This window comes from Cervus elaphus, chromosome 32, assembly GCF_910594005.1.
Source record: "Cervus elaphus chromosome 32, mCerEla1.1, whole genome shotgun sequence".
In the NCBI taxonomy this organism is placed as follows: Eukaryota; Metazoa; Chordata; class Mammalia; order Artiodactyla; family Cervidae; genus Cervus; species Cervus elaphus.
Genome location: NC_057846.1, coordinates 16,777,915 through 16,899,810, shown reverse-complemented (window position 1 = coordinate 16,899,810; position 121,896 = coordinate 16,777,915). Strand labels below are relative to the sequence as shown.

General features: G+C 39.8%; 1 protein-coding gene across 1 annotated transcript; it reads right to left on the bottom strand.

Moving 5' to 3' along the window:
- Positions 1 to 13,373: 13,373 nt before the first annotated feature.
- NEIL3 (nei like DNA glycosylase 3) lies at positions 13,374 to 56,956 on the bottom strand. The gene is made up of 10 exons (XM_043893855.1): positions 56,706 to 56,956; positions 42,945 to 43,072; positions 35,945 to 36,079; positions 35,424 to 35,637; positions 29,801 to 29,875; positions 27,891 to 28,057; positions 22,625 to 22,794; positions 20,753 to 21,170; positions 15,081 to 15,255; positions 13,374 to 13,707 (listed from the first exon to the last, which is right to left on the bottom strand). The coding sequence occupies exons 1-10, from the start codon at positions 56,859 to 56,861 to the stop codon at positions 13,525 to 13,527; spliced, it is 1,821 nt and encodes a 606-aa protein (XP_043749790.1). The 5' UTR covers positions 56,862 to 56,956; the 3' UTR covers positions 13,374 to 13,524.
- Between the last annotated feature and the right edge of the window lie 64,940 nt (positions 56,957 to 121,896).

Here is a 121,896-nt window from a genome sequence, read left to right as displayed (position 1 = left end):
CCAGTATTCTTCCCTGGAGAATCCTATGGACAGAGGAGCCTGGTGGACTACAGTCCATGGGGTTGCAAAGAGTTGGACACAACTGAGCAACTAATCACAGCACAGCCTAGCAGGTGTTAGCTCCATCACCATTCAGAGGTATAATCAGTAGCCTCTTTCCAGGCCACATAAGCCTTTACAAACACTCCTCTCTGCCCACAGCCTCTTCCTACGCCCTGCCTGGCACACTCCCCACCCCCAGCCTTACTTCTGGTGTCTTTCAGATTGTCATGGGAACTCCTTCCCCATCTTCTCCTTGTATCCTATATCTCTGTCTCACTGAACTGTAACTGTGAGTGATGCTTTGAAGGCTCACTTCCCTTCAAAGACTTTAAACATCTTGAGGCAATCATCTACATTTTCAGCACTTTGAGCCTAGCACAGCAATAGGTACAGAAATAACATCTGTTGAATGAATGCTTTTATCAATGAGGATAACTTGAGAGAAAATAAATATAATATCCATATGATAGAACTAATTCTCTGTGAGTGAAATGCATGGTTCTCAGTTATATGTTTATTATCTATCTATCTATCCATCCATCCATTTTATCCTTAGTAAGCCTATAAATAAAATGAAAACTTGTGTCAAAAAAAAAAAAAGTGAACATGTGTAAATGTAATTTCACCTGATACAAAACCTTTCATGCAAGTATTCCTCAAGTACTGCCCAAAAGTTTAGCACCATTGATGATAATACATTTATTTATTGTTGCACGATCTCCTCTAGAGATGGGATTTTACAGTGTACCATCTCCTCTAGAGTCTAGGATTTTACAATGGGGGTGGGACCTTTGATAAAACCTGAGGTCCTTCTAACCACATCCACTCTGGTAGGAATCAGACACTGAATTTATTTGATTACACTCCTGGCTGGACCTATGAACCTTACAGTGTACTCTCTTCCATTTTAAGAACTCTAATTTTTGAAATTTTGTCTTTATTAAACATATGTCTGTTAGTTATGTTTTCTGGACTTGTATGGAATAAATATGATTCTTTTTCATATCAGTACCTCACATTCCTAAAGATAGTCATCATGGTCTATCCAGCATGTTTTCTTTAGTCAAAAAAGGAATAGAAAAAAAAAAAGAAACTGTGTTATTTGCATTTTTTAAGAAATACTTATCCAGTACATTTACTAATTCAAATACAACTATATGTTTACTGTATATATCACCATTTAGATACATATCAGAATATTATCTCATCCAGAAGGGATATATGGGAGTGTGCAAATCAACTCTGAACTAAAAATACAAACAAGTATGAATGATACACACTCATTAAGAGAACTTAACTTGATTTCTGTGTTATCCTATTTCAATTCCCAATTTTACAAGCTTTTTGGTCACTGATAGTGTCCCTGCTTCCATGCTTCTCACTCACAGACTATATTCATTTGAACATTAGGAGTATTAGCAGAAGGAAATCTGAAGGGGCCATCTGCCATCCAGTCCTAGAGTCGTCCTTAATTTTGTTTCATGGCGACACTCCTGCCTGGTTCAAGACATAGCTGACAGACCTTCCTTCCACTTGAAGTCTCCATGTCTGATAAAAAATGGGATACTTGAGTTTATGCAGCTGTTCACCAGCTAATTATCTGCAATCATTTCTGATTACTTAATAGGCCATGGTAGGATGTGTGTTTGCTGCTATGCAGAGTTTACACATTAGGTTTTAATGCGCTGATATAGTTAATTGTTTTGCTCACTGCTGCCTGTTAATAGACCATTCCTGAAAATGAGACCATATCTCAGTGGAATTTGGTTGTTTATTTTAAATAAGTAATAACTACAAACTCAGATCCTAGACCCAGTGTTTACCATTTTAAGAACACAGTTTTTAAAAATGCTGTATCATTCCTAATGCGTTCAAATCATTCAAGTTTGGAGAAAGCGAGTTATTAAACTAATGAGTCCATAACTGACTCAAACACTTAGGTTTAACATTTTTCCTGCTCTGCTCAGTTTCCTGAATTGTTTTCTGTTATTGATAGCAAAATAAATTCTTTTTAAATGGAGCCAAAAACTGAGTGTAATAATATGAGAAAGATATATGCATATTAAAATCAGATGAATATTTATTAATATGTAAATGAAGATGCCAAGGCTAAAGATTGGAATGAGAGAGATGTACATTAGGTGTGGAACTGTTCTAATGAGACTGCTCCTTTGTTTTGCAGTTTTGCATTTTATGATAGCATTTAGTACAAAAAGCTAGTGCTCAGCTTTAAAAATTTACAAAGCTCTTCTTTTGTTAACTGTCTATATATTTGTGTTTCTAAAAGCTAAAAATAGAGGCTTGGTGTCCACATAGATGCTTTGGGCCTTTCTCTTTGTCTTTTCTGTTGACAAGATTTTTTTCCTACCATCATTGTTTCATCTCATCTCTTTTAACTTCCTGTTATTTTTTCCCCTCCTTCAGCCAATAGTATTTGAATAATAAACAGAAAAATTTTCAATCCTAAAACCCTTGGACTCTTGGAGTTTCTCAACTCTAAAACTCTTGGAAGAGGTCGTTACTAGCCCCACCATAGAGCCACCAAGCAAATGACCCACAAGCTGGAAAACAATGAAACCAAAGAAGTTTTCACACTGTTACAAAAGTTCTAGGACCAAAAACAGATTTCTCAACCTGGGGATCCAGCAAAGGGACTTAGAACACCCAGGGAATCTGACTTTGAAGTCCAGTAGGACTTGATTAGAGAACTTGCACAGGACTCGGGAAACAGACTCTTGGAGGGCACAAACAAAACTTTGAATGCACCAGGACCCAGGGGAAAGGAGCAGTGATCCCACAAGGGGCTGAGCCAGACTTGTCTGTGAGTGTCTAGGAGTCTCCAGCAGCCTGCTGTGGGGTCGGGGCACGGACTACAGCAGTCCTGTGAGCAGTGGAGTGCTGGCGAAAGTCCTCTTCAGGGAGGCTGCCCCGACCGTCCTCTGGCCTAAGGCCAAACTACAGGGAGGCAACACAGCCCCACCCATCAACAGAACCTTGGATTATAGATTTACTGAGTAAATTTAAAAATACCTGGTATAACAGGAAAATTTGGCCTTGGAGTACAGAATGAAGCAGGGCAAAGGTTAATAGAGTTTTGCCAAGAGAATGCACTGGTCATAGCAAACACCCTCTTCCAACAACACAAGAGAAGACTCTACACATGGTCACCAGATGGTCAACACTGAAATCAGATTGATTATATTCTTTGCAGCCAAAGATGGAGAAGCTCTATGCAGTCAACAAAAACAAGACTGGGAGCTGACTGTGGCTCAGATCATGAACTCCTTATTGCCAAATTCAAACTTAAATTGAAGAAAGTAGGGAAAACCATTAGACCATTCAGGTCTGACCTAAATCAAATCCCTTATGATTATACAGTAGAAGTGACAAATAGATTCAAGGGATTAGATCTGATAGAGTGCCTGAAGAACTATGGAGGGAGGCTCTTAACAGTGTATAGGAGGCTGTGATCAAAAATATCCCCAAGGAAAAAAAAAAGGCAAAATGGTTGCCTGAGAAGGTCTTACAAATAGCTGTGAAAAGAAGAGAAGTGAAAGGCAAAGGAGAAAAGGAAAGATATATCCATCTGAATTCAGAGTTCTGAAGAATAGCAAGGAGAGATAAGAAAGCCTTCCTCAGTGATCAATGCAAAGAAATAGAGGAAATTAATAGACTGGGAAAGACTAGAGATCTCTTCAAGAAAATTAGAGATACCAAGGGAACATCTCATGCAAAGATGGGCACAATAAAGGACAGAAACTGTATAGACCTAACAGAAGCAGAAGCTATTAAGAGGTGGCAAGAATACACAGAAGAACTATACAAAAGACATCTTAGTGACCCAGGTAACCATAACAGTGTGATCACTCACCTAGAGCTAGACATGCTGGAGTATGAAGTCAAGTGGGCCTTAGGAAGCATCACAAGGAACAAAGGTATTGGAGATGATGGAATTCCAGTTGAGCTATTTCAAATCCTAAAATATGACGCTGTGAAAGTGTTGCACTCAATATGCCAGCAAATTTGGAAAAATAAGCAGTGGCCACAGGACTGGAAAAGTTCAGTTTTCATTCAAATTCCAAATAAGGGCAATGCCAAGGAATGTTCAAACTACCATACACCTGCACTCATCTCACATGTTAGCAAAGGAATGCTCAAAATTCTCCAAGCCAGGCTTCAGCAATATGTGAACTTCAGATGTTCAAGCCAGATTTAGAAAAGGCAGAGCAACCAGAGATCAAACTGCCAACATCCATTAGGTCATAGAAAAAGCAAGAGAATTCCACAAAAACATCTACTTCTGCTTCATTGACTATGCTAAAGCCTTTGATGGCATGGATCACAACAAACTGTGGAAAATTCTTAAAGAGACTGTAATACCAGATGACTTTACTTGCCTCCTGAGAAATCTGTACGCAGGTCAAGAAGCAACAGTTAGAACCAGACATGGAGCAATGGACTGGTTCCAAATCAGGAAAGGAGTATGTCAAGGCTGTATATTGTTACACTGCTTACTTAACATCTGTGCAGAGTATACCATGAGAAATGCCAGACTGGATGAAGCACAAGCTGGAGTCAAGATTGTCAGGGGAAATATCAACAACCTCACATACAAAGATGACACCACCCTTATGGCAGAAAACAAAGAGGAATTAAAGAGCTTCTTGATGAAAGTGAAAGAGGAGAGTGAAAAAGTTGTCTTAAAACTCAACATTCGAAAAACCAAGATCATGAAATCTGGTCCCATCCCTTCATGGCAAATATTTCGGGAAACAATTGAAACATTGACAGACTTTATTTTCTTGGACCCCAAAATCACTGCAGATGGTTATTGAAGTCATGAAATTAAGACACTTGCTCCTTGGAAGAAAAGCTATGACCAACCTAGACAGCATATTAAAAAGCAGAGACATTACTTTGCTAACACAGATTTGTCTAGTCGAAGCTATGTTTTTTCCAGTAGTCATGTATGGACGTGAGACTTGAACCATAAAGAAAGCTGTGTGCTGAATAATTGATGCTTTTGAACTGTGGTGTTGGAGAAGACTCTTGAGAGTCCCTTGGCGAGCCAGGACTTCGAACCAGGCAACCCTAAAGGAGATTAGTCCTGAGTGTTCATTGGAAGGACTGATGCTGAAGCTGAAGCTCCAATACTTTGGCCACCTGATGCGAAGAGCTGACTCATTTCAAAAGACCCCGATGCTGGGAAAGATTGAGGGCAGGAGAAGGGATGACAGAGGATAAGATGGTTGGATGGCATCTCCAACTCAATGCACACGAGTTTGAGTAAGCTCTGGGAGTTGGTGATGGACAGGGAAGCCTGGCATGCTGCAGTCCATGGGGTTGCAAAGTGTCAGACAGGACTGAGCAACTGAAATGCACTGAACTGAAAACCCTTGGCTTTTATTCTGTGACTTCCAAGGACGATAAGGTTCACCCACTTTCTGTGTTTGGGGGCCTTGCTCTGCCTTGTGAGGCATTGGATTCACCTGTTTAAAAATGGATTGCTGCAACTAGGACCCTCTGTACTGCTTGGATTCATCACTCTGGTTGACCTGATCACCTGCTTTCCCAGTGTTTCCATGCACTCAAAGCCATTATCTCTTTGCAGTCATCGAAACAGGGAGAGAAGGCGCTGCAAGCTATTGTAATTAAGTTTTGGACTCACTGCTAGGATATATGACTTCTGTCTAGAATAAAGGATGCATGCATTACTGAGAACCCTTGGCTCTCTCTACTCTTCATGAATGACGGGTTTTCATATTTCTTTCACACATTTCAATCCTAAATTTCTGACGTGTCATTGAAAACATAAAACTCAGCCCAGCACCTTCTTCCTGAAAATTTCTTATGAGGTTCCAGACTCCATTTCCGACACAACACACCTCCTCCTGCTCCCACACTTCCCTCACCCATCTCCCCTCTGTCCTGAGTCCTGCTCTGCCAGTGAAACCCAGAACCTTCTCTGAGGCTACTACCCCTGCTACATCCTTCCCCTCTGGGACCTCCCACAGTAATAGCTGTGATGGGAGGAGGGGGAAGATTAATGAAGATAATAAAATGAACTCTCCTGTTCTGATGGCCAGGGACTGTGCTCAGCACTTCACAGGGATATAGCACTTTATCCCTAAAACAACGCTGGAGACAGCACCAACACCACCATCACCACCTAACAGGTGAGGTAAGTTAAGACTCAGTACACAGTATCCCAATCCTAATCTTACCAGTTTAGTTCACTCACTCAGTCATTTCCAACTCTTTGTGACCCCATGGACTACAGCATGCCATGCCTCCCTGTACATCACCAACTCCCTAAGCTTGCTCAAATTCATGTCCATTGAATCCGTGATGCTATCTAACCATCTCTTCCTCTGTCGTCCCCTTCTCCTCCCGCCTTCAATCTTTCCCAGCATCAGGGTCTTTTCCAACGAGTCAGCTCTTTGCATCAGGTAGCCAAAAGTACTGGAGTTTCAGCTTCAGCCATCAGTCCTTCCAAAGAATATTCTGGACTGATTTCCTTTAGGATTGACTAGTCTGATCTCCTTGCAGTCCAAGGGACTTGCAAGAATCTTCTCCAACACCATACTTCAAAAGCATTAATTCTTTAGCACTCAGCTTTATGGTCAAGCTCTGATATCTGTACGTGACTACTGGAAAAACCATAGCTTTGACCATACAGACCTTTGTTGGCAAAGTAACATCTTTGCTTTTTAATATGCTGCTTAGGTTTGTCATAGCTCTTCTTCCAAGGAGCAAGAGTCAGGGGTGTGACAGGCCTTTGAACTAGCAGTCTGACTTAAGAACTCAATTGTTTTCTAGCATCTAGCAGTTAAACACTGTACCTACCATATTGCACTGGCAGAATAGACTCCTTTTCTCCTTTGCTCAGAAGGCCCTCTGATTGGATCATTAACCCAGCTGGGTCCTGATGTGCCCTGGCTTGCTCCTCTGCCATGAGCTCCCTAAGGGGAGAGAGTGACTTTTATATCTTTGGAACAAAGACCTGGCCCATCTTAGGAACTCCGCTTGTAGCAGTGAAACGGAGTGAATTCATCCGTTACAGATTTCCCCTGTTTGTGCCTTCATAGTCCCTACAATCCTGCCAAACGGGATTCTTTGCTATTCCCCACACGTTCCCTGTGCTCTGGGCTGTATTTACTGAGACGCCTTTGTACACATGCAGATCTTCACCGAAGTGAAATTTCAGCAGCCATCTGTCCTGAGGCTTGTCCACTCCTCAGTCAGGTGTGGGCTCCCTGCTCGCTCCCGTCTGTCCACACTTTGCTTGAAGAACTACATCCCTCATCATCTCTACTTCACTTAGGCATTGGCGAGATCTACTTTAAAAATACATACCATTGAAGTTTTCACATAGTGGGAGCACAGTAGGGATTAACTGAATTAAAAGCTAAGAAATAATTTAAACTGGTTGACTTGGTTTCCTGAAAAAGGAAGCGGTTCAAACTCATGAAGCACTGTGAGGGGTACTCACATTTTTTTCATCTCTATATGTTATGAAACATGAGATAGCAATAACGAAGCCTTATTTTGATAGCCTCTTTACTTTTCAACGAATATATGCTCTTTGATTAGTCTTTGATTGCCTGTCTCTGTGTAAGCAACTTTCTATAAAAAGCCAAATTTTTTTTCGTTTAAATTACTAGAAAGATTTAACAGCTTTTAGACACCAAGGAACTTCTCTTTTATAATAAACCAGTGACACTCTTTTCAATGACATTTGAGTGCATTCATGTTTGAATAGTGGTAACAAGGTTAAAAATGTTCCAACAGAGTGACATGATATTAGATCTTAATCTATTAGGTTCAACAAATGTTTACCAAGTTTCTACTGTGTACAGGCACAATCCTTGGTAAGATTCTGTGAAGAACAAAGAAGGATTACACACAATCCTTTAGGTGAACATCAGGAAATCCAGACAGGACAAGTTATACAACACAAGGCAAACCCTAGCATACGCTCCAGAAGAAATGTAAAATGCTGAAAAGATGTGCAAAGAAAAATGAGTTTTTTGGAAACTCATTAGAACATTTGTTCTTTCATTCCACACAACAACTTGCTAATAATTGTAGCCTAGAATATGTGATTATGGGTACAAATAACAGATTAAAAAATTAATAGAAATTAAATTTTAAAAGTAATAGAAAGTAATAGGTTTAAAATAAATTTATAGAAATTTTTAACATGACAAATTTTAGAGGAAAAAATGACCATAATTGTATTATCATCCCACAATTATTTTCATTTGTATATGTTAGATATTTGTGTTTACCAATGACACACAGTTCTGGATACAGCCACTTTAATTCATGGAGAGGAAAGAAGCATATCCGTGTGTTTTAGCACTACACAAACTTCAAACCACAGCCTGTGTGACACACATTTCTGAGTTAACCTATAGCAAGCCAGCTTTCTTAAACTGGAAAATTAGAAATAATGGGAACAGATTTCATGGGGCAGTTAAGAGGATTAGATGAAATAATCTATGGAAAGTGACAACAGCTGTCACCACATAAAAGCTCAGAAACAGCAGCTCTTAAAATCATCATTTTACCTTCTATCTCATTTTTGGCTTTCCCTGAATTATGAAAAGCCTTTATATTCACGGGATAGTGGTTTGAAATATCAAGAAATAGGCAGATAAACTCCGAAGGGATGAACAGTATCAGACCACACAGCAGCTTCCAAAGGTGCAGCACAATGATGCACCAGTGTAGGATCTGAAGGCTGACCATCTGGTTCTGGCTTGGGTGCTGTGGGAACCCACACTGTTGATGGGGATAACAAAAATACCAGTTCTCTTCACCCGGTGACATAAGGAGATGCAGGTGCAGTGGCTCCTGCCCTCCCCTCTCTGAACAAGATGTCCTAGAAACACTAGACAGCCTAGGGATCACCTCATGTGCCTGCAGACAGCACAGACGGCTTGATGAAGACACACAGCAAATCCAGAATAAAGCAGGCCAGAACTGGACTGCAAGGGCTCTGAAAATTAATCTGCCTTTGGGAATAAAGCCCAAATTTTAAGTCAGAAACTACACACTCTGCTAAACAAAATGACTGCATATTCTATTTACAGAAGACCGAGTCTCCTAACATAATAACCAAACATTAAAGAGTATCCAAACATTAACAGCCAAATACTTTTTATACAATTGAAAAATCATGTTCTGTTCTGAACTGGAAAACACACATCTGAAGGAGAAAAGACGCTCAGCTTACGGACTCCAGTTCAGTTTAGTTCAGTCACTCAGTCAAGTCTGGCTCTTCGCGACCCCATGAACTGCAGCACACCAGGCCTCCCTGTTCATCACCAACTGCTGGAGTCCATTCAAACCCATGTCAATTGAGTAGATGATGCCAACCAACCATTTCATCCTCTGTCATCCCCTTCTCCTCTTGCCCTCAATCTTTCCCAGATCAGGGTCTTTTCCAATGAGTCAGCTCTTCGCATCAGGTGGCCAAAGTACTGGAGTTTCAGCTTCAACATCAGTCCTTCCAATGGAACACCCAGGACTGATCACCTTTAGGTTGGACTGGTTGGATCTCCTTGCAGTCCAAGAGACTCTCAAGAGTTTTCTCCAACACCACAAAAGCATCAATTCTTCGGCACTCAACTTTCTTTACAGTCCAACTCTCACATCCATACATGACCACTGGAAAAACCATAGCCTTGACTAGACGGACCTTTGTTGGCAAAGTAATATCTCTGCTTTTTAATATGCTCTCTAGGTTGGTCATAACTTTCCTCCCAAAGAGTAAGCGTCTTTTAATTTCATGGCTGCAGTCACCATCTGCAGTGATTTTGGAGCCCCAAAAAATAAAGTCTGACACTGTTTCCACCATTTCCCCATCTATTTCCCATGAAGTGATGAGACCAGATGCCATCATCTTAGTTTTCTGAATGTTAAGCTTTAAGCCAACTTTTTCACTCTCCTCTTTCACTTTCATCAAGAGGCTCTTTACTTCCACTTCACTTTCTGCCATAAGGGTGGTGTCATCTGCATATCTGAGGTTATTGATATTTCTCCGGGCAATCTTGATTCCAGCCTGTGCTTCCTCCAGCCCAGCATTTCTCATGATGTACTCTGCATATAAGTTAAATAAATAAGCAGGGTGACAATATACAGCCTTGACGTACTCCTCTTCTATTTGGAACCAGTCTGTTGTTCCATGTCCAGTTCTAACTGTTGCTTCCTGACCTGCATACAGATTTCTCAAGAGCCAGGTCAGGTGGTCTGGTATTCCCATCTGTTTCAGAATTTTCCAGTTTATTGTGATCCACATAGTCAAAGACTTTGGCATAGTCAATAAAGCAGAAATAGGTATTTTTCTGGAACTCTCTTGCTTTTTTGATGATCCAGCAGATGTTGGCAATTTGATCTCTGGTTCTGAGATATTAGGATAAATCAAGTATTGGAATTATCTGACAAAGATTTTAGAGCAGATGCCATAAATGTGCTTCTGAAATCAATTATAAATTATCTTGAACCAATGGGAAAAAATGGAAAAATCTCAACAAAGAAACAGAAATCATAAAAAAGAGAAACAGGTAGAAATTACAGGAATGAATAAAATATATAACTGAAATAAAAATTTTAGCTAGATATTCTCAACAATAGAGTGAAGATCAAAAATAATCAGTGAACTTGGAGACAGATGAGTAGTATTTACCCAGTTTGAATGAGAGTGGGAGAAACAAACAGAGCCCAGGAGTCTGCGGGATAAAAATAATGATCTAATATTTGCATCATCAGAATCTCAGAAAGAAGAGTGTGAATTAAAACAGTACTCAGAGAAACAGTGGTTGAAAATTTCCAAAGTCTGATAATAGATATCACACACACACACATATCAGTCAGTTCAGTTCAGTCACTCAGTCGTGTCCAACTCTTTACGACCCCATGAATCTCAGCACGCCAGGCCTCCCTGTCCATCACCAACTCCTGGAGTTCACTCAAACTCATGCCCATCAAGTCGGTGATGCCATCAAGCCATCTCATCCTCTGTTGTCCCCTTCTCCTCCTGCCCCTAGTCCCTCCAAGCATCAGGGTCTTTTCCAATGAGTCAACTCTTCACATGAGGTGGCCAAAGTATTGGAGTTTCAGCTTCAGCATCAGTCCTTCCAATGAACACATAGGACTTATCTCCTTCAGGATGGACTGACTGGATCTCCTTGCAGTCCAAGGGACTCTCAAGAGTCTTCTCCAACACAAACATACACTTTTTATAATTAGAGTTAATATGAAACCATTTCACACAAAATGTAGAAAACTTGCCACTGAATAGCTCTTTGTTCTTTTTCTCTAGGCTATAGCTGTCATGTCTACATACATTATAAATCTTACAAGATTATATTTTTGCTTTACAAAATCCCTTGTAATATAATGAAACTAAGAGACAAAGTAATACTTTTTTATTTAGATATTTGCCATTTCCAAGTTTCTCTATTGCTTCTTGAAGATTTGAATTTCTACTTGGCATCATATAGATTTAGCATTTACTTCACCGAGCAGAGTTATAATAGCTGCTATAAGATCCTTGGTGGGTAATGCCAACATCTTGGTCATCTTGGAGGTCTTGGGTGCTAAGTCTTTTCTCTGAATCTGGGTCACATTATTCTGGATCTTCTTATGCTATATAATTCCTGATGGATAGTGAATGTGTGTAAGATGTGGCAGACTCTGGATTTGGTATATTCCTCTGGAGAGGGTTGACTCTTGTCTAAGGCAATTGATTTCATTGGATTCAAATTGCAAATTCTCGTGGGTGGTAGATAAAATCTTGGTTCAGTTGGTATATCTTTAGTTGCCCTATACATGAATGTTGTTCAGGGGTCATTCAAGGTCATGGGCAGTTTAAACACAGAACTTAGGGCTCCTCATCTCAAAATGCCTTCTGAGATTTCCCCTTCTCAGGAGTTGTGGTTGCCCAGACTGCCTGCTGGCTCTTCAAGACAGAAAGATAGTGGGTTGAAACTGACTTTGTCCTACTCTCAGGATAAACACTGTAAAAAATGGGAAGTTACCTCCAGCTGGTCTCTTCCTCCAAATTTCAGTCTTCTAGAAGTTGTCTCCTTTTGTTCACACTCCAGAATGGTTTTTTCCAGAATCTAGAGCTCGGTTCAGGTGGAGCTTACTCCTCAATGGAAGCAGAAACCTCCTTGAGATTTTGATGGGAAATTTCTTTAAAACTCACAATTAAGTTTGGAAGAATGACATTTTTAAAACATCCATCCTTTTCAATCAAGGTGCTGCTTTGCCTAGACAAGTTTCTTTGACGTGTCAGTAAAATCTTCTTCATTTAAATCTTGCACATTTCTTAGTAGCTAATCTCTAAATTTATTATTTCATTTGCCTATATTTCCTCATAATTAATTTGCTGATTTTTGGGACTAGAATTTATGGAATCCTGGTTTGCAATAGGCCTTTCCCCTTGTTGTTGTACAATCAACACGTAGCTACTTTCTGAATGCACACCTTGTGTACTTCACATCAGTCACTAACACCATCAGTGGCCCAGTGGAGCTCTGTAATTACCCTGTTGAGAGATTAAGATCACTGATCTTAGGTTGGTTCTGTGTCTCCTCAGTGTAAAGTTTCAAGCACATGGTGATGAAATATGCTCTTTCCTTGTTGGTAATGTTGTATGCTGTTAACTTCTAGAGTGCTGCAGGGGCTATTTGGTTTTAGAAGGGGAGTGAGGTTCCAGCCACCTTCCATGCTCTCCTTTAAAATAGATTCAACCAGCTCTGAATAGAATTTTCCATAAACATGCAGAAATGCATTGAGATTAATATTTTCTTTTCTTTTGAGAAATAATCACACCTAGACTAAGTTTTTTTAAAAGAGGGGAGTTAAAATAAAACTAGAAATTAAAAAATAAATAGCACATTAAGCTTTTGAAATGAACTTAAGCAATTAATTACCAGATATTAAATCAAGAGCAGAAAAGTTTAAATCAACTTCCTTTAAAGATATACAGATGACTTCTTCTTTTTTTAAATGTTACTTTTATATTCTGAATTCCCATAGCTTTTCATGAAAATGTGTTTGAAGTTATACATGTGTTCAGCATGTCTCTGGCATCTTGAGGAACTTGATGTTTGTTGAATAGAATTTTTAAAAAAGAAAATATTTTCTATAAAGATCATCCCATTTCTTACATTTCACTTAGGAAAACAAGAAGTTCCTTTAATCATATATCATGAATAGTGGTGATACATGAGAAATTATTCATCACAGACAGAATACTGCATTATTTTATTGAACTGAATACTCCTCTCCTGAAAGAAAAAAAAAAAAATCACTGCTTCCTTAAAGTTAAAACAGACCAACAGCATATTAAAAATACTTTATTGCCATAGCTAAATAGGTTAAATATACATTATAAATGGAATGTACACAGCCACTTAATGGAAAGATGGCACACTTAAGTGAACCACTCTCAAGTATTACAGAAACCTAGCATCCTGGAATAATGTTTATTCCTGGCCCATTTGGGGCCCACTGGAAAAAATTGCACTGTTTTTCCTTCCCAAGAGGGCACACAAAAAAATTCTTTCCATTATTCGGTCCAATTTTCAACACTGTTCTCATGATGGTGCGTTTGCCATGGTTGCAGAATGGGAAGGACAAATCCGCCCACTGGAGAGAAACAGATTGTAAAGTTTAGATGGAGGTAGACAGATGAGATGTATTTGATTAGTACCTTGTTGTTTCCACTCCTTTTCCTATTAATCTGACATTGTAAGATACATGTAAGTCATTAGTTATTGCCCTTAAAAATCCTTATATCCTATAAGTAGCTTCTCCAACAAATTTGCCTGAACCACACGAGAAATTGTCGTAGTTACAAGTGTCCTTCTTCCAAAGGCTTACTTATTATAGGATACCTATAATAATAAAGTTCCTTCACTTTATTGAAAATCTCACTGTAAAGCAAATCAGCAATGTTCCTGCTATAGATCTGTTTCAGTTAAAGCTATTAAGATCAAAGATTTGTTATGACTTTAATACTGAACTTTCTTACTCTCTTAGGAAAAGAATCCAATACAGAATTACCCAGACTAATTACTACCAGATTGCACTGTATTATTCTTATCCTTATTAATTTTGGCCTCAAGAGAGTTACCAAGAATGCTGTGATATTAATATTGCTAATAATATTTTCTCCAGTAAGCCTATACAAGCTTCTTGGGGAGATGTGTAAGTTGAGTAGGATGGAGTCACATCTCAGGAAGGGGCGAGGCTCTGAAATCATAATCACATCTTCCCTGGGGAATTCCTTAGGGATTCCTAAGAAATCCCTGAAGACAGATTATTTCTCTCTCAGTAAGCCCAACCAGCAAACCTCTGTTCCAGCACTGAAACAGATTCGTATTTTCTTTTTCTAGCTTTTCATCAGATAAAGCAGTTGGGGAGAATATGTATCTTTAAACCTTAGGATGACAGTCAGCAGTGTGAGGCTCACAATAAGGAAGGAAGCAAGACTGACCTAAAGGACCCAGGTTCCTGTCTTCTGTCTCATAGTCATTGGGAGGGACAAACATAGACTGAGAGGCTGGGGAATCACTTACATCTAAACTGTTACTGTGCCATCACTTTATTTGGCTAAGCCTGTGTAGTAGGATTTGCCAAGCTTATTGTAAATCCAGGGCGTGTAAATTAGTTTCCCAGGTACCTCTACTCAATGCATAAACCAAAGGTCCGGATGTCACTCTGAAGTCAGGAAGAGCAATTATCTATCTTGGATTATCAGTCCCTGGTAAGTGACTTCATTACTTTTCTCTGTAAACCAAGGGACACTTCCACCTGTACTGGTGGTTACAACTATAATAATGGAACAGCTGTCATTTGATTAATTTTTCTTTTGGAGATGAACACCTTTGAATTTTAACACCACCAGTATAGCTTTTAAATTTAAAGATAAAATAAGAAAAGGACAGATATTTGCTACATTTTAGTGGCCCTAAGTTTTCAATGACACAATCATTAAGCTTGATGAATCATACACGTACTTCAAAAAATCCGCACTGTGCTTCTCTCGGTAGAGGACAAGCATAGAAGTGCCTGCCCTTGTTTTCTCCACCCTTCCTCACCACTCGGAGAGCGCAGGGGCGGCCGTGTTTACTGCAGCGGGGACTGCCGGCATTTAACGAACAAGGACCATCTGTCATATTGCTTTGAGGTTCACTGTAATGACAAGTTACAAAATAACTGCAGCACGACAGTGCTAAAAGGGATCATTCACACCACCTCACGTCCACATCAGAATCCCGCCTGTACAGAGAAATGGTGCCAAAAAGGGGCAGTGGTCAACGCGTAATTACACACACTCCTGCGTCATTCTAATTCTTGGTTTTCCCAGGTAATTCTAATTTACTTATGAAGGTACCTATTTATGTAAATTTAATTTAAATTAAACATGTAATTTAAGTTTCTCAAGAATAAAAACAGCTGACTTGCACATCCAATCTTCTTAGTTTTCATTTGTGACATTTGGTTCTTTTCTTACCCAACATGACTGGGTGGCCACTTTTATTTCCCCTAAAATATTCTCAAATCCAACAGCCCCCTGACCCCCAAACGAACAAGTCACAATCTTCTCTAATTATTTTCTCATGGGTAGCAGACTGTCATCAATGGCTCTGACAAGGCCAAAGAGATCACTTTTTTTACTGCCCACTCTAAAGATAATTTTCTATGCTTTGCTTTGATCAAGGCTACATAATAGTTGCAATCATATTTCAGCAGGCTGCCACCAGAGCAGAAACATGTATTCTGTAAAGCTAGCAAGGAAGCTTTATTCTTCCCCATGATTATATCAAGAGCGGCTGGAGGTTATCCCTGCATACAGTGTAAAAAGGTCAGAAGCTGGCCTTCTACTGTATGTGGAATTTTCTCTTCAAAAATTAGCTTCATGATTTAATTTTTATACTTTGCATATTTTTAATAATGGCTTTATAATAGTCTTTTTAATAAACCAATTGAAGAGAAAAAGGGCCCTTATTAAAACCAGAAGCCCTTCCCCTAATAGCCCAATTTTTAATTTTTAAATGATAAATTCTTTCTTTCTTTTGTTAATTTCTGAAGAACAAAATACCATTCTCAAGTGATTTTTTAAAAAAATACTTATAAAACCTAAACTATATGCTTCATATACTCGTTCCTATAATATCTAAAGGCATCATATCTAATCAAAATGTTCAGAGTGATAAAAAGAAATGTTCAGAGTATGAGATATTTTTTCCAGTTTCAATTGAGATATAATTGACATACAAGGGATCTTTTATTTGTGATGAAGTTGGTCTACACTTGTTTATAAAAGACATTTAACTATACTGCTTTAAATGGACTCAAACATCCTGAGGGTAGTTTCTGAAGCTGTGTGCAGCGGCATCTATAAGATGAAAGCAGCTGTGGCCATTGTGAAGAAACTGTTATTATTAAATATTCCTCCAGCAGGTGTTTTGTTGGTAGCACTTTCAGTGTGGGGGATGGTGGCTTATAATTTAGAATCGCAGGGAACACTAACCAGAAATAAAGTAGGTGAAGGGCAAAAGACTTCTCTTTTTCATCTCCTTTGGTTTCATCAGTGCCTCCCAAAGAGTAAATATTAAAATGTTAACTCCAAGAGAAGCTAAATATTTGGATAGTTGTAGAGAATTTGAGTGATTTCAAAATCAAAGCAAGAGGGTAATAAACAATGCTTACAAAAAATTTAAAGGAGGAGAAATAAAGTTAAAAATCTTAAGAGAAGGAAATAAATGGATGCTTTCTTTAAAAAAGTACACACATGCAAACATAATTTTATTATCTGGAAGGCTGGGGTTAACAATCAAACATTTTTGAACCCACTTGCTTCAACCTGGAAATCTCCAGCTTCACAAATCCAGGGAGAGGTTTAGATTGCCTTATTAGTAAAGCTTTTTTGGAAGACAGGATCAAGATAGGAAGGAAAGACTCCAGTGTCTCCTGTAAGTTCCTCATTTCTGTCTTCCATTCCCTTTCTTCCTTAGTACAAAGATAGATTAAAAAACTCCATATGCTATCTTATTCCGGCCCTCTGAGTGCGGCCCATTGACCAGAAGCATCAGGATTACCGGGCAGCTCCTCAGAATCATCTGCCTCTACTCCAGATCTCTGGCAGACCCAGAACCCCAGAGACTGAATATACATTCCCGCAGTACGTGTCAAGAGTACCGAAATACTGCAACCAAGAACACACAGGCTCCAAAGACACACAGCCAATCTTCATTTCATGATAACAAACACTACCCAGAATAATTAAATGTTCTGATTAATGGAGGACATTTTGGTTTAAAGAGACAATTAAATGTTCTGATTAACTGAGGACATTTTGGTTCCTCTTTGTTTCCATCATTACTTTAAAAACTTTCAATAATGTAGCAAAGCATTTTCTTGGGTAAAAAGCATATGGAATAGTTTAACTTATTTTGATAACTAGGATTGTTATCTTAAATATTAATATTGGATTACAAATGGTCAGTGGAGGAGGGCATGGCAACCCTCTCCATTATTCTTACCTTGAGAATGCCCAAGGACAGAGGAAACTGGAGAGCTACAGTCCACGTGGTCACAAAGAGTAGGACACAGCTCTAAGACTAAGCACGGCATAAATGGCCAATATAATAGATCGGGGTTGGTGAATTTTTTCAGAAGGGACATACTTTTAGGCTCATGGGTTTTTTGGTTTCTGTTGAAAAATACTCAAGTCTGCTGTTTTATCATGAAAAGTAGCCAGAGTAAACCAACCGGAAACGGGATTGTCTCCATAAAACTTTACCTATTAAAACTGGGGGTGGGCTGACTTTAGCCCTGCTCGCTATAGTTTACTGAGGTAAAAGTCATTAGAATCAAGAGTAATGCTTATAATGCACAATAGGTTCTCAATAAATACTTAATAATAAACACTGAACATGTTCAATAAGCATTGTTCAAATAATATTAAACAGAGATCAGACAAAAGCTATTATCAAGAAGGAGGACATTACCAAGCACAGGTTTTTAATTTTAAAGTGGGTATTTCTTTCAATGACCAATTTATCATGGTTTAACTTATACAGATCAGGTGATTATAAAAAAATATTATCTGATTTTTTTTTTAATTAATCAGTCTCACAAAATGTATATTTTATAGTTCAGTAGTATTTCAAGGATCACAACAAACAGAGGTTAAATGACTCATCCTGGATGGTCCCAGCTGGCTCTGACATTCTTGGGGACTGAAAACCCCAAAAGGTGACCCAGAAGCGTGTACAAGGTGTCAGTGCTTCACTGGTGATTAGAGGCAGAATTTGGCAACCCTGATGGCAGCAGACTGATTTTATTTCATTTCTCTCATCTACATGAGCCTTTGTATCAGCTCAGGGAAAACTTCAACCTAAAACACATGTATGATTTCTTTGAAGTGGTATCACTGTGTTTTGCTCTGTATTTACAATAATTGGATCAAAGACTTAAAACTGTCTAACAGTCATTCTTAACTGCTTAAAAATTGGTTCAACTATCTAATTTATAATCCAGTAGCTGGATTCAATTCAAGTCTGTCTAAAGACCAATCTGAAAATATGCCCTGTCAACATAGCATGTATCATGTGGTGATGAGATCAGTAATAAGAGAACAAAAAGCAAATTAATTACCATATAATAATTAAAGAAAAAATGAACTGGCTATCACTTCTCTGAGTGGACCACCTGCTTTAATCCTATTATGTTGTGAGCTTCTGCTCAGCATCTTGTCCACAAGATGAACACTGTAGCTGTCAGACAAGGAGAAAAATGAAATAAATGACAGTAATTTGCAATTTATTCCTTGTAAAGTAGCTGGGTGCAGAAGGGCTGCTGGGTGAATGTATTTCATCACTTGACATTTATTCTGCTAGTTGATCTTGATTGATTTTAGAGTTGCATTCCTGGGGTTCTTATATTCAACACATTCGCATGCAGCAGTGTTTCTAAGTAATGCTGTGTGCTGTGATTAATCATATGACCCTATTACTAATGGCTTATGAAGAAATCATTTAAATTTAAGGTTACATTAATGTTTTTTTAAATCCCTAATTCATTAGTTAAATTGTCTGAGATTTTCTACAAAGCACTAAGGAAATAAAAATATGCCAAGATACTTCATCTGAGTACAAAAAAAGCCACAATATTTTTAAACAATCACACCTGCTTCTTTCCACTTATGGGACACAACAGAAAAGGCTGTTCAAAAACGATTTTCTTTCAGGAAAGCCTCCCAACTCGGACCCTCTTAACTAGCTCCTTCATGAACTTTCATCATGAAACGTTAATTAGCGTTAAGTGAAGAGATGGTGTACTGATGCAGTAGCTAAAAGTTTCCCCTTCAGAGCTTAACTCAAATGTCTCTATTGTATAAGTATTACAGACAAAAGTCAAGCAAGTTATAATAAGTGATTAGGAAGAACAACAACAATTAGCCAAGAATAAATTATTAAGATGAACTGATGGTAAATTTAGAACCAGTATGGGGAACTTGAGATTAAAGTATCTATTGGCTCAAAATCATCTCAGAATTCTGTTATGAAATAAGTTACAAGGATTCCCAGAGGTTGCTCTAGGTGTGTGCACTGGTCATCCTTTGCCTCACTACCCAGAGGAAGAATCTTTCCATCAGCAAAGACACAGCTAATCAGAGGAGAGGGTGGAAACCAGAATCCCTCCTGAGATTATTTCAGAGCCCACACACAGCAGCTCTTCCCCTGCTCATCTCCCATTGGTAAGAAGACCCACCTTCACTTCATTTAAAATATTCTTTCTTTCACGTAAAGATGCTGGATACACAATGTCTGCTTTCTGAAGGAAAAGAAAATTGTGGAGAGAAGTCTCTCCCTGACGGAGCTATGGCAGTCAGGAGCCCCAGACAATATATTAAATAAGGCTGGAGAAGAACAGTAGGAAGAGCTGCCAATAATCATTAAGGAACAAGGATGACACTGTTTACTAAAGTCTCTATCTCTGGTGACAGCAGTTGGTGTCTTCTCCTGAATGTATAGCTAGTAGTCTCTTAAAAACATATGTGGTGTGGTAGTATTCATTAATTGGAATTACAACCTTGTAATTTCATGTCCAAAAGTAGCACACATGCTCTTCAAGCCTTTTTGGTTGAAACAATGACCGCCACTCTCCTTGGCTGTTTGAAATATAGCCACTTTCTTTAGCGGAAATATCACTAAAAATGTCCCAGATCCCTCTCCTTCAGAACAGAGGACATTTACTAAATGAACAGTTTCCCTTTTAGAAGAACTATCTTTCATTGGAAGAAAAGTTAAAAAAAAAAAAAATAAAACATTGCTAACAGTGGAGACTGATAACCAGTATGACTAGGGGGGGATTTAATTATTTGTATTTATACTTTCCAATATTTCCAAACATTCTGTATTAAGCATGTATATAGTTAAGTCAGAAAAACCAAAACCAAACTTTCTACAGATGGAGGAAATTCTGTTTTTCATTCCCTTCCCTTCTGTAGTATTATAAGCTAGAGGAAGAAAGGGATGCAAATTATTGAATACTGTAAAGGTCTTTCTGGGTTTGATTTACATTTCCAAGATCAATTAGGCTTCCTTAGTAATGGATGATTCTTCTTCATCCTTAAAACTTAATGCAAATACCTTAAAGACCAAGGTGAGAGGCATCATACCTGTTAGAAAATCCAGGGTTGCAACTTTTAAGATCCGGTGATGAGTAGTGGGTTGTTTTTAATTTTTTATGTGCTGGACTAAATAATTTATACTGAGAGCAGACTACAGGTGATATATTTACTTTGTTAGATGGTTGACTTCCACAGTTTGTTCTCTCCTTGGAGGTGTTCAGTGTATCACTACCACACATGTTAGGAGGAGGGCTTGGAAACTCCCCATCTGGTATATGATTTTGGCTTTCTTCTCTTTCCAAAGCACTGGACTTATTGCTGAAATCCGTCAAAACAAGAGTTGTGGTTCCAAATGCAGTCTTCCTGTTGATCTTCACTTTTGCCTTCGGTTTTGCAAAGCTATTACAAGGGTATTTCACTAAGTTGTTAAAGACAATAGGATTTCCTTTATTCTTGAGTACTGAATCTGGAAGAAGAGACAAGTAATTCTATAGAATTCCTTTAAATACACTGACTATTTGAAACATCTTTTCCTCTGATTAAAACATTCAGTTCATTTATTACAGTGACTTAATGTATAGAACTAATAATACAAAGTTAGCTTGAGCAATCCAGAATTAGCCACCTTCTGATTAGGAAATAAAGTATTACATGAAGTGCAAAATTTCAACAACTTCCAGGGACTAAGAGGTGGGTTTAATAAAGATTTATATTTATTATGCTTTATATTGTGTTTTAGCATTTAAAGGTTATTGAGCTATCGATTTTGCAACTATCAGACCAAATATTAATGCAGTATAATTAAGAGAGGTCATCCCACAAAGCTTTAGATCAGCAGTTAGAGTCTATATCTAGATCATCAGGAATGTGTCTGTGAATGATGAGACCAAGTGAAAGGCTTATTACAAAAAAGTAAAGATGAATTACAAAGATTTACATTTATTAAATGTTTCAAGAAAGCATCTTAGAATTTTAGAATCTGTACTGTAATTTATTCTAAATTGCTCTTGAGATATATGCCTTTCATACTCAGAAAAAATAACAAGAAAATAATTAAGATGTATAAAGGCATTTCAGAATGTCAAAATAAATGTGGAAATCTAAGACTGTGATTTTCTAAGGGCTCTCTGTTGAATGATACTGAAGAAGGGAAGGCCAGAATTAGGAGACACAGTTCCTTCTGCTCCCAGTGAAGCTGTGGAAGGGGTGATGCCTGCCTCTCTGGCCCAGAGAATAAAACACAATATGACAGCTCACACAATGTGGGGTCCAGAAGTCAAGAATGAACTTTCTCCTCTCTAATTGAAGAAAGAAAGAACATTTTGAGAACACAATAGAAGCCGCATCAATGAGATGGTTCTTAATCACAGGTTTCCTCTGAGGTTTTACATTCTCTGAACGCATGAAATTGTGAGCTATAAAGAGTTATTTTGAAGGATTTGAATGAAATCAGTACAATTGTCTGGGTAAAGGTTTTAATAACAAGGGGTAGGAGGGATAAAGAAAGAGGAAAAAATTCAGCATTTTTCTGTTCCACCTGCAAAGATATTCTTACAGAAATCCTCCCTTTCAATTTATGAAACACTTGGACTGAATAACAAACTCAAAAGTTGCTGAAATCTGCATAAAACAAAGCTTTATTGAATAATTCATTAGAAACAGTAGAGAACAGATGTGATCATCTCAGTTTTTTGAGATACAAAGGCACATACCATGTTTTCCCTCCCTGTTTAAAAAAAAAGTGCTCAACAGAATATTAGCATGGTTTACATGCAAAGGCTGGCAATTCTTTTAAACCTTTCAGAAAGAAGGCATTTTAGTTAGTTGAGAAATATCAAAATGGAACAAGATATATACTTGCCTTTGTATAATTTATCCTCTTTGAAATAGTAGGAACTCAGAATCAAAATTTAGTCTTACCTGCAGGCCTTGAAGTCAGGCAAGCATCACATGTCTTAGAAGACGGCTTATTTATTAGAGTACAGACCTCGCATGTCCACTGCTCTTCAGATTTCTGGGCCACACACTCCTTAAGATGACCCTCTCTGCTACAAGGCCAACTGACTGCAGTGTTTCTAACTGGCAGCATGCTAGAAGAGAATTTTTTCTAAAGTTAATCATTAACACTTTTATTACAGTCTTGTTCTTATACATTCTGAATATCCCAGAAACAATTACAGAACCACCAATACCCAAATGCTACACGTTTACTATTGCTTAGAAGTTCTATGTCTCAGAATGTTTTCACTTGGGTTCTGAAGATTGCTGTTAAAGACAGAACTAACAGAAGACTTACAATCAAAGAACTGTGTACATGTGCTTTTTAAACCAACTAAAAGCAGTTGACCTAACCACTAGGGAGCATTTCTGAACTAATTTTTAAAGTAAGTGGGACTCTTCCTGAAGCAAAACTATCTTTAGTCAAACAAATTAGGGAGGAAAAGAGTTATGTAGAAATCAGAGCAATGACCGTTAAGATGAGAAAAACGTCACATAAACTTTGTGTGCCTCTGGAATTTCTCAACAGTGTCTACTCAGCACTGTGGCAATTAGTTGATCTACAATCTGTTATGATGAGAAAGATATCTATACTTAACGTTATGTCCCTTCAGGTAAAACTCTCTCATGTTGATATCTAACTAATAGGTTAGTAAGCAAACAGTAAAACCAACCCTGATTTTTGGCCACAGACGTAAACTATGATTCTCTACCTCAAATTCCTAGTTGACTCTGTATTGTTCAAGAAAGTGCCTTTCTAAGCTCTGATGTAGTCCTGCTCTGTAGTTCTGCTCTGGGTCTGCAGAGCCCATCACATGGCTTAGCAACCAAGGCAGGGTCATGGATTCCTTTCATGATTCCAAACATTAATATTGAAAAAAACTCTTCCGGTAAAGGCTTTGTACCTTACATTTCAGAACATGACTTCTTTGACTTTCAAAGGTAGCCTTGTCTTCTGTAATATTTTGCTCCCTACATATAATTGTAACAGGTTTTAAATTCAGACTTGTCTGGTAAAATCATAAATAGCATAAGAAAATCTGAAAGTAAGACACATCTCATTATGGTTCTTTTATCTTTACTTACCTTGACTTTTAATGCTATTCAATATTTCTTACCCCTGTAAATCAACTATACTTTAATAAATTTTAAAAAATATCTTATTCCTATGCAATATCAGACCTTCTAAAGAATTTACTTGACCTAATCCCTGCCCTCTACTGACTTACTATGAGAGACAGCAGCATTATGTATTTATTCATAATTAAGTAAAGCACAACTTAAATAGCCTTCAGGTTTTTAATGTGCTCCAACTTTTCACCCTTTTCATTTTCTATCCTACAAATTTACTGTAAGTGGATATTTACTGTTACATACAGAAGCTTTGGAAGCATTTTCTCTTAACTGCTCCATGTCTTAATAATCTAGTAATAAATTCTTTTCAGTTTCCAGTTAGACAGTTAACCAGAATTTCAATCCTAACATGTCTGTAGTAGGCTCAATAATGACCTCTAAAAGATTATCAGAGTGATCTCTTAATCCAAACACAAGTATCCTTAAGAGAGAGTGAGGCAGAGGGAGATTTGATACATGCAGAAGGGAAAGGCAGAGACTGGGATCATGTAGACACAAGCAAAGGACACCAGAATCACCAGAAGCTGGAAAAGGCAAGGAGTGGATTCCCTGCTAGAGCCGCTGGGTTAGGGGTGCACAGCCCTGCCCACACTGTGACTCTGGCCCAGTGAGAATAATGAACTGCTGGCACTCAGAACCATGAGAGAATAAACTGCTGCTGCTTTGAGCCATCCGGCTGCTGGTAAGCTGTTACAGCAGCCACAGGAAGCCTGTGCAGATAAAAGCCAGGACCCTTGCCCCCAGTCTGCACTCCTGCCGGTCTGGCATATCTCGGTAAATGGCATCACCATGCACTCAGCTGATGAGGCCAGAAACCTGGGAGCCGTCTGTAACACTGACACCTAGTGAAACCTGACACCTAGTCTGTCAGCACATCCTGTACGCCCTGCTGCACAGGCAAATCTGCCAGACACTCAGGAAGCTTCCACGGCTTGCTGTGTGGTTCTCTGTGGAGGGGGTGGGGAGCATGGAGGATGGAAGCAGTCATTCCAGCTGCTCGAGGTGGAGGCCGCTGTCCGTGGCGTCAGGCCTGGGGTTCTCTCTGGGCAAGACCCACGTGCTGCCAGCACCACCTTGCACCTGCTCAGTGCCCAGGGACCACGTGCCCTGGGGACGTCAGGGAGCAGGTGGACTGTCTCACATGTCCAATTCAAGAGATGCCGCTCCGTTCCTTGCTTAGGGGATATCATGACCGGGGCCCCAAGTCCATTCAAACACGCACCATCCACCAGTGACCCAGGGCTGGTGGTCCTCAGAGAAAGGACGGAGCAGAAGCACATGTGGGAACTTATCAGTCACAGAGTCACTATTCTATTCCTCTGTGCTATCCCAGCACCTGACGTACTGTAGACCCTCATAAAGTCAACAGCAAAAAAAAATGAAAAAGTGACAAAAAAATTATAAAGACTCCAGTAAAGTCAAAGAATAATGCAGTTTCCCTTCATGAAAACAATACTCACACACATAGATTTTGCTAGTTAGAATGTAAAGAAGAGCCAACAATACACAGTACAAATATGCAAAGTATGGTGTGACCAATAGACTGGAAAATCTGGGTAGGGCTTCAGGAAGGACTGAAGTAAATTTTTAGTGACTGAAGGAACATAAGAATTTAGATCATTATGATTGGAATTTTTAATATTTCATTTGAATTTGAAATGACTTTAAAACGAAAAATATATAAAAAGTGCTCAAATGCTCATCCAGACAATGACTAGAATATACTTACTTGTAGAAATCTCTAAGAGTGGGGCAAATATTACTGGTTTTCAAATGCTTTATTATGTACACACTTATTCTGCAATAAGTCTTCAGCTGGGTGCCAACATATAAAACAGACCCAGGTTAGGAGGGAGGGGCTGAGGGCCCAGGACGCGTCCAGTGCAGCACGCCTCTACAGCTCACAGGTGACTCCCAAGGCTCTTTCAGGGAACCCTTGAGGCTTTGAATCCTAGTTTCAAAAGACCTTTGCTTATTTGACAAACTGGAGAATGTGAATTTTTAAAAACTTCAAAACCTATCAATTCATAGAAAACAAATATATACAGAATATTAATCACTTATTCAGTAGACGAATACATATTGAATGTCTTCTGCCAGAAACTGTTGCATGTTTTTGATCGAATAAAAGTAATACTAAAAATAAGGAACCCCTAAATTTGTGTAATATAACATTATCTAACCATATTTCAGATCTCTGATAGTAAAATGCAGTGAGGAAACTGAAAAAAGGGGGATATGGCGTGATTCAGACAAAAGTAATTGTTAACAATAGGTGATGAAGAAAATGAAACATAGGAACAAGGAAGAAAAAACAAAAGACAGCTGCAGACATACTGATGGAGACGTAAGGGGATCTGGACCACATCACCTCAGTCCCGGGGCCCTGAGCTCCCCAGACAAGACGGTGCCTCCGCCCTCCCAGGCCTCCTCACAGATGTGTACTTCCCTGCTTGCCCTCCTGTCTCCAACCACCGCATCCTGTTCCCTCTCTGCCTCTTTCCCTCCTACTGTGTAGTTAGGTATACTCTCCAAAGCTCAAACCTTGCTTCTTTTCTCTATACTTTTCCAGTGAATCAATCCTGTGTTAATACTTCCATCAACAACACAGGTGTAACCATCAAGCCTTCATCACCCACCATACATGGATCTGGTGCACATATCTAAAACTTGATTTATCTCTTCTATTCTATCCATCTTTCCCAGTCCTGTAAAGTGAAAATTTCTGTTTTGGGGCTTGGAACTTTTTGTATTACCCTACATATCAAATCTGTCATAATTCTTGCTAGCTTTAGGTGACTATTTTTTCCTCCATTTCCAGTGTCTTGACCTCAGGCCTAGTAACCATCTCTTGTCCATTATACTACACAAGCTTCATGTGTGTGTCTTCATTTTCTATCCTAACATTGCTATAATCAATTAAAAAGTCTTTATCTACTGATTTAGCTTAGACATGAACCATTCCTAGTACTACTGATTCTGACCAGTTAACCCCACCCTAACTGTAAAACTAGCTTTTCCTATTTAACAGCTTGCAGTCTTCACGTGGCTTGGCCAGTGTTACCATCAATGATTTGAGGTTTGTGGCAATGCTTTTCCAATTAAATAATGTCTGCTTGTTCATTTACTTAGCCAAAATTATAGCTCTAAAAGAAACATCAAATTACACTTTTTGTATGAGATTTTTCCAAGCTTTTGTGTGCCTATAAAGAGCTAACATCCCAAAAAAAAAAAAAAAAAAGCTAATGTCCCTGCACTCTTGTAGCACTTAAAGTGCTTCATGTCTGTACTGATTATTCTGACTTAAAATCACAAATCCTACAGCTCCTTTATATGGTTAATATTTCACCCAGCCTCCCCCAAAGAGACCTAAGGCGTCTTACCAGGGTAAGTGTACACTGAGGAAGGAGAAATCAGCAAACGTTTTGTGGACTACAGGACACTAGTTCTGAACTGACACTTATTTCAGGAGGCCCGAAGTACCATTGTGCTCAGAGCAGGGGCTCGTGCAGGTCAGGAGATCAATACGGTTTTAGCTCAATTCTCGCAGTGGAGCCAGTGGGTCCTTGAACCCACCCAGTGGTGAGTTCCCTGCTCTGGAACGCAGAATGGGAACAGAGTTACTCAGCCACTGGCTGAATCACCACGTCGTGTTTACTAAGTAGTTGGTTGCTTCACCAGGAAGACAGCAATTCTGTAAAGAGAGTTTGCTAATGTTTTCTATTAAGAGCTTTGGAAAGTAGTTGCATTTTTCCTATTATTGACAAAACTACACTTCCTGGTAATCATTTTATAAATGAGACAAAAGCCAAAGCCTGGATATTAACATTAAACTTAGAGATTTTCTGCAGAATCAGAAGAGGCTCATAAATCATCTCCAGATCATTCTGGTTTTTGGATGATATTATTTACTATTTTCTTCCAAGCCTTCAAACACTTGTGAGTTATGTTCTGTTCTTAATAGCCTGATAGCTCTTCAGCTATGTTCTCTTATTAATAGCCCTTTTGTTAAGAGAATTGGGGCAAACAGTACACTTTAAATTAGATTTCTCACCATATGTCAACATGCTGAGGATTTTCCTTCTGACAGTGAGGACAGAAATATGTCATTCTGTTATTCTCCCCTAAGCGACACACAGTTATTTTGCAGCAACACTGACCACAGTTTGGACGCTTGTAAACCTTATAGTATTTAGAGAGAGCAGATCCCACTTTGCAGCACTAAAAGCAAACAAACAAACATTACGTTATATACAAAACAGTGTTGACATATTCTTGAAAGACATTTCTAAAAATGATTTGTTAAAAAGGTACATATGCTTATACATATGTCCTCATGATCTTTCTTTCATTTGAGAAAAAGGTATTGACAAGATTCAGCAACATTTGTCAAATAAGATTTGTGTGAAGTAATTAAGCCATTATTTTATAACTTAGTATTTAAAATTGTTCTTTGCATGGCTTTTTACCTTCTTATCTAAACAGGATACAAAAGTGCTATAATTTAAAATGCCTTTCATGCTTTTAAGGTTTTTATAATTAAACATAATTATGTGGTTATAAGAAAAAGACTGGATTAGCTTTAAATCTGATTATTTTTAGAATATTGAAGCTGCTCACTTTGTTTCAATAGCCAAAAAATTTATTTCTACAGGGTAAAGCTTAATAAGATCATCTTCTTTGCTGACCTGAAAAGGGACAGTTGTTTTTAATCTTACAATTCACTGAAAAAGAAGAAAAATTCAAATGCCATCCTAGCAGCAAACATGTTCCATTTGGCATAAGTTCTATTTCAAAAGACATTGATTATTCTCTGTCACAGTTTTATTCTACTCACACACACGTAAAACTCCTCCAAAGACAATGTTTGGGATTTATATCAGCAGTGTGAAAATTTAAAAGTTCAGAAATACAACAAATAATAGTACAAGCTGAAAATTAAAAAAACAATCCATAATAATTTAAGCCAAGTATTGAAATACACATCTTAATCTGGGCAGAAAATGGGTAGTTACCTGGAATCATCTTTCCCTAAAAGCACAAGTGGGCATATTTAATATTAAAACAGCTACAGATACTTAGGACAAGTATGTAAATCTAAAGACTCATTAACACTTTAGGCCAACTAATGAAGAATCCTACAATACCTGACTTTCTAACAATAGCAAGAATAAACACTTTGAACATATAAAATGGAATGTAGAGAAAAAAGACATATTTATGATAATTTGTTTAAAGATAAAATATGTTTCTCCTTAGTTGCTCAGTCATGTCTGACTCTTTGCAACCCCATGGACTGTAGCCCGCCAGGCTCCTCTGTTCATGGGATTTCCCAGGCATTGGGATTGCCACTGCAAAGCGTTGCCATTTCCTTCTCCAGGGGACCTTCCTGACCCAGGGACTGAATCCATGTCTTCTGCATTGTCAGGCAAATTCTTGACGGGTGAGCTACCAGGGAAGCCCATGCCTATATACACCACTCTCAAAATTTACAGTTTAGCTAGGATCTATTCTCAAAACAGCCTCTGTGTTAAGACAAATATTATCCTATTTTATAGATAAACTAAACCTAAATTAAGTAACCTAAATAATATTAACCACACAAATGGTAAGTGGCAAAATGTGATTGAACCAAAGACTATATTTATCCCAAAGCATTGACTCTCTCTCTAGGCTACCTATCTTTTACTTTTATATGCCCAAAATTAGAACATGAGTCTAAGTAACATGCCAACATACCTGTCTCCCAAATTAGTATAAAGATAATTTAACATAATTATAGTTAGTTTGGACTGACCTTTGACCTAAAATTTTAAGATGTTAATTATGCCCACAACATATCACTTCTCCCCACTGCACCTCTATGCTCTTACCCTTAGATGGCTACATACAGCCTTAACATTTTTGGTGCAATTAAAGGAAAATAAGCAACATTTTGCATAGTTGAAAAATGTTTGCTCTTACCCTGTAAAAAAGAATGCTGAAATCACGTATCATTTTCACAAGGTGATGGATCTGTTCATCTGTTAACTGACAAACCTTAAAATAGAAAAACTACTCAGGACAGTTTCATAATTTGTTCATTACCATAGACAGTAATACCACTTGCCAGTTCTAAGAGTACTATAAAAAGATTTGAAATATATGCATCTCTTCTAAAACTCATATATCAATTTAGTGTTCTTAATAGCATTGACCATTTCAAGGGCAGATAAATAAACACCATTCTTGAACTTATTTACAAAACAGAAATGAACTCACAGACATAGAAAACAAACCAAAGGGGTATAGCAGCAGGGGTGAAAGTGAAAGTGTTAGTCACTCAGTTGTGTCCAACTCTCTGCGATCCCATGGACTGTATCCCACCAGGCTCCTCTGTCCGTGGGATTTCCCAAGCAGGATACTGGAGTGGGTTGCCATTACTTTCTCCAGGGGATCTTCCTGACCCAGGGATCAAATTAGGGTCTCTTGCACTGTAGGCACAAAGGAAGTCACCAGTAGTGGGGTGGGGGAGATAAATTAGGAGTTTAGGATTAACAGATACACACCACTATATGTATAAGAGACAATGAGGTTCTACTGTATAGCACACAGAACTATATTCAGTATCCTATAATAATCTATAATGGAAAAGATGTTAAAAAAGAATATGTACATATATGTGTGTATAACTGGACGTGGTCAAGCAGGAGATGGTAAGAATAAACATCGACATCCTAGGAATCAGCAAACTAAAATAGACAGGAATGGGCGAATTTAATTCAGATGACCATTATATCTACTACTCTGGGCAAGAATCCCATAGAAGAAATGGAGTAACCATCATAATCAACAAAAGAGTCTGAAATACAGTACTTAGGTGCAACCTCAAAAAAATCAGAATGACCTCAGTTCATTTCCAAGGCAAACCATTCAACATCACAGTAATCCAGGTCTATGCCCCAACCACAGACGCCAAAGAAGCTGAAGTTGATCACTGTTATGAAGATATAGAAGACCTCCTAGAACTAAAACCTAAGAAAGATGTTTCATTCATCATCAGGGATTGGAATCCAAAAGTAGGAAGTCAAGATATACCTAGAGTAACAGGCAAATTTGGCCTTGGAAAACAAAATGGAACAGGGCAAAGGCTAACTGAATTCCGCCAAGAGAATGCACTAGTCATAGCAGATACCTTTTTTAACAACACAAGAGACAACTTTACACATGGACATCACCAAATGGTCAATACCAAAATCAGATTGATTACATTCTTTGCAGTCGAAGATGCAGAAACTGTATACAGTCAGCAAAAACACGACCTGGAGTTGACTGTGGCTCAGATAATCAGCTTCTCATAGCAAAATTCAGGCTTAAACTAAAGAAAACCATGAAAAACAGTAGGTCAGCCAGGTATGACTTAAATCAAATCCCATATGCATTCACGATAGAGGTAGCAAATAGATTTAAGGGACTAGATCTAGAAGAACTATGGACACAGTTCTGTAATATTGTACAGGAGACAGCAAACAAAACCATCCCAAAGAAAACGGAAAGCAAGAAGGAGACTACAAATAGCAGAAGAACAAAGAGATGTGAAAAGCAAGGGAGAGAGGGACAGGTACATTCAATTAAATGCAGAGTTTCAAAGAATAGCTAGAAGAGACAAGAAGGGCTTCTTCAAGGCAAAAGAAAACAACAAAAGGGGAAAGACTAGAGATCTCTTTAGGAAAACTGGAAACATCAAAGGAACATTCCACCCAAAGATGGGCACAATAAAGGAAAAAATGGTAAAGACCTAGTAGATGCTGAAGAGATCAAGAAGAGATGGAAAGACTACATGGAAGATCTGTATGAAAAAGATCTTAATGAACCAGATTACTGTGATGATGTGGTTAGTCACCCAAAGTCAGATGTTCTAGAGTGCGAAATCAAGTGGGCCTTAAGAAGCACTGATGCAATAAAGCTACTAAATGCAATGAAATTCCAGCAAAACTATTCAAATCCCTAGAGGAGGATGCTATCAAGGTTTTGCATTCATTATGTCAGCAAATCTGGAAGACCCAGCAATGGCCACAGGACTGGAAAAGGTCAATCCTCATCCCAATTCCTAAGAAGGGTAGTAACAAAGAATATGCCAGCCATTGGACAGTTGCACTCATCTCCCATGATAGTAAGGTCATGCTTAAAATCTTGCATGCTGGGCTTCAGCATTATGTGAACCAAGAGCTTCCAGATGTCCAAGCTGGGTTTAGAAAAGGAAGAGGAACTAGAGACCAAATTGCCAACATATGCTGGATTATAGAGAAAGCAAGGGAATATCAGAAAAACATCTATCTAAAAAAAAAAAAAAGAAAGAAAAACATCTATCTTTGTATCATTGACTATGCTAAAGCCTTTGACCGTGTAGATCATGACAAACCATGGAAAGCTCTTAAACAGATGGTGATAGCAGACCATTTTACTTGCTTCCTGAGAAACCTGTATGCAGGTCAAGAAGCAACGGTTAGAATCTGTATGGAACAACTGATTGGTTCAAGATTGAGAAAGGGCTACGACAGGGCTGTCTGCTGTCACCTGCTTGTTTAATCTGTATGCTGAGCACATCAAGAGACATGCCAGGCTGGACAAGTTACAAGCTGGAATCATGATAGGCAGGAGAAACATCAACAACCTCACATGTGCAGATGACACCACTCTAATGGTAGAAAGCAAAGAGGAACTAAAGAGCCTCTTGATGAGGGTGAAGGAGGAAAGTGAAAGAGCTGGCTTAAGACTAAATACTAAAAAAACTAAGATCATGGCATCCAGCCCCATTACTGCATGCAAATAGAAAGGGAAAAGGTGGAAGTAGTGGCAAATTTCCTTTTCTTAGGCTCCAAAATCACTGTGAACAGTGACTGCAGCCATGAAATCAGAAGATGACTGCTTCTTGGCAGGAAAGTGATGATAAAACTAGACAGTATATTGAAAAGCAGAGCCATTACTCTGCCAACAAAGGTCCACATAGTCAAGGCCATGGTCTTCCCAGTGGTCACGTACTGTTGTGAAATCTGGACCATAAAGAAAGCAGAATGCCAAAGAATTGATGCCTTCGAACTGTGGTGTTGGAGAAGACTCCTGAAAGTCCCTTGGACAGCAAGGAAATCACACCAGTCAATACTAAAGGAAATCAACCCTGGATATTCACTGGAAGGACTAATGCTGAAGCTGAAGCTTCAGTATTTTGGTTATCTGATGTGAACTGATGACTCATTGGAAAAATCCCTGATGCTAGGAAAGACTGAGGGTAGAAGGAGAAGAGGGTGTCAGAGGATGAGATGGCTGAATGGCATCACTGATGCAATGGATATGAACTTGGGCAAACTCCAGGAGGTGGTGAGGGACAGGGAGATCTGGTATGCTGCAGTCCACAGGGTCGTAGAGAGTCAGACACGACTGGGCGACTGAATAACAACATAACTGAGTCACTTTGCTGTACACATGAGACTAACATAACATTGTAAATTAATTATACCTCAACTTTAGAAAAGGTGAAAATTATAAGAAAAAGAAAAAATACCATTCTCATTTATAAACTTTAATCCTAAATTCAAGTATTTATTGAATATCTTCTCTGTACTGGACATCTTCAAAGCCCCAATATTGCCTGTCACAGCCACCTTGACAAGTTTTGTGGGAGATAAAGAGGAAAAGAAAAACAAAAAAAGATCACAAAGAAAGAGGGGAGGGAAAAACAGGCACAAGAGTAGATGACCACCAAGGTCACTGTCAAGTTTTAAAAAGATATGAATTTATAGACACGCATTAATACTAAAGTACTGGTTAATACATGGAAGAACTCAGAAACAGACTTTACTGAAGATTTTTTTTTGTGCACAGCCTAATATAAATCTCCGGGTTCCCCTTGTAGAATTAGTTATCATTTGGCACATGTAGTTTCAACAGCAATTTTAGAACAAATTCTTCCTGATGATTCACTTTTGTGTAATGAATACATTTTTATGCAATGGAAATAAATTTATCAGTGCCTAAAATCTAAAACTGTTTAATCAACAAAATCCTTCTAAAAGTAAATATCATCTATTTTTTCACTTATTTAAAGTTTAAAACATATGATTTTTACTTCTCAAACTCACTTATTTTTTACCACATCTTACGTACTATGTTCAGTTATCTCTTAAAATGCTAAACTATACTTTTTCAATCATTGTACATATGCTTTTAGGGGGCTAATAGCTTACCATTAATTTTTAACCTGCAGGCATTATGGGCAAATGATCTCCTACTAGATGAATGGCTGGCTGGATACAGTGATAAAAAGTAAAAAAAAAAAAAAAAAGTAAATTGCCAGTTTATCAAAGGTAATAACAATGCTCTGGGTAACAACACTCAGTTCTTTTTTCAAAAATATTTTCCATAGACGTTGAGGTGATTTTAAAAAGCTCATAAATTTATTCCTGTTATAATTCTGTTTTGTTATTCTGTATTACAGAAATTTGACTAGCTTGTTCCAAGGGTCAAAAAACAAACTGAATCTATAACAATTATTAACTAGTTTCTTGGAAAACTTATTTCCTACTGATTTGGATTGCATAAAACCTAACTGGGAAGAAATCACATAAAATAAATAGTTATCTTTGGAAATATGTAAAAGATGGTTTAGTTAATAGACAATACTTGGGTCTGGATAAAAGCCCTAACGTAACTTTCTTCCCTGGAAACTAAAATGTATGTATCCTTCCACCTGGATTTGAGTTCTAACCTCTCTGACCTTCTTACAACTTGGCCCTATTAATCATCATTTTCTTTTTTAACCTCTCCCTCTCTGCCAGTTTCCACCTCCCACCCCCCAACATATAAATAAGTTCACATCACTTCAGTTGAAGAACAAGGAAAAAATCACTTAAAGACCCAGTTCTTATGCCAACATCTCCCTCTGGCAGTCGAATATTTTCCTTTTGCTCCAATCTAAGCTACCTTAACAATTACTCTAAAATTTGCTTCCATTTCCTCACCAATCACTTATTCTTAGTCTTTGCGTCCTGACTTCCAGTCTTACCATTCCATCAAACCAGCATTTTCTAATGTCACAAATAGTATCCTGAGTGAGTGCAGAGTATGAATTTAATATGCCAGATATTAAGAGAAACTGGTGAGCTCAGTTCCTTCATACATTCACCAGATATTTCTTTAATGCCTTCCATGTGCCAAACACTGTATCTAGATGCTCAGATATATCATTGAACCAAACAGACACTTTCCTCCTAAGAGACTGTATTCTAGCAGAGAAGAGATCTTACATACTATATGTGTAACAAGTAAACATCAGGCTGTATTTGAAAGTGATCAGTGGTATGGAGAAACAAAAAAGCAGAGCAAGTTACAGAAGCCTGGGGGGATGGAGTGGGCACGCCCAGCTCCAAGGAGTGGCCAGGGTCGGCCTCACAGAGAAGCTGACATGGGCAAAGGCCCCCTGAAGTCTGCTGGGGAGACTGTGCTACTGCCATTCTCTCCAAACATGTCAGGCCAAACTTAAGTGTTCCTCGTTGAGCGCTTCACAATATTTAAAAATACAGAAGTCATTTAAAAAATATTTAAAACTTACTTTGACAGAGGGATGGAGACCACTGTCAAAGAGAGCTTCATTTTTGATGATGTTTCCCACCCCAGGCAACACTTTCTGATCCATTAACACGTCACATAGCATCCGTCCTTTCTGTTTTTTCACTTCACTTTCTGCTCTGGAGAAACTAAATCTAGGTGAACATACATCTAATTCTTCCATCACTCTTATTCTCTGTTGGCTTTCTGTTGAGTTTCTAAAGAAAGGAATAGACAACACATTAATCATGTGCCTGGTTACAATCCACAGAGTGTCATTTTAAATGAGCTTTGATATAAACCCTTTACATTAACCAGCATATAAAAGTTATATAGCCAAACAATGAAGATCCTATCAAACTATGTTATTTGAAGACTCTTTTAAATAATTTTTTTTATCAATTATAAACCACTTTTTAAAACTTTGTGTTTATTTTTTCATTTCCACATGTGACATCCCACATCCAGCTGCAGAGCCAACTTTGCAGTTTTGCAGCAGAAGCATTTTCTAACTTAATTTGTTACCTGATTTCTACTGATGAGTCAAAGAAACAAATCAGATCTTTGGTGAGCTGTACTTCAAAAACAGGAGAAACTCCATTCTTATTTTTAGACGCAAGTGGATTAATCACAAGCGAGCCTTTCATTCCAAAATGAATCCTGGAATAAAATCAAACCCATCTTTGAGCAGCAGAAAGTATATTGTGCATTAAATTTTTGTTTCTTCATTTATTGGAATATAAGTAAACAAATACCAGTCACAATAAACACTCAAGGGCACAAAATAATAGCTAATATCACTTTTTTTTTTTTTTTTTGGTTAATGGCTTTGTATCCTTATAAAACAAGATATGGCAATCATTTTTCCAACCCACAAATAAAATAAGTTCCTAGAGAAATAATAAGGCCCTGACAATAATCCCAACAAAACATCCCCCTGTTCTCTTCTCTTGTCAGATGAAGCATCTTTTATTCACACAACAGTCTACTGTCTTCTCAGCCTTTTCTCAGATTCAAAGGCTTGGGGTGAGATAAGGCTAAATTTAAATTGCCTATAGTAGGTGTTTTTATGAATTCTACAAAGCCACGAACACTCACATTTCTTAGTTCTAGCCACAGTGGATTGGAAATGTACCCATTGCAAAATGAGATCTATAGCTTAAGACACTTTTTCTTTTTTACCCCCTTCCCCTGCTTTGAGATAACACAATGAAAATTTTTTACAAAATCTTTCAGATCAAAAGAAAAGAGAACAAGTCAAAATACCATTGTCTTCAATTCTTTTAGTTTCCTTTTACCTTCATATGTATTGGGAAGAGGGGATTTATAAATATTTACAGTTAACTTGAAAGCCACAGTGCAGTGATGAAAAATTCATAGCCTTTCAGTTTTTATAGGATTGATTAGCATGTCCAGTTAAAAAATAAAGAAAAAAAGTGGTTCTATGAGACTTCTGATGATGAAGATCAGAAATGATTCTCAAGATGAAATATTGTGTTCTGCCTTTCAAATCCTTCTCCTTATAGCTTTGTTGAGTTAATAAATATGGCTTTTTTGGGCAGCAAATGTTACTGCTCTATGCTTCTAATTCCAAAGCACCATGTTACAGTATTGTACAAGGTTAACCAGTCTAACTTTAAAAATGTGGATTTTAAACTCTGTGTGCCCTACTATCAATCATATATGCATTTTACATGCCCCATAGTTCTTGACAGGAAAAATGTGTGCCTGTAAGTACTCTATAATTTAGCTTATGGAGGTTCAACCACAGTGAAAGGTGTACAACTGTCATGCCCAGAAGCCATCATACCTAAAATCTTTTCAGCTGCATAGCTCATAAAGTGGATTCTAAATCATTTTCTATAATGAAACTGCATCCACATATAAAATCTCAAAGGTTAAGACCCAGTTCAAAGGCAGGAATAGTCCCAGTAAGAACCCTGGATCAAATACACATACGTATACCTTTTTTTGGTCTTACGAATCTATTTAGGGAGAAATGTGCACAAAAATAACTTCTTATAATTAACAAATTTTAGTTAACTTTTATGAAATAGCAAAATGTTGTGATAACCACGCTGCAACAAAACAACAAATTTTGTGTTTATTGTTACATACCTTTTGTCTAAAACTAAGAGAAACATAACAGTATCATGAAAATTTTCAAGGCACAGTAAATACCTGTATTGTTACTATAATTGTCATACTGATGTCTTATAAACTGGGACATACACCCTTATGGTATTTGCATTCAAGAGTCAGATTTGTTTTCAAGATTCCTCATTGTTATCAATCCAGTTTAGGAAAATGTTATTAGATCCTTATTTCTTGACAACTCAAGTTCCCTCCACCACAGTCCAACTGGTTTCTTGAGCTCATTCACTGTGCATAACATGACTGCCTCCCCACGGTGGGCTCCAGGCCCCACCAGGGGCAGTCTCTGTCTCTTCCTCTGATCCCAGTTTAGACACAGCTAATTCAGGAACGGACACCTGAGTCAAGCTTGATTCATCCGAGTTCTCCTGACAAACTTATTTGGGACAGAGAGAGATCAGTTTCTTGTTAGGACTGGGAGACCTGGGAGCTGGGAGCTGTCTATGATATTACCGACAAGGCACCAGGCACCAGAAAAGCCAAAGGAGGCCTGTCTGCAGAGACACAGACTGTAGAGGATTTCAGAGGAACAGAATCACAGAATGCAGAGTCCTCATAGCATGTAGTCTTTGCTTCCAGTTCTACCTGAAGGCTGACTCCATTATCTTCAGGTATTAAAAGACACTCATGTTCTTATAACAAATAATTATTAAAATTGTTTAAGTTGAGCTTCCGAAACTTACAAAATTTTAATATGACAATTGTGTCCAAACTAAAAGTTGAAGTGATGGTAAGAAAATTGTATATTTTCTCCAATTACACATATAAACATTATGGTAACTAAAGTAGAAAATAAGTTACTACTTCAAAACCTTATTTTTCATGAATTAAGAACTTGCAGATGTACAAGCTGGATTTAGAAAAGGCAGAAGAGCTAGAGATCAAATTGCCAACATTCATTGGATCACAGAAAAAGAAAGATGATTTCAGAAAAACATCTACTTCTGCTTCACTGACTAGGCTAAAACCTCTGACTGTGTGGATCACAACAAACTATGGAGAACTCTTAAAGAGATAATAATACCAGACCACCTGATCTGTCTCCTAAGAAACCTGTATGCAGGTCAAGATGCAACAGTTAGAACCAGACATGAATCAATGGACTGGTTCAAAATGGGGAAAGGGGTACATCAAGGCTGTATATTGTCATCCTGCTTATTTAACTTACATTCAGAACACATCATGTGAAATGCCGGGCTGTGACTCACAAGATGGAATTAAGATTGCTGGGAGAAATATCAACAACTTCAGATGTGCAGATGATACCACCCTAAAGGCAGAAAGTGAAGAGGGACTGAGAGGCTCCTGCTGAAGGTTAAAGAGGAGAGTGAAAAGGCTGACTTAAAACTCAACAATCAAAAAGCTAAGATCATGGAATCTGGTTCTATCACTTCATGGCAAATACAAGGGGGAATAATGAAGACAGTGGAAAATTTTATTTTTCGGGGCTCTTAAATCACTGTAGACAGTGATTGCACCATGAAATCAAAAGATGCTTGCTCCTTGGAAGAAAAGCTATGACAAACCTATGCAGCATAATAAAAAGCAGAGACATCACTTTGCCAACAAAGGCCCGTATAGTCAGAGCTATGGTTTTTCCAGCAATTATGTATGAACGTGAGAGTTGGGCCATAAAGAGGCTGAGCACCGAAGAATTAATGCTCTCGAATTGCAGTGCTGGAGGAGACTCTTGAGAGTCCCTTGGACTGCAAGGAGATCAAACCAGTCAATCCCAAAAGAAATCAACCCTGAATATTCACTGGAAGGACTAATGCTGAAGGTGAAGCTCCAATACTTTGGCCACCTGTTGTGAAGAGCTGACTCACTGGAAAAGACCTTGATGCTGGGGAATACTGAGGACAGGAGGAGAAGGGGATAATAGAGGATGAGCTGGTTCGATGGCATCACCAACTCAATACACATGAGTTTGAGAAAACTCTGGGAGATAGTGAAGGACAGGGAAGCTTGGCTTGCTGTAAGTCCATGGGATCGCAGAGCCAGACACAACTTGACAACTGAACAGCAACCTATAGATATTTTAATGATCAGGTTTCTTAGATTGCAAGTGACAGAGACTCAACTCAAAAAGTTTAGGCATTAATGGATATTTTGTAACTCATGGCTCTTAGGAAGGCTGAAGAATCAAAGTGCAGAAGAGCCAGGAATATAGCTGGATCTCAGGGACAGAGGGAATAAGGGATGAAGATACCTTGGGAACTCTCTCTGTTTTATGGAGACTGGCTGTATTTTCCATCATCTTGTCTTTCTGGACAAGGTAGTGGCTACATACAAGTACTAAGACATCGCATCCCAGATTCCCTCCATCACAGAGAGGCTAACTCTCCCCAACTCCAGGTGAGAATGTTCACAAAAGAACTCAGACTGACCCAATAGAGTATGTTAGGAAAGAAATGCTAAATTCAACTTGAACTCTCCAGTTACTGTGAACAGATAACCAGTTTCCAGAAGAAATGCTGTCCCTAAAAGTTAAGAGGGCAGACTGGACAAACAGTATGTATTTACTACTCTAAAGTGTAAAACTTGGGATCCTTATCACACTCCAGCTTTTCCTAACATGTCATGCGACAGATTACAAAGCTACGTTTAAGCTGTAAAACCCTCTTACATGTATGTAGCCTATCGTGGATTCCTTAAAGCTTTTCCAGCAAGCTAAAAAAACTGTCACATTATCTTTTGCATTTCTCCAATAAATTACTAAATTACAAAACTGATAATGCATAATGCTTCACTAAAATGGCAAAACCTCCAAAATATTTCAGATACAGCTTTTGGTCTCTGAGTATGTATGTAACTGCAAATAATTAGTCATATAAACCACAAGTTAGAAGTAGCTATTTTTTTTTGGAAAAGATGCTCATTTAAAAATATATTTAGATATAGGTTAATCCACAATATAACCTGTGTCATTTTGATTGAAAATAGCAGCTTGAAGGGTGGGTGTGTCTGAGTGAATAGAGTTAAGATATATACATACATAGCATTGGCAATACATGCACCCACAGTTAGTAGATATTCTATTCAGTAGTGGGATTGTGAAAGCATACACTTATTCTTATTTGTTCATTATGCTTAGTTTGCCCTAATGAGTATTTGATATATATTTAACAAAAAGTTAAATGTGACTTTTTTTGTTACATATTAAAAGCTTCTGAAAAGTGTTTAGAAACAGTATAGGTATTAATCACACATAACACCACAACTGTGCTCCTAAAATAAATGTATGTTAAATCATTTTTATTATTTTCTGGTACTGTTCCAAGTGCTTGAGCACTTAGATACATTTTTTAGCAACAGAAATAGTCCGTATCTAGTTTGTACCTTTCTGAAGCTTGGATCTTACATGGCAGGTTCTCCTCCAGAGGGCTAGGCCTGTATTTCACTTTGATAACAAATGAATCCCAGGAAGACTCACAGCCTGACCTATAAGATGCACCAAAATCCAAGGGCAGCTTTAATTGTGAGATGCTGCCTATGGAGAGAATACTGTAAGTGATCATTAAGCATGTTTCTGGCTATGGGTTTTCAAAAGAGCAGACCAGCCTGGTGAGGAGAAAACAGGTCAGAAATGAAGACAACGTTCCTGTCTCACACTCACAGACCCGCAGCCCCACACAGGATCCCATTTCTCTGACACAGTCATCTATCCTCCTGAGCAGCTTAGGTCAGGAGAGCATTTCTGTAACTTGTGTTAAACTCTGAAAGGGAATACAGTTGATTTTAGGTTGCTCACTTCATATTCAAACAGCTGATCTGCCAATGACCTTGAATTGCTACATCAAATAGTATCTGAGGTTGCAGAAACTGGAAAGAAACAAGGACCACGCTGCTCCTCATCCGTACGCTGAGGCGCACCCCTGCCAGGGATGGTCCCATGTCGTTGAGCTTGACAAAACAGCTGTGCTTGCTGAGAACTTCAGCGAACACCTACAGATAGCCTTTCACTGGGAAATGATTCCCCTTATCAGTCTGGTGGAGAAGACAGGATGAAAACCTCCCTCTCATTCTACAGAAATAAATCTGCACCTCACACCAGAGAATCAATAACATATGAATGTTTTCAACTATCTCACATGGATCCCATTGCGTCCTTCTCTGTTCAAAGCAAAGGATTTTCAGTCACATCAATCAATCTACTACCACAACAATGCAGCCTGCTCCTACATGAACTAGGAGGTTATGTGATGTTATCAATTCCAGACTAAGAAAAACCATGAAGGGACAGCGCTCTCCAAGGACAGCAGCTGCTGACAATGAGAGAACACGTGAAAGGAAAAGCAACTAGGTAAACTCTGAAGTACTCGAAACAAGCAAAAGATGAGATACAATAAATAACAATCACGTAGTCATATTATCTATGACCACTAGTCATCTTCACGGGGTCCAACAGCAGAACTTTTTTTTTTTTTTTTACTTAACCTTTTATTTTTTTATTTTATTTTATTTTTTTATTTTTTCATTTATTTTTATTAGTTGGAGGCCAACCATTTCACAACATTGCAGTGGGTTTTGTCATACATTGACATGAATCAGCCATGGAGTTACATGTATTTCCCACCCCGATCCCCCCTCCCACCTCCCTCTCCACCGGATTCCTCTGAGTCTTCCCAGTGCGGTGAAAACTGTTTAAAATCTAAAAGAAAAACTTAAAACGGTTTAAAGTTTACAGTCTGCGATAGCTTAGGCTAAACTCCAAGAAGACAAAATTGACAGACATTTTACTCCATAGGACTTTTCATATTTTTTGCAAAAATCAGATTGATGACTACATACATTTCAACACCTTTACCACTAAGTCAATCTGTAAGTTAGCAACTAATTTCCATAAGCACTGTAAAACAGCAGAGAGCCTGTTACTTCTGTGGAAAGTTTTTGAAACGTACAGGTCAGTTTCCATTTCTGTACAAGCCTTTGGAGAAAGAAGAGAGAAAAATATACAAATCTGGAGAGACATTCCAATCAAACTAGGAGGTGTCATAAAGAAAATGATGGCACTAATGCAATAAACATTTGGTAAAAACAAGAGTGGAAGAGGGCACCACAGAGCTTCTGGAGATGAGCGAAACAGAGAGGCCTTGTTCTAACAACCTTTGGGAGACCTTGCCTGACTGTTTTTTTTTTTTTTAAATAAATAAATTGACTAGCTCTCCAAGTAATGATGACATCACACTTTATTCTTCTACTCGATGTTTTCCATGATAATTTCAAAAATTTCAATTTCTTGTAGTAGAGCTCTCTTAAAAATGGAGTACTTTCTCCATGATTAAATGTGACAAGCGGCAAACTGCAAGAAAAGCCTTATGCAGATCTTTAAAGACAGAGAGGTCAGATGTATTGTACAGGTTTATCTTACCGTAAAGCTTTTGGCCCAAAGTACATGAAGAGCTCCTTCCCCAAAGTTTCCACACCACTGTAAACATGTCCATTAAACAGTCTCAAGAAATCCTGACTGGAATTTTTATTATTATTCAGTGCAGCAGCCTAGGGGAAAATACACACGTGTAAACACACAAACTTGAAATAAAAATCATAATTTAAATTTTAACATTTTTATATTACTCTATGCTCAGGTGCATCCCAATGAGAAGAATCATCTCAAATAAGTTGAGTAATGTAAATAGCTGTTTACATACATTTTGTTAAATTACTAGGCAGTTATTTAAAAAGAGAGAGGCCTAAAGAAAAAAAAAAAAAGTGGGGAAAAAAAGTCATTGGCACAGAGTCAAAATGAATTTCTCCCAGGACTATACTGCTCTGTGCATGAAAAAAAGAAAGCACAGGAAATGACATGAATGTTTTAAAGTTAAAAACTAGGGCACAGAGTCTTCCATTTCCAAAGTACAGTCAAGGTCCTTGGAAGAGCATTCAGATAAAAACATCTAAACGTGGTAAAGAATAAACTAGGTAAAGAATATAGGCAAATAATATATTTTGGTAAAAAAATAAATTTTGACCTGTGATGATGAACTCATAAACCAGTAAGGAAGGAAAAGAGGGCAAAAGCCAAGTAAAAGTGAGAGAGAACCCCAAAGGTAAGGAGCCAGATTTTATCAGAAAGGCATTTACTGGACATTAAGACATGAGACCTCCGGTTTTCATGGCTCTGTGGGACATAGAGGGTCACAGGCAGACGAGGAGTCCCCCTGGGGAGGGGACTCTGGCCGCAGGGCTGCTCCTCTCCTGCTCCCCAAGTGTAATGTTCAGAATAAAGGAAAAAGAAACCCAGTACACCTTCCCCCATCAGCATGGAAAACCAAACAACATATTGGTAGAATTACAACATATATACTGAACATTATAAAAAAGACCAAGGTAATTACAGACGTAAAATATCAGGACTCCTGTGGGTGAAGGGAAGGAATGCATTGAGTTTACATATACCTGAGAAGCCATGCCAACTAACCATTTTCTTTTTCAAAGAAATAAATTGACTAGCCTTTGAAGTAAAAATCATAATGACAGAGAAAATGATGACAGAGATAAACCTTTTTTCTGAAGCTGAGCATTATGCATGCTGTGATTATAAAATTATAAAACAGTTTAGTTACTGTCTATGAGCAAAAGGAGACAGTATGCCACTAGAGAAGAGTGGAGAAATAACTCCAGAAACAATGAAGAGATAGAGCCAAAGCGGTAACAACACCCAGTTGTGGATGTGATTGGTGATGGAAGTAAAGCCTGATGCTGTAAAGAACAATACTGCATAGGAACCTAGAATGTTAGCTCCATGAATCAAGGTAAATGGAAGTGATCAAATAGAAGATGGCAAGCATAAACCTGGACATTTTAGGAATCAGTTACCTAAAACGGAATTGAATGGGTGAATTTAATTCAGATGACCAGTATATCTACTATGGTAGGCAAGAATCCCTCAGAAGAAACAGTAGCCCCCATAGTCAACAAAAGAATCCAAAATGCAGTACTTGAGTGCAATCTCAAAAAACAACAAAACGATCTGCTTGTTTTCCAAGGCAAACCATTCAATAACACAGTAATCCAAGTCTATACCCCAACCAGTAATGCTGAAGAAGCTGAAGTTGAACGGTTCTATGCTGATTGACAAAACCTTCTAGAACTAACACCAAAAAAAGATGCCCTTTTCATTATAGGGGACTGGAATGCAAAAGTAAAACGTTAAGAGATACCTGGAGTAACAGGCAAATTTGGCCTTGGAGTACAAAATGAAGCAGGGCAAAGGCTAATAGAGTTTTGCCAAGAGAACTCAATGGTCATAGCAAACACCCTCTTCCAACAAAACAAGAGACAGCTCTACACATGGACATCACCAGATGGTCAATACCAAAATCAGACTGAGTATATGCTTTGCAGCCAAAGATGGAGAAGCTCTATACAGTCAGTAAAAATAAGACTGAGAGCTGACTGTGGCTCAGTTCATGAACTCCTTATTGGCAAATTCAGACTTAAATTGAAGAAAGTAGGGGAAACCACTAGACCATTCAGATATGACCTAAATCAAAACCCTTACGATTATACAGTGCAAGTGACAAATAGATTCAAGAGATTAGATCTGATAGAGTGCCTAAAAAACTATGGACAGAGGTTCATGACATTGCAGGGCAGGGATCAAGACCATACCCAAGAAAAAGAAATGAAAAAAGGCAAAATGGTTGACTGAGGAGGCCTTACACATATCTGAAAAAAGAAGAGAAGCTAAAGGCAAAGGAGCAAAGGAAAGAAACACCCATCTGAATGCAGAGTTCCAAAGAATAGCAAGGAGAGATAAGAAAGCCTTGTATGTGATCAATGCAAAGAAACAGAGGAAAACAATAGAATGGGAAAGACTAGAGATCTTTTCAAGAAAATTAGAGACACCAAGGGAACACTTGATGCAAAGATGGGCACAATAAAGGACAGAAACAGTATGGACCTAACAGAAGCAGAAGATATTAAGCAAAGGTAGCAAGAATACACAGAAGAACTATACAAGAAAGATCTTAATGACCTATATAACCACAATGGTGTGATCACTCACCTAGAGCCAGACATCCTGGAGTCTCACATCAAGTGGCCCTTAGGAAGCATCACTATAAACAAAGCTAGCGGAGGTGATGGAATTCCAGCTGAGCTATTTCAAGTCCTAAAAGATGATGTTGTTAAAATGCTGCACTCAATATGCCTGCAAATTTGGAAAACTCAGCAGTGGCCACAGGACTGGAAAAGGTCAGTTTTCATTCCAGTCCCAAAGAAAGGCAATGCCAAAGAATGCTCAAGCTACCCCACAATTGCACTCATCTCACACGCTAACAAAGTAATGCTCAAAATTCTCCATGCCAGGCTTCAGCAATACGTGAACCGTGAACTTCCAGATGTTCAAACTTCCTTAGAAAAGGAAGAAAAACCAGAGATTAAATTGCCTGCTAACATCCTTTGGATCACAGAGAAAGCAAGAGAGTTCCAGAAAAACATATACTTCTGCTTCATTGACTATGCCAAAGCCTCTGACTGTGTGGATCACGAGAAACTGTGGAACTTCTTAAAGAAATGGGAATACCAGACCACTTTACCTGCCTCCTGAGAAATCTGTAATAGGTCAAGAAACAACAGTTAGATTGGGACACGGAACAATGGACTGGTTCCAAATTGGGAAAGGAGTACGTCAAAGCTGTATATTGTCACCCTGCTTATTTAACTTCCATGGAGAGTACATCATGCAAAATGCTGGGCTGGATGAAGTACAAGCTGGAATCAAGACTGCAGGAGAAATATCAATACCCTCAGATATGCAGATGATACCACTCTAGTGGCAGAAAGCAACTGAAGAGCCTCTTGATGAAAGTCAAAAAGGAGAGTGAAAAAGCTAGCTTAAAACTCAATATTCAAAAAACAAAGATCATGGCATCAGGTTTCATCACTTCATGGCAAATATATGGGCAAACAGTGGAAACAGTTACAGACTTTATTATCTTGGGCTCCAAAATCACTGCAGATGGTAACTGCAGCAATGAAATTAAAAGATGCCTGCTCCTTGGAAGAAAAGTTATGAGCAACCTAGACAGCATATTAAAAAGCAGAGACATTACTTTGCAACAAAGGTCATCTAGTCAAACCTATGGTTTTTCCAGTAGTCATGTATGGATGTGAGAGCTGGACCAAAAAGAAAGCTGAGCACTGAAGAATTGGCGCTTTTAAACTGTGGTGTTTGAGAAGACTCTTGAGAATCCCCTGGACTGCAAGGAGATCCAACCAGTCCATCCTAAAGGAAATCAGTCCTAAATATTCATTGGAAGGACTGATGCCGAAGCTGAAACTCCAATACTTTGACCACCTGATGGGAAGAACTGACTCATGTGAAAAGACCCTGATGCTGGGAAAGATTGAAGGCAGGAGGAGAAGGGGACTACAGGATGAGATGGTTGGATGGCATCACCAACTCAGTGGTCATGAGTCTGAACAAGCTCCAGGAGTTGGTGATGGACCAGGAGGCCTGGGGTGCTGCCTTCCATGGGATCGCAAAGAGCTGGATGAACTCTAGCACCAGTCAGCGGTTATCAAGCACTGGCACAGCAAGCCTGAGTACTCAGTGAGGGAAAACCATTCTTCCACATTTGCCATATTTTTATAAATGAATCTGTTAGAACCCTAAACTGAGAAGCACCAAGAATTTGATGCTTTTCTACTGAACAAGACTTTTTGCTGTCTCTTGCATACACTTCAAACCAAGTGTAGATTAAGATAGCAGTTTTGAGGTGGGTTTCCATGACAACCAATTAGTAGTTAAAAATTCTCATAAATTAGCCCAGAGACTTTGAAGATGATGATTAATAGAGCAGATATAGATCAGTTTTGAATAACCTATGCTTCAACATAGACTAGGTTTTATATTTTTTAGGATTTTGGCCATAACGTCTTATGATCTTTTAAACCTTCATTTTCTAAATTAATGGTTCGGGGGCCTGTGTTTCTGTTACTCTAGAGCCAATAGCCTCTTATCCCTCCAAGTATTCTTTACTAGCAACTCGTTTTCACTGTGTCCTCTGACTTCTATTAGGGTTCCCGGTGAAGGCCGGGTGGGTATCTGGCCCCATTTCACACGCACAGCCCTGGACACCACAGCAGCATCCCCCACCTCTTGGTTAGGAGAAAATGTGCTATGACTGCCACCCCAGTGTTTGTATTTTCCTTTAAGCTTTACAAGTTAAATCTAAAACCCATTGTCTATCCAATATGCAGGAAAAGGTCACCATGCCAACCCGCACACCCCCACCCTGCCCTGAGCCTAGGACACGTCCTTTCCGGGACATACAGAACCTCCCAGCCTGTGCCTGACTCCCTGTGAGGGAGGCTCTCCCTGTCCCTGGTGGAGTGCGCTTCCCTCTGTTTCCCTAAGCACCCGTGTGCACCGTGACCCCAGTGTTCAGACCTCCTTTTCTCTCCTTGATCTGGCTTTACCAAGTTCTGTAATGGCTCCTGGCAGAGACGGAGAAGATAACCTTGAAAAAGACAGCGGTGTCACCATATCTAATAATAGTAAATGGGCCCCTAATGTCTCCCAGGAAGTCTGCTCACAGCACTAAATTAACCATTTTGCAAGAACTTAACACCACGTAGTTTAAAATTCTCAGTCAACAGCTACCATAGTTCATGCCACTCACTTGGCTGTGTCCACGACTTTGACATCCTCTAAGGATAAAGATGGCAGGTGGCATCTGGACACACACTCTCCACATAAAAAATGTACCATTTAGGGCTGCTGAACTGGATTCATTCATTTTAGAAAAGCTTATTGACTTTCTACTGTGTGTGAGGCCTTGCTAGGCCTTATTCTAGACATCTGAAAACCAAACCAGATCATTTTCTGGGGAAGTTTCCCTCCCTGTAAGGATAACTGCTCACTGTTCAATGACTAGACTGGGCCATCTAAAACTGCCCCATTATCAAAACACCCAGATGTAATTCAACAGTAACACATCATTGGGTTTTCTTACAATTGGCTAAACAAAATTTGTGAGTACAATTCGTATCAAAAATTTTTGTGCCACTTATTCTTAAACCACTGTAACATCCATTTCAGAAGGTATAAATTAACAAAAACCATAAAACTCTGGGGTGGGGGGGCGGGGGGAGTATGGGTTCTTAATGAAAACCTTCCTTTTTCTTGCTCCAAGTTAAATGCCAGAGTTCCGAAAAATGTCTATTAGGAAGAAATCTAAACCTAGCTTATTCTGATTTTTATCCTAGATTTTCCCTGGAAAATTTCTAACTCTGTGCTAAATACTCCTATTAGTTCCTGCAGTCCTGAAGAAGTTTGGTTCCATGTGTAGCTAATGGAGAGCACAGCTGAAATGCCCTCTAGACCAAGATGGAGGGGCAGGTTAAAAAAAGAGATTTTCCATACAGTATTAATCTGTTAAGACACCACAGGCTGTCTTGGGGTATGTATCTATGTGCTGTCCAACTACCGCCAACCATCAGAGGTTTTAGGACGTCTAATGAATGTGACCATGGGAAATGTCTCTCCAGCCAAAGGAGGATTCAGCAGAAGGCCCTCCCAAATGTTAGGGTTCCTGGACCACTTATTAACAAGACAAAGAGGAGTATGTGCCCTTAGAACTAAATTGCTTGTACATAGGAGGATGAGTCAAAAAACACAAATGCCAATATACTTAAAATGCATGACACCAGTAAGTCTCTTCACACAGCTGTCCACGAGAAGTGAACCATGGTGTCCTGATGGACAGAGCCACAAAGAACCAGAAGCTAAATCTTCACATGTGTGCTGGTTTTGTACTCTAGTCTCTATAATCAAAAATAACACAGAATAGGACCTCAAAAACAGAATGTGGAAAGGGATGATATTAAAGTCTCTACAAATACTGAAAAAAGATGTTTTGGGCCTGATGAAGGTGAAGGTGACTATGACAATACAGATGTCAGCAGGGGGCAGGTGGGGAAGGATCACAGGTGGCGAGGCTGGAGCTGTGGAAACACGCAGATTTGACACCATCCGATGACTTCTGTGGCACAGCCTGCTCCAGCTACAGATGCCGTGAGCCCTTGGCTCAACTGTGTCAGAGTTAGTTTTTTAATACTTGATGAGGTGCTTGGGAATTAAAAAGACATGTTAGCACAGCCTCCTCCTTGCTCACACACAGAATTTGTCACTTGCTGTACACTCCAGTACACTCACTGGGACTAGAATTTCCCTGCCTGGGAAACAGAATCATCTTGAGGCTTTCTACCTGCCAAACCCAGCACAGGGCTTTTTACAACCACTGTGCTGGCACTTACCAACTGAACAAGTGTCTGTGACTCGTGTTTCTCCCTTATTCGTCTGTGAGTTCCTTGTGGACAGCAACTATGGTGTTTCCTTATCCCTGGGCACTTCACAGGATGCCTGAAGCTCAGGAAACATCTGTGGGATGAACCAGATCCCTCCCTCCTGCCCTTTCGGTATTCCCCACCCATCATCCCCATCTTGCTATACCTTTCCCAAGGTTTCTTGGCAAAAACTTCTGCTCCACCAACTGTTTTAGCTCCTTTGAGAATTATTAACATCCTAGTCTCTTATTTTCTAATTATCTGCAAAGAAATGAGGCTTAAATATAGGAGTACCAAGTTCTCCTGACTACCAAAAGCTAGATGGATGTAAAATATTATAGTTAATTATAATTTCCCATTAAGTAAAAAGAACTTTACAGGAAGGTTTAGGATTTCAGCAACCAGTCCCAGCTCGCCCTGGTTTTTACTTAAGATGTTTCAGTTCAGTTCAGTTCAGTTCAGTCGCTCAGTCGCGTCCAACTCTTCGCGACCCCATGAATCGCAGCACGCCAGGCCTCCCTGTCCATCACCAACTCCCGGAGTTTACTCAAACTCACGCCCATCGAGTCGGTGATGCCATCTAGCCATCTCATCCTCTGTTGTCCCCTTCTCCTCCTGCCCCCAATCCCTCCCAGCATCAGGGTCCTTTCCAATGAGTCAACTCTTCACATGAGGTGGCCAAAGTATTGGAGTTTCAGCTTCAGCATCAGTCCTTCCAATAAACACCCAGGACTGATCTCCTTTTACTTAGCATTTAAATGGCTGCTTTAAAAACATCTATCTAATACCTTATTTGGGTTTTGAGGGAGACGATACATAAAGATCTTTTATCCAACTGTCTATCATTTGGGCACTTGACCCAAATCACCTGATCCCCAGTACACTATCATTTCTAAAATAATCTGCTCTAGAGGATATAAAATAAAAATAAAATAAAAATTTAAAATTTCAAAATAAAAATTTCAACTTATAATTGACCATCTCAAGCACCTGAATACATTTTTAACTGCCTTTTTCTTTTAAAACACCATTTGAGGGAGAAATTCTTATGTACCAGTGATGGTATGTTCCATTTATTTTGAGAGCTCTTATGTACAAACAGGGCAAGGTTTTTGCAATAAACCCAAGAATTACAAGAGATTCACTTGTCCTACTGCAGAACCTGGGGTTATCACCTCTTCATGCAAGATTCAGCAGCCCATGCAAAATCAAAAATTAATTTCCACAAGCCTATTATTTTTTCTGTAACTATACACAATTGTCCAACATATACCTGACTTTCTCATTTTGACCCTTATAAACTTGTTACTATATTATCTGAACATTTCATTCTTTTTTTCCCCCTGAAATAAGAGAAGAAAATCTCCTTTGCCACAATTTTAAGTATGATTGAGAAGGGTTCACCTTCCCATTTTCAAGTGGCTTAATAATAGGAAATCATCAAAACAACATATATCTTTGGAGACAGCATGTGATTTATTGTGCTGATTACCATTTATCCTGCCTATCCATGGGTGCACAAGGAAGATGAACTTTTCAGAAGAGAATAAGACTTTTCCACAGATAAATGGTTCAACTCTAGCACAGTTACATATTTCCCCTAGAGAGGAAAAATATACCCTATTTACAGTGACAGTCTCTCCTTTTTGCCCCCCACATAATTTTTATCCCGAATACAACAATACTTTTAGTAATCACAAGCCACTTATCTATCAATTTAAACCATCAAAAAAACCTAATTTTAAAATGGTCTCTAAGCCCCCCAAAAGAGGTCTTTACATAAAAACCTGTTCTACAATTTTGTAAGGGCAGAGGCTGTAAGCACTTACTCAGAGGCTAAATATTTTATACACAATATGATTACACCAAAAGATCACACCCCTTTATAAAGTCATCATCAGATAGGTCTGGTGAGAAAGTCCTGATCTGGGAGAAAAAGGAACAAACAATTACCAGGACATTTACTGCAGCTCAGACAGTAAAGAATCTGCCTGCAATGCAGGATACCCGGGTTCGATCCCTGGGTCGGGAAGATCCCTGGAGAAGGGAATGGCAATGCATTCCAGTACTCCTGCCTGGAGAATCCCATGGATGGAGGAGCCTGGCAGGCTACAGTCCATGGAGTCACAAAGAGTCGGACACAACTGAGTGACTAACACTACCACTACTTCTTACTTTGCTAGGCACTAAGCTAAGAGTTTTATGTGTCCTATAATCTGATTCTGACCAAACAGGCAAAGATGTGAGTATAAGCAATGAAGGAGCTGGAATTCAAAAATCAAGATGATCAGATGTTTTTTCTACATCATCCCCAACACTTTAGGGTTCACTAAAAGCTCCAATGGCTGTGGAGAATCATCTCCCTGAGTTTCCTTAACTGTTCTCTGTTCACTCTTGCTCCATGACTCCATGTAATGCTGAATGCTGGTAGTAATGATCCTGAGTCATTAAGATGAAACCATTACCCAGATCCATGGAAGAATGTAAGCAAATACTATTATGCATGTTCTATACAAGTTAAAAAACCTCTTTTTAGATTTAAACGAATAAGCTTCATTCAGCTAGAAAATGAATCTTTGTGGATTAGCTCATTCCTTCATATAATGGCAATAAAATGAATTATGATTTCCACTTCCTCCACTATAAACAGAAAGGAGGGAGGAAAACTTTTATTATATGGCTTCATTATTTTCTTGTAATAGAAATTTCCATTTAACATGCATAACAAAATACACACTCATAGAGAAAGATTTCAAATTGAATTTATTTTTAAATCTTTCATCAAAACTATTTTTGCACTATTTAAAACTTTGCTCCTCTCCATCTATTCAAATGTTTACTAAATAACTCTGAGACACTGCGAAGGGCATATCAAGATGAGTAAGAATAACTAGCATACTACGTACATATGTCAAATCTTAAGGAGAGGGAGAGTAGCCAGAGGATCATGTTTCAAATGAAATGAATGCTTATAAACTGTTTCATATTCTGTTTTGTGAAAGGAAACTGAAAACATATGCAGATTACACACCAATTTCACCAAAATATTGTATCCACCCAACAATTAAAATCGAAGGATTGACTCTTCACAGCTCATTAAGCAGACATGTTCATTTATATTCCAGTGTTGTTTCTTACCATAAGGTTCCAAAAGCTCCAGCAGTTTTATGCGATGTGCTTACAGAGTTGCCTAATTTTATGCTGACAAGACAGTGGATCAAAACTCAGAAGTAATATAGTGCATGCACAACTAGAAAATGCTGGGCTTATCTATGGCTAGGCTTTCTTCTTCAAAATGGGAGTCACTTGTCACAAGGAGACATGCCTTAGAACATGTTCTCCATGAACTTCAAACTTGAGCCAAGAGGAGGACTACAGGCCACAGTAACTGATTCATTACAACAGTAGTTACACAGGTGAGGTTCTTTTTTTTGATACAATGATTATCTGGAGTTTAAATCATTTATTTTAAATGCCCAATTTATTTATTTAACTCTCCTTTGTACTTTTTCATGTTTATTGCAATATAAAGAAGATCATATGCAGTTATTATTTTTCAACTGCTGCCTCGTGAAAACTAATGATTTCAAGCCAGTAGCAGAAACCTTTAAATAGCTTTAATGCTCAGGCACAAAGGTCTAGGAAACATGGGATCACCTATTAAAGTAGTGATTATGCCAAAGATCTGTGACAACCTACCACATTTTGATGAAATTTACTATAGGGCCTCCCTGGTGGTTCAGTCGGTAAAGAATCTGCCCACAGTGTGGGGGACCTGGGTTCAATCCCTAGGTCGGGAAGATCTCCTGGAGAAGGGAATGGCAACCCACTCTAGTATTCTTGCCTGGAGAATTCCATGGACAGAGGAAACTGGCGGGATCTCAAAAGAGTCAGACATGATTGAGCAACTAACACTATGGATTCAATGCCCCTCTAAAATGCAAAGATCCTTCATGTTTACAAAGATTATTATTTCTTTAGAACAAGGGTCCATGAAATGAAACTATGGCAAAATATTTAGAATATTCCCAGTGATAAAGGGATTATTAATTCCATACTGATTTTCATCATATCGATTTTCAAAGCCAGTTCCCATAGAACCAGATTCTTGATTCCAAATCCTAAAGACCTATTCCAACTTTTAATACCTTTTTATGTCAAAGTATTAAATATAGTAATGCTGAGGGATTGCTTCCAAGTGATATTATTAATTGTTCATCCACTGATGAAGCATCCATGCTTTGTGGAAGCATGGATTCCATTTCATGCTAATGGAAGCCATTAGCATTACCAAAGTAGGTAAGCCAACTGGTTAAACTGAACAAAAGTAGAAATGGTGGCAGATACAGCCAAAAACTTAAGGTCTCACTTCTCTGATTAATAAGTAGTCACCACTATATGCTGAGCAGTATGGTATTCTTGCCAAAATGAATTAGCATTTTCCTACTGAACCTTTTATAACTGAGGGGAACTATGGTTAAAAGTGTCAGGCTTTGGAGTTTGAAAGAAGGGAGATTAAACCTGGTTCACCCCTTCCTAGTCATGTGATACTGGGCAAATTAATTACTTAAACTCACTTCGAGCTTCACATTCCTTATCTGTAGAATCAGGTTAATCCTTTATCATAGGGCTATTATTTTTTATAATGAAATGAAATATAACAGTTCTTCAAAAGCACTTTATGCCTTGGAACTGAAGATAATCATAAATGGAAAGGAAATGTTCATGCTGGTCCTAAAGACCAATGAGGTAATGTCTATTTAAAACATTAAATGGGATTCTCAAGGAAGTAAGTTTATCTGACCCATCTTGTATCCTTGGGAGCTAGTAATAGCTTAAAACTTAATACAGAATATATTATTGTTTAATGATGTAAATCATGATATCCGTAACATATTCATGCCATATCCATTACCACACCCTATTCCCTTTACTTCCAAAATAGCAATTCTGTTCCCTTCTCTTCATTTCTGTCACCAGCCCCCTCTTCTGTGCTCCAGGCAGCCTTCTCGGATTCCTGCAATCCTCACCTGAGAAGGCAGCATGTGTCCTGGCTTTCTGCCAGTCTTATGATTTTCCTTTCCAAGGAGAATGATTTTTCAAAGTGTCACTGGATCTTAACACCCTTCAAAGACCCCCATTATTACAGAATGAGTAGAGTCCCTACAAAGTTCTGCAAAGATTCCCAGGATCTGACTTCGACCAGCAATCTCAATTTTGTCTTATTTCAAACCACTTTCCCTGTATCTCATCATCCCCTTTCCAGCCACACCAGATTTCTTTCAATCTCTCTTCCTTTGCTATTGCCTGCAGTGTTCCGCCTGCCAACCTTCAGTTCAGATCTAGGTATCTCCTCACCCTTCACACCTCAGCTTAATTGTTACTGTCTCAGCAAAGCCATCCCTGAACTTCCTGTAAGTTCTCATGGAACCATGCATCTTTACTTTAGAGAATTTATCAACTTGTATTTCTTTCTGTTCTTACCTAATGAATGTCTATGTATCTTCCCAACTAAAGAATAGCCCCCACAAAGGGGAAGTGTTAAGTTTCTGTTACCCAGGTTCCTTGAGTATTCAAAATTCTGTTGAATGAGTGATTTTTCTAAACATTAATACTCTTAAAAGACTACTCAGGATTCATCTCTGTGGTATCCTGAAGTGATTTTGAAAGAAACACTATAATAAAAGAACAGGTTCAGTGTACTAACTGACATATAGTCAAAATAAATAAAACACAAGGGCAGTTGGAAGGAGATGCAAAAATTATTCTCTGTTCAAGTTTGAAAATGTATTTACTGACTGAGAACTTCATTTCTTTCAAGTTGTAAGCATATGCTAATTTCATAGCAAGCAACTTTTTCTTCCAGGACCAAAGGCTATGATGAAGCTTTGCAGGAGAAATTGAAGTACAGCGCAATAATGCATGAATTCATGAAATACAATCATTCATACATCTGAAGGGCTTTTAAGGCACGAGGTTTAATCATAATATTTTCAGTACAAGTTCTAAGTTCTTACCAAATGAAAATCACACCATCTGCAATGCATGTATGAGTGGCAAGAAGCTGTGCTACAACTTCCTTTAAAAAGAAATAAATTCACTTAAGGGAACCAAAATGGTTCTGCCCCTTCATTAGATGACAATATTGAGTTGAGTGGACAGAGTGGTGCTAAATCTTCTGTGTGAAATTTTAGGATTATGTATTAGTTGTAATACATTTTCAGTTGCAGAATATTAGGCAGGCGAGAAGCTAGAATTTTATCCTACAAACTTACTGTCTTTAAAATGTGAAAAACAAACAAATTAAAAAAAACAGGTTGCAGACATCTGATAATATTAACAGCAGATACTATCTGATATATTAACAGCAGAAAATGCGGCTATGGACAGAAAGAAACCATCTCTTGCTGGGTTGTAAAGAAGCTAAGCAAGGTGGCATGGAATAAAACACCTTCCATCACGTCCCACCTGGGCATCTCCAAGGCGGCCTTAACTCAGCGGTCCAGCAACCAACTCTCAACCGCGCAGGCGCACTAGTAGGGCATTCTCCCTCAGGCGAGGTCAAGGTACGTGTTAGGAAAGACCAGGACCCAGGAAGCCTTGAGAAGGAAACGGCAACCCACTCCAGTATTCTTGCCTGGGGACTCCCCTGGACAGGGGAGCCTGGTGGGCTGCCGTCCACGGGGTCGCACTGAGTCGGACACGACTGAAGTGACTTAGCAGCAGCAGCAGGAAGCCTTGTCCAGAGCTAAGGCACTTTGGACCCTGGAAACCCGATGGGCTTTTTGTTCTGTCTCCCATGCTGATCCCCTAGTGAGACACGGACGCTGCTCACCTGTGAGGAGCCCACAGGCCCGGAGGCGGCTGGCGACGAGCCGGACCCCCCCAGGCCCTGCAGCTCGCGGCCCCGCACGTCAGTCACCGCCTGGCCCGGGCGCACGCGCGCCCGAATCTTCTCTCCATTTAGAGTACAACCCGGGCCTTCCACCATCGCCTGGGCCCGCGCTGCGCCCCACTAAGCTGCAAAGCCAGCCGAGAAACCTGCCGCGTAACTTCACCTCAGCGCAGGCACTTAGCGCCTCCGAGAAGTTCAAATCTCGCGCGCTCCTGGCCCCGCCCCCCACCCCTTTGCGGGCCGGCTTCTCGGCGCAGGCGCAGTGGCCCAGCCTCCGGGCCCGGATGCCGGGCTGCAATAGAAAGGAGTGAATTGCTGCTCACTCACCACCCTCCCCTGGGGGCTGAACTGTATATCCTCAGAAGTTCCAATTTTGTTTGCTTTGAGGTTTTGCCCTTGTCCTTGAGCTGCACGGTACGCGCACCTTTTGTGACCTGATCCTCTTATTCTTCCCCAAGTCCGAGGTGGCCTGGCAGGCCTCAGGTTTCTGCAGGCCCTCCTCAGGCTTGGAGGGTGCAGAGGGACTCAAGGGAAGGATTTTACAACAAGCAGCTTTTACTTTTCTCCTATAGGTTTAGCATGTCTTAGAAAACGTGGCCTAATATGCCAAGTTTATCTTAGTGTCTATGTTAAAATCCTCTTCATTTTTTGATACCTGAGCTAAGCAAGATTCTACAAAAATTCATGCAAATATTCTGTTCCGGGATGTCCGAGATGAGCACCATTTGAAATTGCTTTGTAAAAAGGCAGGGATCTATATAAATTTGAGACAATGCATAGTTTTTCAAATTTACACAATGTTGCACACATGAAAATATATGACTCCATACAATTTTTTAAATAATGAAAAACCTAATCCTTTTTGAAAATTAAAATAAACCACATTAAAACACAACATCAATTTATCAATAATTTAGTAAGCATATTACCGCTGTCATTAAACCAGAAGAATATATATACTAAAGATTTAAATTAAAAAATTGGAAGAGTAATGTCTTTCTCTCTGTAGGGAGAAATTAGTCATCAAGAGTTAGCTGTATCAGGCTCAGGATTCTTTGTATTTCCTTGTTTAATTATTGTTTATGCTTCTGGGTCAGGTTAGAAAATAGTCAAGGAAGAATCCTATTCCCTAACAACCCAAATTCAGTCATGAATTCTGCTCTTTGATAGAGGACAGTCTTCATACGCCCAAGCTCAGGGGTGGCGCCCAAACTCAGGGGCCAGAGCCCAGAGGAGCTATCCCATGTCCAAGGTAAGGAGCAGCAGTTGTGCTTTGCTGGAGCTGCATGAAGAGATACCCCACATTCAAGGTAAGAGAAACTCAAGTTTAAGACTGTAGGCGCTGAGAGAGGGCATCAGAGGGCAGACAGTCTGAAACCACAATCACAAACAACTAGCCAATCTGATCACACGGACCACAGGTTGTGTGGTCAATGAAACTAAGCCATGCTGTCTAGGGCCACCCAAGACGGACGGGTCATGGTGGAGAGGTCTGACAGAATGTGGTCCACTGGAGAAGGGAATGCCAAACCACTTCAGTATTCTTGCCTTGAGAACCCCATGAGCAGTATGAGAAGGCAAAATGATAGGATACTAAAAGAGAAACTCCCCAGACTGGTAGGTGCCCAATATGCTACTGGAGATCAGTGGAGAAATAACTCCAGAAAGAATGAAGGGATGGCGCCAAAGCAAAAACAACACCCAGTTGTGGATGGGACTGGTGATAGAAGCAAGGTCCGATGCTGTAAAGAGCAATATTGCTTAGGAACCAGGAATGTTAGGTCCAAGAATCAAGGCAAATTGGAAGTGGTCAAACAGGAGATGGCAAGAGTGAATGTCAACATTCTAGGAATCAGTGAACTAAAATGGACTGGAATTTGTGAATTTAACTCAGATGACAATTATATCTACTACTGTGGGCAGGAATCCCTTAGAAGAAATGGAGTAGCCATCACAGTCAACAAAAGAGTCCGAAAGGCAGTACTTGGATGCAATCTCAAAAACAACAGAATGATCTCTGTTGGTTTCCAAGGCAAACCATTCAATATCAGGGTAATCCAAGTCTATGCCCCAACAAGTATGGCTGAAGAAACTGAAGTTGAAAGTTTCTGTGAAGACCTACAAGAACTTTTAGAACTAACACCCAAAAAAGATGTCCTTTTCATTATAGGGGACTGGAGTGCAAAAGTAGGAAGTCAAGAAACACCTGGAGTAACAGGCAAATTTTGCCTTGGAGTATGGAATGAAGTAGGGCAAAGGCTAATAGAGTTTTGCCAAGAGAATGTGCTGGTCATAGCAAACACCCTCTTCCAACAACACAAGAGAAGACTCTACACATGGACATCACCAGATGGTTGACACCAAAATCAGATTGATTATATTCTTTGCAGTCAAAGATGGAGAAGCTCTATACAGTCAGCAAAAACAAGACCGGGAGCGGACTGTGGCTCAGATCATGAATTCCTTATTGCCAAATTCAGACTTAAATTGAAAAAAGTGGGGAAAACCACTAGACTATTCAGGTATGACCTAAATCAAATCCCTTATGATTATATAGTGGAAATGAGAAACGGCTTTAAGGGACTAAACTTGATAGACAGAGTGCCTGATGAACTATGGATGGAGGTTTGTGACATTGTACAGGAGACAGGGATCAAGACTATCCTCAAGGAAAAGAAATGCAAAAAAGCAAAATGGCTGTCTGAGGAAGCCTTACAAATAGCTGTGAAAAGAAGAGAAGCAAAAAGCAAAGGAGAAAAGGAAAGTTATATCCATTTGAATGCAGAGTTCCCAAGAATAGCAAGGAGAGATAAGAAAGCCTTCCTCAGCAATCAGTGGAAAGAAATAGGGAAAACAATAGAATGGGAAAGACTAAAGATCTCTTCAAGAAAGTTAGAGATACCAAGGGAACATGTCGTGCAAAGATGGGCTCAATAAAGGACAGAAACAGTATGGACCTAACAGAAGCCGAAGATATTAAGAAGAGGTGGCAAGAATACACAGAAGAACTGTACAAAAAAGATCTTCATGACCCAGATAATCACGATGGTGTGATCACTCACCTAGAGCCAGACATTCTGGAACATGAAGTCAAGTGGGCCTTAGGAAGTATCACTATGAACAAAGCTAGTGGAGGTGATGGAATTCCAGTTGAGCTATTTCAAATCCTGAAAGATGATTCTGTGAAAGTGCTGCACTCAATATGCCAGCAAATTTGGAAAACGCAGCAGTGGCCCCAGGACTGGAAAAGCTCAGTTTTCATTCCAATCCCAAAGAAAGGCAGTGCCAAAGACTGCTCAAACTACTGCACAATTGCACTTATCTCACACGCTAGTAAAGTAATGCTCAAAATTCTCCAAGCGAGGCTTCAGCAATACGTGACCCGTGAACTTCCAGATGTTCAAGCTGGTTTTAGAAAAGGCAGAGGAACCAGAGATCAGATTGCCAACATTCGCTGGATCATTGAAAAAGCAAGAGAGCTCCAGAAAAATATCTACTTCTGCTTTATTGACTATGCCAAAGCCTTTGACTGTGCGGATCACAATGAACTGTGGAAAATTCTGAAAGAGATGGGAATCCCAGACCACCTGACCTGCCTCTTGAGAAACATGTATGCAGGTCAGGAAGCAACAGTTAGAACTGGACATGGAACAACAGATTGGTTCCAAATAGGAATAGGAGTACATCAAGGCTGTATATTGTCACCCTGCTTATTTAACTTATATGCAGAGTACATCATGAGAAATGCTGGGCTGGATGAAGCACAAGCTGGGATCAAGATTGCCAGGAGAAATACCAATAACCTCAGATATGCAGATGACACCACCCTTATGGCAGAAAGTGAAGTGGAAGTAAAGAGCCTCTTGATGAAAGTGAAAGAGGAGAGTGAAAAAGTTGGCTTAAAGCTCAACATTCGGCAAACTTAAGATCATGGCATCTGGTCCCATCACTTCATGGCAGATGGATGGGGAAACAGTGGCTAACTTTATTTTGGGGGGCTCCAAAATCACTGCAGATGGTGACTGCAGCCATGAAATTAAAAGACACTTACTCCTTGGAAGGAAAGTTATGAGCAACCTAGACAGCATATTAAAAAGCAGAGACATTACTTTGCCATCAAAGGTCTGTTTAGTCAAAGCTATGGTTTTTCCAGTGGTCATGTATGGATGTGAGAGTTGGAGTATAAAGAAAGCTGAGCACTGAAGAATAGATGCTTTTGAACTGTGGTGTTGGAAAAGACTCCTGAGAGTCCCTTGGACTGCAAGGAGATCCATCCAATCCATCCTAAAGGAAATCAATTCTGGGTGTTCTTTGAAAGGACTGATGTTAAAGCTGAAACTCCAATATTTTGGCCACCTGATACAAAGAGCTGACTCTTTTTAAAAGACTCTGATGTTGGGAAAGATTGAAGGCAGGAGAAGGGGATGACAGAGAATGAGATGGTTAGATGGCATCACTGACTCAATGGACATGAGTTTGGGTAAACCCTGGGAGTTGATGATGGACAGGGAGGCCTGGTGTGCTGCGGTTCATGGGGTTGCAAAAAATTGGTCATGACTGAGCGACTGAACTGATCCTGAGTCTTCATACATTTATTCATGTTTACATTTTTAGTAATTTTTTTTTTTTTTTTTTTTTTTGCTACCTAACAAATTATTTCGTTCAGTATTTCAAAGTTTTGCAGGTCAAGAATTTGCAGGGGTTGAGTTGAGTGGTTCTGGATCAGTGCTTGTCAAGAAGTTTCAGTCTAAAGGCCTGATTGTAGCTAGAAGACCCATGTAAGAGATGGCTCTCTTTTACAGCTATTGGCAGGGGGCCTTGGTTTCTCATTTTATGGTTCTCTCTGTGGGGGTGCTCAGCTGTTTTCCTGACATGGCAGGTAACATCCCAGAGTGTGTGATCCAAGCGAGAAGGCAAGGAAAAAGCTGTAGTGGCCTTACTCCTTGTCTCTGCAGTGGCCCACCCACACCCTCACTACTGTTCATTAGAATCCAGTCATTCTGAACAGCCCACAGAGGGTAAGCGAGGGGAATTAAGCTTTATCCCTAGAAGCAAGGAGAATCAAATAACTTGTGAACATATTTTATAACCATCACAATTTTCAGTCATCTGACTCATTTGTCATGGACTTATTCTCTCTAGCTGTTGTGTACTGGTGCACATTTGGATCAAATAAAATCTTGAATTGGAATTAGGTTTACCATCCTCCAGAGAGCTGAGTTAAGAGCTGGGGAGTAACACTGAAGACATTGCGAGATGTCACTAACGTGCCCCTCGAGGCTGAGATAGATTTTGTTTCGCTGTGACTAGCCTTTGAGTCTTTGGATATTTCTCTGTTATCCCTCCTTACTTGCAATTAGGAGCAAACTGGCATGCCCGTGCATCTGCAGTGTTTATGAAGATTCATGTCACCATTGCAAGTAAACCTACTCTGCTTTAGACTCTATTTCTTCTTAAGCATTATTTATTACTGGATGACTTTATAAAAGTCATTCATTTTCTCTAGAACACACTTTTTTCTTATGTAAAATAAAACATACTTTTCTTATAAACCTCCACATGATGTTTTTTGCTTTAATTCACAAATAAGGTAAGATACAGGAAAGCACTTCAAAAACTGTAAAACACTACAAATTCAAGGAATTAGGATAAATTCTATTTGCTGTTCTCTGTTTCTTGGCTCATGCTGTAATTCTCACGTTTTCTTAACCTCGTCTTCATTCCAGTTTCCTGAAATTCTCCCAATCTTAAGTCCTAGCTGAATGCATATCCTCTAAGAAACCTTACAGATATATTTTACAAATGTAGGAACTGAGGCTCAGAGAGCTTATGTAATATGCTCAAGGTTACAGACTTGGGATTCAGCCAGGCCAGCCAAGGTCTTAGCCAAATGTTGTCAGCAACATCACTTATATGACACTACCCACAATCAAATATATTTAGCAACAACTTATGACATGGTGGTTTAGAGGAAAAGTACATCTTAGTCAGCCTCATATGGGAATTAAAGACAATCTCAAAAGCTTCCTTTAGCTTATATACTGTTGTTGTTTGGTCAGTAAGTGGTGTCCAACTCTTTTGCAACCCAATGGACTGTAGCCCACCAGGCTCCTCCATCCATGGGATTTCCCAGGCAAGAATACTGGAGTGGGCTACCATTTCCGCCTCCAGGGGATCTTCCCGACCAAAGGATCAAAGCCACATCTCTTATGGCTCCTGCATTGGCAGGTGGATTATTTACCACTGAGCAACCTTTAGCATATTAAGCTTTGACACGTTTTGTGTAATGAAACTTTGTTTTTACTCTTCTCCTTACAATGTCTATGGACAGATTTTTAGCTTGAGTGATAAAAATGTAGTATGGGGGAAATTTCTTTTAATTTCTGTTTTACATAAGGTACCTGAATATATTTAACAAGTAGAGAGAGAACAGCCATCCTCTCTGAACACACTCTTAATTTGAGCTCTGAATAGAGGAAATAGTCATTAGTGAACATCACATGCAGGTGTTTTTGGTGATATTTACTGAAGAGTCTCCAGTTTCTACCCATTAAGAGAAACTTTTACTGTTAGGCTGTAAGAAGAAGCATAAAATGCATAGCAACAGAAACCATTTTTGACATGTCTATTATTTGAAGCAAATACCAAATGCTGAGACTTTGCAAAGCAGCAGATCTTGTTTCATTGTGAAGGCTGCAAGTGCCAGGTGACAGGTTTCTTCTTGCAAAGTCAAAATCTAAATTGCAGAACCAACCATGGTCTCCGAGGTGGCCCACAAAACTGCTCTGACACATCTGACCTTTCCACAATGCTGTGAAGTCTAGGATTTGGGCACTTTAATTTTGCCAGGCTCTCCATGAGAAGGATTTTTCTAATTTATTTCTTAATTTAAGCATATTTAGTAAGTGAAGGTAGTTTCTGAGCATGAACTTAATTTGGGACAAACAATAACTAAGCAGTTCATAAGCACGAAACAGCACAGATACTCTCTTTGTAAGGGGAAAGTTCTTTCTATGAGAAAGGGTAGGAGAATCAATTTCTTTTCTGTTCTGGAATAGAAAAGTGTATTATTTTTGTAAATATCTTGAAGCAACATTCCTCATCTGTTTCAGATACTGGAGAGCATGCTCAAGTTGAGGCGTGAAAGCCACCATTTCCTCATTCCCTCGAAAAGCAGTGAAATTATTGGGCCCCGAATTTGTTGCAGGGAGACGGCCGGATCCATGGAAACAGACAGAAGTCAGAGATCTAGACAGCTCACCAACCAGGGCAGAGAGAAGAGGAAATAAACACCCACATGCAGATATAGGTAACCTCAGGTGCTCAGCAGACGCAGGGAGGAGACCTCGGTCCCAGACATCTCAGCTAAACTCTGAGGACACACAAGAATGAGTTCTCTGCATAAAGAAAAAGGAAACAGGGAATTTCAGGCAGACGGGGGAAGCATATTTACAATGCCAGGAGGTATGAGAGAATCTCATATCTGGGGAACTACAAGAATATCTGAAGGACAAGTGGACAGGGAGTGGGGGCAGACGGGGCCAGGAGAAGTCAGAGAAGCCAGGTTACGGAAAATTGGATGATATGCTAAGTATGAGGCGTTCTTTCTATGACAGAGGTGGGAGATTCTGTTAAAAGGAATAGGGGGACAAACAGGATTCTGTGCAGCAGATTAACATGTTTAGATTTGCTTTATTAAGCAGAAGGGCATGAAGCTGTGGATCTTGATCCGTAACATCTGGTCACAACCAGGGGGAAGAGATAGTTCTAGGATCTAATGGGTCCAGGGAAAAGATGCTACTAAATATCCTATAAGGTTCAGGACAAGCCACCACAACAAATAATTAATTATCCATTCGAAAGCGCTAATTGTGCCAAGGTTGAGAAAGCCCGGGGTGCGGGGAGAGGGCTGAATAATGCTCCCCCCACCAATACATTCATGATCTGATCCATGGAATTTGTGAACAAGTTTCCTTAAATGGCAAAAGGGATTTGACAGCTGTGATCAAATTAAAGAGTGTCTTATAAGGAGACGATCCTGAATTATCTGAGTGTGCCCAACGTAATCACGAGGGTCTGTTAAGAGGAGGCATGAGGGTCAAAAACAGAAAAGGTAGTGTGAGGACAGACGCAGTCAGTGAAGGAGACGTGATGACACCTTTGAAGACGGAGCAGGGAGCCAAGCGCCAAGGAACAGATGGGAACCTGCAGAAGGAGCCAGCCCTGCTGACACCCTGACTCCTGGCCAGGGAGACTGATTCTGAACTCTAACCTTCAGAACAGTTAGAGAATAAACGTGTGTCGTTCTAAGCCCCTAAACATGTACTACTTATAGCAGCAACAGGAAATTAATATGTCTGTCTTGGAGACTAGGGCAGGTGGGACGTCAATCTTGAGGCAGAATAAACACTAAGGAGGAGGGGTCAATATTGCCAGGCACTCATCTGAGCTCTGGGGATACAACAGCGATCAGGGCAGAGAAAAATTTCTGTTCTCTTGAAACATATAGTGCTTTCCTTTCTTTTATTTATCTATGAGTTCTTATTGTATTCCAGGAAGTAATGCCCGTATCATGCTAAAACTGCCTTTCCCAATTCATCATACATCGACTAACTTTTCTATCTTCAGTCTTATTTTGTATTTATTTGAACTTATCAGTATTTTACATTATAATTTGTACCCCCAAGTCCAAGGTATTTTAATGTCATAAAAATATCTCCCCACATTTTTTCTATTAACATTGTTTATAGTTTTATTATGATAGATTGGTTGTTATTCACAGTTACCCATTCACTCCTTCACATCACGGTTATTTTTTTTTTTTTTTCATATCACGGTTATTAACCCATTCCTGTCATGTGTCCCTGTAAAGAAATGCACTTCACCACACCATTGACAGGACCAACCATTGGACTACCTTTGGCTGACTGAATGCACATTCTCTTATCTGATCCTAAACTTGCAAGCAAGAAATAAAATGTCTATTGTCAGAAGCCAGTGAGACTTTAGGTTGGCTTGTCATGCAGCATATCCTGGATAAATTTATGTTTACATTTAGGCCTCTTACCTGTGATGCCTTCAGGCTTTCCCCATGACTTATCAGTAAAGAATCCCCCTGCAATGCAGGAGCCACAGGAGAGAGGGTTCGATCCCTGGGCTGGGAAGACCCCTGGAGAAGGGCATGGCAACCCACTCCAGGGTTCTTGCCTGGAGAATCCCACGGACAGAGGAGGCTGGCGGGCTACAGACCACAGGGTCGCAAACAGCTGCACATGACTGAAGCGACTTAGCACACGCACATCTGCGATGCCATCATTGTTATATGCACTTATCCTTCATATATAATTCTGCCTGGTCTCTCGATTCTGGTTCATTGATCTATCTGTTCCTATACCAGTTCTACACTGTTTCTTAGAACTGTGATATTACTATATGTCTTAATATCTCATGAGTTCCTACTTGTCTTCCTTCTCAAAATTATATTAGCTTTGTATGAAAGTGTAAACTTTATTATATTTAAAATCAGTTTCATATTCTCCTGAAAATTCAACTGAGATATTGATTATATTGCTACTGCTGCTAAGTCACTTCAGTCGTGTCCGACTCTGTGCGACCCCATAGACGGCAGCCCACCAGACTCCGCCATCCCTGGGATTCTGCAGGCAAGAACACTGGAGTGGGTTGCCATTTCCTTCTCCAATGTATGAAAGTGAAAAGTGAGAGCGAAGTTGCTCAGTCTTGTCCGACTCCTGGCGACCCCATGGACTGCAGCCTACCAGGCTCCTCCGTCCATGGGATTTTCCAGGCAAGAGTACTGGAGTGGGGTGCCATTGCCTTCTCTGATTGCTGATACACACACACACACACACACACACACACACACTGAGTTTTAGATAAACTTGGGAAACCATTAATAGCTTTAAAAATGTCAACATGCCTTATTTTATAAAGGTCTCATTTGATTAATTTTAGAAATCTTGTAAGTTTCTCTGAGAAGATGTGCTTTCCTTATTGGTCTAATTCCTAAGATTTCATATTTTGGGTTGATATTTTAAGTAGAATATTATCTTCTATTTTTAGTTAGTTTTTTCTGTTAAAGTGATAGACTCCAATGTAAATTATGTACACTCGATTGAGGAAGAGAGGAAAATATTAGCACATCTGTAAATGTTTATTTTATTTTAACATTTTAATTTTTAGGTAAAGAGTAACTAATGTATTAATATATTAGTTCTATAATAATAACAGCTAATTTTTATAAGACACCAACTTTGTGCTATCCAAATGCTTTCCAAGTATTAATTCACTTGATCCTCACAATACCCTGAGTGGAAATTTTTTTCTTCGCATTTTATAGGCAAGAAAAATGAGGCAGAGTGCTCATATAACTTGCTGAAGGTCACACAGGTGTGACCCCAAGGCAATCTTGCTTTTAATCTCTACACTATGTTGTTTGTGAAGTACATAACTGCAGTTTATAAATAAATATTGGGGTCATAGGCTCATAAGATGAGCTGGTTTCCTTTTTAAAGATAAGAATTATATTTTTTTTTAGAGTTCTATTTATCAACTTTTAGAGAACCAATATTTTGACATGAGAAGTGTAGAAAAATGCTATTAATCTTTAACATTTACCTTATACCTGGCAATTTCACTTAACTCTTTTATTAGATACACTAATTTGTTCATTCTGTTGGGCTTTCTACGTAATCTTATCAGTTACAAATAATGACAGTTTTATCTCTTCCTTTCCAATTCTTATCATTGTTAATTATTTTCTTTCTCTTATTGTGTTGGCTAGGGTCTTCAGTACTATACTGAATGCTAGTGGTGATAAAAGATATCTTTGCTTTATTGCATCCAGAATTTCTTCAATAAACACTATCTAGCTGAACCTTTTAAAGGAATACATTTATTAAGTTAAAGACATGATATTTGCCCCCAGTTTTATTAGTTCTTTTTTGCTTTACCATTAAATAAGCATAAAATTTATTAAATATTTTTTCTTTATCTACTGAGGTGATAATATTTTTTTTAGTCCACTGTCTTAATGAATTACACTGGTAGAGTTTTGATCAGTAAACCGCTGTACCATTCCTGAGATGATTCCTACAAATTCACACTGTATTGTTCTTAATAGACAATATCTATTTGGCTAACATTTTATTTAGTATTTTCTTATCTGTGTTCAGAAGTGGACTATTTATTTCCCTGTTTCTTTTGTATTATCCTTATATAATTTTAATATCAAGATATTAAGCTCATAAAAGGACTTGTGCAATCTTTGTTTTTTCTGGAAAAGCTTTTATATGATAAAATTATCTGCTTTTTAAAGTTTCACTTAACTTCTAAAGGACCTTATTTCAACTAACTTCAAAGTATTTAGTTACCCAAGAAGAAAAAATGATACCAAAACTGTACTATGGCATTTTAATATTTAGTCAGGTAAATATTTTCTTCATTTCATCATAAGTGAGCTTTAAAGTTTCATAGTACAATTTTGAAATATGTGGTATTTGGCAATTTTGGAATAGATTAAGAACTTACGGCTCAGTTGGTAAAGAATCCGCCTGCAGTGCAGGAGACCCTGGTTCGATTCCTGGGTCAGGAAGATCCCCTGGGGAAGGGAAAGGCTACCCACGTATTCTGGCCTAGAGAAGTCCATGGACCATATAGTCCATGGAATTGCAAAGAGCTGGACACAACTGAGTGACTAACTTTCACTTTTCACTTTTCTAGAGCTAGCACTTTTGTATATTTGCTTCATGGTATTGTCATTCAGTTACCAACCATTTTCCAAGATAGTTTTCCCACAATTCCTGTCAAATTACTTATGAAAAGAATTAAAATAACTATATCAATGTAAACTAAGTTTTATTGGGCAAACTGAAAGACAAAAAGGAATTAGTTCTCAGTTCTCATTAGATTTCTGGTGAAGACCACATTTGTTCTAGCGAGAAATTATATCAAGGCTCTCCTTCTTCAGAAATGGGGCATTGCACAGTGAATTACACTCAATGTTTTGTAATGACCTATAAGGTAAAAGAATCTGAAAAAAAAGTATGTATGAGTGTGTGTGTGTGTGTGTGTGTGTGTATGTGTGTGTATGTGTGTATGTGTGAGTGTGTGTGTATGTGTATGTATGAGTGTGTGTGTATGTGTGTATGTGTGTGTGTATGTGTGTGTGTATGTATGTGTGTGTATGTATGAGTGTGTGTGTATGAGTGTGTGTGTGAGTGTGTGTGTATGAATGTGTGTGTGTATGTGTGTGTGAGTATGTGTATGTGTGTGTATGTGTGTGAGTGTGTGTATGTGTATATATGAGTGTGTGTGTGTATGTGTATGTATGAGTGTGTGTGTATGTGTGTGTGAGTGTGTGTGTATGAATGTGTGTGTGTATGTGTGTGTGTGTGAGTATGTGTATGTGTGTGTATGTGTGTCAGTGTGTGTATGTGTATATATGAGTGTGTGTGTATGTGTATGAGTGTGTGTGTGTATGTGTATGTATGAGTGTGTGTGTATGTGTGTGTGAGTGTGTGTATGTGTGAGTGTGTGTATGTGTATGAGTGTGTGTGTGTATGTGTATGAGTGTGTGTATGTGTGTGTATGCGTGTGTGTGCGCATGTGTGTATGTGTGTGTATGTATGTGTATGTATGAGTGTGTGTGTGAGTGTGTGTGTGAGTGTGTGTATGTATGCGTGTGTGTGTGTGTATGTGTGTGTGTGTGTGTGTATATCTCTGACTGACTTTGTTGTACACCAGCAACTAACGTGACATTGTAAATCAACTGTACTTCAGATTTTTAAAAAGGAAAAGAATCATGTTGTACACTTGAAATACTAAAAATGTGGCGTTGCCACTTGAGGCACATGGAAGGGCAACAATATATTACCCGCTTTGACTGGGTCAGAATGTGAGGAAGGGTTAGGGAGGCACTCTTCTTAAGAAACAAAAGTTGAGAACAGAAATCTTAATAGCTTTCAGGTAGCAACTCAGGCAGGCACTTGGTCATTTTAGTCCAAAGATCAAAATTTTAAGAGGTTTGAAATCTTCCTACTTGCAGATTCATTGTTTTTATTTTAAACCCCTGCCAGTTTCACTTAATGAGTTACTGGAAAACTCTTAGGGCGTCAGCAGCCTGTGTGGTGTTTTAGGAAATGCAAGTCATTTGGAGAAGTGGAAGCAAAACAGAGAGGGAGGGGACAGCAGACAATAGGAGCAGAGATTAAGCAAAGTATTTCTGGCCATGACAGAGAAGAAAAGAACACCAGAAACACCAGAAACATAGAGGAGAAAAGAACCACTCTTCTGAAGCTGAGAACGGACCTGGAGCTGAAAGCAGAAGTGCCTGGATCCTGTCATTATGCCGTGCTATCTACTTTGTGGACATTCCGAACTTGGCTGGACGGCGCTGAGGCATGATCTGAAGTAAGGTAACACTGAAACTGATGGCTATGAAATGACAGCAACAGATGGACCTCGCTAGCATGAAGCAACCAAAGGTGTGTGCAGTTTACAGAAAAATACTCAATCCTGAGCTTGACAGACCATATAGAAGCAGGTTACATCATCAGCTAAAGGTCAGATATAAATATAGCGAGCTTGTTTAAGATGGCTTGGCATGCTCTAGCCTTCTTAATCTCATTTATCTACCTGGAGATAACTCATCAGCTCTATGTGCATCCACCTCTATCTATGTATTAGAAAAAACAAAAGTCCCAAGAAGATGGTTTAGTCCAAACTATTGTATTTTGATGTTTTAATAAGAACACAATGGTCATAATAAAGTAAAACAGATTTATATTCCTAGCAGAACAAAGTTCCAGTTCAGCAGACAAATATAAGATCACTTTTTCTCAAACATTTAGCACATGTAATTTTAATCAACTACCCAAGTCAACAACAACAAAAAACTCAGTCTTAAGTAATTTGTAGCTGTCTTGAAACTTACACAAAAAAATTAAGAACAGTATTTTCACATTGTTCATATCATGCAGACAGGGTTCAGAGTTTATCTGTTAAGCTTCAAGAAGGATTCTTTGACATTTCTGATCTCATTGTTATTGGCTTGGACCCAATTTGGACTAGTAATTAATTCACAATAGGCTCTATTTTCCATTATTAATGTCTTAGTCTTGAAAAGTTTATCAGATTCAAAGCTGTTAGATATCTAGAATTCTGCACTTTTTGCTTACTTGTTAAATATTGACTCCAGGTTTTTTTTTCTGTTCCATTATTTTCATTCATGAAGCAATTGGAAAATGCTAGGGGGTGTGTGTGCGCGTATGTGTGGGTGTGTGCACGCACGCACATGTGTACCTGTGCATGCACAGATACAAGTTTCACAGTCTTTCAGGAATAAGCACTCAACTTCACAAAATATTCAAACTTAGGTTAGCAGAGCTGAGAAGCACTGCATTCTACTTATGCACTAACTCTCGACCTGGGCCTTCAGAGCCTTATCCTAAATGTCTACTGGAATTGGTATCTCTTTCAGATGTAGGAGTTTGCATCAGTAGATACTCATGTGACAGCTTGATTGTAAATGGATCGATTAATTCCCCAGCACAAACGTGTAGGAAATTTCATCTGAGGTCCAGTGCTAATGCAAAAGGGATTTGCACTGCACCCTGAGAATTCAGCACTCCCCGAAAGAAAAGGATTAAATGTGATGTCAATTCAAGAGAGAAAAGGCCAAAGCAGTTATAGAAACACATTTGCTGAGGTCCCAGATAAGAAAATAATTTTGCACAAATTTCACCATGTAATGTCTTTCAAACTGTGTAAGAAGTCAAATTATTCTACAGAAGGGCAGTCAATAATCTTCCTCGGTATGGCCTGGGCTTAATATTTCATTTCAGAAAAAGAAGTGATATTTCAAAGAGAGAGAAAACCACTGTTTGGAGGACTTCTGATTACCAAAATGATGCAAAATGGGTGAAAGCCTGCACTGAGTTCTTTGCATAATAACATAGAAACTTTTGAAGTTTACTTTTTATAGAAATGTTTCAAGAAGAGTAGAAAAGGTGGAAGTGTAACTCTCAGGCCAAAGTTTGAACTTGGCTTCTGATAGAGCCACGTGTCTCTTAATAAATTTCTCTTTTGGGGTTAGTTAGGGATTAGGTTCCAGAGAGGGCAATGGCACCCCACTCCAGTACTCTTGCCTGGAAAATCCCATGGACGGAGGAGCCTGGTAGGCTGCAGTCCATGGGGTTGCGAAGAGTTGGACAGGACTGAGCGACTTCACTTTCATTTTTCATTTTCATGCACTGGAGAAGGAAATGGCAACCCACTCCTGTGTTCTTGCCTGGAGAATCCCAGGGACGGGGGAGCCTGGTGGGCTGCCGCCTATGGGGTCGCACAGAGTCGGACACGACTGAAGAGACTTAGCAGCAGCAGCAGCAGGGATTAGGTTCACCTGCATGTAAACACAATTATGTTAACCAAATTAGGCTGTTCTTTCTTGTCCTTATATATTAAGTCTGGACATAGGCAGATGACATTGGTGCAGTAGCCTCATGATAGCATCAACACCCTGGATTTATTTTGTCTTTTCGTTCCTTCATCCTTATGGTTACTGCATGGTCGCAAGATACCACTAGTCTCCCTTCTGCATTCCAAGCAGGAAGACTAAGATATGAGGAGGAAGGGCTGACACCCGTGCTGGAAAATGAAACTGCAAAGGAATTCCTGGTTAGGTTTCAGTTCATCTCAGTGACAGAGCCATGTGCTGTGGGCAGCCTTTGCTGTCATAGAATCTGAAAAATGGTAGGGCTTGTTTGTTTGGGGTTTTGTTTGTATGTTTGTTTGTTTGTTGGCTGCATTGCCAATAAAAGCTGAAAACAAGGGTTCTTTTAATAAAAACAAAGGAGAGAATGGATTTTGGCTAGGCAAGCAGCAAGCTGAGACACACGTTGCTTCAAGATATTGACCAGGGTCCTTTCTGAGCTGGCGCCGCCATGACATTCTAACTGCTGTTGTGCATACTGTGCCCTCTTGCCCTTATTTGGCTGGATTAGAAGTAGGTTTTGTTCAACACAGCTTTGGTGCAGTGGATGTTCTCAGGGAAGAATGACATTCTACGAGTTTGTTGCTCGAGTACCTTCCTCCACAGGACTCCAAAACAACCACCACAACAACCACAACCACCCAACCACCCATCCATGCAGAAAGGCTAGGGAGGTATGTTAGACTGTCAACCTGGATACGAAATCAAAAGCAAGCCTAACATCATTCTTCATGTGGGGCGGCCTTGAGAGCCGAGACTTAAGGAATAAACTATGTTGATAACAAAAAACCCAAAGTAAACACTGGAAGAACAATAGGGCAAATCCAATGGAGATTTTAGCATCCCTTATCAGGTGCATATAACAAAATCTCCAAGATAAACTGTATGTTGGGAAGAAAACATACTCAATAAACTTGAAAGGCTTGACTTGTAAGGAAGTTAGCTGACAATAATAGACTTAAATTAGAAATCAATAATGTATCCAGATAAACCTAGACATTTGGAAACTGAAGAGCTCCCTTCTAAATGTCAAAGAGGTCATAAAAATGTGTGAAAAAAATCACAAAGAAAATGAAAACCTGATTTGAAAAAAATTATAATGAATATATAGCCTATGAAATTTTATGGGATGTTTCTTTTTTTTGGGGGGGGGGGATGTTTCTAAAGCAGTACTTAAAGGAAAATTCTTAAATTAGGAAAGAAAAAAGACTTGAGATCACTCTAAATTTCCACCAAAAGAATCTAGAAAGAGACAAGCAATTTAAACCCAAAATATAAAAGGACAAAAATAATAGACATAAGAGTAGAGATCAATAAATATAAAGCAAACAATAAAGGAAATTAACAAAACTGAAAGTAAGTCCTCTGAAGATTAGCAAACTATTTCTTTTGATAAAGACAAGAAAGTTAAAATGAAAACCAAAACTATTTCTTCCAGGAATACATGAGAGTTTGGCTTTTCCCAAATATTATAGATATTACAGGAATAATAAGGAAATATGAACAAGTGTGTGTGTACCCAGTTCTGTCTGACTCTCTGTGACCTCATGGACTGTAGCCCGCCAGGCTCCTCTGTCCATGAGATTTTTCAGGCAAGAATACTGGAGTGGGTTGCCATTTCCTCTTTCAGGGCCTCTTCCTGACCCAGGAATCAAACCTGTGTCTCTTGTATCTCCAGCACTGGCAGGCAGATTCTTTACCACTGTGTCTGCTGAGAAGCCCATATCAACAAGTATATGGCAGCGTATATGACAATTTAGATGAGGTAAACAAATCCCTTATAAAACAAGTTACCAAAACTGACAAAATAAAAAAATCTGTGTAGTCACTTAAAAATGGAATTGAATCTATCCTCAGGATCTCCCCACAAGTAAAACTGGAGTCTCAAATGGCTTCAGTGGTGAATTCAAATCAAGCTTTTAAAAAGGAAATAACAGAAATCCTATAGATAATTTCACGTAAAACAGAAAAGGAGTTAACAATTCCAAAGTTTTTCTATGAGGCTGTTATCCAGCCTGGCAGTTGATTTAACCTGACTTATAGGTTGATAAATTAACCTGTTTCTGTTTCATAGGTCCTGGCAGAAGACACGAGACTCTTGGGTCAGAGACAAAGGACTTTGCTACTCACAGGCAGCAGAGCAACAGGAGAGCCACCATGCTTGCACCTGCTCCCCTGTTCTCACGCCCCCCGGAGGTGACGCAGAGCGCCCAAATAGATGCTGACACATGCAGGGAGCCTGTGACACAGGAGAGGGGTCCTCGGTCTGCAGAACCCACCGACTTATGTGTCTGCTGACACAGAGCCTGGATGAAAATCAGGAGAGCGGGTCAACTTTCCGCCTGAAAATGTCCGTCTCCCTCACCCTACAATTCATCTGTTGCCTGGGACCTATAGTTTCCTGACATTTATATTTAAGATTTCAGATCTGTACTACTCATAATACAGTATTCTTTTCATATCTGTTTAAAAATATCTCTTGATTGTGAGAACAAATTAAATAAATATACCAAGCTATTGTATGTAAGTACCTAGCAAACATCTAGTTGTATGTGTACATAACAATATATACATATGTGCATGGGTATATATATGTGTGTGTATATATGTATATATGCGTGCATGCATGCTTAGTAACTCAGTCTTGTCCGACTCTCTGTGACCCTTTGGACTGTAGCCCATCAGGCTCCTCCATTCACGGGATTTTTCAGGCATGAATACTGGAGTGAGTTGCCATGCCCTCCTCCAGGAGATCTTTCCAACCCAGGGATCAAACTTGTATCTCCTGTGTCCCCCGCACTGCTGGTGGATTCTCTACCACAGATCCATTGGGAAAGCCCAGATATGACTATATAAATGGATAAATACAGGCAGATCTCAGAGATATTGCCACTTTGGTTCCAGACCATGGTAAAAAAGTGAATGTCACAATAAAGTGAGTCACACCAGTTGTTTCGGTTTCCCCGTCTACATAAGAGTTATATATTTAAAAACAATTCCACCAATAACAGATGCTCTACATAACATCATGTTCGGCTTTGAGCCAGAGAAAACTTGAAACACAACGTCTTAGGCACAGAAAGCGCTCATATACACTTTTCTCACGTATGAGGCCTTGTATAGACAGGGAGTCCAAGGCGGCTATGGCTGAAGCCCTGCAAGACCATCAAGGATTCAAACTCCTATTTCCTATTCTGCCCTCCTCAGCATGTGGCCTTCACCCTCAGGATTGCATAATGGCTGCTCCCTTTCCAGGCATCACATTCTGATCCCCTGTGGGAAGAAATGGAAAGATCCAGAAGCCTTTCTCATAAGGCTTTGCTTTGTCTTGAGAAGGGATGCTTTGCCCAGACACATCTGCCTATATCTTATTGGCCAGAACTAGGTTAACAGAGCTTTCCCAAGATGCAGAGTTATTTGGAGGAAGTGAATTTATATATTAAGCAGGAAACACTGATGATCCTCTCCAGCAAAACTGGAGTTCTGTTAGCAAGGAGAAAGGGAGAACAGACCATGGCAAGTGACATGCAGTTTCTGCCATATGCCTACTCCAGAAAAGTCAGAAAAAACGAGAGGCATTTGTCCATTCTTTTTGTTCCATGCATTTATTCCTTTATTTAGTCTTTCAGCTTCTGTCTCCTGATCAATACCTTATTTGAAAGTAGAGACCGTCATGGTGGCCTTACCTCAGAGAGTTAAAGCACCTGTGAAGCTCTATCCTTAAGTGCATAGCTTTCTGATACAAATAACATCCTACCCCCACCCTCCCCACTCCACCTCCCCACCACTGAGAATTTAGTGAATTCACGAAGATAGAACCTTCAAGGGAAAAACATGTAAATAAGGTTTCAGGGCAGACAGACTGTCAGCATTTTATTTGGATTAGAAAACAGGCCATTTCCTGTCCTTTCAAAGCCCCGTGCCTCTTCACTCACTGCCCTGTAACCCCGGCGGGTGTGGAGATAGACTCAGAGGCCACAGAGGCAGCAGCCTCCTTTCCTGAGCCTTCGGCGTCTTGCTAATGGCTCTAGAAGCTGATTGCAGGGCCCGGTCCTGTTCATCATTGTCATAATCACCGTGGATTATTTTTTGAGTGCCTACAGGGGGCATGGCCCTGCACTGTGCAAAGTGTTTACTGTCCTAATTCTGCTCCCAAATCGCTAGATGTTGTGCTTGCAGTGAGCTGAGCTCTGATTGCTAGCAGTACTGTCCACTGTCAGTAAGCTGTCAGCTTACCCAAAGTTGAAGCTTTTCATCCTGTGGACGTTCCCTGAAGGAATCTCATGAAACAGTGACACTACCAGCTTTTTGGCTAAGTTTCTTCATCATTAATGCATTTTCTCAACAAGTCAATCGGCAGGTACTCTTTTCTTTGTTACACAGCTCAGTGATGGCATCGCTGACTTCAAGGTTGGCCAGAGCCTTTGGGATTTGGAGGTAAAAGAGCTACTATTGATCAGTTCTGGGGACAGTCTTACACACTACTTTACATAGACTGGGTAACTAATAGGGACCTACAGTGTAGGCACAAGGAACTCTATTCAGTACTCTGTAACAGCCTCTATGGGACAAGAATCTAAAAAAGAATGGATATATGCATAATGTAGAGCTGATTCACTTTGCTATACACCTGAAACTAATACAACATTGTAAATCAACTATACTAAATTAAAAAAAATAAAAAATAAATACTTTATACTTCATTCTCCAGGTACTCCTCTGAAGGCATAATCAGTACACATTTTGTAGATGAATCAGCTGATTCTAAAAGTTTAGATGAGTTGTCCAAAGTCACGCAAGCTGGTAAAAGATCAAAATGGAACTTGAACCTGGGTTCTAATTTAATTACCTTTCAACTCCAGTATATTGTCCTTTAAGAAGAGTCCTAATGTTTCACTAAGAGGTCACAAACCCAATCTTCATTAGTGAAGTGGGTTTAACCTAAACTGAAGGGTCCTCACTCACCTCTTGCTGACGTCAATGGTTACCCTGTGTGAGGAGGAACAGGTGCTTTTACAAGGTAAGTGAAGCGACTTTAGAAGTCTAAGAGAATTCAGGAATAAGGCATATTCTTTTCTTCAAGGTATATTAGGTACTGTCACATTTAATGTAGCAAAACTAGAATTACTCTCTGTTCCTGTTTATTGTGCTTTATTTCCCCTGTACATATTTACATTTTATTCCGCTTTCTGACTTTACGAGTTCTCCATCACAGTGATAGTTCTCCTCAGAGTTTATCCTTGCTCTTAACTCTTCTTTCGTCGAGCAGCAGTTTCTAGGGATGCTATATTTGACTCGCGCTTTCTTACTTTTGTTCAAGCGCTTTCATAATTTTCATCCTCATTCACATCAGCCTCATTCTCCTCCTGCATTATCTCTGAATGGTACTAACTGCACATTTATTTCCCGCGTATGTGTTAGAACCTCCCTCTCGCCTCTGTATTTGACAATTGCAGATGGCTTTTCCGTAGCATCCTTCTTTTCCCAGAGTCCGCACTTGTTAGAGCTTGAGGCTCCCGCTCACTTAAATAACGATTCAGTGAGAGCCTGCATCTGCACATTCTGGTTGCTCTGAGTCTAATCGTGCCTTCCATTTCACAGGTATCACGGTTTTCCCTCTATCTAATCATTTCATCTGGGATGATTTTAAGCTGTGTCATAACTTTAAAAGGAATCTTGAAGACCTTTATTTTTGCATGTCTCCTTCTTTACAGACTTTGCTATAAAGATGCTGTTCTTTCCTGCAGTCGTTCTCAGTAATGGAGACTGTTTGTGGTGATGGTTTAGCTGCTAAGTCATGTCTGACTCTTTGCAACCCCATGTAGTATAACCCGCCAGGCTCCTCGGTCCATGGGATTTTCCAGGCAAGAATACTGAGAGTGGGTTGCCATTTCCTTCTCCAGAGTATCTCCCAGACCCGGGGATCGAACCCCAGTCTCCTGCACTGCAGGCAGATTCTTTGCCAACTGAGCTACTAGGGAAGCCCTAAAGTGTTTATATCAGAGACTAAAGCTCAAAGGTGTAGCATTCACCTCTCCTGTTTCCTACCCCACACTCTCTGACCTTGAACCCACATTTCCCGTCTGATAACATGAGATATACCACATTTGCAGCTTTTTACTGCATTTTCATTAGCCTCATACTGTCTTGATATTCAGGCATTGACTTTAACAAACACGATTATATAATAATGTAATATTCTGGCCCATGTACTTCCCTACGATTATATGGTTAGTAGAAGAAAATAATCAGCTATACAATATAAGCTGATAGAGACTAAAATAAAATATAATAGCAGATGTAAATATACTTTTGAAATAAATAGACCAATTGCAGGAAATAAGGCTTGCATAAAAACAAACAAAGAACTTTGGAACTAAATGTAAAATAGTAGTAAAATGTAGTAAAGTAGTAACAGCTGTCTATAAAACACATGGAAATTAAACATCAGGTTTTTGGCATATTTTTAACTCACAGAATCCTAATACAATTTTTAACCCATTTGAAAGAAAATGAGCAACCATTAGAATTACCCATAGTAATATAGCAAAATATGAAATTATTAACATTTTGCTCAATTGAGGTTCAAGCTTAGTTTTCACTATGGTCTGAAATTCCAAGATTTAATTTTGAAAATAGATTCTGTATTATTTATATTTTTTGAAATATAATCTATAAGATTTAAATTAGGTAGAGAAATGCAAATCCAGATTGTAATGAGCTACCACACCAGACAGAATGGCCATCATTAAAAAGTCTACAAACAACAAATGCTGGAGAGGGTGTGGAGAAAAGGGAACCCTCCTACACTGTTGATGGGAATATAAATTGGTGCAGCCACTCAGAAAACTAAAAAGAGAATTACCATATAATCCAGCAATCCCCTACCTGGGCATAGATCAAACAAAAGTATAATTTAAAACAACATACATGCATCTCTATGTTCATAGCAGCAATATTCACAATAGCCAAGACATAGTAACAACCTAATGGAGAGGGAAATGGCAACTCAATCTGGTACTCTTGCCTGGAAAATCCCATGGACGGAGGAGCCTGGTAGGCTGCAGTCCATGGGGTCACGAAGGGTTGGACATGACTGAGCAACTTCACTTTCACGTTTCACTTTCATGCATTGGAGAAGGAAATGGCAGCTCACTCCAGTGTTCTTGCCTGGAGAATCCCAGGGATGGGGGAGCCTGCTGGGCTGCCATCTATGGGGTCGTACAGAGTTGGACACAACTGAAGCGACTTAGCAGCAGCAGTAGTAACAACCTAAATGTCTACTGACAGATGAATGGATAAAGAAGATGTGGTATATATATATATACACATATACATATATAGATGTGGTATATATATATATATATACATATATATATATATATATATATATATATGCAAAGGAATAATACTCAACCATTAAAAATAATGAAATAATGCCCTTTGCAGCAAAATATCATACTTAGTGAAGTAAGTCAGAAAGAGAAAGACAAATACCATACAATATAACTTATACATGGACTCTAAAATATGGGACAAATGAACCTATCTGAAACAGAAATGGACTCACAGACGTAGAGAACAGACCTGTGACTGCCAAGGGGGAGGGTGTGGGGGAGAGACGGACTTGGAGTTTGGGGTTAGCAGATGTCAACTACTACATACAGAATGGATAAACAACAAGGTCCTATTGTATAGCACAGGGAAGCATGTTCAATATCCTGGGATAAACCATAATGGAAAAGAATATAAAAAAGAATGTGTATATGTGTATAACCGAGTCTCTCTGACGTACAGCAGAAATTAACACAACACTGTAAATCAACCACACTTCAATTTTAAAAAAAAGATATAAATTAAGACAAAAATAGCTCTACATGTCTTTAGGAGAGAAACTGTCATTTTTCTGTTTGGTAGAAATACATAAAATAACATAGTTGGATGGGGAACACATGTAAATCCACGGCTGATTCATGTCAATGTATGGCAAAAACCACTACAATATTGTAATTAGCCTCCAACTAATAAAAAAAATGAAAAAGAAAACATACTTGGTATAGGAATACTAAGTACTGTTAAACTATTTCCTTGAGTTTCTTTTTTTTTTTTTTTAATATACCATCAGCACCCTAACTTGATGCATACTTGAAATTCAGCACTGGGCTCTTTAAACCACATCCGAATTTCACTGCCTGTAAGACCAGGGTCTGGACTGTGGCCTTACAACTGTGTAGTCAGGAGCCAAAACGGAAAGGACCAATCGGACTCTGACAGGAAGAACCAAGTTAATTTATTTATGATTTCCTAGAAATGTGCTTTATCTGAGGGACCTCATATAATGAAAGAAAACTCTAACCCGGGGTGTGCGTGTGTTTCTCCTTTAATCAGCCCAGTGCTGAATCATGACTGTTACCAGAAACGGAAACAGAACTGGGTATTGCTATCCGCCTCCAACACACCGCATCTTCTCCTTAGGAGAGTCACCAGCTTGTGCGGATTGCTTTTCCATGTTCAAGATCTTCTCCCGCCCTACAGCAGGACTGGATCCTACGTGTTCCTAGACTCTAGCATACAGCCTGGCACATAGTCCCCGACTCAAATAAACACTCACCAAAGGAGGGAATGAACGAAAGGATGGTCATCTTAGACACTCGCAGTGCCATCCCCATTAGACAGACGAGGAGAGAAAGGAACCGACAGCTTAGTTAAGGGGTATTTCACACGGTCACAAGGTGAAGGCACTAAGCCCTAAACCAGACCTAGAGCCATGGTCTTCTCAATGACTCCAGGCTGCTGCTTCTGGCAAGTTATTAAAGCTGTACACATTTTTAAACCTGACCTATCAAGTCACATTATTTTCAGCAGACTGTATGATGAATATTTCATACTTTGGTCTCTAGCACTCTCGGGGTGTTTGGAATCATGAAACAACATTACATTTCCTCAGCACAAAAGCACCAGGAAGGCCAGTTGAGAAACTTTGCCACAAACTTTTCATGCATGTCTATAGAGGATTAGGTTCCCCATAAACATTCCGGGGTACTCCCCAGGAGTTTTGGGGCATACTGTTTCCCAAAGCTGTCCACAAGGTCCATGAGATTAGGAGAATTTCTGTGCCGCTTGGGCAAGTGTGGTATCTGCAGACTCTGATTTTCTAGGTCCAAGCCAAGAAAATGTTGGGTGAGGGAAACTGTCTTTGGGGGCTTTGTCTATAGAAAGCAAGCTCACTTATCACAAACAAACCATTTCTAAGAGATCAACAATTTTGTTGACTGCATTTAAACATAGAACATGCAGTTCCCGAGTGCAATTTCAGTTTTTCAAAGGACAGTTTTATTCTTTTTCAGAAATGCCAGGGTGATTATTTTTTGTTGTTTTGTTTTGCTTAGAAGGGCCGCTTAGCGTGCCTCTTTAGTCAACATGTAAAGGAAAGAACAAGCAACCGAATGATTCCCTGTCGGCCTCCAGGCAGCGGATTGAGGACTTAAACACGAACAGGGTCTCTAGGTGATGCTGGTAAAGGCTTTCAAATCAGGCGAAAATACTCATCAAACTCTGACCCAGTCAGATTGATTCAGATTAAATGTTTTCTTTTTTCCTTGAGAAAGTCTGTTTTCTGAAATGTTTTTAAGAAATCTCTTAAAAAATACTGAACTCTCAGTAATATGATGGTAATCTCTTACATTAAGAATTGGACTAAATTGACTTAGAGCAGCCAGTCTTGGCTTTTATTACATTCGGTATATGATTTTTTTTTCTTCTGACAACTACTGTTATAAAAATTACTGATTCTTTTCTAAATCTGTGCTATTAGGTGTTAGTATATGTATATACAGGTTTCCCAGGCAGCACAGTGGTGAAGAATGTGCCTGCCAATGCAGGAGACACAGGAGGAATGGGTTCAAACCCTGGGTTGAGAAGATACTCTGGAGCAGGAAATGGCAACCCACTCCTGTATTTTTTGCCTTGAAGATCCCATGAATAGAGTAACCTGGTGGGCCACAGTCAGGGTCACAGAGTCAGACACGACTGGGTGGCTGGGCACACACACATATGTATATACACATATGTGTACTTATTTATTTTTAGGCAAGGAATTTATAATGGGGCTTCCCAGGTGGTGCTAATGGTGAAGAACCTGTCTGCTAATGCAGGAGACATAAGATGTGGGTTTGATCCCTGGGTCGGGAAGATCCCCTGGAGAAGGGCATGGCAACCCATTTATTTGGCACTGGAACCAGCAAAGGCATCAATATTTGAGGACATCTGTATATGGTTTGGCTATGTAGGGGAGGAAAATAGTTTTCTTTACCCTTCTGAGTTCTTAGCTGAGACCCCTTTAATAAAAGACAGGCTAATAGGAATAAAACACACAGGCATTTGATTAATGGGTAGACCTCACTGTATACGTGGGAGACGGCCAGGGGAAAATGAGTGATTGTCAAAGTGGCTTGGGAGAAGGCAATGGCACCCCACTCCAGTACTCTTGCCTGGAAAATCCCATGGACGGAGGAGCCTGGTAGGCTACAGTCCATGGGGTCGCAAAGAATCGGACACGACTGAGCTTCTTCACTTTCACGCATTGGAGAAGGAAATGACAACCCACTCTAGTGTTCTTGCCTGGAGAATCCTAGGGACAGGGGAGCCTGGTGGGCTGCCATCTATGGGGTCGCACAGAGTTGGACACTACTGAAGTGACTTAGCAGCAGCAGCAGCAAGGTGGCTTAGAGCGCAGGCTTCAATACCATCTTAATAGGGAGAGAGGATGTATGCGCCCCTTAGGGGAGAGGAAATGGTTTTTACAAAATGAAGGGCCCTTAGGAGAGTCCATAGGCGGTGTGCTAGTCTGTGACAAGCCATGTCTGAGTATGGTGTCTACTTCTAGCCTCCTCTCCAGTGACCAACTTCCCTGCTTGATGAAACTCCTAGGAGGGGATTCAGGACAATTGGTTGCTTTTGGAGCACCTGTCTTGAGGCAGATAAGGCAGCCGGAGAAAGTATCTCCTTGCGTTGCTGTTTTCCAAGCGCCTACAGCTCCCAGGAACCAACCCGCCAAAGTGGCGGACTTCGGGGTGGCCTGTTTTGCAACCCTCCGACTGCTGTGCATCTCCCCTATAGTCCTCGTAGGTAAGATGTCCGTGGTCAAATATGTGCAATCCCTCAGAGACGGTACGATTCTCCCAGTTTAGTTAAAAGCTTGTAAGTAATGCCGTGACAATTATTATCTGTCACAGATAAAATTTATACTCTAAAGTTGCAAAAAAATCTTTTCAGGATAATGATTTTGGTGATACGAAGGATGGGCTTAAATCCAGGTTTGTTTCCTGTGAGCATCCCACAAGGTTAGGAGCTTTGCTAGGAAATACACTCTCTATCATTATGGCTATATCCTCCACACTTTGTCGGATGACCTATTATAGTAAACATCCAATAAGGTTTTGTTGACAGGAAGATCATTAAATTGATACACTTTTATGTGTCCTTCCAGGGGTCAGCACACTGGGGTCCAATTTGGCCCACAGCCTGTTTTCATACGTCCTCTAAGCTAAGAATGTTTCTATATTTTTAACGGGTTTTAAAAATAACAAGGAAGAATATGGATGGAAACTACATAACCCACTAAGTCTAAAATATTTACCACCTCTCTCTTTATGGAGAATCGTCTGCAGTTGAGTCTTTATTCTTAAATATACACCTGGTTTTTAGACATGCTTCAGCGAGGACTCAGGCCACTTTGCAGAGTGAGGTTATCTAGGGAGGGAGACCGTGGTCACTGCCCACTCAAAGTCATTCTCCTTCCTTCTTAGTAACAGAAGTCCTATTTTGTACCCACCTCTAGAAATGAAATGCGGTGTGTCAAAGCCAGTCTGGGCAATCCCACTCAACTCGACTAGGAACCTGTCTGGGGTAGACGTGTGATTCAGTCCTGGAAGATGAAACAGAAATGGAATTGTTCCGGGAGATCTCCAGGAAGGATCTTACTGTGAAAGTCAACATAAAGGAACACACCTGTTTGCTTTCACTCTTTTCTTCCTTGGGACACAGTTATGTGCCGATGGATGACACGCTTTGAGTCCTTAGCCGTCCCTTTTTAACCATGACTGGAAGACCAGACAGCTCACAATGAGGCTGGCCCAACCTTCTGCCACTGTTGGGCCGGCGCCTTGACCTCAGAAGTACCCACCTCCAGTTTCCCTGTTGTGTGATAAAACACGTTATGGGTAAGGCCACTAACTGTGTGTTCTGATACTTGCTGCCAAAATATCCAGATTCATTCAGGTTGTAAATCTGTTCTATTAATGAGCGAGATCACATTATTAAAAGTTTGTTCAGAATGAGGAGTTTTCTCAAATGACCTTGGAAGTCTTGAATGAAATTATAGGATAACCCAGATAGGGATTAACATAACCGGGTGTTAACATCATCTTGGACATAACTATTTGGGCTTGAACTTGGATGAGAAGAAACCACTTGGAGAGCAGAGTGAATTCAACCTTGAAACCAATTTAACTTTCCTATCTGATACAGAAGCAAGTGCGGTGTGTTATTTATGTGCCCTGTGGGAACATAGACGGTGTGGATTACATTTAACTAGATATCGTTCAGAACATATCAGACTAGGAATAAGGAGAGAAACACCTCTGACCTCAGTAAAGACATTACAAATCCATTCTCTAAAGTTCAGGCTTCTGAATCTCATTAAGAACCCCAAGTTCCTCCCTCAATTCTTGTTTCAAAATGGATAAAAATGCAAGGTTATCTTGCAGCTATTTTACCCTATTTATTTTTTTGACATCCCAACTTGTGAACTGCATTTTCACTGCCACACAGGAAACTTTTCAGGGCTCCCAAGGGCAGAGTGATACTCTTCAGACTTCCATTGATGCTGCAAAGCCTGCTACAAACTAACATTTTTTTTAGTTGGACTGTATATTTTCCGAAAGCTTTCAAGTAATTTTATGACTGGCACGAATTGAATAACACTTTGGATAGACATTCTACACCCTCATCCATCTCTGACTTGTTATTACTTTCTATTATTGGTTAATCTATGAAATTTCATGCATTATTTTATTTCTGTCCATCTTGTGAGCTTTTAACTACCTGGCAGGGGTCCACACTTCCTGAATTTGTGAGGAGACGACTCCCTATCCTCCACCAAACTGTTCTCATGTAATGAACTAAGGATAGAAAACTTCTTTGGCTAAAGGAAAAAAGGGGAACTTCCCGAGTGGCACAGTATATAGGAATCTGCCAGTCAACGTAGAGAACACAGGTTCGATTCCTGGTTCAGGAAGTTTCCGCATGTGGTGAAACAACTAAGCCAGCATGCCACAACTTCTGAGCCCGCATGTCTAAAGCCCGTGCTCCTCAACAAGGGAAGCCACTGCAATGAGAAGCCTGCTCAACGCAACAAAGAGCAGCCCCAGCTCGCTGCAACTAGAGAAAGGAAGGCCATGTGCAGCAAGGAAGACCTAGTGTAGCTGAAAACAAATGATAAAAGAAAATACAATTTTTAAAAAAATATAAAGGAAACAAGGGGTACATTTCTATAATGACATTCTAGAATGTATGTCGTGCTTTACAGTAAAAAGTGCATTCGTATTTCTTATTTTGTCCTCATAAGAACTTCATAAAGTCAACAAGGTATGACTTGTTGTATCTGTTTCATGTTGAAAAAGCCAATCTCAGAAAGTCTGAGACCTGCTGAAGTCACTCTCCTTTGAAGAAACAGATTCTGGCTCTAAACCTAGGTCTTCTAATCTCTCACAGAACTAGGCTACTTGAACTGATTTTTTTGGTACTGAAACCATCTTTCTGAATGACTTTTGGAGATGATTAATTTTTGAAACAGAATTTTTGTTGGAGATGCCTAATTAATTAGGTTGACCGACATCTGACTTTTTCACTGAAATCAGGCAGCCTATTTAAAAATGTTTCCATCCATTTGTCTTTTAAAAACTTATAGGAGAAGTGTTCATTACTCAATAAAAACACATAGAAATATTTTGGAAATGTCTGGACACCGTGTGTCAAATCGACAGTAAATTCTATGGTTGTGATGTGTCAGATGTCAATGTCAATGGAAGATTGTAATGAACGGTGTAAACATGAAGGTCCCCAGTTAATTGACTACATGATCCTTCTTCACTTGTATTTCAGCAGATGACACAATGCTGTGTACCTGCTGGTCAGGTTTTCCTGGGAGTCCACATGTGTGCAGTGTTTGTTCCATTTTAATTAACCTCAAGACTCTAGTTCATGTGGCAGAGCTGGGTTCTCTAATTATTTTCATAAAACTAGTGATATTCTCAGAAACAATGGGTGAGAGATGCAGTAAGCCATCAGAGCCACTGCTAAATCTCACACAAATAGGCAAGGGTACTAGAAGACATAATAAACTACTGCTGTTTTTTAAAGACTCATGGTATTTAATTCTTGTTGAATGGAGTTATAGTTAACTCCAGAAATGATTCAGGGGCTAATTCTTTCTCTTTCTGAACATCTGTCTATTTATCTATCTATATATACTTAGAGTATATTAAAGAACATATGCCCAACAGTAATAGTTTTCATCTTCATAACATATGTGGAAAATTATTCTTGGTTTATCCTCTCAGGATAGCTGAAATGGAGTTGAATTTACTGTTGCTTATATGTTGGCCTTGACAAAGAAAGGCCAGGATTATCTTCAGAATCAAAGCTTCATTACTGAGATAAAATGAAAAGAGACCTTACCGCTCTTTATGTAATTAAATGCAATCATTATTATGAAAATTTTTCTGCACAGCTGCTATGTTGAAAAAGATTTGCATTAACAGTAATCCCTTTATATCTTTGACATGATTCATAGCTCCTCACATATTCCCTGGCCTGAAAATGAAAGAGAATTTGAAACCTTCCATAGATGTATTGCTTATTTGTTGCCTGAATAGCAATTTTATACCTTGTTTTTATTAACTCAGGGAACCATTCAAATGGTTAAGATGCCATGTTCTTACAATTCATCCACTTAGTGGCTTGTAGATAAAGAATCAGAAGCCAAGCAGGTCATAAAATAGTCAATTCAGTTTAGCCTCAAACACTGACAACTGAAGTAGTAGCCTCCATTGAGGCTGTTTTTTCAGTTTAGTTCAGTTCAGTTGCTCGGTTATGTCCAACTCTTTGTGACCCCATGGATTGCAGCATGCCAGGCCTCCCTGTCCATCACCAACTCCCGGAGTCCACCCAAACCTATGTCCATTGAGTCAGTGATGCCATCCAACCATCTCCTCCTCTGTCATCCCCTTCTCCTCCTGCCCTCAATCTTTCCCAGCATCAGGGTCTTTTCAAATGAGTCAGCTCTTCGCATCAGGTGGCCAAAGTATCAGAGTTTCAGCTTCAACACCAGTCCTTCCAATGAACACCCAGGACTGATCTCGTTTAGGATGGACTGGTTGGATCTCTTTGCAGTCCAAGAGACTCTCAAGAGTCTTCTCCAACACCACAGTTCAAAAGCATCAATTCTTCAGTGCTCAGCTTTCTTTATAGTCCAACTCTCACATCCATACATGACCACTGGAAAAACCATAGCCTTGACTAGACGGACCTTTGTTGACAAAGTAATGTCTCTGCTTTTTAATATGCTATCTAGGTTGGTCATAACTTTCCTTCCAAGGAGTAAGTGTCTTTTAATTTCATGGCTGCAGTCACCATCTGCAGTGATTCTGAAGCCAAGAAAAACAAAGTCACCACTGTTTCCATTGTTTCCCCATCTATTTGCCATGAAGTGATGGGACTGGATGCCATGATCTTAGTTTTCTGAATGTTGAGCTTTAAGTCAACTTTTTTACTCTCCTCTTTCACTTTCATCAAGAGGATTTTTAGTTCATCTTCACTTTCTGCCATAAGGGTGGTGTCATCTGCATATCTGAGGTTATTGATAATTTTCCCGGCAATCTTGATTCCACATTGTGCTTCCTCCAGCCCAACATTTCTCATGATGTACTCTGCATATAAGTTAGATAAGCAGGGTGACAATATACAGTCTTGACGTACTCCTTTTCCTATTTGGAAACAGTCTGTTGTTCCATGTCCTAACTGTTGCTTCCTGACCTGCATACAGGTTTCTCAAGAGGCAGGTCAGGTGGTCTGGTATGCCCATCTAATGTCATAACATATGTGTGCTGGTGGAGGTGATGTTCTGTCCCAACATAAAGATCTGGGTAGGTCCACGGTTGGGGGCCTGGGATGACTGATATATTACCTAACCTACCTGACCATATCTGAAAAACTTTTTCAATATACTTATTAGTGTTAAAAATATATTTAGATCTCCTTTGACTGTCTAAATCTTGAATGATTCTGAAATCAGGTAGGGAAGATAGAGGTAAAGTATACTAGGATCCTTAAAAACCTATGTATTAATCCAAGCTCCATAATGAGTCTAAGCTGATACCTGAAAGGTCTGGGAATTTCCCAGTCCAGCCCCATGATAAGTGGTCCCATGTCCTTTTGGGAAAGACCAGAAAGGAAATTCAGCAGTCACAGGTCCTTCCTTAAGGGAATCTGTCTTACTTATTTCCTCCCACTCCTGGTTTTGAGAAGTGATTTACGCCTAAGAATTAAATGAGGTAGCCAGCTACTCCTTTATGGTGTCAAAGTCAGGCTTTTGGTTACGACACTCAAGATTTGTAAGCTGACTCACACTAAGCTGGACTCTAACTGCCCAACCATTTCAGTCCAAGGGGGCCCCTGGTAAGTCAGAAGCTACTAGAGATTTCTATGGCACGGATTATCCTGATTATCTTTCTGTCCTCGCTGCCTATTTTTGTGATCATGAGCACCTTGTTTCTAGTAGTTCATTGCTACCACTTGCCCTTTCCTCTCTGGGATCCAATCCTCCTCATGGAAACTGGTGGGCCTATATCAATGCCTGCATTTCCGCCTTCTTATATAAGGCCTGCAGGGGATATCCTTCAAAGTGCTGGGTGTATTTTTAAAATAAAATATATATTAATTTTTAAATTTGGAAAAACTTTCAAACTTACAGCAATGGTGCAAAAGTAAGCCTAAATGAAGAACAATACATGCCCTTTTACCTGATTCAATTATTGTTTGTGGTTTGTGCTATTTGCACAATGGATTCTCCCCTGCAACACTGGGAAGTAAGTTGCCTACCTCTGGGTCTTTTGCCACTAAAATCTTATATCCTATACAAAAAGATATATTCTCATGTAACAATTGTTATGTTATCATCTTCAGTAAGTGTAACATAAATGTCATACTTTTGTTTTATCTATCATCCATTTTTCAATTTGATCTGTTGACCCAGTAATGTCCTGTTGAATATGTTTGTATAAAATGCAGTCAAGGGTTAGATACTACATTCAGTTGTCATGGTTTTTGAGACTCATTTAATTTGGAACATGTCTAAAGCCCTCCTTGCCTTACTATTTCTACTATTTACTACTATTAGCATTCATGCAGAATACAAACCTCCCCTACCTCTCATAAAATAGGAGGAAACGTTCCTGTTTTGTGTTCGTCTGATGTTTCCTCACGATTAAATTTAGGGCAAGTATTCCTAGCCAGAACACTAGAGAAAGAACACTGTGGTTTGACATCCTTCTCAGGCTATCAACTCAAGAGACATACAGCGTCAGGTTACATCTTTATCACCCTGAGGACGTGTTGACTGATTTCTTCACCATATGTCGCAGTGACTAAACAATCTACAGGGACAACTTAAGAGCATACAAATATTTTGCTTATCAAAATCTGTCCCTCTGGTTTCAGCATCAATTGATGATTCTTGCCTGTATCAATATTTACTATAATTCCAGCACTCCCTCACACTTACCAATCAACACTTGGTATTCTCCTGAAACAAGAGCGCTTGTTCCTTTTTCTTTCTTTCCTTCTTTCTTTTGTATATTAACATAAATATTTATGTTTCATAGGCAACAATGCCTATTTTCTGTATAAGTCTATACCACAATATATACACATACATATATATGAAGGTTTATATATATATATATATACACACACACACATATATATATACACACACACACACTTAATTAATTTGGTCTTCCCTGTTGGCTCAGATGGTAAAGAATCCTCCTGCAATGTGGGAGACCGGGGTTTGATCCCTAGGTTGGGAAGATCCCCTGGAGGAGGGCATGGCAACCCACTCCAGTATTCTTGCTTGGAGAATCCCCATAGACAGAGGAGCCTGGTGGGCTGCAGTCCATGGGGCTGCAAAGAGCTGGACATAACTGAGCAACTAAGGACATATGCTTAATTTATATATTTAATATATTTTGGTGTGGACTCATATTTTCCCATTGTTTCCTCCAGTGGTTTATAACCAATTTATTCCTAAATGCTGGGTAACAGGAGACTCCTTTGGGCACCCTCAAGAGAAACTCTTGCAGACTGAGTGACTTAGGGCCACATGTAAGTTTTAGAATTCCTTCTTTTATATTACCCTAATGATTTTAGGCATCTCACCTTGATTTAGTGCAGGCCGCCCACCAAAAATGCCTATATTAAATACCATATTGGGAAATTTGCATTGGCACCTTGAGCATATAATCTCTGGTAGATACACACATGTTGATATATTTGGCCTAGTCAATAGTTATATTTCTTTTTCTTTATGTTTAGCCCTCTGAGAACCTACCCTCACATATGGTCTGCAGATTTCCCTCAATAAATATTAGCAGAGTCATGGGTCCATCTGGATGGATCTTGCTGGGACAACCTGGGAGCCCACTCTTGTCACAGGTGTAGGGTCTAGAAGGTACAGGAGAGGCGGAGGTGAAGACGGGGTGCTGGCCTCACTTTGAGCAGTGAGGTATCAGAGGATCCACACGATCAGGGCTCCTTTCACTAGAGGAGAGGCCTGCCAGCAGAGGCATTTTCACTGGTCTTTGGGAATACAGAGTGATCAGGTGCAACTGAATCCAGCAAAATGTCCTTTAGGATTCTACTTTCTCTTAATAAATGTTCCTGCTTTGATGTATGAGCCATAGCAAGGCTTTGCATTCAATTTATGTTGCAATTTAGCAAATTATTGGAACTGATTCTGTGTCTGATCTCTAGCTATGTCAGTTCTGTGGCTGCAAGAGATCACGCTAAATGTTCCTTAATTTTCTAACCATGTCTGGGCTGAGAACTTAAAACTCAGAGAGTGTGTCCTTTTTCTTCTCCGTCTTCCTCTTCTTTAAACTCTCCAGTGTAATGAGAAGTAGCCGGGGTTCTGTGCTCTTTACTCCCTCTAAGTGGTCTATCCCAACAGGCATCTGGTCTCTCAAAGCCTTGCCTCCAGTCGGCACTTCATCTCAAGTGACCGAATGTGATAACATGAGTAACTCTGGGTGCTGTGAGCACACACGTGTTTTCCATTCGTTAATGGTTTGGGGCATCAACTTTGCTTCACACCCAGACAGGTCTCACAATTACTCCCGACTGCCCACCCCTGAGGACTTCTGCTGGCAGCTGCTTCCACTGCTAGACACTGTATCAGTCAGAACCCAAGGTAAAAACGATCCACAAATATTTTGGTGAGGAAAAGATGAACACAGAGAACTACAAGCTTACCTTCAGGAAGACTGGAGGGACAGATTCGAGTTGAGGCACCAGAAATACTTCCAAAATCGAGGGCGGATCCCTGGGGACCAATTCTCGGGGACAAACACTGGAACTGAGGCTGGTCATGGTGCAGGGACCAGCGATGCCGTCCCATGAGGCTGGCTCCGCACGGCCTCTGATGCAGCTTCTATGCAGACAAAAGAAGCAGGAAAAGGGGCAGCACCCAGGCAGAAAATCTTCAATTTCCATGACACTGTCTTGTCAGGAAAACATGGTTTTGACCTCATTTTCACTTTACAAAGCTCACTCAAGTACATTTAATCTGAGGAGCCTGATATGCAGCCAGAACCCTAGATAACATGGATCAATGCTGTTTCTAGTTTTCCACGTCTCAGTCAGAGATAGGGTGGGATCTAGGCTGAACAAGCCAACCACAGTGTTTATATAGCATGGACCACCATCGATTGGGAACTGCCACACTTAGATTTGCAATCAGAACCCATTTATCTATTTTTAATGAGAGTCGTAGGCAGCAGATACTTGATTCAATTCTCATAGTGGTACGTGTAAACCATATGTCATGAGACTCATAAAACAGATGATGCCACTCTCCCAGACTGACGTCTATGACACCTCTTTTCCTTGTTTAATATTCTTAAATTACGAAAATAAATGGTCCCCTGTTCATGGATAGAGGGATTTTGATTTTGTTTTATACTTAATGGTAATGCATTTGTATTTCCTAATAAAGCCTTGATTATATTGAAGTCAATCAATCAATAATTGCATTTATTGCAATTAATTAATATAAACTGCAATGAATATATTTGCACTTCCGGCAGAGCAAGACCTGCCTTATCTTTCAACAACATGGTATGCAAGGTCCAGTCCACCCCAAGGTAAGAAGAGTCTTATCTCTTCACAGGGGCAGCTGGGCCAGCCTGGCTGTGCTGAGCGTGTGATATCCTCTTGACCGCTAACTAAAGGCTCTCCTCACTTGATGTGTGTGTTGCTAGAGGTCTGATGTAAACACATTCTCTATGTCATTTTTGCTGTTTTTATCAGTAACTGCATTTTAAACTAAAGTAGAAATTCATAGGGAAAAAAGGAAAAATGCAACTGTAGGCTAATTGGCTTTGAAGCTCTGGGGGATTCACTTTATTATGGAAGATTCAACTGAGAGATAAATGCAGACACAGCATGAGCAGGATCGACCCCACGGAGGCCACAGGGGAAAGCTCAGCTGGCTCCCGAAGCTATCTGAGGCAGAGGTGCAGAGACATAAACTGACTTTCGTTGTGTTTGTTTTATTTATACTTGCTTATCTCTTTGAAGCAAGGACTTATTATTTGAAAAAGAATTCATTGAAAGGGGGAAAAAAAGAGTAAGAGAAGAAACTTTTTAAAAAATGTCTTTCTGATACCTTGTTTAAAGGCTTTCACTTTGAGGTAAATTATTTTGTTGCATTTTACATTTAACTTGTGCTTGCAAACTTTTACTAGTTAATACATTAACCTTTGTCATTTTTGCCTAAGAATATTTATTCCCCAAGCTCTGTTATGAAAAGAATCTCCTTTATATAATACAGTAAGGTGACTACATATTAGAGTCCAGTGTCAATTATTATATGGCCTTTTGTGTAGGAGTAGTTGACACTTAAGAACATCTTTCCAAGGCAAAGCCCTCTGTCTGCTTTGAAGCAATCTGTCCATGCTGGGGTTGCAAATACCAATGGTGTCACAGGGAAAAAACACAATTTTACTTCTGACTGAGTGTCTAGAAGATTCACTCTGCTCTCCACATCTCTCTGAGCTATGCAGTTGGATCTTTGGAAGAGATAATCTTAAAGCTATATGATGCAAAATTTTAGACATTCCTTCGCATGGTATTTTTTAATTTACTGAAAATCAGTATTTTCAGCTGTATCACAAAAATCAGAATTCTGACCCCAACTACAGATACAGAAGATGGCATGTACCAAATATCATTCTACTGAAACAGAAGAGGTAGCTGGGTTTGTCACAGCAGAATTTAGATCCACGTGGCGTGTAAGTATAAACGGCATTCCTAACGGATGGGGCTGGAGGGCAATCACATCTCACCCTTGAAAGGAGCCATGAGAAGAAATGCTTCAGCTGAGTCAGTGCTGTGATGACACTGGGTTGCATATTTGAAAGGGTGACACATGTCTAGCGGATGCACACGTGTGAGGCTTTAATACATGTAAAGGGTGTGGTAGACAGAAGACTTCACAGGCAACCGCCAACCACAGATGCCTGAATCCACGCAGGCACAGTCCCTCAGCGTTCCTCCTCAGTCCCACAGGACGCACCTCATCTCTGGACGTGAATCACCAAGGCACGTATGAGCTATCTCAGCATCAGGGGACTTTGATAACCACACTTCATGCAGGCAAAATGGGAGGGATAACCAGCTCAAACCAGGAGCAAACTATCAGCTGAGCTTGCTTTACAAGCCCTGTGAGCTCACGTAACCAAGCCCCCACCTCTACCATTTTAGAATTTTTACTTCTCTTGTTTCCTAATATATCGGTATCCAAACTCCTGATTGCTCATCTGACTTCTATTCTTGAAATCACTGATTTCCCTTGACCCCTTTTCCCCATCAGCATTGCTCATCAGCCTAGTGAAGGGCTTGGTAGAGAACAAAGACACAAAACTTGACAATTTTTCTGTCTGCAAGACTGTTTTTTATATTAATGATATTTGCTGGTTCATTTGGCAGGTTAAGTTGATAGGATGGGGATTTGTGGATAAAGAATTTTAAATGACTTCTTTGGGAGGAAGGCTGGAGCATAATTGCCTTCCATGATATTTAACTATAGGCCGTTCAGTGTAAAGTTACAACTGTATACAGAAAAGAGCTTTTGGTTAGATGGCATACACTGTGTGATAAGATTCTATCTGCATTGCTCATTTTTATATTCACAACTTTGTGTGTAGGAGGAGACCTAAGAGATCTTCCTGGTAATATGAGAGCTTTTAACTTCAAGTACAGCCAGGCTGAGCTACCATTCACCACACAGAACGTGCACATCCCATCTTCCCGTAACGCTGCCGAGGCTGTCTCGGTTGAAACAGGATTCTTCCGTCCCTGTACTCACCCTCAGTACTCCCGTGGCATGAATGACTGGTTTTTATCTCCTTGTCTTTCTTATGAAGGCTGATTTGACTGTGCCTGCTGACCCACGGCTCCTTTTGAAGTTGCCAGAGTGAACTTAATTGGCATTTTCAGCATGTTCAATGTCTTGAAGAAGTCTAATATCTCCCCAATGCATTGTACAGAAATCAATTCCAGGAATAAAGACTCTCTTGGTTCATCTGGAGGCATATCACAATAATAAGAAGAAAACTAACATTAATTCAGAACTATACAGGTTACATGTATTGACTCATTAATCCTCAGTAATTTTATGAAGCAATAATTGTTATTATCCCCACTTTACAGATGTGGAAACTGACACAGAGATTTGCCCAAGTCTGCCAAGTAGGAAAAGTCTGATCTGATATTAAACAGATACGTTAGTAAAAAGTCCCACAGTCAACACAAGATGAAACAGGACAAAGCAAGAAAAGCTACAGTAATGATAATTTTTAAAGTTTTTCAAAAACTACTCCTCTTCATACAAATTTGTCCAAGGATTATGCGTTTGAGTAACAATCATTACTACAGTGTACACTGAGAAATGCTTCAGTAATTTACTTAGATTTTCCCATGGCCTTTTCTAGAAAAGCCCCAGATCAGCTCTGAGATTGCACAAGTGCTCAAGGAAACCTGAGTAGATAGATCTGGAATTCTTGGGGGTGGGTGAAGAGAGAGAGTACCAAATATTTCATCATATTTACTTTAGAAATCCACAGAGAGTTGGAGATAAACCAGAAGGTTTCCTATGGTGACAAAAGGCATGTTCCATAACGGAGGAGTTTTTTGTTTGTGTGCGTCTCTTCTATATCCCTGACAGTCAGAATAATGCCTACAGCACCATTTCAGTTCAGTTCAGTCCCTCAGTTGTGTCCGACTCTTTGCAACCCCATGAACCGCAGCACACCAGGCCTCCCTGTCCATCACCAACTCCCGGAGTCCACCCAAACTCATGTCCATTGAGTTGGTGATGCCATCCAACCATCTCCTCCTCTGTCGTCCCCTTCTCCTCCTGCCCCCAATCCCTCCCAGCATCAGGGTCTTTTCCAATGAGTCAGCTCTTCGCATCAGGTGGCCAAAGTACTGGAGTTTCCACTTCAGCATCAGTCCTTCCAATGAACACCCACGACTGATCTCCTTTAGGATGGACTGGTTGGATCTCTTTGCAGTCCAAGAGACTCTCAAGAGTCTTCTCCAACACCACAGTTCAAAAGCATCAATTCTTCAGTGCTCAGCTTTCTTCACAGTCCAACTCTCACATCCATACATGACCACTGGAAAAACCATAGCTTTGACTAGACGGACCTTTGTTGACAAAGTAATGTCTCTGCTTTTTAATATGCTATCTAGGTTGGTCATAACTTTCCTTCCAGGGAGTAAGTGTCTTTTAATTTCATGGCTGCAGTCACCATCTGCAGTGATTGTGGAGCCCAGAAAAATAAAGTCACCACTGTTTCCCCATCTATTTGCCATGAAGTGATGGGACTGGATGCCATGATCTTAGTTTTCTGAATGTTGAGCTTTAAGCCAACCTTTTCACTCTCCTCTTTCACTTTCATCAAGAGGCTTTTTAGTTCTTCATTTTCTGCCATAAGGGTGGTGTCACATGCATATCTGAGGTTATTGATATTTCTCCCGGCAATCTTGATTCCAGCTTGTGCTTCATCCAGCCCAGCATTTCTCATGATGTGCTCTGCATATAAGTTAAAAAAGCAGGGTGACAATATACAGCCTTGACGCACTCCTTTTCCTATTTGGAACCAGCCTGTTGTTCCATGTCCAGTTCTAACTGTTGCTTCCTGACCTGCCTACAGGTTTCTCAAGAGGCAGGTCAGATGGTCTGGTATTCCCATCTCCTTCAGAATTTTCCACAGTTTAGTGTGATCCACACAGTCAAAGGCTTTGGCATAGTCAATAAAGCAGATGTTTTTCTGGAACTCTCTTGCTCTTTTGATGATCCAGCGGATGTTGGCAACTTGATCTCTGGTTCCTCTGCCTTTTCTAAAACCAACTTGAACATCTGGAAGTTCTCGGGTCATGTATTGCTGAAGCCTACAGCATAGTAGGTGCTCAAAAAACATTTCATGAATTAAATAGCTACCATGTATCATAGCCTTTCTATACACCCAGTTTGCTTGAAAGCCTGGAGTGTAGGAGCAACTGGTAAAGTAGATTGGAAAGCGACCTCAATGTTGGTCACATGCATCCTCACTCCTCCTAGTTCTCATCCTCATTTTTTCCCCCAAAACACTGAAGAAAATTAAGATCCATGTCGCCGTGAACTGAAGAGTTCCTTCTTTGATACATAGTTTTCTATGAGGACAAGGAAAATATTTTCATTCACTAATTCAGATGGTGAACACTTTTCAATATTATATGTTAGCCATTGGATATAAAGTGAAAAAGAAAGTACTGTATAAGTACTTATCTAGTAATTACTATGGGCCTTTAGGGCTTCCCAGGTGGCACTAGCGGTAAAAAAAAACTCCCTGCCAAAGCAAGAGACACAAGAGATATGGGTTTGATCCCTGGGTCAGGAAGATCCCCTGGAGGAGGGCATAGCAACCCACTCCAGTATTCTTGCCTGGAGAATCCATGGATAGGGCCTGGCGGGCTACAGTCCAGAGGGTCGCAAAGAGCCGGACACGACTGAAGTGACTTAGTCTGCACACACACATGGGCCTTTTACTTAGTGCATCCTCACCACAGTTCACATATGAGAGATGTGGATCACAAAGGCTGTACATGGCAAAGCTGGGGTCATAACTGGCAATCATGTTATTAGCCAGTAAGTGAAGACTCCTACTCCAACTGCAGCTGAATCTAAAGACACATAATCATGCAAAGCCTGTTAAAAATTACAAATCTAACAAGTGCTAGGAAGATCACAGCAGAGCGTGTTGTGGGAGAGTGTGATGGAGCGAGAGGCAGGGTTGGGCTCAGAAAATGACATTCAAGCTGGCGCTGGACAGGAGAGTAGCAGTGAGTCAGGCAAAGGACAGGAGGCATTCTCGATATGGGGAATTCTGAGTGAGGGGTAAGGCCATGTGGGCACGCTTGCTGTTCAGAGAAATGAGAGAAGGGCACTGTGATGTGAGCTTAGGAGCTGGGAGCGGGGCAGGTAAGAGGAAGGTGATCACGTCAGTATTTGGAGCCTAACTTCTGCATTTTTATTTCAATAGGAAGTGACTCTAAGATTTTAGCAGAGATGGACATGATCCTATTTATGTTTTATAAATATTACTCATTCTTCTTTTATACTTTTATGGCAATAAATGTCATGATGATTAATAGAGCACTTGTGATGTTTTCTCCATGATTTCAGCTAGTTCACTTGTATCACAGCCACCATGTAGAAGATGCTTTTGAAACTGTGTTTAAAACTGTTTCTGAATGAAGATGTGTTTTAACACAAATAAATGTGATATATATATAAAGAGCAAATTTAGAACATCTGTACATGTTATTATGAAACAGAAGAGATGTGACAGAAATATTAAGTGCTTTATAGTATTGCTGATTAAAGTTACAATAAGCTATAGTGCTCCTTGTAGGTTAAGCACATGTTAACATTAATATATTTAAATATTTAGACAATATTCTCTATAAGGAATACTGATGCAGCAATATATAATTATAAGGCAGTTATAATAATATCATTATAAACTATTATAGTTATTAATACATCATTCTATAATAGGATTAACAGACTCAGGTTTATTATTTAATTCATGGCTTAAATATAACGAATTAAAAGGCAAAAAAATGCCAGCATTTTCGTGGAATTCAGTAAACAGAATGCCTATACTGGCCTGTATAATGAACTACTAAGACTTTCACAGAGACAGTGCATGTTTTCTTGCAAAACCATCACCTAGAAAAAGAACCTAGCTACCGTTAGGGTGCTGGGTGTTTGTAGCTCATTCGTATCAACAAACTGTCTTTCAGAATCAGACGTAAAAACCGTGGCTTATGGCAGTGGTTAAAAACGGCGCTATTGCTCTTACCGAGCGTTTCTGCTTGTGGCTGGCAGGAGGCGGGCAGGAACCCGGCGCTACAGAGAGCAGGCTCGCGGTCCAGCAGCGCCCCCTGGAGGACAATGGCAAAGTAGCAGCCTGTCCGGCCGCCTGAGAGCCAGGAACCAGGGACCCCGAGGGGCTGCAGAGAAGGGGGCGGACGGGCCGGAAAGACCGCGGGGGCTGGCGGGTGACTAGACAGCGAGACGACACGGCGGGATGCGGTCAGTAATGGGTCTAGCAGCTTTCCGTCGCCGAGAATGTCACAATCGGTAAGGGAAGGTGACACATGTGACTTCTCTCTTGGTAACACGGAAGTCCTTCTAAGATTTGAGTGCTCTTGCCTGTCAGGACATGTGGAAATACTTCGATGGTGATAATAGAGCATTAAGGCCATTTTTTTTTTTTTTTTTTTTTTAAATAAAAGGCTGTATTATTGAATCTGCCCCTTGTCAACTTTTGAGAATGCCAATGAAAAGAAACCTAGCAATATAGCCCAGAATGTGTGCTGGTGATTCTGCTATTGAGATGAGAGGTGGCCCTGGTGGTTTAATTTACAGTTGATAAATTTTTGATACAGCTGAATGATCACTGGGCTCTCACCAAACTGTACACTTCATATTTTAAGGTGACCTAAAAACACATAATACTCAAAAGAGAAGAGGGGGAATAGTATTAGCCAGACCCTTCTTCTTTCTAGTAATGGAATTATTCTTTTAAGTAGGTTTGGATAAGAGATGCTCTTGAAGTACTGGGAATTCTGCAAATGGGGATTTGAGATGCTGGGGACAACCGTGGTTTATCATCAAGAGGCACGGAACAACAACATTTTCAGGCCATGACAAGGGGGTGTAAAGAACTGCATGGACCCCTCTTTGCCCCAGGACTTCTGAGGGTTGTTGGCTCCCTGCCAATCACTGTGATGGGCAGCTTGCTCAGTGCTCCTTGATAACGCCATGGCATGTCTTTCTGTTTGAGCTTAAAGCCTCTTGTTTAAAATGTGAGTGAATACTGGTTCTAATACTAGATTCATGGGGTAATAAAAGAATACCAGATCAAGGCCATCTTTTTCACCTACCAACCACATCAGATGTTGAATCCACCAGCCTCAGAAATGTTTTTTTTCACTTAAGTGGTTGTATAACTAGACATAAGATCATAACTTTTTAGCAGCTCTGAAGACTAGTATTTTATGAAGCACGTATCTCTGCATAGTCAAGGACTACGTTGAGAGAAAAGCACTGACATATATACATTACTATGGTAAAACAGATAGCTCACGGGAAGCTGCTGCATGACCCCGGGAGCTCCGCTGAGTGCTCGGTGGTGACCGGGAGGGGTGGACGGCGGGTGAGAGGGAGGCTCAAGAGAGAGCGGATATACGTAGGCTTATGGCTGATTCACGATGCTGTGTAGCGGAAGCTGACATCAGATTGTAAAGCAATTATCCTCCAATGACAAAAATAAAATGAAACAGACATAAACTTCCCCCTTCATGGAACCCTAGGAGATAATTACTAATCTTACAGTAGTTGTTGATTTGGTTAATTTGTTGCTTGCATTTAAATTTTTTAAAAGTTTGGGGTAGGAAGTTAGAGGCCTACAAATTATTTCAAGAAGTGCAGAGTGAGGCTCGTATGGCAGTAAGTAGGCTGGAGGCATTCTAGGTAAGGCATTCTAGGTCTGGGCGTGATGTTTAGCCCCCATGGGGATTATCCAATTTGATCCTCAAATTGTTTGAAGAAGTAAATGTTCTTTCTACCCACCCAATACTCAGGGAATCTGTGGTTGAGCTACAGTTAATTAACTGCCCAATGTCATACAACTACCAAGTATATATTTTGGTATCTCTCACCCAATTAAAAATTTAGAAAATGGTAGATTTTTAGAAATAATTAAAATAATTAGGCTTCAATACACACAGGTAACTATTAGTAAAACCACAGATTTGCCAGTGACAGACATCATAATGGACTCAGTAATTGTGAGGCACCACTATCTGTGTACTTTGTCTTCTTGCTCCTACAAACTGCCAACTATTTCCTGCTAATGCTCATTCCAGAAGCAAGTCTTCAGAATATTAGAATGATTAGCCAGGAACCTGAAAGGTGGAACCGTCTGTCAGGAACCATCTCCTGGTTTTCAAAAACAAGCTCCTTTAAGCTGTTTGTACACAAATCATTCAGCCAAGAGCAAGACATCAGAAATTCTTAGCAGGAGGCAGATGGGAGGTCAGAGCAGATTATTGCAGCAATGAAAGAAAGCTTATAAAATGAAAAAAACAAAACAAAAAGGCTTTGCCTCCTTTTGTGCATAGTAAAATGCTGACACAACTTTAATTATAGTGTTACGAACAGTGCTGTTGGGCTCTGCCATATGGGACTGAGTACCATAAATATGTTATAGACTGGTTCTTAGGAAAGGAAAATTTAGAATATACTCTTTGTAAGAATCATATTTTTATGAGCCTGCTGAAGAGTAGCTGCATGTTGAATCGAGTCAGGAATTCTCAAGACCATCATAATCAGAGCAGGCAAAGTATATATTTGCTCAGGGAAACATCTGTTGAGGAATTTCTCCCGAGTCTCATCAGTGGTTGGCAAGCTTTACTGCCTTAACTGTGTTCTCATTATTGGCCTGTCGGTAGAATAGTTTACACGAGTTGTCCTTCTATCATTAATTCACTGGGAGAGACAGCCTTTTTAATGGCCTGTCTTTGTTGAAAATGCTTACAACAAAATTCAAACTAAAAATTCACTTGCTGATTTGTATTTTATTCTCAAATTTTATATATATGCAAAGAGATCTAAAAAGGATATAAATAGCAAGCTATGAAATGAGTGTGAATCAACTGTGGTGTTAAAATTGACAACCCAGCTACTTTTAGAATATTACAGAAGCTGTGTCTTTACCTCTTTACCTGTGGCTTTGTTCATGGGGGTCACACCATCATTTCTGAGGTTCTCAGTGAAATGATCGAAGTTGGCTAAATTATATACATAGAAAAATCTTCTTTGCTCCAAATTGAGTACTTTCTGGCAAAATATACTTTCATCAGACTCTCAAATCAACAACAGGAAGTAAAGCATCTTCTGGGAAAAAAGAAGAAAGCCAAAAAATCATCATCTTTGATCCATTTATCTCATAGATGTATGCAGCAGGCGGCATACATGAACTGCAGGACTGGCTTTTGGGATATGCCCCACATTAGACACATGTGTGACCAGGATGACGGTATTTCCTTTCTAGCTTCCATTTGGTGCTGCTCATGTGACATCTGGTCAGTAAAAGGCTGTTTTGATAAACCCATTTATATTTTGTTGCATGTTGTTACTGTTACTTAAAACCTGTTAAGAACACTTGGGGGCTTCCCTGGTGGCTCAGTCGGTAAAGAATCTGCCTGCCATGCAGGAGACCCAGGTTTGATCCCTGGATTGGGAAGATTCCTTGGAGAAGGGAATGGCAACTCACTTCAGTATTCTGACCTGGAAAATTCCATGGACAGAGGAACTTGGTGGGCATGGGTTCAGTCCATGGGTCCATGAATTCGCAAAGAGTCAGATATGACTGACTAACACACGAGAACACTTAACATGAAATCTACCCCTTTACGAAGACACAATCCAGAGTTGCCACTTACAGGTGCCATGTTGTATGGCAGATCTCTGGCTGGCTTAGATGCTCAGTTATGTCCAACTCTTTGCGACTCTATGAACTGTAACCTGCCAGGCTCCTCTGTCCATGGGATTCTCCAGGCAAGAACACTGGAGTGGGTTGCCATGCCCTCCTCCAGGGAATCTTCCCAACCCTGGGAATCTTCCCAAGCCAGGGATCGAACCCATGTCTCTTGCTACTCCTGCCAATGCTGGAAGAACCCACCATTGCTCCATCTGGGAAGCCCGATCTCTAGAACTTATTTATTTTGCATACATGACACTTCATATCTGTAGACTAGCAATTCCCCATTTCCCCTACCCTCAGCCCCTGCTAACCACCATTCTACTCGCTGCTTCCATGAAAGTGAAAGTGTTAGTCACTCAGTCGAGTCCAACTCTTTGTGACCCCACGGACTGTAGCCCACCAGGCTCCTCTGTCTGTGGAATTCTCCAGGCAAGAATAGTGGGGTGGGCTATTATGAGTTTGACTATTTTAGATTCTTTACAGAGTCAGGATCATGCAGTCTTTGTCCTTCTGTGACTGGCTTACTTCATGTTCTCCAGGCTCATACATGTTGCATACAGGAGGCTTTCCTTCTGTTTGAAGACTAAATAATATCCCATTGTACGGATCTGCCACATTTTCTTTATCCATTCATCTCTTGATGGATATATAGGTTGTTTCCATGTCTTAGATACTGTAAATAATGCTGCTATGAACATGGAGATGCAGATATTTCTTCAAGATCTTGATTTTAATTTTAGGATGTGGAGAGATTGGAACCCTTGCACACTCTTGGTGGGGATATAAAGTGGTGCAGTTGCTATGGGAAAAAAAAGTATTGCAGTTCCTCAAAAAATTAAAAGTAGCAGTACCACATGATCCAGCAATCCCACTTCTGGGCATATATGCAAGGGAATTATTTTTGATATGGTACTTACTAGTGTCATATCAAGATATCATATAACTAGTAATACAGAATAAGATTCCAATTTTGTCTAACATTTTCTCTGGTCATAATATTAATATAACCTGGCCGACAATAAGCACAGATGACATTGGATGTACTGTTTCTGCTGTGAGCAGTATTAACTTGCAGTTGCTGATGCTCTTATTAAGTTTCAGTAAAACAGTCGCTTAGGTCATCCATCTCTGCAAGCACCTCTCAGAGTGCTTGATGACAGTGCAAACACCAAGCTGTGCCACATTAAAAAATGATGAATCTCTGTCCAGGTAAAGTTTTGCCCTTTGGCTATCATAATGTATCACCATTTTGTTTACAAATGGGTATTCACTGTGCTAAATGGCAACAGGGTACATGGGATTTTATAAATACATGGAATGTTGGCACTTGCTAATATCAGAACTTATGTGGCTGACAGCGCAACTGGAAATCTAGGGAAAATAAACAATTCCCTGTGAAATAAATGATTTGTGAAATTAAAATCATGGTGATCATCTATTTAAGTCCTTAGAGATTATTTGTTTAAAGTATTACACTCTTTAAAGGATAGCTCAATTTTTAACTTTAGATTTTCACTCTTAAAAAATGGAGTCCATGTTTCCTCCTTAAACATAACTTTACATCACAGACATAATTTTGGTAATTCATAAATTTCAGAAGAATGTGTTTCTGATCTTTGCTGTTAGATTCATTCAGCCATTAGCCATGTTATTAGTAAGGCCATATTATTTTATTATTTTGGTTTTGGACAAGAGGATTTTATTTTTGGCAGGAAACTTATTTCCTGGGCACACAATGGAGATGGCTGTCTTTATCCTCTATTTATTTACTGATTGGTTTATCAGCGTGCTGTGCTTCACCCCAGTGCAACCTTCCTTGTCTGTCAAAGGTGGCGTTTTATAGACACACCAGAGGAAAGTTATATGGTGCTTGCTGTAACTCCTTTTCTATTCTTTCCTTCCCTCTTCTTTTCTTTTTTAAACTCAAGTATTTTGTCCTGTATCTGTACTTACTATGATAATTATGCTAGTTTTGGCCATATTATCATTCTTTATTCAAGGAACATGGTAAAAACTCCATTTGTCAGCATTTTTTTTAAGCACAGAAAAGTATGGAGACACTGGAGTCATCTCACAGGAAGACACTGCTTAGTTTTATCAGATGTTTAACAATTTGATAAATTCAGATTTTTTAAAGAAATGAGAGATCACAGAAAGAACTGCAGTACTTGACTACCTTTCCCAGACTGCCTCCCTCCCTCCATTCATATCCTGTTTACTAGACTGCTGGTCAATTTTGAGTATTCATTTATACTATTACTGCACAAGTATCTATCCTTATACACTATGTCATGTTTTGTACATGTTCTGTCTTTATACAAATGGCTTGAGGCTGAGTGTCATTATTTACCTTGCCTTTGTTTTTCAGTATTCTGTTTTTGAATTTTTACCACATTAACACATACATCCTGAATGGTTCATTTTTAGGTCCTGCATGTTACGCTCCTGGTGGGGTGCATCACAGTTTATCCAATGAGCAGCTAGGCCTGTGCCCAGCCTTTCCCTGTGATAAACAGAAGTGTGCGGCCATGTGTATGCTGACACATGTGCTAGGATCTCTCTGGACAAGCACCCACTTAAACGTTCAAATGTTTGTATCATATGTTTGTACAACTTCACCAGGTCGGCGTCCTATTGCTCTCCAGGGTATTTGTATAACTTTACATTTCTGGCAGTACATGAAATGTCCCTATTTTTCCACAACTCTACCAATGGTTAACATCATCACACAGTTTCAATTTTGTCAGTCTGATGGGTATGAACTCACATTTTACGATCTTTTTCATTTCCCTACTTAGAAATGAGTTTGAGTATCTTTTCATATATTTATTGGACATTAGATTATCATTGGATTACCTATTTATTTTTTTTCACTGTTTTGTTGTTGGCCTGTTCTGACTTTTAAAAAGTTAATTTCAATATACTTTCATAATACAACTACAGTAAGTATTATCCATAATAACTGTATGTTGATTAAGGATTAGAAATACTCTTTTTTGTATTGAGAATTCTTTGATTGTGTGTTATTCCGTAAATCTGACAGGAAGTGCTCAATTGCACCATTTATTAGTGGTGGTAATACAGTAATCCTCATTTGAGAATATCAGAAGAGCACAGTAAATGGATATCATTCTCCACATAAGTTTAAAATGATTATAAATACAAGGTTCTAGTAACTGTTACATGGAAAAGGCAATGGCACCGCACTCCAGAACTCTTGCCTGGAAAATCCCATGGACGGAGGGGCCTGGTAGGCTGCAGTCCATGGGGTCGCGAAGAGTCGGATACAACTGACTTCACTTTCACTTTTCACTTTCATGCATTGGAGAAGGAAATGGCAGCCCACTCCAGTGTTCTTGCCTGGAGAATCCCAGGGACGGGGGAGCCTGGTGGTCTGCCTATGGGGTAGGCAGTCTATGGGGTCGCACAGAGTCAGACACGACTGAAGCGACTTAGCAGCAGCAGCAGCAGCTGTTACACACTGCATTTACATTGCTTAGTTTGATATAATCTGTCATAAAATATTATAACATCCAATGTACGTGGAAAAAACAGGGAAAATACATATGGACTCTAAAAATTTAGTTTATTACTAGACCCACTAAAATTAATAACATGGTATTTATGAAGTCTAAAAACATTAAGGTGACTGAAAAATTAGCATTTTTTGGTGTTAGGCTATATAAAGGTTTATGTCTAAGCATCCTAAAATGCTGACAAAGAAACTTTTTTTCTTTTATGGCAAGGAAAAGTGCCGCATGGTAACTTTTACATTTAAAAAATAGTAAGAAGTAAGACCTTTAAAAATTTAAATCTCATTAGACTAGAATAGAAATCTCAACTTCAAAGAGACCTTAGAAATAATCGAATCCAATCCCTTCACTCATAATGACATTGAATTTTAGGGAAGTTAACTAACTTCTCTTAGAAAACACAGCATATGAGCCAGAACCAGAGCTACAACTGAGGCCTGCTATTCCCTGTCACATGTGCTTTCCACTGAACCAGGCTGTGTCTTTAGATACTGTGTTCGTTGAGAATGCATTTCAAAGAACTTGAGATTGTACTTTTACTACAAATTCATTCCATAGCAAAGTTCATGAATCTTTGGCTTAATTGCAGGACAGAATGGAGTGTATAGTATTTCTACATTACTTCCATGGCTAAATGAACTCATTGCTGCCACTTACCCAAGAGAAAAAGAAGTATTTTCATTAACTAAATACCTTGTTCTCAACATTTCCCCCACTTCCTACTTTAATGATAATAACCCATTATTATGACTGACCATGACTGTCACCATCAATTAGTGTAGAACTTTTCTTCATGAGAGGGTTTATTCATTCAATGAGATTTTATTAAAGCATCTACTTACTACTAACCATAAATTGGTCTAGGCATGGGAGTGCTCCGTGAAATAAAATGAAGACCCATGACCTTCATGCTAGATACATCCTGTAGTATTAGTAATCCTTACATGTTCTTTTTGAGTGCTCAGATGAGAATTGAAATGAAGCTAGGAGGCAGTTGACAGTTTGCAAGAATAAAGTGACCCAGGGATGGAAGTCTCCCTGTAGATGAAGGATACCTGAAGTCACAGTTAGAAAGTGTGTGATCTAGAAATATGACTAGGTCAGAAGGAGGGAGCTATTCTGGAGCTTAGATGTTCCAGGGATGATAAGATGTACTAGTGAGATGTATTAGTGAGAGAATATAGGAGATTTTATATGTATATACATATATATATGTATATATGAATACACATACATATATATATCTGTATGTATCTGACTAATAGATAAGAAGAGAGTGAACACAATGGACTGAATTGAATTGTGTTCCCCTCCATGCCTCAATTCATATGTTGAAGCCCTAACCCCCAGTGAAATGATATTTGGAGATGGGGCTTTTGGGAGGTGATTAAGTTTAAATGAAGTCTTAAGGATAGGACCCTCATGATGGGATTAGTGCTCTTATAAGAATAAACTCAAGAGCGCTTGCTCTCTCTTCCTTCCCATCATGGGAGTAGTAGATGCCATCACAGTAAGTAGGTGCCATCTGCAAGCCGGGAACAGAGTCTTCAGGAATCAACCCTGTTAGGACCTCGATCTTGGATTTCCAGCCTCTAAAACTATGAGAAATAAATTTCTGTTGTTGAAGTCATAGCCTGTGGTATTTTGAGAGAGAGAAAGACAGTGAGAGAGAGAGAGAAGTAAAGGAATTGACCTAAGCAATTATAAGTCTTGCAAAGCTCAGGTATGTCGTTCAGGCCAGCAGGCTGGACACGAAGGTGAGAGTTGGTGTCACAGGGTTGAGTTTGAGATTCACAGGGCAGGGAGGCAAGCTAGAAACACAAGCAGGATTTGGGTGCTCAGTCTTAAAGTGGGATCAAGGGGTGGGTTGTAGAAATGAAAACAAAAATCTGCCTTTGGAGTTGACGATGAACACATGGACAGCTACACTATGGGGTGATTCATCCACAGAAGTCATCCACCTGGTGGTAACATTAGGTACATGATGCAGTTAAGGTACCTTTCTTATTCTTAGAACACATTCAGAATCTTTCTTGCAGTTAATATCTTCAATGGTCCAAAATGCAACATGAAGACTGCATGTGTGTGTGCGTGCTAAGTCGCTTTAGTTGTGTCTGACTCTTTGCAACCCACTGGACTGTAGCTCACCAGGTTCCTCTGTCCATGAGATTCTCCAGGCAAGAATACTGGAGTGGGTTGCCATGCCCTCCTCCCAACTTAGGGACAGAACCTGTGTCTCTTATGTCTCCTGCTTTGGGAGGCAGGTTCTTTACCATTAGTGACACATGGGAAGCCCCGGAGATTGCATAGCTGGTGATATTTCCAGTGTATCTTCAGCTTAGTCACTTTGGGCTATATTTTTTTCATTTACACTTACAATATTTAATATTTACATACATCCTTTTCATTGTGGCCTAACAGTAGATTATTTTCTCAAAAATACATTTACTACTGTGACTACTGTCATTTCAATTTTACTAAGTGGTTAAGAATTATCAAGGTATTAATCAGCCTCATGTTCCAATGACCAACCTCTGATTTTAAAGAGAATTTGGCTTTATTATTTGTATTGTAAAAACTAAAAGGCAAAAGCAATGCACAGATAGTTATGCAGAGGGAGCCCCTGCTTCGTATTTGCAAATCCATAGATGCAGTATACACATTGATTTTGCAGCTGGAACATCATTAAGCCAGGTGGAAGCCATTTATTTGTACCACAGTAATACTGTTCTGTATTTAAATATAGAAAGACTGGGCTCTCATTCCAGGTTGACAGTAGCTTTACTTGTGAAAAATATAATAGTTAAACCAAGAGAATTAAGTGTGTAAATCTTATTCATCATAAAAATAGAAAGTTAAACTGTTTGCAGAGCAATTGAAGGAATGCAGTAGGACTATCAAGATACTGACTCTTTTCCATTGTACATATGTTTTAATAAAAATATGGTGATCCAAGCATACCTTCCCAACAGCTCTATACCTGAAACAATCCAGTTAACCTTCATGCAGCAGGGACATTTTTACTTTACATATTATCTTATAAGGGCTTCTCTGGTGGCTTAAACGGTAAAGAATCTTCCTGCAATGCAAGAGACCTGGGTCGGGAAGATCCCCTGGAGATAAAAATGGCTACCCACTCCAGTATTCTTGCCTGGAGAATTCCTTGGAGAGAGGAGCCTGACAGGCTACAGTCCATGGGGTCACAAAGAGTCAGACATGACTGAGCAACTAACGCACACACATCATCTTATAAATACCCATATAAAGTTCATGAAACCAGAGGATTTTCCAAAACGTGCCTACTAGATATAACACCACAGATTCATACTTGAGCTCAAAGCAAAAGAAAAAGAGAACTTGTATGTTCTGTGAAACTCCCATTCTGGAAAGGGGAAAAAAGAAAAAACAAACATTCACAGATTGGTTGATTGTAAATGGATTTTGCAGGGTATAAGGAATTCCTTCCCATCACAGCTCTTCACCCTCATCTTGTTTAACCTCCACCTTTTGGGGCTCAGATGCACAAAGTGAAAGAACTGAAGATATGATTCAAGATTCCAACAACAGAAGTCCATTCTGAATATTTCAATGTCATCTCCTTTTTACTATGGCTTTTTGGATGACCTTAGACATGCTGACTGCACCTACACATGGTGTGTTAAGGGAAGTACACTCCTCTTCTGCTTGATACACTTTTATAGTATTATTAATGAGTTAATCTTCTGGTACTTTTATTGTATTTTAAAAGTTTTAGCTTTGTTTATTACAAATCTACTGGTACACTGGAAATGTACATGCCAGGATCGTTATAGCTTTCCTTTGAAATTCCCTCATATCCATCAAGTAAATGACTAAATTAGCAGATAAATACATTACACATGTCGTTACTGCCTCTAAACCTGGAGTCACCAGAGGCGAACGGTCAGGAATGACTGATTCGTGCCCTGGGGCTTCTAATCATCCCGTGATGGATAATCCGAGTCTCTAAATCCAAATTAATCTCAATTGCTTTCTGATAGCATATTTCCTTTTACATTTATGAAATATATTTGTGATAAACAAATGCAGGTTAGGAGGATGTATGAAGAAACAGCTAGAAACCTGGCTTCATTTTTTTCCCCCATGTATGATTTTGCATTTTGAAAGTGTTTGTCTCCTTGACCTCTGTGACCCTTGTCAGCATTTGCTGACAGTCGGTGTGCACCATCCTTTCTTCTGCTTGATAAGTGTGCTTGTGAGTATTTCAACATTTTCTCATCAAGCAAGTGTAAATGTTAAGAGCAGTTCTGGTACATCAAATCACTGCTGAGTGGCTATGAGCTGCAGGCTTTATCTGGACGGAAATATCAAAGAATGTGTAAATGTTGTTGATATTTCCTCCAATGTTTTCCTTGAGAAAACATAAGAAGCTACAGGCACAAGTTCTAATGTTTGATTTACTTATGTTTCCAAGTTATTTGTCCAGCAATAGTCATCACATTTATTTGCTCTCACTTTTACAAATCTTTATGAACTGAAAGTGCCACCCAAAATGAATTTCTAATGTCATATTATTAAGATGAGGTTTCTTTAAAAGGCTTTATAATATTTGTTCACATTATAAATAGTCTGAGATCTACTAATGGACTCAGGATTGATCAAATCAATTTCTGCCTTATATAGAATCGTGCCATAATAATGATCACCCTTCATTTCTTTTTCATTGTGTTCTTGTTCTTGTGCACCTAGTCAATGAAGATTGTTCTCGCATCATAGTGGAAATGCTGACCAATCTCACATAACAGTAACACTGCAGGAAGAGCTATCCAAGGAGGTAACTTTGAAAGGGAGCCGTGGTTTAGTTTGGGTCATAAGTGAGGACATCGCCACTTTCTAAAATACTGTCAGGGGTAACATTGTAAAGTGGTTCTTACCAAAATCATTCAGCACAGCAGTACAGGCACTAATTCAACTAGTTTATATATCAATCAGAACTATTAAGATTACAAGTGTCAAAATTCAACTCAAATCTGCTTAATCAAAAGTGGAAAAGGAATGATTCACATGCCTGGAAAGGCCAGTGGCAGAGAGGCGTCAGGTGTGACTGGATGCAAGTCAGGTGAGATCAGCAGAGCATTTATTCCTATTTCTAGGCCCTGCTTTGTCTGCGCTGGCTTCATTCCTCGGCTCTGCGTTGGGGTTCCTGGACCACCTGGCTTCCATCGCAATCAGAGCTAGCAGTTGCATTCAAAAACAGCACATTTCTTTCCCCAAAGTCCCAGTAAAAAATCCTTAGCTTGACTTTTCACTGGTCCAAGCTGGGTGACAATCTCATTCCTGAATTAATCTCTGGGGATGGGGGCTGTGATAAATTTAATGTTGGTCACATGCTTTGTCTGGTGCCAGGGGTTGGATAGGCCTTGCCTAAACCATGTGACCAGCGTGGATGGACGGGGTGAGCTGTGAGGACCAAATTCTACCCAATGTGACATGCTGCCCGTTCGTCTGGAACCAGGTGGCCTTGAGTCACTGGACCGCAAGATCCCATCCGCATTCTGCTCATAGGGAAGGTCGCCTAGTCAAACAGCTCTCCTCCAGAGGGGACTGCATGCAGTTCCTGCTGCTCCCGGAGTCCTGGAGTTCAGTTCCCAACCTGCCTGCGGAGTTATTCCAACAAGCTCATCACCTCCTTCCAGGGGAATGAGAGGCACTCCGCTGCCTCATCAGGACGAAGCCACCAAGCCCGCCTCACACCGTCCCGCGTTCACCAGCTCCCAGGTGCAGCCTCTGTGGCCTGCAAATGCCCCCCGCCCCCCCCCCCCCCCCCCGCCGCTGACTGTATGCACACACGACTAGAATCTGTTCTAAACCCCCCTGGAGCAGTATCCTGTGTTTGGCCATCCCCGAAGGCAAGAGTGGGGATCCCCTCTCACCAGTGTGAATGAGAAGTGATTAAAGAAAGATGATTATCACAAAAATCAGGGATTAATTGAACACAAGGATGAATGAATGCTGAGGGTAGGCCCACAAGCCACTGAAGTTAAGTTCGGCTTTGATTCCCAAGTCAACATACCCAGAACTCCTGGTAGGAAGACAGGCTAAACCCAACAGGTCTCCCGAGAGAGCCTGAGACTTTAGACCCCCTTACCTGATGAGGGTCAGCATTATAGCATGAAGGGAACCAGGGCTGATTTTCTCAGCTGATGAAGCACTGCATGTTACCATCTCTTCTATTTTTTTGTTTTTGGAAATTCACTGCATTCAAGTAACATGTCAAGGCTCTGATAAGTCCTGTAGTAAAAGCATCTAATCAATATTTTATATTGAGAATTTCCCAGACATATTTGACACAAAACATATGACTATCATCTACTAATACTGAATGAGGATATTTAATAAGATATAACACTTTTAGGGAAAGCTGACATATTCTTCATCTCTGGAATGTTATGTCTTTTAATACTTTGTTTAGAATACCATGGGAACATCTTAAATCTTATAATCCTACTGAATACAGTAACTGCAAAGGAATATTGTGAAAATTACTTATGTGGTCCTATCCTTGAGAGACCTATGTTATTAATAGAAGGAGAATTAGATGCTCAACTATTTAAGCTGAATTTCAGTTCTTTAATTCATTTCTCTAGATTAAATCCCCTTAAAAGTTGTTTCCCCTTTAATGTAATTTTAGAATATAAATCCAATTGTTATAAAACCAAAAATATTATCGAGATAGTTATCTCTCTTTTTATCATAAACCCATGGGGTGAAGCCTGGTGGGCTGCCGTCTATGGGGTCGCACAGAGTCGGACACGACTGAAGTGACTTAGCAGCAGCAGCATGGGGGGAAAAGATTAACCTCAGACTTTCTGACCTAAAATACCAACATATTTTATTTTTTTATTTTTTTTATTTTTTTTTTATTAGTTGGAGGCTAATTACTTCACAACATTTCAGTGGGTTTTGTCATACATTGATATGAATCAGCCATAGATTTACATGTATTCCCCATCCCGATCCCCCCTCCCACCTCCCTCTCCACCCGATTCCTCTGGGTCTTCCCAGTGCACCAGGCCCGAGCACTTGGCTCATGCATCCCACCTGGGCTGGTGATCTGTTTCACCATAGATAGTATAGATGCTGTTCTTTTGAAACATTCCACCCTCACCTTCTCCCACAGAGTTCAAAAGTCTGTTCTGTATTTCTGTGTCTCTTTTTCTATTTTGCATATAGGGTTATCGTTACCATCTTTCTAAATTCCATATATATGTGTTAGTATGCTGTAATGTTCTTTATCTTTCTGGCTTACTTCACGCTGTATAATGGGCTCCAGTTTCATCCATCTCATTAGGACTGATTCAAATGAATTCTTTTTAACGGCTGAGTAATATTCCATGGTGTATATGTACCACAGCTTCCTTATCCATTCATCTGCTGATGGGCATCTAGGTTGCTTCCATGTCCTGGCTATTATAAACAGTGCTGCGATGAACATTGGGGTGCATGTGTCTCTTTCAGATCTGGTTTCCTCGGTGTGTATGCCCAGGAGTGGGATTGCTGGGTCATATGGCAGTTCTATTTCCAGTTTTTTAAGAAACTGGAAATAGAACTGCCATAAAATACCAACATATTTTAAAAGACTAATATTTCAAGTGCTAATTTCTTTTTTGAGAAAACTATGAAAAATAAAACCCATTTCTAGTATGTGTCATCTGTGGCCTTTACCACACTCCTGAAAGAGCATATTAAAACTAACATGTGACGCAAGTTATGATAAATTGTTCACACAAATTTTCTGCACATTTCTTGTTACACAACAAGGAATCAGTTATGCCAATAAAAACAATAACCCACAACCCACGATCAAGTAGTGCAGATCGGTTGTGATTTTAAGTGTATTTCATTTTTTATTCATGCATCTAATTAACAGCTATGTAAATATTCTGAGATACTTATCTTTGTTAACTTTAATCTGCACCATATAATTATGCAAAATTTGGGGTAATCTTTCTTTCTGGAAAAATGTGACTGGCTGTCAGTGAGGAAGGTGGTTTTATTTCTTACAATATAAGCAATCATGATAGTTCAGATATAACAGGAAAATACCAGGGTAGCTGTTGCTTTTGAAACAACGTTATCTTTAAATAAGAAGGTAAAGAAATGTATTTTCAACCCTTATGGAAGACACAATCACAAATATTTTGATGATTTAAGAATAAAATATTTCAGATGGGAAGGAGATTAACTGTGTTCATTAGCAAAGTATTCTGACATGGGGGCCAATATTTAGGATTTGGGGGATGTTGCATGTTAAATATGAAAATATTCCAGCTTTCTAAAATCTCGGATGATTCTACTTGGTCCAGAAATTTTATTTTTGAAATCTCTGTTAGTAATTTGTTCTTTAGAAAATATGCTCGGATCCTCTCTGGTTCCACATAGACAATATAGACAGAAACAGGTACAAGCAACAGACCAAGTGGTGCGTGTGAAAATTCCCATCTTCTTCCATCTCTTCTTGACAATTATTTGTTGGACTTATAGACATGACACAAAATCAAATCTCCCTGAAGTCTAAACAGATGACCCACTCTGTATCTATAACTTTGGACCACGGGGACAACTGTATGTGTGTGTGTGAATTTAGTCCCTGGTCTCTTGACAAGGGAAGTGTTAAACCACAGAAACTATACATCTCAGCACCTACCAGTTGTAAATGTGTGATGATTTGTGTATGTTTATAATTGTCTCTCTCTCCCTCTAAAGTCTTACTCAAAGGATAGGCAACAGTGTTGGAGGGCTGGCAAATACAATATAGACAAGAACGTGTATCATATACATACCATATGCATGGAACGTTTTTTATTGCCACAGTGACAAATTATCAAAAATGTACACCTTAAGACAACACAAACTTATAGCTCTATAGGTCAGAAGTGTCCCTGGGCTGAAATGGAGGTGTTAGGCAGGCTGCGTTCCCTTTGCAGGAGGACTTACTTCCCTGTCTTTTTATAGAGGCCTCTTGCTCCCCTGGTTCCTGGCCCTTCCTCCATCTTCAAAGCCAGCTGCGTAGCCTCTTCCCATCACCCCTGACTCTGACACTCTTGATTCCCTTCCATAAGGATCCTTGTGATTTCACTGGGTCTGCCCAGATAATTCAGGATAATCTCCCATTTCAAGATCTTTACCTTAACCACATCTGCAAAGTCCCTTTTGCTGTAACAAACAGTACCATATTCACTGGGGGTTAGGTTGTCAGCACCCTTAGAAGACCACTATTCTATCTGCCACAGGTACAGTATATACCTAAACACCTATGCCTATATCTAATGGATATAATGCTCAGTCTACACATTTAGAATTAAAATAAATATAACTTTATTCTTCATAACTCAGTTCAAATTATCTTTTGATCACTGATTTAGTAAGGGTCTCAAACACAATTTCAGCCAGGCTGGAACTGCATCCATAGAATGTCAAGGTCTAGGGTGTGGGTTGTGAGGAGTGCCCACAAGGACCTGAGTTCTCTCGTCCATACAGCTTTGCCACTGAGGAGTCCTGCATCTCCATTACAGAAGATGTATTACTTAGTAGCAAGAGGTCATCTAATTCTTATTTGCTATGTATTCATCCATCCGTTCATTCAGTAAATAGTCATTGAGTGTGTGTGTGTGTGTTGGTCCCTTGCACCCTTGGAATATAAAACATGAATAAGGCATCAAAGCCACTCCCAAACAAACTACTGTCTAATGAGATGAATACATAAATAAATAGCCGTAATACATGTTAGTAAGTGCAATGATGGAAATATTCATGATATATTATGAGAGTACTGAGAACAGGGAGCCAATCTTGCTGGGAGTGGTGTAAATTTTGATTAGCAAGGGCTCCTTGAGTTGCTGACAGTTGAGACTTAAAAATGAGAAAGAGTTAGCTAGGGGTATACAGGAACTGCTAGAGCTGAACCTCAACATTCCTTGAGGACTGAAGATACATTTTCAATTCAGCTCAACAGATACTTATTGAACTGTGATGCATGCTAAGGAGAAGCATGATGACCTAGGAGAACATTTAATACCAATACTTCCCTTGTCAGGGGGATTACGGAGAGCCTCTCTGAGGAAGTTACAGACATTAAACACATAATTACAAGTGTGATGAGTGCTACAGAGCAACACTATGGTGATGCAGGGAAAAATAATTTAACCCCGTCAAGAGGGTCAGGGACTGCTACATGAAGAAATTAATGTTTAAACTGAGACCTGAGTGGTCGGTAACATTTAACAAAGGAAAGTAGGAAGAGCTGGGAGTTGGAAGAAGAGGAAGCTGCTACAGCATCTAGACAGGGTCCTGACTTGGGCTGAATGGTGGCAACGGTCCACCTATTCAAGAAATATTTAGGACACACAATATTTATTAAGCTCCTTTTACACTGAAGGCACTATGCTAAATGCTGGAGCTACTTTAATGAATGGAACAATGCTAAATATTTTCAAATTGATTCATGTTTGAGACACAGAGTGAGCAAGACGCAAAGACACGGACTAGATCCCAGAAGTTTTATCCCCAAGTGTCAGTCTGGTGTTTCAAACAAGGTTACTTTGACATCAGAATATTTGTTTTTAGTCATTTAGTGCCTGTTTGGAAGATGAATTTGAGGAGGACGAGGTCCTAGAAGGGAACAGATGTAAAGAGACCACTGAAGTAGTTCAAGTAAGTGATGATGGAACCTGAACTAGGAGATAAAAGGAGAAATACCAGTGAAAAGTAGTTGGGAGGTGAAATCAGAATTGATGGTTGAATGAGGTACAGAGAAAGAAAATCGAGAGCCAAATATGAACCACAGTTTCTAATACCAAGGACAGAGAATGACACGTGGATCCAGGGACAAACAAGGTCGAGGTGGCAGGCGCAGAGTGAGCGTCTGGGGCTACTTGCCAGTGACATGTAATTACATCCTGGATCATCCTGCCAGGATCATCCTGCCGACTTAAACCCAAGTAAAATCCTGCTTTCATCTTCAACTCATTTTTCCACATGATGAACCCAAGTTTTAAACTTCTTTTTATATCATTGGTGACAACTGTTGCACTGTCAATCTTGTTTTGATGCTTTACTATGATGCAGGGGGAATCCCAGAAAGACAATGTATTGGGAGAAAATTTCTTACTAGTCTACACATTTTTTTGGTAGTCAATACACTTTCTCCCTTGAGTATACATTGTTCACTACTCGGAGCATTGGAAGAGAGTTGTTTATTTTTACATGAATAGCTTTCAGACAAATTGTTTGCTGATATTGATCAAATTACAAAGAAAACCATACAAGCAAGACCCCCTCCCACAGAGCCATTCTTCTCTGCTGGTCATCGCCCAAGCAAAACTATATTCTGGGTAAAAAGGAGGAAATACATGAAGCACAACCTCCAGAGACCAACAACAACAAAATAGCTTCCAAATCCCAGACTTGGTGCCATGTAACACAATTCAAGCCATTTGGGGGTTCCAGTACTTGACTAGCTATCACTGAATGCACTTTGTGTTATAGCTTGTGACACATCAAATGTTGAGGCTGTGATTTGTGACTTTATTTTATAAAGGAGGTGACTTTAATTTTGCAATAATATATTAAGTATTGTTGTTATTCACATAGAGAAAGAACTGCAAATAGGAGTATCAACAATGAAAAAATAAATGCCCTTCATAGATGTGCATTCTTGTCTCTGAGGCCATTTCTTCTAAAAAATCATATTGTTTGGCTATAGTTTACGTGTCGTAATTTTTATAAAACTTGACTTTCTATTCCTCCTACATACTGTATTGACTTCAATTTGATTAACATATACAATAAATTAGTTATAATTTTTTATAAAGATAGAATTTAAGGCATATACATGTTTATCATAAATGGCTAAGAGACCTAGAGATTGTCCTACAGAGTGAAGTAAGTCAGAAAGAGGAAAAACAAATAGCATATATTAATGCATGTGTGTGGAATCTAATGAAAATGGTATAGATGGTCTTATTTGCAAAGCAGAAATAGAGACACAGATGTAGTGAAGAAGCATATGGACACCAAGGAGGGCTTGAGATGAATTGGAAGATTAGGATAACACATATAAGCTATTGATACTATGTATAAAATAGATAACTAATAAGAACCTACTATATTCAGTGCTCTGTGGTGATTTAAATGGGAAGAAAATACAAAATAGGGGATACACACACACACACACACACACACACACACACACACACATATAACTGATTCACTTCACTGTACACTAGAGGCTAACAGAACATTGCCGAGTGACCCCATGGACTATAGCCCTCCAGGCTCCTCTGACCACAGAACTCTCCAGGCAAGAATACTGGAGTGAGTTGCCATGCCCTTCTCCAGGGGATCTTCCTGACCCAGGGATAGAACCCAGGTCTCAAAGCAACTATATTCCAATAAAATTTAATTTTAAAAAATGGCTAGGAGAGGATTACAAGCAAAGCCTTTTTTTATGCAGACCTTTTTAGATCACAAAAAGATACTTTCGGCTTGCCAGCATTGCTAGCCAAGTTAATAACTCATCCTGACCTGTGGGCCCGGCAGATTAATCACACCAGCCTCTGAATTTGGTTAAACAATAGCAACAGAGGCCCACACTGCTCAGGCAAGTCTGAATGGAGCTGTCTTGCTCTTTAATATGGATTTAAAACTGATATGTAAGAAATCATTATGCTCAACTGAAGCCATTTGTTCAAATAAACTTCTGGGAGTATCTTGTTTCTTTGGAGGTTTTCTGAAAATATCTAAGTCTTCTTGATCAGGCAGATAAAAAAAAAAAAAAAAAAGAAAAAACCCAAAACCCCAGAAAGTCTGGTTTATCATCTGGTAATCACTTAAAAAAAAAAAAAAAAAACAGAACCACAGGTTAGTATCCCTCCCTTTCAGACACAAACTTTCAGGCCACTCATTAGAGTTTTCAAAATCAAGAGGAAACTCAGGTCCTCCACCTTGAACATTTTCCATAGCTCTGAAAAGTCAGGGGATTTGCAAAGTGCCTGTTGTTTCAGGAATCAGTTTTCCCAGCTGCAGTTTTAGCATTTTCTTTGTAAGTAAACTGGTTCATTTTAAAGGCTGGTCACGAAGTGGCCACATGGTAAAAAAAACTCCGCCTGCACTGCAGGAGACCTGGGTTTGATCCTTGGGTTGGGAAGATCCCTTGGAGAAGGGAATGGCTATCCACTCCAGTACTCTTGCTTGGAGGGTCCCATGGACAGAGGAGCCCGGCCGGCTACAGTCCATGGGGTCACACAGAGTTGGACACGACTGAAGCGACTTAGCATGCAGGAACTGACATACAGTTGAGTTTCTCCAAGACCTATTCTATTAGCAGACAGTCTGTGAACTTACTCACCTAAAGTTTCCTCTGATCTCTCCAGGCAGTAGTCCTGATTACTATTGATTTATACAGTTAGGAGCTTCGCTGGTGGCTGAGCGGTAAAGAATCTGTCTGCCAAAGCAGGAGCCGCAGGTTTGATCCCTGGGGTGGGAGGATCTCCTGGAGGAGGAAATGGCAACCACTCCAGTGTTCTCGCTGGGATAATCTCATGGACAGAGGAGCCTGGCAGGCTACAGTCCATGGGGTTGCAAAAGAGTGGGACATGACTTAGAGACTAAACAACAACATACAGTTAGGAACGAAGGCAGGGAGGGAGGGAGGCAGGGAGAGGCAGACAGAAAAGAAGCAACCTTCGCACTGAGCGGGCTGCTGGGTGAGGTGGCTCCTGCCCCTGAGCTCAGGACTCAGGCCTGCAGAACCCTGCGGCAGGTGGGGCGGGGCGGCCCTGGCCTTGTTCCGCAGACTGGTGGGGAGCCGCCTTCCACTGAAGGCCGGGCTGTGGCCCTCAGCAGGGAAGAAGAATGCCTCTTTCCTGGTGTAGACTGACCATACTGTCCCTCCAGGCCAAAAAGACTGGGGTTCCCAGGACTCACTTTTTATGACACCGTGGTTGGAGTTGCTCACAACCATTCTCTGTGGCTCAAAATCTGCAGCTCAGAGACACGAGTTGGAGCCACAGTCAGTGTGCCACTAACCCAGAAACAGCTTCTGTCAGCGCCTCAGTCTAGGATTCGGGGCCATCACTCACGCCCTGACTCTGCCTTTCACTGTCCTTTATCTTCATCTTGGGAATCTGCTGTCCTTCACTCTCCTTCTCACCTCCTTCCACCAGGTCTTGGAGAGGTCCTTCTCCATCCGTCCCTGCTGACCTGAAAACTCCGAGAAGAGAGTTTTGATCTCTTCCAGAACGTCTGGGGGTCCTTTTCAAACCCATTCCTTCTTCAGTCACATTTGAGCTGTCATTACTAATGCTTTCTTGAAAAGAATGAAGATCTCTCATCACTGAGAAATGGAGCATTTCCTGCTACATCAGTAAACAAAGACGTCACAGCCATCAGTGGTTCTGGCCTCGAAGCATGAGTTTCTGCGCCTGCGGGCTCCCAGGAAGAAGAATAGTAAATGCAGTCAGGCAGCCGTCAGACCGCAGCCACTCCCTATGATGAACTCCAAGGAGCTCGGAGAGAGAAAAACACAGGACCCTGCAGCCCAGACAGCTGAGGGGTGTATGAGAAGAATGACGTCAGTGAGCCCAGACTCTTGCATCTTCCCATAAGTAGAAAAGCACTAAATTCCTTAACTTGAGATATCTGGTTTTCTTTAACTTATAAAAATACTTTGGATGTTCAGACCACCTGCCCTCTGTGGCAAACTTCTATGTAACCCGACTCCTCCCCCTGCCTCCTTGGAGCAGTCCTCTCAAGGTTACTTGAGATGCTGCCTCCCAGGCTTAAGTCCTAAAAATTTCTGCTGAATAAAACATAACCCTCAACTTTTAGGTTGCAACTATTTTTAAAGTTGACATCAGCTATATTTGCTACAACTTCGTAGGTACGAAGCTGTTGAAAAACCTTCTACTCAATCTGTATCTGTACCATAGCTGTGTCCCAATCTACCCCATCTCTATTTTTATTTCTCTTTCCATTCTTCATTATATCCTCCATCTTTCCTCTTTTCTCTTTATATTTCTTTAATTAACCTGTTAATTTAATTTACCTGGTCCTCTGCTTAGTTCTGTTAAATGTTACTAGCAAAAATTCATCGATCAATTAATAAACTGGTGTGTCGGGACCTGGATGGATTTTTGGGTTTGAGCTCACATGGTGGCCGGAAAAGGAATCTGGAGGAGACATGGGGGCATCCTGAGGAGAGGCGTGAGGGCTTGATGAGCAGTGGTGTGAATAATGGAGGAAAGACGGACATTCAAGGTGACTCCATGCACAACCACCTGACTGATTTAAAGAGTGCCGGTGGAATCAGCACCATTAGGAGGGTGAAAAGTCATGGATTATTCTGGAGGGAAGGCACAACTTCAATGTGAGAACACACTTAGGTATCTAAGTGTGAAAAGCCATCACACTGATAGAACTTCCATGACCAAATATGACCACAGTGAAGCATCCCGGTAATATCTTTGTCATTGTTCACAGATGGTAAAATTAATCCTTGATTCTCATTTAAAAATAAAAGAGTCACCATCAGTAAAAGTGAATTTTTACTCTCTTTCAAAATAGAAAATGCTAAAGAATATTAAGGTTCTCATATATTTTACCTGAAGCAA

Excerpts from the sequence above, each read along its gene's own strand:
- NEIL3 (XM_043893855.1), bottom strand. The coding sequence starts at position 56,861 with ATGGTGGAAGGCCCGGGTTGTACTCTAAATGGAGAGAAGATTCGGGCG. Across the intron at positions 22,795-27,890 it reads CCTCAGCATGTTGACATATG|CATGCTGCCAGTTAGAAACA; the intron begins GTGAGAAATCTA and ends ATTCTCTTCTAG. Across the intron at positions 13,708-15,080 it reads CACAGTGCGGATTTTTTGAA|TGGGCGGATTTGTCCTTCCC; the intron begins GTACGTGTATGA and ends GTTTCTCTCCAG.